We start from the raw sequence: 144,179 nt of genomic DNA, 5'->3' as shown, positions 1-144,179 counted from the left end.
TGTACCATTTACTGCATCTTGCCTATGCCGCTCTGTACCATCACTCATTCATATATCTTTATGTACAAATTCTTTATCCCTTTACACTTGTGTGTATAAGGTAGTAGTTTTGGAATTGTTAGTTAGATTACTCGTTGGTTATTACTGCATTGTCGGAACTAGAAGCACAAGCATTTCGCTACACTCGCATTAACATCTGCTAACCATGTGTATGTGACAAAAAATGTTTGATTTGATTCGATCAGATGGTCATGTACAGATATTGGTGTGCAAAAGAGCAGAAAAGTAAATAAATATAAACAGTATGGGGATGAGGTAGGTAAAATTGGGTGGGCTATTTACCGATAGACTATGTACAGTAGCCTACAACATATACAGTATTTAATGGATAATGGCACAATCATTTGGGCTTTTTTGGGCTTGGGCTCATTAAATATATTTAATGTATGGCTCATAAGACTCCGCTAGCATCAGGCTTGAATTTTCGATCAAAGCTCTAATCAAATCCAGACATAGGCCTATTTATATGCTTTATAATGCTTTTTAATGACACTTACGGTTTTGGCGGGAAATACCAGGTTAACCGGGGGAAAAGTGATTTATTCTCAGGATGGAACATTTGTAAAATACCCTTGTCTCTAACTGAAAAATTCCTTTCACATGAATTCAGGAATAATTATAGCGAGCTCCTTCTCTAACGGATACCATATACGGTCATGTAAAACTGAGTCATTATCAGTTACTCACAGCTCTGCAGTTGCATCTTACAGCGCTGCGTATCCATGGGAAACAGGGTCAGGTCCAGGGGACAGGATAGAGTGACAGACAACCTGGGAACAGAAAATGCAGAACCACAATTATGCAAATAAATGGAATTATCGTCTGTTAGTTGCAATTGTTTCTTAAATGGTATAGACTGGTCAAACTGATGTGAAAAATATATAAAAAAATGTCCGTGTCCTTGATTTTAAGTATGAGCTAGATGGAGATAGAGCTGCTGGGGATTCAGACTTCTAAAACTCTTTCCCCCAAAATCTGTTCATGAATACCGCAAAGCTACATTATTCAGCAGAATGTGGGCCTCTATTTCATCATTTCAGAGACAATGGAGAGTGCTGAATGATTGAAAATGACGGTTCCTCCTGCTCTTAAAAGCTTTTTTGTCGGCTCCGGGAATAAATTCTCAATGCAAGCGACGCCTTTGTTGTGCGTGAGCAGAGACGGAGTTGCATATTTATTTCCCAGCCTTCCAGTTGCACATGAAAGCTTTGTTTTTGGGTGCTCCAGACTCTAGAGGTATGCAACACCACTGAAAAGGGTGGTGTTACTTTAGTGTTTTTACAGCTTTCTCCATCCAATCCTGTGTATACACAGTACACACATTACAGTAGATCATCACAAACACAGTAAGCTTAGGGAGTGACTCCGAGCTTTTAGCCCTGAGTGACATGAAAATGCATGTGTGGGGCATCCAATATGGGATCGGAATTACGCAGTCACGCAGCCAAGCTTCAGTACTTGAGAGTGTGAGAGGTTCAAAAGTAAACATCATACTGTAGTTACAACAGCTAATGCCACCTTGTCAGGTGATAAGGAATACTAATGTCATGTCTAGACTAACCTAACATAGCAGGCGTAAAAGAAGCGACTGAAACTAGATCCCCAACATACTGGTCTTGACAAGAAGACAAATGTTAGAGGTTCGCTTCTGCGCTGTTCAACCAATCTAGTAAATTTGTTGTTAAGATGGAGTGTCGCCTTGTTAACGTCCAAAAGTAGAAGTCGTGTCACAGGCTCCCATTACATTTCCCCCAAAAACCGGAACATCCGGTTGTTGGGGACTCAGCAGAGGCTAAGTCTTGACAGATGGGGAGCAAGTAGAGGGAGAACTGACTGGGGAGATGAACATTGGACTGTATTAGTGGGGGAAAGCATTTTTAATGTGCTAATCTTTGGGCTGGGTGAAGCGGAGTGGAGTACTGTGGGAAAATACAAACTAGCAGTGAGAGAAGAAAAAGAGAGTGGGTGAGGGAAGACCACCCAGCTAGTAGAGTAGTTGTAACCAGCTGGTAGAGTGGAAATGGTGGGCATCTGAAGGGGGGGGGTGCTTTCAATAATGTGTGTCTGTGTGTGTGTTAGTGGTGCGCGGGTCAGCCGTTTGCTCATCCACACCTGCCCGCAATTGCTAATAACCCATCCACAACCACCCGACTATGTACTATGTGATGAAGGGAAAATGAGGCCCGTACCAAACCTTATCCCGCTAATACAACTGACTAGGTATCCCCTTTCCTTTCCCTTCCCTTAATAGAGAACATGTGCTGTAGGTTACAGTCAGAGACAGCAGAACAATTTGACAGATTAAGAGGTTTCTGATTCTAATTTCCAACATTTGGTAGGCTTTGTGTTTAGTCAACTTGCCTATAACTAGATACATACAGCTTATCTTCTGCCAATATACAGTATGTTGCCGTAGAAAACGAAATAAACCCTTGCTCAATGCTTCAATATAGTTGACATTGGTTCTGTCGTCTCTGCTTCTTTCGTGGAGCAAAAACACTTACGGACCATGGTCAAAATGCAATTGCATTAAAAGAAAATCGAAATCGAAAATTAAAATTTCTTTTAAAAAACTGGAAAGAATTGTCAAAATGTCCATATATCATCAGTTTGACCAGTTTTAAGGAAAATAGAAAGCATGAAAACATCCCAACATGTTTCTGATAAGATTGTCAGTTCAGCTGTGATTAATAGGCCTATTTATGTGGTTGAAATACTATTAGCTTTTATACTGAACAAAAATAAACAACAATTTCAAAGATTTTACTGAGTTACAGTTCGTATAGAAGGAAAATCAGAAATACCGCCCCCCCCCCGTAAATGCCAAATTAAATGTTTCATCCCCCTCTTCCCCATAGGACGATTAGCAATACACATGTATGCTTCAAGTTCAACAAGTCTCTCTTCTAAAATACATAAATGTAACACTCACCTCATACTGATGAGTACGTCACCATTGCGGAAGATGAAGAGGAGAATGTTCTCCTGGGTGACGTCGTGGAAGTTGGCACTCTTCTCGTTAGCGAAGAACAGATCAGGTTTCCACAGGCATTTGAACATCTTTGGATCCACGGTGAGCGAGTCAGACTTAAAGTCCCGAGGTAGCTTGAGTCTGGGATCGTTCCATCGCTACCTCAGGAAGATGTTCACTCTGTAATCCTGTTATGTTCACAGTTGGGAACACAAAAACATGGTAAAACCTTAGTCTTGTGGTTGTTGTCAGTAATGGAGAGATTTGTCCTTGAATGTTTGCAAGTTTAAAATATTTAAGCTAAATCCAGGCAAAAAGACAACAGAGAAATCCAGGACACAAAAGACCTGGCCCACAGCTATGCTAACCAATAGCTGAGCTAACGTTATGGATCAATGTAAAGTTCATATATTACCCTAAATACCGTAAACTCAGCAAAAAAAGAAACGTCCTCTCACTGTCAACTGCGTTTATTTTCAGCAAACTTAACATGTGTAAATATTTGTGTGAACATAACGAGATTCAACAACTGAGACATAAACTGAACAAGTTCCACAGAAATGTGACTAACAGAAATGGATTAATGTGTCCCTGTACAAAGGGGGGGGGGGGGGTCAAAATCAAAAGTAACAGTCAGTATCTGGTGTGGCCACCAGCTATATTAAGTACTGCAGTGCATCTCCTCCTCATGGACTGCACCAGACTTGCCGTGAAATGTTATCCTACTCTTCCACCTGCAAGTTCCCTGACATTTCTGGGGGGGAATGGCCCTAGCCCTCACTCTCTGATCCAAAAGGTCCCAGGCGTGCTCAATGGGATTGAGATCCAGGCTCTTCGCTGGCCATGGCAGAACACTGACATTCCTGTCAGGAAAACACACATATTGAGCAGTATGGCGTGGCATTGTCATGCTGCGGGGTCATGTCAGGATAAGACTGCAGGAAGGGTACCACATGAGAGAGGAGGATGTCTTCCGTGTAACGCACAGCGTTGAGATTGCCTGCAACGACAACAAGCTCTGTCCGATGATGCTGTGACACACCGCCCCAGACCATGACACCTCCAAAACGATCCCACTCCAGAGTACAGGCCTCGATATAACGCTAATTTCTTTGACGATAAACGCAAATCCAACCATCACCCCTGGTGAGACAGAACCGCAACTTGTCAGTGAAGAGCAGTTTTTGCCATTTTGCCAGTCTTGTCTGGTCCAGCGACGATGGGTTTGTGCCCATTGGCGACATTGTTGCCGGTGATGTCTGGTGAGGACCTGCCTTACAACAGGCCTACAAGCCCTCAGTCCAGCCTCTCTCAGCCTATTGCGGACAGTCTGAGCACTGATGGAGGGATTGTGTGTTCCTGGTGTAACTCGGGCAGATGTTGTTGCCATCCTGTACCTGTACCGCAGATGTTATGTTCGTATGTACCAATCCATGTGGTCTGCCACTGCGAGGACGATCAGCTGTCCATCCTGTCTCCCTGTAGTGCTCTCTTAGGCGTCTCACAGTACGGACATTGCAATTTATTGCCCTGGCCACATCTGCAGTCCTCATTCCTCCTTGCAGCATACCTAAGGCATGTTCACTCAGATGAGCAGGGAACCTGGGCATCTTTCTTTTGGTGTTTTTCAGAGTCAGTAGAAAGGCCTCTTTGATGTCCTAAGTTTTCATAACTGTGACCTTAATTGCATACCGTCTGTAAGCTGTTAGTGTCTTAACGACCATTCCACAGGTGCATGTTCATTCATTGTTTATGGTTCATTGAACAAGCATGGGAAACAGTGTTTAAGTCCTTTACAATGAAAATCTGTGAAGTTATTTGGATTTCTACTAATTATCTTTGAAAGACAGGGTCCTGAAAAAGGGACATATCTTTTTTTGCTGAATTTGTCGTCCTGCTAATAACGGAGTTAATAATATATATGTGAGAATATCCAATGGGCTTTTATATAATTCTAAATTAATAATAGCCACTTAGTTAAAAAATAACAAGATTTTGGAGATTTCGTTTTCAAATAACATAAAATGAGCAAGAAAAAAGGCCATTCAAGAACATGGGGTGAGACGTCTCTAACTTCTAAATAAAGCCAGTTTGTTATTTTGAATTATTTATTTCTGTTTTTTAAAACCTACAGTCATCTCATGGATCTCCCAGTCGAGGCCGGCACAGATTGTTGAACCAGAATCTGCAGCAACAAGTAGTCAGACTTGCTCTGATTAATATTTGACAAGCAAACCTGACTTTCTGGAGTTAAATGTCAAAAAAGTGTGATTACTATTCATCATTAGTCAATTGGAAGTGTTAACAGGTAGTTCAGACTGCTAACAACATGGCTGACTTCTTCCCACGAACTCTACCAACTGATTACAAACAAGAATTGGGCTGCCTTTACACAGGCAGACCAATTCTGATATTTTATTTATTAACTGGTCTTCTGAAGAATATCGGATATGAAAACATCTGATGTGATTGGTCAAAAGACCAATTAATGGGAGAATAAAAAAAATCAGAATTGGGCTGCCTGTGTAAACATAGACCAAGTTACTTCAACATGATATTCTTAGGTTCTACAGATGCAGAGAAAGGCTGATTGTATTTCTATTTAGAGCAATCAATACAATGGTAACATGAAATGAACTGTTTAGGTAGGGGTGTTGCAATGATTCAAAGGGTTATCAATACAGCAACAAGGAATGATGCAAAAGCCTAATTAAGAGCTCAGACCATAATTGTTTACGAGAACATTTCACTCAGTGACGCTTTATGTAACATTCTGTTGTGGTGTATGCCAAATTCTGTTGAAGAGCAGGTGTAGGGAGGGGCTATTAGTGCAAAACATGGAGACGGATGTCCTGTCAAATAATCTCCAAACACACTAGCTGTGTCTATGTGTGTGTGCCTTGTTAATTTTTTTATCAGTTTAATTAACAGTTTTTTTTAACCATCTTCATTAACAGTATAAATTCATAAACAAAATGTCCGATAGTTCTTCAGCTGTAGGGTATTCAATGCGGCAAGCGGGTGGTTTGATTTATTATGATTTTTTCTTTTGAGGGGGAGCTCACTCAATATACTTTAAAATGACTAAAACCAATTCGAAACTGTGTAGAAATGATAATGGACCTACATTTATACTGTGTCCAGCTCACTAATAATCACCTAAATTAGAGCTAGACAGTCAGGGAGTATCGAAAACTGACAGAGAGGAAATACACATGATCAAAAGTATGTGAACACCTGCTCGCTGAACGTCACATTCCAAAATCATGGGCATTAATATGGAGTTGGTCCCTCCTTTGCTTCTATAACAGACTCCATTAGATGTTGGAACATTGCTGTGGGGACTTACTTCCATTCAGCCACGTGAGTTCGGGCACTGATGTTGGGCGATTAGGCCTAGATCGCAATCAGCATTCCAATTCAACCCAAAGGTGTTTGATGGGGTTGAGGTCAGGGCTCTGTGCAGGCCAGTCAAGTTCTTCCACACTGTATGGACCTCGTTTTGTGAATGGAAGCATTGTTATGCTGAATCAGGAAAGGGCCTTCTCCAAACTCGCCGGTCCCATTCTGTGAGCTGGTGTGGCATACCACTTCTTGGCTGAGCCATTGTGGCTCCTAGACATTTCCACTACACAATAACAGCACTTACAGTTTGACCGGGGCAGCTCTAGCAGGGCAGAAATTTGACGAACTGGCATTCTATGACGGTGGCACATTGAAAGTCACAGAGCTCTTCAGTAAGGCCAATCTACTGCCTATGTTTGTCTATGGAGATTGCATGGCTGTGTGTACAGTTGTATAAACCTGTCAGCAATAGTTGTGGCTGAAATTGCAAATCCAATCATTTGAAGGGGTGTCCACATACACTATATATACAAAAGTATAACCAATTTTCAGTGTGGCCCTCGTTGAAGACCGAATGCGGCGCCTGGGGCAAAGTTTGTTTGACACCTCTGCAATACATTATGGCCTTAACTTCTTGACCATACTTGAGACGCAGACGTCTCAAGTATGCCCCTGGAAATGCAAATGCGCTACGCTAAATGCTAAATGTACTCGTTACAACTCAATCTTTGATCAAAATTCACAAGCAGGGTATTGAATTAAAGCTACACTCGTTGTGAACCTAGCCAGCAAGTCAGATTTTTAAAATGCTTTTCGGCGAAAGCATCAGAAGCTACTATTTTATAGTATGCACCCCCCAAAATGCCAGCACGACACGTAAACAACAGATTTTGCGGTAGCCGGCGCTACCCAAAACGCAGAAATAAAATATAAAACATTCCTTACCTTTGACGAGCTTCTTTCTTGGCACTCCTATATGCCCCATAAACATCACTATTGGGTCTTTTTTTCGTTTAAATCGGTCCATATATACCCAAAATAGCTTTGTATGGAAGCTGTGTCATTCAGAAAAAATCATCGTTTTTAAACGCTGTCTTCACTTGCAAAACAATGGCTTCTAATATCTTCCTCAACTGCATCCGGGTGAAGACTGGGAAAATGGAGGTCAGATAGATGGATTTTCCAACAATTAATTCAATTGAAAATGAGGACAATGGCGCCATCGTGCGGAATTTGTATGAATTTCAGGCAGATCGATATTAAATTCTGTTCTCTTTTAACAACTGGTGGAAGTGACTTATGGAAATTATTTTTAGCTTTCAGAGAGCAGTTTTTCTTGCGTTTTTCAATGAAACACACGATCTGTTATAGTCACAGCCGTGATTTAACCAGTTTTATAAACTTCAGAGTGTTTTCTATCCACACATACTAATCATATGCATATACTATATTCCTGGCATGAGTAGCAGGACGCTGAAAAGTTGCGCGATTTTTAACAGAATTTTCGAAAAAGGAGGGGGTAGAAGTAAGATTAAAGGTCCAATGCAGCCGTTTTTATCTCAATATCATATGTGAGCCATTCAAACATAAAGCATATTTTAATAAAAAAATAAACACATTTGGGCAGAAATGCCTCCTGGAACATGTGAACTTTCAAGTGCCTTAATGTTGGGGCTAGGGTGGCACAAGGAGTTCCCTAAAGGGAACACGCCCTCCCATTCAGCTGAAAAGAAAAACATATTATTTAGAAATATTTAACTTTCACACATTAACAAGTCCAATACAGCAAATGAAAGATAAACATCTTGTTAATCTACCCATCGTGTCTGATTTTTAAAATGTTTTACAGCGAAAACACAACATATATTTATGTTAGATGACCACCAAATTCAAAAACACACAGCGACATTTCACAGTCACAAAAGCATAAATATAGATAAAATGAATCACTAACCTTTGATTATCTCCATCAGATGACACTCATAGGACATCATGTTATACATGTATTGTGTGTTTTGTTCGATAATGTGCATATATATATATATATATATATATAAAAATCTCAGTTTACATTGGTGCGTTACGTGCAGTAATGTTTTGATTCCAAAAAATCCAGTGATTTTGCAGAAATACTCACAACAAACATTGATAAAAGATGCAAGTGTTATTCACAGAATTAAAGATAAATGTATCCTCTATGCAACCGCTGTGTCAGATTTTTCTTTTTTTTACTTTACGGAAAAAGAATCAGCTGAGAACGGCGCTCAGAACCCAAAGAAATAGACGCCATTTTGGCATCAACAGAAGCTACAAAAAACACTATAAATATTCACTTACCTTTGAATATCTTCATCAGAAGGCAGCTCCAGGAATCGCAGTTCGACAATAAATGACTGATTTGTTCCATAAAGTTCCAAAAAGCCCATAATTTGGCCACTTGCTGTTAGCTTGTTCAGCCCAGCATTCAACCCTCAAAAAGCATGAGCAATTCCTCCAGTCAAAAACTCAAAAAGTTCCGTTACAGGTCGTAGAAACAAGTCAAATGATGTATGCAATCCATATTTAGGATGTTTTAAACATTAATCAGCAATAAGGTTCCAACCGGAGAATTTCAATGTCTGAAGAAAAGCATAGGAACGGGAGGACACTCTCTTGTGATCGCGCGTAATGAGACAGAGGATTTCTGCCAGACCACCCACTCAAAGAGCTATTATGAGCCCCACCATGCTCATCCATATCTAAGGTGGACATCCAATGGCACTGTTTTCTAAATTGAGTTCTCACTTCCTGTTTGGATTTCTTCTCAGGTTTTTGTCTGCCATATGAATTCTGTTATACTCACAGACATAATTCAAACAGTGTTAGAAACTTCAGAGTGTTTTCTATCCACCAGTAATAATAATATGCATATATTCCCATCTGGGAAAGAGTAGGAGGCCGTTTACTCTGGGCACGCCTTTCATCCAAAAGTGAAAATGCTGCCCCCTAGCCTCAACAGGATATGCCATCTGAAAATACTAATACAATTGTTAAATTACGAGCCTAGTAAGTTTAGACACGAAAAAAGTCAAGAACCTTCCCGCTAGCCATGATTGGCTGAGATAATGGATGGGCTGAACATGCCGAGAGATGAGTTCAGATTGGTCTGCCATGTAGCATGCTGTCATAACATGAGCTAGACAGTATGTGGAGGTAATCCTTTCGAACGAGGCTTTTTAGAAAATATATCACATAGTAAAACTGCAAAAGTGTTATAAACTTTCAAAGCGGAATTACTTTCCCATTGTTCCTCAAATTGAATGTATGATATACCATGTTCTAGCTCTGAGTCGCTACTTTTATCCATTGTAAAAAACACCATTTCAAAATGGTGAATCGAGCCGGTCAGTCACATATAATTTCCGGGTAAAAATTAAGTACCTTACTGTAATTGTTTTCAATTAAAATGTTCAAAAAGAAACAAAAAATACTGTAACTTCAAAGCAATTTTCTAAAGCAAGAATTTTGCTAGGCCTGTCAGGGAGTGGTCGGAAAGGGGAGGGGAAAACTATCTGTCATTGGCAGAGCCAGCCTGGTGAAGTCAAGGCAGGCTAAAACTTCATCCCACCAAAACAGGCTGAACTTTCAGGTGTTTTTTTCTCCAAAAAGCTCTTACAATAATGGGCATTATCCTCATTTAACAGTATTATTCCAACCAGATAGTGTGGAAATATACAGTATATAAAATAAAGGCAAATAACAATTTTGACTGCACTGGGCCTTTAACAACTTACCATAATAGTATGTTTAACAGGCTTATCTTTAACTATACCCTGACATTAACTTAACCAACATCTGTTGCATTCCAAATTTCACACCTGATTTTTGTATATCTCTAAAGATGAAATGTATTCTCCACGGCCGGGTATCAACCACATGTCTGCCACTATGAATTTGGCAAAGGTTTAACACATCCACCAAGTGTAATCAAAGAGGAAAACTAGAGTCGGAGATGCCTTATAAAACATTGTGGGGATTTATTGTCCACTGCAACATCAAATTAGTCATCCTCTCCAGGCAACTGTGCCTCAAAGTGAAAATGAATGTATTAACTATGGTGGGCGTGCAGCAGAGAGGAGCATTCAGCCGAGGTGTAAATGACCGACTAGTATTTAAAAAGCTCAGAAGCACAGAAGTGCTTTTTGGACCCTTTTTCAAAATGAATTTAGATTTTTTTGTCAATAATAATGTATAAGAACTGTATGAACATACCTTTGTCATATTTTATTGAGTTGTCCATAGGTGTATGTTTTGTCCATTTGCAATATGCTATCATAGGAAGTCTGAAAGTCAAAGACAAAGGTCAGTGAACCATTGCCAAATGCAATACAAAACGTCCAAATGCAATATATAAGTATTGAAAGTGCCAAATCAGAATGTTATGTCCATTTGCCATATATGATCATAGGAAGTCGGCTTCCGAAACAAAAAGTCAGTGAACCATGTCCAAATGGAATTAATACTGCCCAAATGATACAGTGGGGCAAAAAAGTATTTAGTCAGCCACCAATTGTGCATGTTCTCCCACGTATAAAGATGAGAGAGGCCTGTAATTTTCATCATAGGTACACTTCAACTATGACAGACAAAATGAGGAAAAAAATCCAGAAAATCACATTGTAGGATTTTTAATGAATTTATTAGCAAATTATGGTGGAAAATAAGTATTTGGTCACCTACAAACAAGCAAGATTTCTGGCTCTCACAGACCTGTAACTTCTTCTTTAAGAGCCTCCTCTGTCCTTCAGAGGAGTATTAATGTATTAATGGCACCTGTATTAATGGCACCTGTTTGAACTTGTTATCAGTATAAAAGACACCTGTCCACAACCTCAAACAGTCACACTCCAAACTCCACTATGGCCAAGACCAAGAGCTGTCAAAGGACACCAGAAACAAAATTGTATACCTGCACCATGCTGGGAAGACTGAATCTGCAATAGGTAAGCAGCTTGGTTTGAAGAAATCAACTGTGGGAGCAATTATTAGGAAATTGAAGACATACAAGACCACTGATAATCTCCCTCGATCTGGGGATTCACGCAAGATCTCACCCGAGGGGTCAAAATGATCACAAGAACGGTGAGCAAAAATCCCAGAACCACACGGGGGGACCTTGTCAATGACCTGCAGAGAGCTGGGACCAAAGAAACAAAGCCTACCATCAGTAACACACTACGCCGCCAGGGACTCAAATCCTGCAGTGCCCGACGTGTCCCCCTGCTTAAGCCAGTACATGTCCAGGCCCGTCTGAAGTTTGCTAGAGAGCATTTGGATGATCCAGAAGAAGATTGGGAGAATGTCATATGGTCAGATGAAACCAAAATATAACTTTTTGGTAAAAACTCAACTCGTCGTGTTTGGAGGACAAAGAATGCTGAGTTGCATCCAAATAATACCATACCTGCTGTGAAGCATGGGGGTGGAAACATCATGGGTTGGGGCTGTTTTTCTGCAAAGGGACCAGGACGACTGATCCGTGTAAAGGAAAGAATGAATGGGCCATGTATCGTGAGATTTTGAGTGAAAACCTCCTTCCATCAGCAAGGGCATTGAAGATGAAACGTGGCTGGGTCTTTCAGCATGACAATGATCCCAAACACACCGCCCAACGCCCTGGCTTCGTAAGAAGCATTTCAAGGTCCTGGAGTGGCCTACCCAGTCTCCAGATCTCAACCCCATAGAAAATCATCGGAGGGAGTTGAATGTCCGTGTTGCCCAGCAACAGCCCAAAAACATCACTGCTCTAGAGGAGAGCTGCATGGAGGAATGGGCCAAAATACCAGCAACAGTGTGTGAAAACCTTGTGAAGACTTACAGAAAACATTTGACCTATGTCATTGCCAACAAAGGGTATATAACAAAGTATTGAGATAAACTTTTGTTATTGACCAAATACTTATTTTCCACCATAATTTGTAAATAAATTCATAAAAAATCCTACAATGTGATTTTCTGGATTTTTTTTCTCATTTTGTCTGTCATAGTTGAAGTGTACCTGTGATGAAAATTACAGTCCTCTTTCATATTTTTAAGTAGGAGAACTTGCACAATTGGTGGCTGACTAAATACTTTTTTTGCCCCACTGCATATATCACGATGTTAAAAACCTCTTAGAACCACCCATCCCGGATCCGGTATATTTGTCATCAGCAACCGATGAATAGCATAGCGCAACAGTCAAAAAATATTACTAGAAAATATTCTTATTCATGAAATCACAAGTGAAATATAGAGAAACACAGCTTAGCCATTTGTTAATCACCCTGTCGTCTCAGACTTTGAAATGATGCTTTACAGCCAAAGCAATACAAGCGTTTGTGTAAGTTTATCGATAGCCTAGCATAGCATCATGTACACTTAGCATCAGGAAGCTTGGTCACGAAAATCAGAAAAGCAATCAAATTAACCATTTACCTTTGATGATCTTCAGATGTTTTCACTCACGAGACTACCAGTTAGACAGCAAATGTTCCTTTTGTTTCATAAAGATATTTTTTATATCCAAACACCTCCGTTAGTTTGGTGCGTTATGCCCAGGAATCCACCGGAAATAGCGGTCACAACAACGCAGACAAAAATTCAAAATTATATCCATAATGTCGACAGAAACATGGCAAACGTTTCTTTATAATCAATCCTCAAGGTGTTTTTCAAATATCTATTCGATAACATATCAACCTCTCTCTTTTGCACAAAAATCACTCTGAGAGCCCCCACCTGACCACTTACGTAATGTGGTCGTTCACGCTCATTCTTCAAAATAAAGGCCTGATACTATGTCTAAATGCTGTAGACACCTTAGGGAAGCCATAGAAAAAGGAATCTGGTTGATATCCCTTTCAATGGTCAATAGGGATGCGTAGGAACACAGATGTTTCAAAATAAGAGTCACTTCCTGATTGGATTTTTCTCAGGCTTTTGCCTGCAATATCAGTTCTGTTATACTCACAGACAATTACATTTTTGCAAACTTTAGAGTGTTTTCTATCCTAAGCTGTCAATTATATGCATATTCTAGCATCTGGTCCTGAGAAATAGGCCGTTTAATTTGGGAACGTTATTTTTCCAAACTTAAAAATAGTGCCCCCTAGCCCTGAATCAACCTAGGTCTATTTGTCATGTATGATGACAAATAGGGGCCCTACTGGATGGGCACAGGTGGGGGAGGGGGCTCCCTACCCAGCCGTGGACCCCTTGAACCCCCCTAAAGGCATTAAAAAAAATGGGCTCCTGGTAACCTGTTCCGATCACCAGGAGCACGGCTGTCCATTTCCAATATGTTTCAATGGGCATTTACCATCACGAATTTGACATGCTCAAAAATACTGCAGAAATGCGAAACTGACTGGCCCGATGAACTCGGGATGGCCAGGCAGTGATAGTGGTTCCTCTCCATCGCTCGTTGTGTTGATTTCATCATGTTCATTTGTTGATGGTTTTTCACTGTTTAATCATATTGCAAATGTCCAAAAGTCAGCCAGCAAGTCAGCGTCCATCAGTCAATAAAATATGATTCTGACGCCAAATCCACTTTGTCCAATTCGGTTTAGAAGCCAACTATCACATATTTCAGAGCAGGCCCAAAATTCACAGCGCCTTCTGTTTAAACCATAGTAAAAACATAAACCACGTAGTTACGTTCTAGCTACGGGTCCAGTTGACATTATGTGTAGGGCTAGCTGAGGTGACTATGAATCCCGAGTTTCGTCTCGATAGGTCATTTGGAGCCCGAGCAGCGACCTCAATTTGTGCTGAAAAATCCACTTTTTCCGGGCATTGCTACGGTGTCCTTGAATGAGCTATCGGACAGAAATGTTAGGGTCCGTCTCTGCGGGCCGAGGCTGTTTCAATGCACCTAGTCCTGTGACTCTGGGACTTTTCTAAATGTTGTCATTTTCGCGATGGTCAAAATAAATTGAAGTTATTGCAAATGTAAGAGATTGTTTCTCGGTCTGAGTACCTTCTAGAGCCACATAACTCACACTTGAGCTCTAAAACAGGTTTCTAAAGTTTCAGAGCTCTAGGTGTGACGGTTCTTTGATAGTTTGAACGAAGGTAACTTTTGCAGGCTCTGTGTGTCTGTAAGCCCCACACTGTGTCACTCCATCCTTGCTGTGTGTGTGTGTGTGTGTGTGTGTGTGTGTGTGTGTGTGTGTGTGTGTGTGTGTGTGTTTCTTGGAAATCTGATGGGAGAAATGACCGATTTACAGTTCATGAGGGTTGCCTAATCACACATATGAAGTTCTGGAAAGATCTGACTTTAAGTTGTTGGAAAAATTACTTGTGTCATGCACAAAATAGATGTCCTCACCGACTTGCCAAAATTATAGATTGTTAACAAGACATTTGTGGAGTGGTTGAAAAATGAGTTTTAATGACTCCAATCTAAGTGTATGTAAACCTCCGACTTCAACTGTATATCTTTTTTTTTTATATAAAACAAATGAATAATCCAGGGAAGCGTTATTGTGACAGGGTAATGTATACAGGGTAATGTAGGAACCAAAGTGTTGGTCAGTTTTTATTAGAGGACCCTATAACCTTTAGATACTTAATGTAGCTGAAATATTTATGCTTCACACCTATTCCTCTGATTTCGAACAAGTATTGGGCCGCCTGCAGACCAATTTCAAACCCCAAAAATATTTATTTTATAAAGAATGTTTTTGAGAACTCAGTCGGGGTCTCAACTTCCTGTTGAGAGTCAGAATAATACAATACACAATGTGCAATTTAGTCACATCAGTCACTCATTTAGCCCATGTCAACATTTTTATTTTTATGATTGGTACATTGGTTTAGCGCCCAGCTATCTAAACTTGTAATAAGCATGGTCAAATTACCAACCGGGTTGGGGCCCATTGAACATCAGTTATCATATTAAAAACGGTAAACATTTGCCTCTACCCTATAGAAAAATTTGTAGAATTCCAGGAAATTAGCTGTAAAACTTAATTTCTCTCAGCCCCATGGCAAAATGTGCAGGATTAGCATTAGTAGCTAACATGATTTAGTCACAACTTGCTAAGAAAAAACAAACTAGCTGTTTGAAGACCGTAAGAAACACAAACAAATAGTGTAATTATAGAAACCTTGTGGATTTATATTAAAAAGCAAAGTAGAAATAGCATTGTTGTTATCAACATCTTGTTGCATGTACTACATTGACCATGAAGACCAATGACTGTATACGCAGACTGAAGTTGGTCTTGAGTTCAAATAACAACAACTGCGCTCCTTGAGTGACAGGGGGCGGGGCTAGATCTGTGTGTAAAGCGGCATAGAGCGAGAGAGAGAGGGAGCGGAGGACTCAAGTAGCGGAGTAAACTATAAAAATGCACGTTACATGTAGCGTATCACATTTAAACAAACCAAACATTTTAATACCGTTATAGATGGTAAAGTAAAAAAACAAACCAGTCCGTCTATCAATATTGGTATATAGTATACCGCCCAGCCCTATCAAATACACAAGTTTCCTGCAACAGGGTGATCAAATGAAGATCCCTCATCTGTAGGCCCAGAGTGGCTAAGGAACAGATTGTTAACTATTCTGCTCCTCCCATATGTGGAATCAAAAGACGGAAAAGAAAGTAGGTAGGTTATTAAGAAGTTTAAACAGCATTCTCTTTAATGTCTCTAAAAGTGAGTCAGGGTCAAATCTCGTTCTTGAGTATAATATATGTTCATTAGCATTTGGAAACACAGTTCTTTCAACAATTAAGCCATCAGATAAATGAGCCATGAACGCCTCTATTCCAATAACGATCCAATGTTAAATCATCTGATGCATCTTCCCAAACATGTAGGAAGAAGGCTTTTTTTTCCCCAATTCACATATTTTTTAAATTGTATTTTACCTTTATTTAACTAGGCAAGTCAGTTAAGAACAAATTCTTATTTTCAATGACGGCCTAGGAACAGTGGGTTAACTGCCACAGATGTTTACCTTGTCAGCTCGGGGATTTGATCTTGCAACCTTTCAATTACAAGTCCAATGCTCTAACCTCTAGGCTACCTGCCGCCCCACGCTGATTAATAATGTACTATTATATTGGCGATTGATGAAATTATATGTTGATCAAGTGGAATTGGACCATGGTGGTTGGAGTAGGTTAAAGATGCCCCTAAATAATGATCTAAGATTAGGGTTGTGATTTAGCCTAATGGTTAAGGTCAGGATTTGGGGAGGGTAAACTGATTCTAGCAGCTCTAGTTAAAAAAAAAAACTAAAGCAATGATAAATCTAAGCGTAGGCGGTAGTGCTATAGGTTCAGTGGTGTGTGAAATATTTGTACTATTTTCACAATCACAATTATTGCTGGCGTTGTAGCGAAAGGGCTTGATGAATAAACAAGTTGTTGGTGTGTCGAGGATTGGCCTCTCACTGGCCAATCTGAGGGTGCTGCATGGCAAAATATTTGATTGCTTCAAGTTGTGTATTTATGGTCTTTTATGTATTGCCTTGGAATCAACTCCAATTCCAATGTTAGTCGGTTATAGTTTGTTAAATGGCTTACAGAAACAAAATGAAGACATATCCCATCTTTACTAAATAGGTTAACTTGAACCCATTTGCAGTCCACATTGTTCTAAGTAATTGTCTGGTTTCAATAGCATTCACACTGATATAGGGGCTAGGCCTACTGTAATTGCATTCTGGCTGAGCATGGACATGCCAAACATTGTCAATAAGCAAGATTCAATTCATTATTGATAAGGCCTAAAAAGAGAACAGATAATTTTATCAAATTCTAAACAAAACAACAATTTGTTTTAAATAGACTACTTTAAAGGAACCACAATTTCTCCCCGCAGGCATATAATATTAAAACAACGCAGACTATGGAGGGTTTTACGCACATCCAAAGCAGGACCTGCATAGCTAAAATAATGTGGGCCTGCCTACAAAGCATAGATAAAAAGGGAATGTCCGCTCATCACAAACTTTATATTTTAATAAAGCTTTGGTGATTAATATTTATTTCCAAATGGTCTTAGCAACCAAACCCTTTATTTTAATTGTATTTTTTTAAATTTAATTAACCAGGCAAGTCAGTTAAGAACAAATTCTTATTTACAATGACGGCCTACAGTTGACAGTCTTGACTATTTCGCAAATTGCATTGGGCAGCCTTCATTTAGAGGCTATGCTTGGTTTTTAATCATTTGGAGAAAAAACCATGAGCTTTTAGGCAAGTATACAGGCACCAAATGCACATTAGGCTACAATTGTACCATCTGCATATGGGCAGCATGTGTCATGGCTGGATAGGCTGTGTTTCCGCTGTCATAATTCATGCCATAACAAACTGTTTTACTGCACTGTTGGTTAAGGGCTTGTAAGTAAGCATTTCACGGTAAAGTCAACACTTGCTGTATTCAGAGCATTTGACAAATATGGTTTTATTTGATTTATAACAAGGTTTTTGGTTGGTCTTAAATATCCGTATCAGCGCTTCCTGAAATTAGCACTTTGAATCATGTTTTTAAGGACACACCTCAAATATTTCCACCCTGCCCATCTGAGCACAAGCGAGCTGATATAAGACAGGTCAATTGCCAAACCTGACGTAAGGGCTGGAAAATGCCAGTGCGCTAGTTTCCACATGACAAAATTGCAAACGAACTTACGTTTGACACTAGCGCCACCTTAATGCCAGCCGAAAATAGAGCCCTAGATCCGTGCCTAGGAGGAATTTCTAACACACAGTGAAGAAGTCTTACTATAGTGGTCTCCTGGATTGACCCACAGCTGTTTATGAATATGTTAACTTCAACCATCCACAGGAATGCCTGAAAAAAAAGAAAAGTTAGAGTAGCAGAAATGGAAAACAGGCAGCATGAGGACCTCTCATTCCCAATGCTACTGAACTGTACAGGTTTAACCTGTGTTTTAAATTAGATACAATTGTACTATCCTGCAAGGAGGGAAATTCATTTCCACACGTGTTGCCATTTACAATATCAATACTAAACTTCCCTACAGCAGATAAAACAGACAGAACATAAACATTGGAATATAGTCGATTAGCTGTTAAGGTTGTTTATGGTTGTGGGGATGAAGCTCCTGTTGAACCGGGCCTTCTCCCAGCGAAGGCACCAGTACCCTGCGGCCAGAGGGTCGTCATTCAAAACAGTGGTGCCATGAGTGGTCAGAGGCTATGGTGGTTGCTTTGCATCGATTGCTATGTCAATAATGGCGCCGGAGGGGATGGCTACCATTTTACGGGCTCCTAACCAACTGTGCTATTTTGTTCGTTTTTTTCACATTGTTTTTAACTCATTTTGTACATAATGTTGCTGCTACCGTCTCTTATCAGAACAGTGATTACTCAACACGAACTGGTGGAGATTTTCGTCCGACGCAAAGGATATATGGCTTTGTCGAGACGAGGCCCAAATCCCTATCATTCGTGTCAAGAAAAGGCGGAGAAAAAGGTGGAGGAGGGCGGGATGCCTTGTAAAAATTTGCAGACGAATACATAAACCACCACTACCCTCCGTATTATTGGTCAACATGCAATCATTGGAAAACAAACTGGATGATCTACAATTAACACTATCCTACCAACGGAATATTAAAAACTGTAATATCTTATGTTTCACCGAGACGTGGCTACACGACGACACAAATAATATAGAGCTGGCTGGCTTCTCCGTGCATCGGTAGGACTGAGCAGCGACGTCTGGAAAGACGAAGGGCAGGGGTGTGTGTCCATTTGTCAATAGCAGCTGGTGCGTGATGCCTAATATTAAAGAACTCTTGAGGTATTGATTGCCTGGGAATACATCATAATAAGTTGTAGAAGACACTATCAACCAAGAAAGTTCTCATCTATATTATTCGTAGCCATCTATTTACCATCACAAACTGATGCTGTCACTAAGACAGCATTCAACATGCTGTATAAGGCCATAAGCAAACAAAAAAATGCTCATCCAGAAGCGGTGCTGCTAATGGCCGGGAACTTTAATGCAGGCAAACTTAAATCAGTTTTACCTCATTTACCCCTGTATAAAGGTCTTACTCACATTGGCTGCGGAGAGCGTGATCACATCCGGAAAAGCTGAAGTTCTCATGAATGTTTCAGTGTGACTTGCCCAGAAGCGAGCATAGAAGTGAATTAGCTCGTCTGGTAGGCTCGTGTCACTGGGCAGCTCTCGGCTGTGCTTACCCTTTGTCGTGTGTAATAGTTTGGAAGCCCTGCCACATCCAACGAGCGTCGGAGCCGGTGTAGTACGATTCGATCTTTGTCCTGCATTGACCCTTTACCAGTTTGATAGTTCGTCGGAGGGCATAGCGGGATTCCTTATAAGCTTCCGTGTTAGAGTCACGCTCCTTGAAAGCGGCAGCTCTACCTTTTAGCTCAGTGAGAATGGTGCCTGTAATCCATGGTTTATCGTGGGGGTATGTACGTACAGTCACTGTGGGGACGACGTCCTCGATGAATCAAATGACTGATGTAGTGTACTCCTCAATGTCATTGGAGGAATCCCAGAACATATTCCAGTCTGTGCTAGCAAAACAGTCTTGTAGTTTAGCATCTGCTTCATCTGACCACTTTTTTTAATAGATCGAGTCACTGGTGCTTCCAGCTTAAATTTGAGCTTGTAAGCAGGAATCAGAAGGATATAATTATTGTCACGAACCGGCTCAAAGCTCGTAACAAAGGGAGACAACGTGGAGATAAGGAGTAACAAAATATATATTTATTAACTAAAGCAACTAAGGAAAATATACAATGGTGTGTGTAATCAGTAGTGTAAGTGAGTGTTATGCATGCATGAATGTGACAATGCAGGGTGTTGAAACGTGCCAAAGCAAACAAACAAAAGGCCACCAAGAACCACAACACAATCTACAAAGGTGTCTGCATGGAGAGAGTCTCCCCCATGAATGTGGAAGAGGTCTATTTATCCTGGGAGACACCTGGCCCAGGTGTTTCCCATGTAGCTGACGACCCTCTCAACGCCGCCCACCGGCATCCTAATAAGGAAACAAGAACAAAGTCAGAATACGGCAGACAGAGTGGGAGGGTCGTCACATTATAGTCAGATTTGCCAAATGGAGGGCGCGGGAGAGCTTTGTACACGTCGCTGTGTGTGGAGTAAAGGTGGTCTAGAGTTTTTTTTTTTTGCATATTTAACATGCTGATAGAAATGAGGTAAAAATGATTTAAGTTTGCCTGCATTACAGTCCCTGGCCACGAGGAGCACCGCCTCTGGATGAGCGTTTTCCTGTTTGCTTATGGTGGTATACAGCTCATTGAGTATGGTCTTAGCGCCAGCTTCGGTCTGTGGTGGTAAGTAGACAGCTACGAAAAATACAGATGAAAACTCTCTAGGTTGATAGTGTGGTCTACAGCTTATCATGAGATACTCTACCTCAGGCGAGCAAAACCTCAAGACTTCCTTAGATATTGTGCACCAGCTGTTGTTTACAAATATACATAGGCCGCCACCCCGTGTCTTACCAGAGGCTGCTGTTCTATCCTGCCGATAGAGTGTATAACCCGCCAGGTGTATGTTAAAGTCTTCATTCAGCCACATCTCAGTAAAACATAAGATATTACAGTTTTTAATGTCCCGTTGGTAGGATATACGTGCTCTTAGATCATCCCATTTATTTTCCAGCGATTGGCCGTTGGCTAACAGTACGGATGGCAAAGGCTGATTAGCCACTCGTCGCCTGATCCTCACAAGGTACCCCGATCTCCTTCCACAAAATCTCAGTTTCTTTCTCCTGCGAATGACTGGGATGAGGGCCTGTTCGGGTCTTTAGAGTAAATCCTTCCCGTCCGACTCATTAAAGAAAAATTATTTGTCCAATTCGAGGTGAGTAATCGTTGTTCTGATGTCCAGAAGCTCTTTCAGGTCATAAGCAATGTTCGCTGCAACATTATGTATAAAATGAGCTACAAACAATGCGGAATAAAATATAAAAAAATTGCAAAAAAAATTCCTCTCCGGTGCCATCACACAATAATCAATTCAAACATTGAGTATCGCCGGTTCACTATATTTATTTCGCTCCAATTGTTACCCATTTCAGGAAACTAGGTGCATGTCGCAGGTCACTGCTTCACAGGAGAGCTGTTTGAAAGTAAACAATGTTTTTGCAAAATGCCTTTTTGGCAGAAATGCCTTCTGGAACATGTGAACTTTCATGTGCCTTAATAACAAACTTGTATGCCATCTGTAAATACTAATAAAATTGTTAAATTATGAACCCAGTTGGTTAAGACACAGAAAAAGTCAGCAGCCTTCCCGCTAGCCATGATTGGCTGAGACAATGAGTGGGCTGGACATGCCAAAAGATGAGTTTGGATTGGTCTGCCATATAGCACGCTTCTGTCTATTTGAGCTGGTCAGTATGTCAAGGTAATCCTGTCTAACTCTGCATTTTTTGTTTCTTGTAAGTAAAACTGCATAAGTGTTGCTCTCCACTTTCTGGAGGACCAAGTTTTGAAATCAGTGGAATTTGAGTATAATAGCTAAGGAGATGTGCAACCATGGCATTCCAACTAAGGGCAACCATGGCATTCGACAGGAGACGTATCCATCCATGGAATTATGTATACAGAGATTTCAGCATTTCAGCCTACAGCTGTGACTGTAGCCAACTCAGTTGATATTCAGAAAACCTTATGTGTCACGATAAAATATATATAACATAAAACTGGTCGATATTTCATGGACCTGGGCGAAGGGATGCCAAAGAAACAGCTTCAAATCAAATTTCTGAGATTAAAATGCTGGCTTTAATGTAAGATCTAGCTTTCATCTCACCTTGATATGAAATCCAGATATAGGATAAGTGGGAGGAATAAGCAAGCAGTCAGAGAGAGAGTTCACATCAAACTAGAGAACGATATTGGCCTTTGAGTCTATTGGTCCTTCTCCATCGGCTTTGCCAATAGTCCCTCTACATTGCAAAACTGCTGCTAAGCCAGCCGCTAGTCACCACCTGAGCCACGAGCATGGTACAATGCCGAGGAATGTCTAGCTGGCAAAATCAGCAGCGGCAGCAAGCTAGCTCATTCTGCAACAGAAAGGTTCAATGTTAAGAAATGGATGAATTGACACAGTGACCCAAATCGAACTCTGTGGTGTTAGCTGGCTAGCTATATTAGCTACTGTGCTAGCTAGCTGGCTAGATAAACGTGCTAAGATATCAGATAGATAGAAGCGAATAGCCAACGTAGCTAGCTAACGTTTGCTGTTTATCATCTTGAACATGCACCATTTTCGGCAACGGGCCATCTGACTTGTGTTGTAACGTTATCAATTTACTGGTGTGCTGACCTGACCAGCCGCAATCGTATCAGTAAATTGAATGTTGATTGTCGGATTAGATGATTGTCGTAATAGGGAAAGGAGGAAGTGTTTTAAAATGCCTAAATAAAAGGCTGGCAATAGGTTTAGCTACCTAAGAATCTTCCTGCATGTGTACAGACCAAGAAAGCTGTAGATCAGCGTGCATGTGTGTGCACCCTCAATTCTCAAACAATGAGCATGTTTGAGATATTGAGACAAAAAAAAATGAAACGACAATGCAGGTTCTACAGTCACTCTCCTTGTTAGATATCATGCACATTTATGACTTGGCAGCAAATAGCATCGCCAATGAGCTAGTTCTCATAGTAGCAGTAAACAGCAGCAAGTGATTTGAACGATGAAGAGATGTGAGGAGATGTGAAAGGGAGCTAATTTAAAAGCTTTGCTCTATCCAATCGTAGAAGTAGGATCAAGTTACAATCCGCCCATTTTGTGGCAAGTTGGCTAGTTCAACAATTTAGATGTTTAGAATTTTGTCCTGGCAGCTGAGTTGTTTAGAGATGCATACTGACTGAAAATGAAAAAGTTTCCCGGGGCCCTCCCGAGTGATGCAGCAATCTAAGGCACTGCATCGCAGTGCTAGAGGTGTCACTACAGACCCAGGTTCGATCCCAGGCTGTGTCATAACCAGCCGTGAACGGGAGTCCCATAGGGCGGCGCACAATTGGCCCAGCGTCGTCAAGGGTTAGGGCAGGGTTTGGATGGGAGGGTCATTAAATGGCTCATCGCGCTCTAGCAACTCCCTGTGGCAGGCTGGGCGCCTGCAGGAGGACCTTGTCGTCAGTTTAACCTTTTTTCCTCCTTCATATTGGTGCGGTTGGCTTCCGGGTTAAGTGGGCGGATGTTAAGGAGCGCGGTTTGGCGGGTCATGTTTCGGAGGACGCATGACTTGACCTTTGCCTCCTGAGCCCGTTGGGGAGTTGCAGCGATAAACAAGATCGAAATTGGGGAGAAATAGGGGGTACAAAAAAAAATGAAATAAATAAAAAACCCATCACGAAAAATTGCTACAAATACTAGTTTCGTAAACATCCGTGTTCAGTGATCACAAATCATGACATTACGTTGGGTCCATTTGCATTACATAATGTTATTTTATAGTCTCAAACAAACAACAGTTCAGATATGATGTCCTTCAATACAGGCGTGACATGCTGGAGTGATTCTTCTATGCAAATGTTGTTGATCAGTAGGATAATATAAGTCCCAAATGGAAGGCCATCTGTAGCACCAAGGACTCCACTGATCAGTCAAAACAAGCTCAATAACTCAAAGCATGCACACACTCCTTTTTGAATATGCATTCACCTATAAGGTGATAAGGCCTATGCCATCTTAATTTACCCAGTTTATAAAAGTATTACCATTATGTTATGTAGTTAGATTGGTCAAATCAAAGTCAAATTCATTGTTTGGCTGTTGTCAGTAACAAATTTAATGATCAAATATCGTCCATCGGCCTTCTTGACCCGCAAAAATCTGTATCAGCCCTTAAAAAAATCCATATGGGTCATTCTGTACATCAAACATTCAAGTCTGGGAGATGAGGATGGGCCTGCGATGATCTAAAGACGACAAACCTGGACCCATAACATCATAAGGTGGGTTTTCTATTGGGGCTTTTTTAGTCTGGGGGGAGGAGAGCGGGGGTTGTTTTTTTTGACAGTGTGTATAGATTGATTTGAATCAAAATGTGAATTACTGTAAAGGTCTAATCCAATAACTGCCTTTAAAGTAGCTTCCTCAACATGGGGTGGAGACAAAGAGGGCTAACCTTTGAAGTTGGGCCTGATTCGGGGATCATAGATGATCAGTAATCTGTTCAAGATGTTACTGGTTGTATTCTCAGGGACTCGTGCAAGATCCTCAGGTGTCAGCTGTCTGCAAAGAAGAAAAAAGGAAACTCTAAACCACATTACGTAGCACATCAAATTCTCCTGGATAAACAGCAGATGGAAGTATGCGTTTCTAATAAACAGTACTGTTTGATTGAACCATAACCTGAGAAGTACCTATTGGGGATTTAATTAGCTTTGGTAATAGGACCTCTCCAGCAAACAATGCTTGGTTGCTCTAATGTCAGCAACTAAATGGCAACATCCCCAATGTTGCTGAATATTATATTTGCATAACATTCCTTGCAACCATTGCATGACATTATTGGAACAGTGTGAGAAGCATTTGCATTTCTGTCAAATCGCAAAGGTTCTTAGTGTATTTGTTGGAAGATCAACATCAGTTGTGACCTTTCAAGAATTTTCTAGGGAACACCTACAATGTTCAAGGAATGTCTTCTGCTTTCTGAGACTGATTTGCTGAATGAACAATGACCCGAGGAGAGATGGATGGAGGGAGCAGAACTTGGCAGAGGAGAGGGATAATCTGCTCCACGTGGGTGGCAACTGAACTCTGCCAAGGAATTCGACTCGAAAAGCACTTTACATACGATTCTGTATACCTTATCAGGCACGAAGGATGAGTAAAAGTGCTCAGCAGGAATTTGTGTGCGTGTGGTTGCAGTTCCCTTGATCAAAATGTATCCTCTCTGCTCCACCATTGTGTTGAAGTACACTGACAACCTAGAGGGCCAAAGCTAAACTGGAACCAACTGGATCTCTGGGTCCACAAAAGCACACTGGGGCCTATTCCAAGAACATCATATATAATGTACAGAATGTAGTGAATATTGTAATGAAATTAAATGTTTCCCTTCAAATTCAATCATCTTTGTATGTCTGATCCCTTTTAAGAATTAATAGAGTAAGACATCAAACATTGCATGACAAATTTGGCTTTGAAGCTAAAGCAGGGATATGGATGACAAATCTCACTCTCTTAATTTTTTTTAGGCCAGCTGTCCACTTCCTGATTTCTAATGCACTACATTCTCAAAGACTAAGCATTTGCAAATGATCCGAGTAACTCGTATATTTGAGTTTGGCCAATATAGGCAATGCTGCCGGGAATCTCATGAGGTGGGGTGTAATTCTGCACTTACGAAGGACAGTAGACTTTCTTCCCCTTCTTTCCCTTCTTTGTCCCTTTTTCTTTGGAGGATCCTCCATCTATCCAAACAAAGAGGACAAGGAGAAGGATGCCCAGCTTCTTGACACGCATCTTGGTCAACTCATCTTGGGGCGGCAGGGTAGCCTAGTGGTTAGAGTGTTGCACTAGTAACCGAAAGGTTGCAAGTTCAAACCCCCGTGCTGACAAGGTACAAATCTGTCGTTCTGCCCCTGAGACTGATTTGCTGAAAGAACAATGACCCTAGGCCGTCATTGAAAATAAGAATTTGTTCTTAACTAATAAAGGTAAAAAAGAACTCCTTAGCCTGAAAAGAGTTGAGAGAAAAGAAAAATGACGTCTCATGCTCGGTCTCTTGCTCGTGATCACTCTACAAATGTTGTCTTTTCCCCATCCAATGAACCTTGAAGATGATTCGCACATTGGGAGGAAAGCTACCACATTGGTTAGTTATATAAGGCTAAATTCTCCTAACCCATTGCAATCACAGTAGGCACATATTTGCATCCCTTTCCTGTAGAAAATAAATGTTTCTGTCAGCAGACTGGTACTCCATGGATATGACAGATTCTGTAACCAATATATTCTGATTCGATTCATACATTTGAGTGTATTCTTAATCTTATGGCTCAGTTGGTTGGAGAAGAGTTGTGTGTTTGATTCCAACATAGGCCACCTACTGCATATGTATTCAAATGTGTTATACTGTCATTTCATATACGAGTTTCTGCTTAATACCCATATCACAGCATTCTTAAAGGACAATATCAATGTCTTACTCTTGCTGAAATTGTTGGTTTGAAAGTACTTTTACTATATTTAAAGCACTAGTCAAAAGAAAATCTACAATTGTATTTATTGATGCCACCGACACAATTTAGACCCATTATTACTTTAAGATATTGCAACCCGATCTTCAGACAGTTCCTCTGCCAGAATGAAGGTATTCCAGTTCATTGTCTAGTCTAGACACTGCTCCCTGCTGCTGCTGCTGCTGCACAAGGAAATCCCAGTCTGCTCTTTGCCTCAACATTGATCATCATCAGTTCCAGCAGAACTGTGCCTGACTTCAGACCACTCTATACCTCAGAACTAAAAACTCTGCTAGCTTATCTCACACATGATCATTGATTCCACACACATATGCACGTTTACACCTACACACACCATGCATGCACGCACGCACACATATTACACGCACCAGAGGGATCACTGCAAACGTTGGGAGACGCTGTCAAAACCGGCCAATAGGGGCAAATCCCCCCACAAACCCGTATCTTAACCTAACCCAGTCGAAATTACACCTAAACTTAACCTTAGAGTTCTTTCTGCTGTGCCTACATTTATTAACACGTCGTCAGAGCGTCAGTTTACCTGTAAAAAAGTATTTGTCTAAGGACGTAAGTACCTATCCCCTCATGTACTTATTTGTGTCTGATCCAGAATTCCCTTGAATTACCCCTAATCATTATCTTCAAGTGACATATAACCTTGATTCTCTCTCTCTATCGCTCTCAAAGTTGTGCTATGACCAAATTGTGCTTTAGCTAGTATGCCCTGCATATTTCCTGAGCTTTTAGTCACTTTGCTTTGGCATCGTCTCTCCTGCCTTCGGAAAGTATTCAGATCCCCTTGACTTTTCCCACTTTGTTACATTACAGTCTTATTCTAAAATATATGTTGTTGTCAGGAATTCTGTTCAACCAACACAACCTCCTCCAATAGTCCTTTAATTGCACTATTGGATTTCTGACCTTGGAGGCATATTAATTGGATCTTATTGCTTGTTACATACGTTGATTATAAAAAAACATTAAGAACACCTGCTCTTTCTATGACATAGACTGAACAGGTGAAAGCTATGATACCTTATTGATGTCACTTGTTAAATCCACTTCAATCAGTGTAGGGTTAGGGTTAGGGTTAGGGTTATCTCACAGTACGGACATTGCTATTTATTGCCCTGGCCATATCTGCAGTACTCATTCCTCCTTGCAGCATGCCTAAGGCACGTTCACGCAGATGAGCAAGGACCCTGGGCATCTTTATTTTGGTGTTTTTCATAGACAGCAGAAAGGCCTCTTTAGTGTCCTAAGTTTTTCATAACTGTGCCCTTAATTGCCTATCGTCTGTAAGCTGTTAGTGTCTTAACGACCGTTCCACAGGTGCATGTTCATTAATTGTTTATGGTTCATTGAACAAGCATGGGAAACCGTCTATTAAACCCTTTACAATGAAGATATGTGAAGTTATTTGGATTTTTACGAATTATCATTGAAAGACAGGGCCCTGAAAAAGGGACATTTCTTTTTTTGCTGAGTTACATAAAAAAAAATATATATATATATATATATATATATATATATATATATATATATATATACAGTATATACACGTATACACTACCGTTCAAACGTTTGGGGTCACTTAGAAATGTCCTTGTTTTTTATGGTAAAGCACTTTTTTGTCCATTAAAATAACATCAAATTGATCAGATAGACATTGTTAATGTTGTAAATTAATATTGGAGATGGAAATGGCTGATTTTTAATGGAATATCTACAGTTCAGAGGCCCATTATCAGCAACCATCACTCTTGTGTTCCAATAGCACATTGTGTTAGCTACTCCAAGTTTATCATTTAAAAGGCTAATTGATCATTATAAAACGCTTTTGCAATTATGTTAGCACAGCTGAAAACTGTTGTGCCTGATTAAAAAAGCAATACAACTGGCCTTCCTTAGACTAGTTGAGTATCTGGAGCATCAGCATTTGTGGGTTCGATTACAGGCTCCAAATGGCTAGAAACAAATAACTTTCTTCTGAACAACGTCAGTCTATTCTTGTTCTAAGAAATGAAGGCTATTCCATGCGAGAAAATGCCAAGAAACTGAAGATCTTGTACAATGCTGTGTACTACTCCCTTCACAGTACAGCGCAGACATTCTCTACCCAGAATAGAAAGAGGAGTGGGATGCCCCCGTGCACAACTTAGCAAGAGGACAAGTACATTAGAGTGTCTAGTTTGAGAAACAGACGCCTCACAAGTCCTCAACTGGCAGCTTCATTAAATAGTACCCACAAAACACCAGATGACCACTGTCATCACAGTGGTCTCTGACTTGTGGTCAGACTCGCTCAGGTGGAACAAACTTAAACTTGCGCCTTTTTTCAATGCTGATTTGAATGTCATTGAGAAAACAGAGAAGTGTCAAATATTTTTTTTCCTCACAATCATCCTTTCTGAATTTAAAAGTAATCCTCAAACTAATCATCTAGTTTTTCAAAAGTATCTGTAATGTTATTACAATATTTTTAGTTGTTAACGTAATGGATTACAGTTAATGTTTTATGTAATCCCTAACATGTACATTGTCATCTGTTACTCCCCAACCATACTTATGCTCTAATGCATATGCCTAAAATAATGAAAGAAAAACCTAAATGTAGCATATAGATAGATATAAATTGCACAAGAATGATACATTTATGGATTTTTTAAGGTAATGTTTTCTCGTTATTTAACCCGCCTGCCACTCACCCGCCCTTTATCCACACAATATTAATGACCCTAAATCCGACCCCACCTGCGGATATCCGCAGGGACGGCAGGTTATGAGTCAACCCATGCATCACTATTGTCTGCCAACAACACAGTGTCAGTGTTTGTGTTTGTGTGTGTGCAGGACTGCATTCTAGCCTCTTAAGCCCATCAGGAAATTGGGAGTGGAGGTTCTCTACCATCTAAGGTGTGTGTGTATACTGTACTTCCACATTATTATAGCCACACCAACAGAGAATCAAAGCTGACCTTTGATGTGGAGCCACTCCTTTCTTTCACACACGGTCTGATATCAAGAAAAGCAAACTACAGTATGTGGTTTCTGATCCGTGCCTTTGTATGTCTAGCCAAGAGGTATTACTGGTATCACGTTTTAAGGTAAGACCCAGATGCAGACTGTGTCGAAGTAACACAGTTTATTACAACAGGGGCAGGCAAAAGACAGGTCAGGCAGGGGTCAGGTCAGGCATAGTTTGGTGATCCGGGGGAGAGGGGTGGGCCAGGAAACAGGAGACAAAGGGCTGTGAGACATGGGTTTAACTCTGGACACATGAAAGGTAGGATGTATACGAATGATACAGGGCAACAGAGGACGAACAGCAAAGGGGCTAATGATCTTGGAGTGGGGGAGAAAGGTCTCGGCTTCTGGGGGTGTAGCCACGGAGCTATAGTGGCGTGCCAGTGCATCTGGCTTGACCTTCTTGGATACCGGTCGGTGCTGCAGAAGGGAAGTGGCCCGGGCCTTGCTGAACCCCTCCCGGAGGTCCTGGTACTCCGCGGGGCTGGCAGAGAGGTCCGGTGCAATTTCCAAGTCCCCAGGAAGATGTCCCAGGGCAGGCAGAGCTGACTTCAGGCCATGAGTGTGGCAGGGCAGGCTCCAGCCCACAATGGCACCAGTAGCCCAGTCAATAGAGAGATTGTGTCGTTGGAGCCAAGAGAATCCCAATACCACGGGAACCTGTGGAGACTCAACTAGCAGGAATTGGATTGTCTTGCTGTGGTTCCCTGACACTCGTAGGTTGATGGGGGTGGTATGGTGGGTGACCCAGCCTATAGAGCACCTGTCCAGCGCTCTAACATCCATGGGAATGGAGAGGGGTTGAGTGGAGATTCCCAGCTCGGACGCCAGGGTAATGTCTATAAGACTCACATCGGCCACCGAGTCGATGAGTACCTCTGGAGAGACTTGGACTGGTCGCCCCACAGCAAGATGGCATGGAGAGGGGGGCGAGTAATGGGACAAGAAAAATTATATTTTTTGACCCACCAGAGTACTTACTCCAAAGAATGAGCTTAGGTCTCTTGAAGGGACAGGTCTCTTGAAGGGACATAATGACCGGCAGTACCTCCAATACAGACATCGCTGGGTGTCAAGTCTGCGTACGTGTTCGGCTGGAGACAGCCCAGCCATGCCGAGCTGCATCGGCTCGAGAAGAGGTGAATTGGCAGTCTTCGGAGGCTCTTGGAGGAACTAGGGTAATCTTAGATCCTCTCGGGGACGTAGCCGACCATCGATCCGGATGGTTAAAAAGATGATCGAGTCGAGATCCTTTACTTCCTCCGATACCACTTGCAGGAACGTTTCGAACAGCGCTTCTGGGTTCCAGGCACCCTCCGCTGCTACCGTGTGGAAGTCCACCGCATAGTCTACCACACTGAGGGTGTCCTGCCGAAGCCGGAGTAACTTCCGGGCAGCATCTCTCCTGGACAACGTAGCCTCGAAAATCTTTTTCACTTCTGCCACGAATCCCTCCAGACTGAAGCTTACGGCCAACTGTTCCCAAATGGCCGGAACCCAGGCGAGGGCCCTCCTGGACATCAGCGTGATGAGGTACGCTATCTTAGAGCAGTCTGAGGGGAGGGAGGGTTGGGTTCCTGGGAAACCGTGGTTATGGCGCTGTTACCAGCTCGGTTACTGAGGGGCTGGGAGATTAACGTCGTGGTTGGCTGCCTAGTAGACAACCCACGGAATTGCTCCCTCAATGTGTCCAATACTTGGTCATGAGGTTCGGCCACGGCCTGGAACCTTTCCATCAGACCACGAAGCAACACCTTGTGCCTTCCAATGATGGCTTCTTTGGAGGCGAGGGAGTTGTGGATCTGGTCCGAGTCTGCTGGGTCAGTCAGGGCCAGTTCGTACTATCACATTTTAAGGTAAGACCCAGATGCAGACTGTGTCGAAGTAAAAGTTTTTCACAACAGAGGCATGCAAATGACAGGCCAAGGCAGGCAGCGGTCAATAATCCAGAGAGGGTGTAAAGGTACAGGACAGCAGGCAGGCTCAGGTCAGGCAGAGGTTGGTGATCCAGAGTAGTGGGGCAAAGGTACAGGACAACAGGCAGGCTCAGGGCAGGCAGAACGGTCAGAACCTGGAAACTAGAAAACAGGGACACAAAACGCTGGTCGGTTCTACGAACAAAAGGAACTGGCAACAGACAAACAGAGAACACAGGTGAATGGGGAAGATGGGCAACACCTCAAGGGAGTGGAGACAATCACAAAGACAGGTGAAACAGATCAGGCTGTGAAAACTGGACTCTATTCCAAATCCCATTTCAGATATAACCCAGCCCAGCCAACCGGGAACTTTCCCAGAACATTAGCTAAGATTCCCATTACGTTCTGGTATTATCTATCATTAGGATGGTAACATCCCAAAAACATTCAAAGAATGTTTTTGATAACTAAACCTTTTTATAATTAAATATATTTGTAATGCTCTCCTAACATTCACTAAAATGTTGTGCACAACATCTGAAAACCACCACAGAACATTCCCTAAAATGTATTAGGTTTCCAGGTAAAGTAATAACACAATGTATCAGTAATGTTTTCCAAGCAACCCAAAATTGGTTCTGTGAAAGTTAACATAATATTCGTTAGGTTACAGCAAATGGTCTCAAAACACAAAAACTGTTGTGCTGGTGAATATACAAAGTTTTTATAAACCATTCACATGATATTACAAGAACGCTCCGAGAACACATTTCATCTTTCCATGAAACGTTGCCAGAATGTTTCATTAGGTTGTGGAAGCAGTCTAGTTAGAATATTTTGAGGACGTCACAAAATATATGTTTCTGTCACACCATGACCTGTTTCACCTGTCTTTGTGCTTGAAATGTTCTGGGAACCTTTAAATAACTTAGACCAGGTGTTTTGTCAACAATCTTACATTATAGGATTGTCCTGTGCAACCTAACTTAAACATTGTATGAATGTCATCACAACTGAGAATATTTTGTGTTTTGGGAACTTATTTCTTGTAATGTACCCATACTGTTCCCACAACCCTAATTAAATGTTCTGGGAACCTTTAAAGAACTCAGGAAGGCCATTCTGTCATCATTCTTGCAACATCAAATACATGTTTGTGCACCCTGAAACAAACATTATCTGAATGTCAGCACAACTGGACAGTTTTAGTGTTTTGGGAACCTACTGTATCTGGTGTCATATTCCCACAATGTTAGCAAAACCTAAATAAACATTCTGCAAACCTTTGAAAGAACAGACAAACTGTGTTCTGCAAACATTCTTGTAACATCAGGTGAATGTTCTTTGCACTCTAAATGAAACATTGTAGAGTCATCTTCACAACTGGACTTTTTGTGTTTTGGGAATATATCTTTTGTGATGTCCAGACTGTTCGCACAACCTAATGAAACATTCTGGGAACCTTGAAAGAACTGATTAATTGTGTTCTAGGAACATTCTTGCAACATCAGATATATATTTTATACAAACAGTCTGTAATTATCAGCGTGACCGAACAGTTTTATGGTATGAGAACATTTGCCACGACATAACAACTGTTCTGGGAACTTTCACAGAATCAATTTTGGTTTGCTGGGAAGGCTGCAGTTACTTTTTTATTCAATGATTCTGGGGCTGATTGGACAGGTTCCCCACTTTAGTCCCTGTAATGTTGCTGGGATTGACAGGCCATGTCATTTGCATATACAAAATAATTATGATTAATATCCGAGTGCATGGTTCTAATGTTATAATCGATGAAATTACTTTGGAGTACAAAGCTACTTTTGTGTTTGAGAAAATGTTCAATGTTCAATGGCGTGCCATTCCAAAAATTTTGTCAGTAGGATTTAACAAATCTTATGTGGTATGATATCTGGCATGCAGGCCATATTCAGCTCTCAGTAAGTAAGGACTTTGTGTGGACACGTTCTGTGAATTAATGAAAATAAAGCCCTTGACAGAGGTAGAAGTATACCACTTTGCTGGTTTGAGAGGCCTTCGTTTAGCCCTAAGGATTTGGTTTTCAATAGGTGATTCACAGCTTGTTCAGTTGAAATTCTAAGGTCGGTGTGTGTATGCGTGTGTGTTTGTGTGCACGTGCATGTGCATGAAACATGTGTGTGCCTGTCTAGTTATTCGGAGTAACATCAGTGAGAAATTTGACAGGGACAAGCACTTACCATGTGGCAAATAGTGCTGACAAAGAGGATGAAGACTTGAATGATGATCGAGGTGGCAAAGGCACCAGCAGAAGAGGTTCATATTCCTATTTGTTGTAGATGCAAACTAAGGCTGAAGACGTTTCGAGGGAAATGGATCAGTGGTGATGACCTACCAGACACTATTTAGATCTCAACCAGCCAAATCTTTTTGGTCGTTTTCTCAATGACAAATGGGACTTATGTAGAGAAAGATGCATAGTGTAGTAAAAAGTGGATTCTTGATGCCTTAGAGGGCTGTCAGCTAGACCTATCAGACAAGGCTGTTGGTACGCAGGTTTTTCTAAGAACACTAACATGCACATAATTGACGTTTTCCTAGTTGCGGAGTTCTCCTTTTCCTTATTGATCACTTGCTTTTTTTCTCTCGTTATCACTTCTTTGTCTCACACTCCATCACAAGCCCCCCCCCCCCCCCCCCCCCCCCCCCCCCCCACACACACACACACACACACTTAGGCTGGGATTCAGTCCAATCGAGAGTTAGAAGCATTTACGTTTTTAAAGGCATTTTTCGATTGAGTCGACATATGAAGAGTTAACGTGCCGCACATGCCTACCGTATTGGCAGTTTTTACTTCTTGTATCAGAATACAGTGGGGACACATTACAAACAGTTATGAAAATCGAATCCCACTTTCCATATATTTGATTGGATTCTGTAACTATATGACATACACAACTCTTCTTTTGCGATTAGATATTGCCCATGATTAGTGGTCTCCAATACCAGATCCATTGTCAGCCATTGGTCATGACTGAGATGCAGCTTCAGGGGCCACCAACAGGGGGATCTAGCCTCAAAGCAAAACACCAATATATCACTGCTGGAGTACATTAGCAACCGTGACATACTGTAAGATTCAAAGAGGGGTCACAGTTTTGGTTTTATGTGTAGATCAACATCTGACTTTAAAGGTGCTCTAATGAACAATTCAGTGATTCTTTCTTTGTAGTTTCAATTGGTGCTATGTTTTTTCATTCATGCAATTTTATTATTTTACTACAGCATTGACACGTATGGTCTATATGCAGAAGGCATTATAACATAGAGCATATTTAATTATGCTAGCGTGACATTGTACAGTAACTATGCCCGTAATCACAGACTACCAGCGATACAATTTGGTGTCAAAGCCTTTAAACTATGTAGGGGCCTATTAAACTCTTCAACGAGATTACAAATTACACATGTAATTTTTTTAATGACTGGGATACCTGACTACCTACCTATAAAATAGACACGTGGACAAAAATGGACAAAAAATATCTCAACAGTATATGGTAATGGCTCAGCGAAGCATTCAAAAGCTGAGGCTGGTAAAACATTTTTTTATTTTTTACCAAATTAAGTCATCAGAAAAGCATAAACCTCTCCTAGAGGCAGGGGGGTCATGCACCCCAAAAATCTGAGGAGGCACAAATTACATGAGGATGGCTGTGGGATGGAAACAGCTTTTTCCTGCAATCTAGAGCCATTGAGTCTATGTAAAAAAAAATATGGTTATTGTTCTGCATACCGAAGCATACCTCTTGAACTGACTGTATTCTCCTGACTGGTGGTTATTTTTTTAAAGAAACTAAATATGCATCTCTGCTAAGATCTGGGTAAAATATTTAAATGAATGTGAGTCTTATTCAGTACATGTAGTTATTGCTTGCTTTTCTAAAGTCTACCAACCTTGCCAGCAGGCATGTCATCTAAGATAGTTAGACAAGCTAGATACTCTAACTTGATTGATAGCCTGAAATAGCTTCTTGGTAGCTAGTTACTGTATGAGGTTGGGAGATTGGGAACCTACTGTATCTGAGCTAGCTAAAGTCATCCTCATAAAATTGCTAAGTGACTTGTAATGTTACACAGAAGAAAACAGATGTTATATAATATTTTGTCTTATTATTATAAAAATAAAACAAATGTAAACAGAACAAATCTGAGGAGGCACGTGCCCCTGTGCCCCCTATGGGCATGACGCCCTTGCCTCGAGGTACGATGAGGTACTACGCTTGAACACTGTATAGCAATGTCCATTCATAAAGTTTCCACTTTAATTCACCTCTATCAAAATAATATCTCACATTCACCATGACGAATACATACAGTGCCTTGCGAAAGTATTCGGCCCCCTTGAACTTTGCGACCTTTTGCCACATTTCAGGCTTCAAACATAAAGATATAAAACTGTATTTTTTTGTGAAGAATCAACAACAAGTGGGACACAATCATGAAGTGGAACGACATTTATTGGATAAGTCAAACTTTTTTAACAAATCAAAAACTGAAAAATTGGGCGTGCAAAATTATTCAGCCCCGTTAAGTTCTGCTTTTACGCCAAACATAACGTTTTGCATTGTTGCCAAAAAGTTCAATTTTGGTTTCATCTGACCAGAGCACCTTCTTCCACATGTTTGGTGTGTCTCCCAGGTGGCTTGTGGCAAACTTTAAACAACACTTTTTATGGATATCTTTAAGAAATGGCTTTCTTCTTGCCACTCTTCCATAAAGGCCAGATTTGTGCAATATACGACTGATTGTTGTCCTATGGACAGAGTCTCCCACCTCAGCTGTAGATCTCTGCAGTTCATCCAGAGTGATCATGGGCCTCTTGGCTGCATCTCTGATCAGTCTTCTCCTTGTATGAGCTGAAAGTTTAGAGGGACGGCCAGGTCTTGGTAGATTTGCAGTGGTCTGATACTCCTTCCATTTCAATATTATCGCTTGCACAGTGCTCCTTGGGATGTTTAAAGCTTGGGAAATCTTTTTGTATCCAACTCCGGCTTTAAACTTCTTCACAACAGTATCTCGGACCTGCCTGGTGTGTTCCTTGTTCTTCATGATGCTCTCTTTTAACGGACCTCTGAGACTATCACAGTGCAGGTGCATTTATACGGAGACTTGATTACACACAGATGGATTGTATTTATCATCATTAGTCATTTAGGTCAACATTGGATCATTCAGAGATCCTCACTGAACTTCTGGAGAGAGTTTGCTGCACTGAAAGCAAAGGGGCTGAATAATTTTGCACTGACAATTTTTCAGTTTTTGATTTGTTAAAAAAGTTTGAAATATCCAATAAATGTCGTTCCACTTCATGATTGTGTCCCACTTGTTGTTGATTCTTCACAAAAAAATACAGTTTTATATCTTTATGTTTGAAGCCTGAAATGTGGCAAAAGGTCGCAAAGTTCAAGGGGGCCGAATACTTTCGCAAGGCACTGTAACGTAATATGGGTGATGGGGAATTTGTTTGTTTGCCGGTGTGTGTCCTAAAAAGGCAACTATGGGACTGTAATAAGATTTAGCTCCGCTAACGACTGTGAATTTTCTGTTGCATACATTTCCACCCCAGTTTACTCAGCAGAGCCCTCCTGGCTGGCATTTCTTTGTACACTTGCAGTGACCAAAAAGTCAGTCTTGTTTCTAATTTCCTCTGTTTATGATTTTTTTTGTATCAAACCCTCTGTGTTTCACGAGACCACCATGGAAGCAGCAATCAAATGTGGACAGGGAGACAAAATACCAAGCTTTCACAGACAAAACCTTCAGGGGTGAAAGAGTGTGTGCCTGTGTGATAGAGAAAGAGGGGAGCACGGGTGTATGCATGCATTAGTGTGCTCATGCATGTGTGTGTGTGCACGAGAGAGAGATAGGTTGTTTGTGTTTGTGTGTGCATGCTTGAGTGTGTGCATATGCATGTGCACGAGAGACATAGAGAGAGAGAGGCTGCATGTCTGCATGCTTGATTGTGTGTGCGAGAGGCTGCATGTCTGCTTGTGTGCATGCTTGATTGTGTGCGTGTGTGGGCGAGAGAGAGAGAGAGAGAGAGAGAGAGAGAGAGAGAGAGAGAGAGAGAGAGAGAGAGAGAGAGAGAGAGATTCCACAATGTGAAGTGTTGACAACTGCTGCAGGCTTTTGCAGGGGTGGAATGTTATACTCTCCTTTACACAAAGGGACTTGGCCCTTGCAACCAGGCAAAATAGGACCTCTATGTGCCACTCTTCATGGGGGCAACACACCAACCGGTGTATCACAGTCATGCAATCTCTTATCCGCCATTATGTTGGATTAAAAACATTAAAACCTTTCAGGTGGAGCCATCTTTAAGATTTCCTTTCGCCTTCCTTTGAGGCTGTAATATCTCAGAAATGTGAGACAAGGCTAAATTGCTCTGCCATTGCGTCATTTGTCTTGGTGAATTGGTTCAATGTGTCTGCAACTTCCTTTGATTGTTTTGTCTGCTGGTAGACTTACACAGGGACACACACACTTTACACTGACAATGAGATGAGAGTAACCACATGAAATGCACATGATGAGGTGCAGCTTTGTATTGCAGAGTGGAAATTGGGAACATAAGGGGGAATGGTAACAGTGGTGTCTACAGCTTTGATATGACAAATTGAGCGTTCTTAAACAGTTCCCCAAAGAGGCATTAGGCATTGTTTTTGCCGCCCCCGTTATGAAACATTCTGGGCAATGATGGCGAGATTAAGGAACGAGTGCAGGTTGTGTTACAGTATTCAGATTGCTGAAATGGGAAAGTTATTCTGTAGCCTACAGTGCCTCTGCCAATACTAAAATGATATTAACCCTCAATGGCATGATATCACAAGGAACTAGCATTAAAGCAAGTGGTACGACAACAAAGGGAAAAGAGGACTAACTTATTTTGTTCATTACTTTTCATTACTTTGGATTATTTTGTTTTTTACATGGACTAATGTGACATTTGTGGATGCTGTATTTATGCAAATCTGGTGTGTTTAATTTCTGATGTGATCATAATATAGATTAATTCTCTAATTTACATTTGATAAGAATGAAAATAATAGTTTAATACAGGTACAATGCATTACACATTATGGACCTACATGGTTTGTTATTGTAGACGTACTTTGTCAGGGACTTTTGGAAAAAATAACAGAAAAATCCGTTTAATGACTTCGCAGATGTGGGGAGTGTAAATTATTCTAACACCATGCAACAGGAGAGCTGCAGCAACTAAATAGTTAACTTCCTGGGGAGTTTCCTTTGGTAAAAAGTTTCCTTATGTATAGCACCTGTTGGGTCGTCAGTTGGCAGTCTGCTTCTCCAAAAATACAGATGCGGTAGTCCCGGTTTTAGCGACAGCTAATAGTTCCAGCAACCTCACCAAACAACTGGAGTCATGTGTGCTCTGCAATATCATCCACTTTACAAATTGTATCAAATTGCGCTGCACGCTCGTGGTATCTGCGATGACTGTAAAGTTTATTCTAATGCCTGCTAATCTTTGGACTGGAATTGCTTTGGAAACTGATTTTGGAAACTGAACGTCGCGGGCAGGCTACAGTAACGCAGTTCTCCCTGGGCAAAAATAAAAGTTGTACATTTCAGCATTTACGAAATATTTCACTCAATATGTAACTCATTTGTTTCATTTGATGGAACCTCAAGCTGGATATGGAAATTATTTAAAGCGCAGCAGCAATTTTCTAACGTCCAAGCCAATTTTCCATAAAAGCAACAGGTGCGCATCCGAACCAATAAGCCTAGCGCATAACGGCCATTTAGTTTCAACGTTTTCTTATTGTGGACCTTACAGGATTTTTATGACGTACATTGTTTTTCTCAAAGGACTCCGTTTTTGAATGAGGTTATGTTGATTTTACTCTGCGTTTGTCCGCTACAAAATGTCTCAAACAGCATTGGTGTCGTCCAAACAACTGTTGTGCGTAGTGATCGAAAACGTCCGGTGAACAGTGCATTGTAATCGCTTTCTGCCACTAATCCAAATGATCCTTCCATTATTCATCCTACTTGTGTCGCTTCACCAAAAACATGGCTCAGAAGCTGAATCAAGTCACATCAGCAAATTCCAACAACCAAGTTTAAAGGAACAAAACGGTAAGTTGCGTGTTTTGGACTGTGTGTGTGTAGAGTTGTCACTTTTAACATGGTTTGAGTTGGGAAATAAAGGTGTTGAGAATCTCACACATCCATTGCTGCTCATAAACTAATGTGCTTTTGTAAGAGGAGCAGGTTTACGCTACATCTTGCTTGAGTTTAAACTGCAATAAATACACATCTTATTCAGCTCAAGCAGCATTATCCGGGATAGGAAGTGGAAATGACCTTTTCAAGTGTGACCATGTGTGTTTTTAAGGGGGGACCTGAGAGCGGTTTTCTCTATGATCATAAAAGGCTCCATTCATTCAGTGGTAGTCACTCCAGATGATGTCATTTTACTTACCCTTTGAACCCCACTGATTTAGACGGTCAGATAAAACATTTCCCGTTTTAAAGTAAAATAAAAAAACATGCTGAAACACATCTTTCCAGCATGTGCAACTTGGAATCAAGCTGTTTGTTGTGGTGAGGTGTATGTGTGTGCATGCTTAAGTGCATAAATAGCCTATGCGCTTTCTCCTAGGTAGTGCTGCAGTTAATTTAACATTATTTGATGAAGCATACACAACGCGACCTAGCAATGTACTCTGTCCATCATTAATGTATTCTATGTAAACAGTTTGCAGGTTTTTTGCTTTACACTGATACTGAATCACTTTCTCTAAAACATTGTTTATTCTACACTTACCAGCATCCTTACCAAGTCATTACAAACCCAAAATCGTTTTCTAATGCAGAGCCCCCTCATGCTGTGGCAGTTCATATGGCACTCTATTTTCTACTTTAAGCTTTAGTAGTCGTTGTCTTCTTCTACCGTCATCCCAAACAGCTCATTTGCATATTTCACATTCCTGCATGCGGCTCCTCTATCTGCATTTAACCAGAGATCTTTATATAATGATGAGATGCTCATGTCTCCGCCCTAACAATAGGCAGGCGACAAGCATAGGTCTGCATATTAAGTCCATAGAAACCCATTGGGCCTATTTTGGTGAGAGTGAAACCTCTCGCTTCACCACTTCATCTCTAATTTAAGTACTTGTTAGCATATGGAGGTCAAGGGCAGGAAGTGTTGCCCTTCCGTTGGGCCCTGATCAAAGCCTCGCCCCAGGATCCCCATCTAATCAATCTGGCCATGGAGAAAAACAAGTGGGCTGTTGAACCATAAAACCTGCTCTTAAAACAGTGGCCACACATGGAATGATATTAAAGGCCCTGGCTAGCGGTAATCGTTTCACCAGAGCTCTGGTTTGGTTGATTGCTGATGCTCGGCCACAATTTGATATTGGTTTGTTATTTTACCAGGTAAAAATTGACAGAAGACCTTCTCATTTGCAGCAACAACATGGGGAATAGTTACAGGGGAGAGGGATTAATTAGCCAATTGTAAACTGGGGATTATTAGGTAACCATGATGGTTTGAGGGCCAGATTGGGAATTTAGCTAGAACACCAGGGTTAACAGCCCTACAATAAGTGCCATGGGATCTTTAATGACCTCAGAGAGTCAGGACACCCATTTAACGTCCCATCCGAAAGACTGCGCCCTACACAGGGCAGTGTCCCCAATCACTGCCCCTGGGAATTGGGATATTTTTTTTAGACCAGAGGAAAGAGTGCCTCCTACTGGCCCTACAACACCACTTCCAGCAGCATCTGGTCTCCCATCCAGGAACTGACCAGGACCAACCCTGCTTAGATTCAGAAGCAAGCCAGCGGTGGTATGCAGGGTGGTATGCTGCTGATGACTATAGATGTCTATCAGTCACCGCATGGTTGCTAGTGCGGTTCCTCTACTCTTAGTCTCAGTTTGGTAGCTCAGTCTTAGCTTGGTTGCTAGAGCAGTCCTTCTACTACGATAACTTTCTCCAAGGAAACTGCTGTTGACTTTTGTTATGCAACCTGATACATAGGATATCATCTTTTGGTCAGCCAGACTCCAGCCACCCAAGTCATGGACTGTTCTCTCTGCTACTGCATGAGAAGCGGTACCGGAGCACCAAGTCTGGGATCAAAAGGCTCCTGAACAGCTTCTACCCCTAATCCATAAGACTGCTGGACAGTTAAACAAATGGCTACCCGGACTGTTTGCATTGACCTCCTTTTTTTTTTTTTCTTGCGCCGACTCTATGCAAACTCACTGTACTCAACCCACACACTCACACTTACTACACTGACACTCCAACACACACAAACATGCATATTGACGCCCCACACACACACTTTCACACTCTTCACACACGCTACTCTGTTTATTATCTATCCTGATTGCCTAGTCATTTCTACCGCCACCTGCATGTACATATTAACTCGAGGTTCACAGGCCAATAGGGAAATGTGCAGTTTTTCACGTGTACACGTGAAATGTCTGGGGAATGGGGATAGAGAAGTGCAGTGTGCATTCAAAAGGTCCCAATAAGAACAAGTCAACAGGCAATCTGTAACCAACATGCATAATGGGAGAAAAACATGGGGTGGTATAGTTGTTCGCGACAGACCGAGAACTTGGGACTTGTGTACATGGAAGTGTAACTTTAGTTTCATACATTGATGTCATACATTGATGTCAATGGACATTTGCATCAAAATTCATGTTACTGGTGCAAATCTCAAGTCACCCTCTAGTCTAGCCCATATGTATCTGGAGATTTGACCAAACCTCTCCATGTCATTTTTTTACTTACTCTACTGTAGTTTCATACAAAGCCAAGCATAATTTCCTCACATCAAAGCCATAGTCTTTTGTGTTGCGTGGGATTGGTTGAAGTCAGCGTATTGCATGTTTTGCTCTGTTTAGGAAGTAACGCCTCTCCCTATCAGGCAATTATTACCCAACATTTGCTGGCTTGACTTACTAGGGTGGTTTATATAGCTGTTAGCCCATGCTGTTGGCAGCTACCAGCTTGGCAGCTTGGATTCACATTGCCAGTCTGTTATTGTGTTAAATGGTTTCCATAGTAGTTTCTATTTTAATTGGAAATTACGGTATAGCTGTAAAACTGGTGACATGGCACCAAAAGGATTTGGAATATACCGTTATCCTTTAATAATATAAGTTTCTCTGGGAAAAGTCGTTTTCAGTTAGAGTAAGTTGTAAATTGACAAATCTTAACAAAGAACTAATGTACAGTTACTCGCACTATAGTGGTTGGCCTACACTGACAACTACGGTCTAGTTGACGAAAAAAAAAAAGATAATTGGATGATGCTTTACTTAAAGTAACTTGCAATGAAACTGCAATACAAATATACCTGAAAATATACTGACCACACAAGCGCTTTCCCGCGCTGAGACACTAAACAGTCTGTCTCGTCGCCACAAGCAGTCCATGTAGACTTATTTCCCCCACACCACTTCAGTCTCAAGTGAGGACTAACAGTGAATAACAGTGTCTATATTTTTGCTGTCAGTACAACTTGAACATCGGAGCACTGAATTTGGCAAGCGAGCATGTCACCGCCTGCCTGCTGTTTGTCATTTTGGGCAGCGAGTGTACATTCTCCTCAGGCAAGAGGGAGTTTCTCAAGGGAACTGGGTCACAGTTTTTTTTAAGCTCTGCATTGGCTGAGAAAGCCTCCAGGCAGGCAGTATCTTCTCTCTCATTTGCAGTATCAACATTGCCCCAGATACTTTGGAAGGACCTATTGTTTTCTGCAGAATCAATGCCCTCTTGAGGTCAGTATGCAGCTCAAAACATCTTGACATTGTCATCGATATGTCCCTGTGAGGAGTGTCACCCATCCAGCCAAAGGTGTGCGTAATGTGTGTGCCTTTTCTTTTAGTATCACAATAAATGCCCTCCGTGTCCTTTAAATAGTATGTGTGGAATAATCTTGCTATACTATGTGGTAGGGAACACCTGCGGATTCTCAACTTTTTAATCTACCAGTCAAGGCCTAAACTATAGCCAGCATGCTGATTGTCAATGCCAATTATGGATTCATGTAAATCATGAATAGCAGTGACATGTACGTAATACAATTTTTGTTTTCAGCTTGAACCATTTCAATGTAACAATTTGTCTGTTTCCACCTGTGAACCAGTGACCAAATAACTGTCTGGAGAGACAGAGCCAACCAATCCCAAGAACATTCTTTCCTTATCTGCTGCAAAATGAAATGCCTCATTGGAAAAATCAATTCATGAGCGATTCTTAGATAGCAGTAGATTTTAATGAATGTTATCAGCTGCCTACAATTGCTTCAGCACATGGAATATAGTGAGCACTTCTTTAGCTATTTCATCGATGGATTAGGCCTACAGCTGAAAATCTATTCAGTATGGAAATGAGCACAGAGTCCAAGCACAGAGTTTCCCAGAGGAGACAAAAATATAAAGAGCTCATAAATTTGGTCATATAAACGCGCCACTGTAAATAGCCCAATGCTAACATTGACATTGAGTGGGAGAGGAGATACAGTCTAGACATGAGTATGTCTGTCTCAAATTAGGATTACCTGTCAGTGCAAATACCTGTCATTTACTCCTCTGCAGCATCTTTTCCTCAAGTTTCTCTTGTTTCTCAGCTGCACTTCGGCCAGTGGTTTATGTGCTCATTGCCACGCACACTTGACGCAATCCATTGGCATATTCAAAAACATTGAGGTGAAATAGGCTACATGTAACTACTGTGTTACATACATAAAATAGACATTACATCGGTCTAGGCATATATTTCCTTGGAAAATGTCTTGAGGAGAAAGCATTTCTGAAATGACTAAATGAGAGAATGTAAATATAGCTGTTGGCATAATCAGTGCATTACTACTGGGTAATTAGCGCGTTATCATTCTTGAGGTGGCTTCGTCTCGAGTGCAGCTCATATTGGCACTTCCAAACTGAGTACATTTGGATTACCTGTAGCTGTGTTTGAGGATTTGTACATTGCTGGAACAGCCCTGCACTTGAATGGATTTAAGCTGTCTGTGGGGATATTGGCTGTTTTGAAAGTAAACTGAATTCCATTAGACTTACAATTTTGACCTTGGTTACCGTCTCTGGAGGGTATGTCTACATAGTTTTTGCAGATGTCATCCCCCCCTTTCAAAGAACTATTTGAAAGTGTCTTGTTCTGTCAATACGCCGGGCTTGGGCGTTGCCTTGCAATTGATTGACAAGGAGCTTGACCCTGAACAAGTACCAAAAAGTAGCGCAGCAATGCTTTCTAATATAGAGATGGATTGGGAGAGGCAGATGCAACATTTTGCTGTTGATTCTGTGCTTACATTTTGCAGAGAAGGGAACAAAGTAGTATTGCTTTGGTACAAGAAGAGCAGAGCTGGTTATTGAGGGATTGGTCACTATGCTAAATGTTCACAGAATATTAATTACTCAAGAGATGTAAACAGATTTGGCATGGGTCCCCAGATCCTCAAAAAGATCTACAGCTGCACCATCGAAGGCATCCTGACCTGGTTGCGTCATCCAGGTTTGGCAACTGCTTTGCATCCGACCGGAAGGCGCTACAGAGGGTAGTGCAAACGGCCCAGTCCGTCAATGGGGCCAAGCTTCCTGTCATCCAGGACCTACATACAGTTGAAGTCAGAAGTTTACATGCACGTTAGCCAAATGCATTTAAACTCAGTTTTTCACAATTCCTGACAATTAAACCTTAGGTCAGGTAGGATCATCACTTTATTTTAAGAATGTGAAATGTCAGAATAATAGTAGAGTGATTTATTTCAGCTTTTATTTATTTCACATTCCCAGTGGGTCAGAAGTTTACATACTAGTTTAGTGTATTTGTTAGCATTGCCTTTAAATTGTTTAACTTGGGTCAAATGTTCCGGTAGTCTTCCACAAGCTTCCCACAATAAGTTGGGTGAAATTTGACCCGTTCCTCCTGACAGAGCTGGTGTAACTGAGCCAGGTTTGTAGGCCTTGCTCACACACTTTCAGTTCTGCCCACAATATTTATATGGGATTGAGGTCAGGGCTTTGTGATGGCCATTCTAATACCTTGACTTTGTTGTCCTTAAGCCATTTTGCCACAACTTTGGAAGTATGCTTGGGGTCATTGTCCATTTGGAAGACCCATTTGCGACCAAACATTAACTTCCTGACTGTCTTGAGATTTTGCTTCAATATATCCACATAATTTTCCGTTCTCATGATGCCATCTATTTTGTGAAGTGCACCAGTCCCTCCTGCAGCAAAGCGCCCCCACAGCATGATGCTGCCACCCCCGTGCTTCACGGTTGGGATGGTGTTCTTCGGCTTGCAAGCATCCCCGTTTTTCCTCCAAACATAACGATGGTCATTATGGCCAAGCAGTTATATTTTTGTTTCATCAGGCCAGAGGACATTTCTCCAAAAAGTTAGATTATTGTCCCCATGTGCAGTTGCAAACTGTAGTCTGTCTTTTTTATGGCAGTTTTGGAGCAGTGGCTTCTGCCTTGCTGAGCGGCCTTTCAGGTTATGTCGATGTGGGACTCATTTTACTGTGGATATAGATACTGGAGGAAATAAGTACACAAGTATTTTCATAGGGTCCTTTGCTGTTGTTCTGGGATTGATTTGCACTTTTCGCACCAAAGTATGTTCATCTCTAGGACACAGAACGCGTCTCCTTCCTGAGCGGTATGATGGCTGCGTGGTCCGATGGTGTTTATACTTGCGTACTATTGTTTGTACAGATAAATGTGTTACCTTCAGGCGATTGGAAATTGCTCCCAAAGATGAACCAGACTTGTGGAGGTCTGCAATTTTTCTGAGGTCTTGGCTGATTTCTTTTGATTTTCCCATGATGTCAAGCAAAGAGGCAGTGAGTTGGAAGGTAGGCCTTTTTAAATACATCCACAGGTACACCTCCAATTGACTCAAATGATGTCTGAAGCTTCTAAAGCCATGACATAATTTTATTTAATTTTCCAAGCTGTTAAAAAGCACAGTCAACTTAATGTATGTGAACTTCTGACCCACTGGAATTGTGATGCAGTGAAATAATCTCTGTAAACAATTGTTGGAAAAATTGCTTGGCATGCACAAAGTACAGTCCTAACCGACTTTCCAAAACTATAGTTTGTTAACAAGAAATTTGTGTAGTGGTTGAAAAAACAGTTTTAATGAATCCAACCTAAAGTGTATGTAAACTTCTGACTTCAACTGTATATACTAGGTGGTGTCTGTGGAAGGCCCACAAAATTGTGAAGGACTCTAGTCACCCGTCAGAGCAGTCTATCTGCTACCACATGGCAAGCTCTATAAGAGTGCCAAGTTTAAAAGGCTCCTTAACATCTTCTACTCTGAGTAGCTCAGCGAGGAGTGACGCAGCGGTCAATGCACTGCATCTCAGTGCTAGAGGCGTCACTACAGACTTTGGTTCAATCCTGGGCTGTATCACAACCGGCCGTTATCGGGAATCCCAAATGGCGGAGCACAATTGGCCCAGCGTCGTCCGGGCTATGGGAGGGTTTGGTCGGTGTAGGCCGTCATTGTAAATAAGAATTTGTTCTTAACTGACTTGCCTAGTTAAATAAAAGTTTTTACACTGCTGATTTTTGCTGTTACCTGTTGTATTCGGAGCATGTGACAAATCAAATTTGATTTTATGTAAGCATATGTTGTCTTTCAATCATTGACCAGTTATCAAACCCAGATTATTATATTCAGAAATTGCCATTCTGATTAATTATGTTTTACAACTTCCATTCTGACCATGGATTTCCTGAATAAATCTGAGTGTTTCACAGGCATGACTCCAATGTATGCATCCAGCAGCCCCCACACACCAAAAAATAACAATTTATCCTCACTTTTGGCATGGTCCAGGGTGGCAGGACTACCAACCCAGCAGTCTGGGAACAATGTGTCTGTTGTTCCACTAGAACAGTGGTTCTCAAACGTATTTAGGCCAGGGACTCTTTTTGTGATAGCAAATTCATCAGGGACCCCCCTAATGAATAAAAATAGCGTACAAGGAGTTCTACGTTTTACAGGAGCCCCACATCAGCTGTTCTCACATGCTGGGCTTCATATACTGTAGGTCAGTGAGTGAGGAGGGAAGCTAGATACAGTTTAAAATTCTGATTAATCGTGTATAGTTGTACTCCATTTTTAAAGGGGGACTGAACTGACCTCGTTTTTCATATTGCTCATTAAGAAATGAGAGCGGCCATGACTGAAGCCAAACGAGAGCTGTGTTGGATGTAGTTTGGTGTTTCTTAGGTGTGTCTTTGCCATTCAATCACAACAAACAAGGGCTTTAGTAAGTAGTGATGGCGAGGTAAGCTAAACTAGCTTTGCTATGGAGATAAGGTTTTAAGTTGAGGACTTCTCCCCTCCTGACTGACTCGCCATCTTGATGGTCTGCAAATTCAGTTCTATGTTTAGGCTAAAATCTGCGCTGACCTTGTGTTTAGCCAAGCTGAGAGCAGCTAGCTAGCATAGCTTGGGGAAAGTGGCAGCTGGCTAGCCTGTCCTATCAGTTATTCCAAAATAGAGAGGACAAGGGTCTGGAATGTGTTTCATAAGAAACTCGTTCTACAACACCTTGAGTCTGCTCAGCTGTCCTACAACACAATATTCTATAACTGTCTATTTGTCTCGTCTCTCCTTATGTTTGCTGTTAGATCTTTCCCGGGGGATAAATCCCAGAACTACTAAAATCCCTATAGGTGTAGGCTACATGTGGACATTGCCCAGCTTTAGTGTAGATAAATTTATCAACAGAAAATCAAGCAGGTTAGTATTTTTAACATGAATCTGGTTCTGAAGGCAGCTCTGCAGAGTGGTCACTAGCTGGCACAACCACAAAGTTTTAAAATCAGATTTTAAACATAACCCAACCTTAAACACACCGCTAACCCTAATGCCTAAACTTCACCTTAAATTAAGACCAAACATGACATTTTAGTTTTTTGTTCTTTCGATAGCCAATTTTGACTTTGCATCTGGCCCATCTAGCAGAAATCACTGCGTTCTGTAGTGTTTCCCCCAGGATTTTTTCATCAGCTGTAGCAACGTTTTTTCTGGATCAAAATGGGATTTAAGTGGTAGGTCAGGCGGGGGCGTTGTAGTGGGCGTTTAGGGTTGGGTGGTAGCCAGATTTTCATATCATACCGCCCTTCTCTCATCCCAGGATTTACTGTAGTAGCGGTTAAGTACACAAAAAAGCCAATTGGGCGTCTATTACCAGAATGCTAACAAAATTGGCAGAAGTACTAGTGAATGATGCCCTGTCTCCAGATTAAATCGTCCACTTAGCTAACTAGCAAATTAATCCAAATACACAGCTGGACTTAACACCTCCCGCTTTTTCCCGTAGTGCTGTATTTACACCAACAAAAAAACACGTGACTAGGGCTCTACAGTACAACCAATTTGGTTGGATATGCAACTAAATATTTAGCTGTGCGACCATTCGTTTTATTTTGGGAGCCATGACACTAACTAATGTCTCATAAAATTATTGTTATTATGAGTGCCCTAGAGAGAAAAAGTGAGTGCAGATGAGTTAGTGTCAGGGTTGCACCATTACCACAGATAAAACGGCTTGCTTCTAGACCAACCAGATCAAAAGATCTGACCCATATTACCGGCACAACATTTGTATCTTCCTATTGTGGCTCACGTCATTAACCATTTTGTTAACACTTTGTTCAGTCATGTTACCTCATTGGCTAACTTTAGCAGTATATACAACTTCGAAGAGGAAGGGGAGGACCATCCTTCTCCGTGAATTTCATAAACATTTAAATAGTGAAACATTAACCCTTTGGCATGCACCAACACACGGTTGTGATCGTTCTATAGTGGTTCCTACAGCGTAAGCTCAAACCGGTGTGATTTTAGAACTTTCAGTTTCAAATTGACACAACAGTCAGCGTTTGTATTGAATGTGTCACTGTCACCTTCGTTAATCACCATTATTCTCTCAACCTATGTACCTACGTTGTAAACGTTAATTCATAGGCTAGGTCGTAGCAACCTCATGATGGGTATAGGGGAAAATTGTCAGGTAGTGGCCTAAACCTATCAACGTTACATTGAGCTGGGTGAATTGAATATGCATGACAGTCATCCAATATGCTGTAATAGAAATAAGGCCATGCATCTCAATAGCAAAATAGTGCTTTTACACAATGTAGAAACTTAATATTCCACACATGACTTTGTCATTTTAATGACAGGTATTCATATCAACAATTTAGCTTTTATAATAAATCAATGTCTTTACAGTGTTACAGATTATACTGAACAAAAATATCAATGCAACATGCAACAATTTCTGATTTTACTGAGCTACAGTTGATACACAGTACCAGTCAAAAGTTTGGACACACCTTCTCATTCAAGGGTTTTTCTTTACTTTTACTATTTTCTAAACTGTACAATTTTTTATTTTACTTTTTATTTAACTAGGCAAGTCTGTAAAGAACACATTCTTATTTTCAATGAAGGCCTAGGAACAGTGGGTTATAACTGCCTTGTTCAGCTCTGGGATTCGATCTTGCAACCTATCTGTTAAAATATATATGCCTGTTTCTGTCCTGCCCTTGACTTTGGTGCGATGGCATGTGATGTTCATAGCCTCTTCATTGCAAAACTCCCTGATATTCTCAAAATTATACATTTGTCTAGCTGTGTCCAGTCCAGGTGGTGCTTCTACATGCAGACCATCTATGGGAGGATGTCAGCGTTGCGCAGCAGCTGAAACCTGGTCCCGACTGAGTCTGAACTGCTCCTTGGCGTCAACAACACCAGGCCACAGAGCATCGAAGCTGTAAAACAGGAAATAAAAAATAAACATTTGAAGACGTTACCACATTACAATTCACCTCCCAAGTTTAGATAAGAAGAATAACCCCATACAATGAAATTAAAATTATATTCACCTGAAGTGCTGGTACTTATTGATCTGTGGCAGTGGCCTGAAGTACGGAGTCAGGTGTTGCCAGCCATAGCTTTCCACCAGCACCGTACCATCCTCCAGTCCAACCAGCTGTGGGATATTGACCCCTGTGCTGGTGTTGTGAAGGACACCACTGTGAATTTCAGAGAAAGTGCCAGTCATGTTGGAGGTCAATTAAATAATCAAAATGTGTTTATGCTTTACATACCAGGTGTTATCATCAATTCCTTTGGAGACGCCACACTGCTGCTTTTGTCACATTGGCTCGCAGCAGCTTTCTACCAAAATGTTTGTCCTGGGTGGCGTCCTGGTAATACTATTGAGTTATCCTCGGTGTAGTTGTTTAAGTTCACCACTCGCTGCAAGTCCTCATGCTTCAGCTGTAACCCGTGCTTGCTTGGGCCAGCTGTCTTTTTGATTGGAGGCATTAGACCATTCTTCAGTATTACTGGTGGAGGAGAGTCGGGCGTGTTCTACTGATGCTGAAAGGCAAATTCCAGATACAAATATTTTAGCATTATTATACAATAGATAGCCGTAATCACCGTCAGACACACCTGGCTAACTTGATAGGTTGTCAGCTAGCTAGCTAACAGTAAGCTTTAACTTGGTCTTTTGTTTAGACATGTAGCTCGCTAGCTAGCTTAACAATGAACAGTAATCCCAATTCATGGAGTACTAGCAATACAAACTGATTGTCAAAGCTAGATAAAGTTAACCAAATAGGTTCAATGTTAGCTAGTTAACTAGGCTATAACAAGCAATGTGAAATGGCATCCTGAGAACATTAGTACAGCCAGATAAGCTTTAACTTGCAATGAAAACAACTTTCTGACAAAATTAGATGTATAATATCTGAAACTGTAGCTAGACTCTTACCCGTCCGTATACATGGATGAATGCTTCACGGCAGACTGCAACCCCTTTCATTAAATAAGATTTTGTTTTTGTTTGTACAGCTTGCTTGGCCTGTTGTGTCAAGTCACTCTGGTTAACACTGACCATTTGCAATGCCACAATCATCTTAAGCTTTACTTCCCACCAAATGACCATTTTACTCGCACTAGCAGAGCTGGTTAGGCTGTTTTCATGTTATCTAGAGTGTTAGTGACTGTAACAGTGCTCCTGGAAACAATGTAATTACGCTTTTTTCCCGACGTTTACCTACACAGCTCAACACCTGTTGAATATGGCCATTCGTAAAGTCATCAGTTATTTTGCACTCTGGCACATTCAGATGAGAGTGCTCTGAAACAGTTGTCGCAGTGACATTCTATTGAAATGGATACTTGCATAGTAAAGTCTTGTTAAGTTTTACTATACGATACAAATACGTAAAAATAGAAAAAGCCTTGTTATACAGGATTACCTACACATATTGACCAGCTGAAATAGACAGAAGCATGCTATATGGCAGACCAATCCAAACATCTCTCTGCTTGTCCAGCCCACTCATTATCTCAGTCAATCATGGCTAACGGGAAGGTTGACTTTTTCTGTGGCTTAACCAACTAGGCTCGTAATTTTAACAGTTTTCTTCGTGTTTACAAATGGCATACAACGTTTGGTATTAAGGCACATGAAAGTTCACATGTTCGAGGAGGGCATTTCTGCCAAAAAATGCAATTTGATCAAAATCGTTGTAACATAAATGGCTCTTGTGAACTAGTGACCTGTGACATATGCCAAGTTTCCTGAAATGGGTCACATTTCTGCCAGAAAATGCATTGTGATAAAACAAATGTTTACGGTCAAATGCCTCACCTGTGAAGTAGTAAGTTTAGGCTATTTACTCCATGGTGGCGGCCATGTTGCCAGGTGAGAACTTTTCTTGCCTGTGCTCGCTCCTTAACATTCCCACCACCACAATACACAAGACTCCTTACCCCCCAGTCACACAGTGGGTTCCACATAACTTTGGCGAGGACGGCACACCCTAACAGGTCATGGTGAGGGAGGTACCAGCATAGTCTCTGGCGACAGCCTCTGTGCCTGTACACTACACACTGTTCCTCGCAGTACCCACACTAGGTCCCCTGGGAGGGGGTATCCAATGGAATGAAAATGTACATTGGACTGTTGGGTAGCTCTTGCGACTACTGATGATTTGAGCAACTGTGTTCTGGAGATACGTGTGGTGCACGGTGCAGACCGAATGGCCAATCAAGATAATCAGGAATCTCCTTTTTTGATGAAGGCACATTATTACAATCGGTCCACTAAAGCAGAGCAAGGATGGGTCCGTCTTATTGGCAGGCATGGCTGTCTGACAATACAGAATGACATTGGCAGCAGATGCAGATTTTTTTTTAAGGTAAACATCGTCTCAGGCTTTTCACTCCCAATGCCAAGAACACAAGGATTGTATCAATCATGAGGTGATTACATTTGGAAACAATAGCAATGGGCTATTATCCCTATGTCAATAGTCTGCTAGTGCAAGCGTAGCTACCATGATAATGCAGTCAGGGCCAAAAAAAGAATGACAGACTGGGTAAAGATTGAGCAACAGCAGCGCCTGAAGGGAGGCCTAATTTATCAACCAATCGCCATCTGTATAAAAAGTGGTAGAGTGACAGGTCAGCTGGTTATTTTTAAAGGTGGTAGGCCTTCTTTTTTTTCTCCCCAACGGCAAGGCAAACATCTGCTCAGCTGTTTCTCATTAGCGCTTATCGTTGACAGTATTGAAATCGCCCAGGAGCCCTGCTGGTTAATGAGATGCCATTGACAAGCCCAATCTATCATGTGTCACCTCTGTTTGTCAAACTCCATATTTCATTCTACTCAGCTTGACAGCCAACGTTTGTTCAAGTCGTCTCCCCTCCCACTTGTTGACAGGCATTATGCAGACATTTAGACCTAGGTCATTGAGTTGGCTTGTATCTGGAACAGATTGGAGATTTTGCTAGACCCAGTAACGAGTCCGATGCTATGTGCACCATGATGGTAATCAATGTAATGTGGCCCTGGGGTACCAGGCAAGAACAGCTCAAATAAGCAAAGATAAATTACAGTCCATCATTACTTTAAGACATGAAGGTCAGTCAATCTGGAAAATTTTAAAGGAAGTTTCTTCAAGTGCAGTCGCAAAAACCTTTAAGCGCTATGATGCAACTGGCTCTCATGAGGACCGCCACAGGAAAGGAAAACCCAGAGTTACCTCTGCTGCAGAGGATAAGTTCATTAGAGTTATCTGCACCTCCGATTGCAGTCCAAATAAATGCTTCACTGAGTTCAAGTAACAGACACACCTCAACATCAACTGTTCAGAGGAGACTGCCTGAATCAGGCCTTCATTGTCAAATTGCTGCAAAGAAACCACTACTAAAGGACACCAATAAGAAGACGAGACTTGCTTGGACCAAGAAACACAAGCAATGGACATTAAACCGGTGGAAATCTGTCCTTTGGTCTGATGAGTCCAAATTTGGCATTTTTGGTTCCAACTGCAGTGTCTTTGTGAGAAGCAGAGTAAGTGAGTGGTGGTGTGGTACCCACCGTGAAGCATGGATGAGGAAGTGTGTTATTGAGGGGGGTGCTTTGCTGGTGACACTATCAGTGGTTTTAATTAGAATTCAAAGCACACTTAACAAGTATTGCTACCACAGCATTCTGCAGCGATACACCATCCCATCTGGTTTGGGCTTAGAGGTACTATAATTTGTTTATCAACAGGACAATGACCCAACACACATCCAGGCTGTGTAAGGGCTATTTGACCAAGAAGAGTGGTTGAGTGCTGTAGCCAACAAGTGCTCAGCATATGTGGGAACTCCAAGACAGTTGGAAAAGCTTTCCAGGTGAAGCTGGTTGAGAGAATGCCAAGAGTGTGCAAAGCTGTCAAGGCAAAGGGTGGCTACTTTGAACATTTTCAAACATTGAATATATTTTGATTTAACACTTTCTTTTGTTGGTTACCTCATGATTCCATATGTGTTATTTCATAGTTTTTGTCTAATTATTTTTACAATTTTCTACATTGTAGAATGAAGAAAAACCCTTATGAGGTGTGTCCAAACTTTTGACTGGTACTATATGTGTGAAATTAGTTTAGATTTTTGAATGAAGCATTATTATGCACCTGTCTCGGAGCAGGAGCAAATCATACATATCATCTGTGTACTTAAATAGCGAATTGAGGACGCTTTCCCATGTTAATTTCCATGCCAGCCAGGTAGGCTATACTCCTGTTGTAAAGCGAATTAGTGTGCTTAATATTAGGAACGTTGAGGAATAAATATAGTAGGCCTAGCCTATAGAAAGCTGATTGGATCCTCTTTTAATAGAGGCACCAAAACGGTTTCTCACACAATTGCATACCCTATAGAAATGTTGTTCAACATGAGCTTATGGGCTCTCATGTAGTGTTGGATTTGATATTCGATGACATTTGCATTGACATCAGAGTGATTACAGGGACAATGGAGTGTGGAGTACCAGGCAGTTAGCATGTTGGTAGGCTACTAATGACCATCAGCAGCAGCATAGCTTGGAGAAGCCTCGTTACCTTGACTAAACATTCTCGTGGAATTTGACTGCGGCCATGATTCGTGACTGCTGATGTGGCTGTAATATGATCACCATAACAGCCCTAATCATAACCCTGATGTACTGTAATCATGCAAATACAGCAATAATTGGTTAGAAGTGGGCTAAGTAATAACTTTTCATGTAATCAGTTTAAGAAGACATTTTGAGGCTCTATTCGAAAGGGATTTGTTTGTAGTCTGTCCACAATGTTCTTGGTGACATTACAAGTCTCCCAATTTTGAGCATGTAGAAATTTTCCACAAAGGGAATGGATCCCATGCCACCTGAAACCATGTCAGTGCAGGGACGTGAGAGTGAGTTTTACCTTAGCAAGAGAGGAGTGTCCAGTATAATGTCAAAGGTGTGAAACTGTGAAATTAATCAGTTATACAAGGCTGTTTATTTTCTGCTTGTTTTCTCAATTCAAAGACAGATCCCCGCAATATCTCAGAGAAAGTGTGACAGGATGTGCTAAATTCAAACGCCTCAATATTATTTTTATTACATTTTAAGGCATGACATATGGATGTTGTTTTGCAATAGTTTCCTAAGATGTCATTGTAATCTACTTCTGTGATTTCTTAGTCTCTCTAAACTAACTTCCTCAAGATAATAAATTACTAATCAAGAGGATTGCACAATTTACTGATTTAAATTGGAATCTATCGTCTTGATTGCACCCATAAAGGTCAAGTAGCTAGAGGAACTGTTGAGCAGTCAGGGTGTGTCAGAAATGTTAATGTACTGTACATACAACACGTCAACACCTGTAATAGATCTTACCTTCCGGGGTGTAAAAAAAAAAGGCAAACGTGAGGAGAAAGGCGGTATTGGTACAAACCTGACATGATTAAAGAACAAATATTGAGGGAATAATAGTTGGCTTAAAGAAGGAAAAAAGTACTTCAGTCAATGAAACTAGTTCCGTAATATTCACCCTCTTTAAGTTATAGTGTACTATGGGTGTGTCTCAGTAGTCCTCTCCTTGAGGCTTCCTCACCTTGTGTCCTCTGTATTGATGTGAAGGAACTGGACAGGTGAGCACTACTTCACAACACATCCACCATATTTATTTCACAGGATTTTTAGGTTTGTTCAGTTGAAATAGATTAGAGGAAGAGCAGCAGCAACATCAGAACATTGAGACATGCCCTTTGTCCCCTTCACCCTGAAGCAATTGCTACTGTACCTTTTTGGACCAGCCATCTACTTGTATGGGGTCATTTAGAGGTCATAGGTGATTTCATCTCTAGACTCAACTGCAGTTTCTTCTCATAACAAAAACTAGAAATGTTTACCAAGATGTCAATTAGCATTTTTAAGACTGCTTTTGAATTTAAAGCTGCAATATGTAACTTTTTGGATGACCCGACCAAATTCACAAATTTACTTCTGGTTTTCTACACTAGCTTCAAACAGCTGAAAATACAATATTTTAGGTTTTGAAAAATATAGTTCACAGCGGTTTAGATGGTACAGTGATTCTCTCCTAATTTCACAAACTTAATTCGGCAAACTATTAGAATTTTAGCAACCAGGAAATGGCGGAGCGATTTTCTGCATGTTGCACCTTTTTTTTTTTTTTTTTTTACAGCTGCTTTAGAGAGAACCTCTGTTTCCCAGGCGTCCATCTAGGATGAAATTAGACAGTCATTTTTCCATAATTGCAACCGCACATGAATATTAATTTTTAAAGATCATATCAAAGCTTTTAAAACTGTCTGCTGCTGTTATAATTCTGCTTTTGCAATAAATTTTTCTTGAGACTGTTTGCCTTATTTTTGGAGAGAAACAAGTAGCCACAGTTAAGTAAAAAAGGCTGTAGGCCCTTTGAGGAGTTTGGAAAGTCAGAAGTATAATGGTCCATTGCAGCCCTGTTTATCTCAATACCAAATGATTTCCGTGTAACAATTAAGTACCTTACTGTAATTGTTTTTTAAATGAAAAATGGTCCAAAGTGGAAAAAAATGGTTTCTTAGCAAAATACAATTTCTCAAGCAAGAATTTTGCTAGGACTGTCTGGGAGCGATCTGAGAGAGGAGCCTAAAGGGAGGGATGTGTAACCTGAAAACTAGCTGTTATTGGCAGAGAGGAGGGGAAACTCTTTTTGTATATTATTGTATATTTCTGTTTCTGAGTACTGGAGGCTGTAAATGACGAGTGTTTTTCTGAATTTAGTTCCCTTGTTTTAAAACACCACAGGTCATTAAAGGGGCAGATCAGACAAAAACATGTTTTATTTATATTTCCACACTGAGGTTGGAATAATACTGTGAAATTGTGACTTCACCAGGCGGTCAAAATATCCCACCCAGCCAAACAAGCAGAAATTTCAGGCAGTCTTTTTTACAATAAGTGCAATATCGTAATTGTCACAATTTCATAGTATTATTCCAACCTCATAGAGTGGAAATATAAATAAAACATGTTTTTGTCTGATCTGCCCCTTCAAATTGCAGTCGACTTGTGCACTAGGCTAATTGATTGAGCCAGTCACATGGTATGTTTGTTTACAATTATACAACGGGTGGGTCTAATCCTAAATGTCAGTGTCTTTTCCAATGGATAAATCTGACGTTAAAATGCATATTTACCCTGTTCCATCTGACTGTGCAATCCACTGTCTCATCAGCACAGCCAGGCAATTTATAAACTTTGTCTCCACTATAAAAAGCTTCTAGATGTTATCTCACATTTTTGTTAAGACTAACATTTAGTTTTCAACAGCAGAGATTTGTATAAACCTTGCTGTCTGTCTCACTGTCATTTGCAACATTGTTTCAGTATTCAAATGTGATCTCCAGCTGCCCCATAGTAATGGACGAGACCGACAAGCAGGCAGTATTTCTCAGCCAGTCGAAATCATGAATCAGCTGACATTTTTTTATGGATATTATGGATATATACAAAGAAATGTGAAATTGAATTTTTTTTAAAAACAAAACTAAGTGCAGCTAGTTTGCAGTCTTTCCAGCTACAGTTTGAAGTGATTGTGTTAGCTGTGTTGATGGCTAGCTCTGAACAACAGTGTCCTGACAAGTGAGCACATTTTCTTTGCCAGGGGAAATCACGCCTCATTAGCTCATTGTAACTGCTACTTTGCTGTTATTCTGGCTGCACTGTTGATGTGACTGTAAGTTAGCCGTAGTTGGCTAACTCGAGAGCAAAGGGATAACAACTTTTCCAGCCAGCATGGCATTGGAACATTTTAGAACGAACAACTGGGTCGCGTCTGTAGATGCGGAACAGAAAGACTGAACGACTGGGTTTGGCAACCACACTGCCAGCAGGCTTGGGTACCAACCCTAGATTTGTGTCGTAACTATATCTTCCGGAAGGATTAAATAGTATGAATAAATCAATCAAAATAATGTTCATGAAAATATATCAGTCATTATTTGAATATGATGGTAACCCCCCGTAGTCAGTGTTTTGGAGGATATATTGGTATGGTTTGCCGGCACTCTAATTCGTCTTGGGCCTAACAACACGCGTGCCAATATATCCTCCAAAAACCGACATCGCTGGCATTATCACGTAAAAAGCACACAGAGTAAATCGAAGCTTTGTGAAGTGACGATCCATTGTTGTGCAGAGTGAAATAAGTAGTGAATGTGGTGTAAATTGATCACCTATGTTTGCCAGCTACAGTGCCATCAGAAACAATTCATACCCCTTCTTACAGCCTGAATTCAAAATGTATTACATTTTATATTTTTTCTCACCCATCTACACACAATACTCCATAATGAAAATGTGTTTTTATAAATTGTTGCAAATGTATTGAACATAAAATACAGATATCCAATTTACATAAGTATTCACAACCCTGAGTTAATACTTTGTAAAAGCACCTTTGGCAGTGACTACAGCTGTGAGTCTCTTGGTAAGTCTAAGAGCTTTCCACATGTGAATTGTGCAATATTTGCCCATTTATTCTTTTCAAAATTCTTCAAGCTCTTCAAATCAAATGTAACTTGGCCGCTCAGGAACATTCACTGTCTTCTTGGTAATCAACTCGTGTAGATTTGGTCTTGTGTTTTAGGTTATTGTCCTGCGGAAAGGTGAATTCATCATGTCTGGTGGAAAACAGACTGAACCAGATTTTCATCTAGGAATTTGCCTGTGCTTAGCTCCATTCTGTTTTTTTTGTATCCTGAAAAACTCCCCAGTCATTAACGATTACAAGCATAACGATAACATAATGCAGCCACCGCTTGAAAATATGGAGAGTGGTACTCAGTAATACAGTGACTTGCAAAAGTATTCACTCCCCTTGGGATTTCTCCTATTTTGTTGCCTTACAACCTGGAATTAAAATATTTTTGTTGGGGGGGTGGTGTGTATCATTTGATTTACACAACATGCCTACCACTTTGAAGATGAAAAATATGTTTTATTGTGAAAAAAAACAAGAAATAAGACAAACAGAACATAACTATTCACCCCGCCTCCCAAAGTCAATACTTTGTAGAGCCACCTTTTGCAGTAATTACAGCTGCATGTCTCTTGGGGTATGTATCTATAAGCTTGGCACATCTATCCACTGGGATTTTTGCCTATTCTTCAAGGCAAAGCTGCTCCAACTCCAAGTTGGATGGGTTCTGCTGGTGTACAGCAATCTTTAACTCATACCACATATTCTCAATTAGATTGAGGCCTGGGCTTTGACTAGGCCATTTCAAGACTTGAATGTTAACCCTTAAACCACTCAAGTGTTGCTTTAGCAGTATGCTTAGTTATTGTTATTGTCCTGCAGGAAGGTGAACCTCTGTCCCAGTCTCAAATCTCTGGAAGACTGAAACAGGTTTCCCTCAAGAATTTCCCTGTATTTAGTGCCATCCATCAATCCTTCAATTCTGACTAGTTTCCCAGTCCCTGCCGATGGAAAAATTGTGGGGAGTAGGTGTGTTCTCGGGATGATGAGACGTGTTGGGTTTGTGCCAGACATAGCGTTTTTCTTGATTGCCAAAAAGCTCAATTTTAGCCTCATCTGACCAGAGTACCTTCTTTCATATGTTTGGGGAGTCTCGCACATGCATTTTGGTGAACACCAAACTTGTTTGCTTATTTTCTTTTCTTGAAGCAATGGCTTTTTTCTGGTCACTCTTCCATAAAGCCCAGCTCTGTGGAGTGTACGGCTTAAAGTGGTCCTATGGACAGATACTCCAATCACCTTCAGAGTTATCTTTGGTCTCTTTCTTGCCTGTCTGGTTAATGCCCTCCTTGCCTGGTCAGTGAGTTTTGGTGGGCGGCCCTCTCTTGGCTGGTTTGTTGAGGTGCCATGTTCTTTCAATTTTTTTAATAATGGATTTAATGGTGCTTCGTGGGATGTTCAAAGTTTTGTATATATTTTTTTGTAACCCATCCCTGATCTGTACTTCTCCAACTTTGACCCTGAACTGTTTAGAGAGCTCCTTGGTCTTCATGGTGCCCCTTGCTTAGTGGTGTTGCAGACTCTGGGGCCTTTCAGAACAGGTGTATATATACTGAGATTATGTGACAGATCATGTGACAATTAGATGGCACACAGGTTGCTTTATTGAACTTATTATGTGACATCTGAAGGTAATTGGTTGCACCAGATCTCATTTAGGGGCTTCATAGCAAAGGGGGTGTATACATATGCACGCACCACTTTTGGATTTTTTTTTCCCATTTCACTTCACCAGTTTGGACTATTTTGTGTATGTCCATCCATTACATAAAATTCATTACATTCATTTTGCAAGGCACTGTATGTTGTATTGGATTTGCCCCAAACACAACCCTTTTGTATTCAGGAGAAAAAGTTAATTGCTAAGCCAAATGTGTTGTAATATTACTTTAGTGCCTTGTTGCAAACAGGATGCATGTTTTATAATATTTTTATTCTGTACAGGCTTTCTTTTCAGGCTTTCTTTCCTTTTCACTCTGTCAATGAAGTTAGTATTGTGGCGTTTTAATTGACTGGGCCTTTATGTCTTAAACTAATGGAATGTCATTTCTCTTTGCTTATTTGAGCTGTTCTTGCCATAATATGGACTTGGTCTTTTACCAAATAGGGCTATATTCTGTATACCACCCCTACCTTGTCACAACACAACTGATTGGATCAAATGCATTAAGAAGGAAAGAAATTCCACAAATTAACTTTTAACAAGGCACACCTGTTAATTGAAATGCGTCCCAGGTGACTACCTCATGAAGCTGGTGGAGAGAATGCCAAGAGTTTGTATAGCTGTCAAGTTAAAGGGTGGTTACTTTGAAGAATCTCTCTCATATAAATATAAAAAAATATTTTTTATTATTATTTAAAAATTGGTTACTACATGAGTATGTATGACATGTATGTGCTATTCATAGTTTTGATGTCTTCACTATTATTCTACAATGTAGAAAATAAAGAAAAACTCTTGAATGAGTAGGTGTGTCCAAACCTTTTGAGTGGTACTGTACAAACAATGTCCATACTGCTTCCCTTCTCCAGACAGCTGAACTCTGGGTTGTGGGAGCCTGGCGAGGCGGCCATTAATTAGAAGTACAGGGGAACCCTCTTAAAGAAGCAGATCTACATCTTAGAGACTAAAGCAAAGCCATAACATTTTGTTTTTTAATTGCCCAGATTAAAATGTTCTTTGGTGCTCGTCTCCCCTTTCCTGGCTAGGATTAATCATTCAATTTGCCGCTGCTGAAAATCACTTTAGACCGTTTGAAAAGCTTTATCCAGAATCGCTTGCATAGCTCCAAGCTTATTAAAGGGTTGGTCAGAAGTTTTTTGTTTTTGATGTACCTACATTTACCAAAATTGAACTTCCCAACTTTGCAATATCTGCCTACCGTAGGTGGTTTAATGGCTGTAATGCTACCTGTTTTCAAGGGCATGACTTAGGCCAATGAAACAAGTGTGGTCTTTGGTGAGAAGTCACAAGTAGAGATTTTTACTTAGAAACTATTCTTACAAGTAATGGATTCTGTAGGAGGAAGATGTGTGAAGTTGAGGCGCTCTATGGAGTGTGAATGTGGGTAAATGTCCAAGCTGCGATCCAAGATATAAAAACCCAAAGTTGTGCTCTTTCTGTGTTCAAGAATATTGAAAGGTCGACCCACCTCTCTTAAAAATTAACTTTCCACTTTATCAAGACCTCCACTGTGGACTATTTCAAGATGGAGTTTTGTTTTTGGGCCTAGAGAGCTTCTATGTTAAAAAAAGTGGGTCTACGGTCACCCGTCTGTCTTCAGTCTCCAACTCCATCCAACAACCTGGATCTCTAATCAGCCTTTAGCAGTATGTGGATCTTGAGAGGCAAGCTGTGTGCCAATATGGCCCGCCCAGATAAAACTGTAATTTACTCCAAACATCCAGCTGCCCATTTCAGACTACAAAGGGGCCCGGAGCAGCCTCTGGCATAAGATCTTACAGCTGTGGAGGGAACTTTAAAAAAATATGTGGCCTGTCTGTAAACTGGCTGGTGCTGAGCCAGACAGAGGGTTAGACTTATCTCCCTGCGTTTTGTAAGGCACGTCTCAAACCTCCCATTCAAACGATTTGTAATAGGTTAGAAGGAGAAACAAGAATTATCTTTTGATATTTACTCTTATCTAATGCTGAAATTAAGGCAAATCTGACCACCCACAACAATGGCAGTTTGTTTTGGCATTTGGATGTCCTGATCTACCTTTTTGGATAACTAGACTGCCTTTTGATTTAGCTAACAATATATAGATATCCGCTTTGACAGTGTCCCAAAAAATATGTTTGAATGTGAGGACTGGTTACAGTTCACAACCTGTCACTGTCACTCCCAGCAGGAGTCTTTTACATTATTATCCATATCGAACGTAACACTCAATGATTTAGTGTAATTGTTATTCATTATGTGAGACTTAATAAATGCAAACGAAAATAAGTCCGTCCAATGAAATCAGTCCATCACAGAGAAGCTCATGCTTGAAGCAAGCAGGGAGAGAGGTCAGTAGTACAATGGTTCCCAAACTTGGGGTCAGAGACCCAGGTGGGGTCACCTAAAATTTAAATGGGGTCCCCTGAGAATCTTTAATCTTGTCAAACACTAATAACTGGTTTCTCTTTAAATGGGTGTAGAATACAACATTTTAGACTAAACTAAGGGCCTTTTTACACTGTTATTATATGTTGGTACAGCCTGTGGGACCTAAGGGTTTGTGAAATATAAAGACAATTTCATATTATTAGCATGTACACTGAGCAAAAATATAAATGCAGCAATTTCAAAGATTTTACTGAGTTACAGTTCATATAAGGGAATAAGTCAACATCAGTGCTGACTTATCACTCCTGTATGTAGTTAATTAGTAGTGAAACATGTATTATTGAGTAGAATTCAGTGATGAATAGTAAGTTAGTTGGGTTTTTTCATGAGGTTGTGGCTGCCATCTGGTGGCGACTAGAAACAACAATTGATGGCCCGTGAAAATATTAGTGCTTGAAAAAGTACTTGAAAGTCCTTGAATTTGACTTGCCACTGTTTGTACAAACTCTGGGAATATATTCTGTGGTTCATCAGACAACATTGAGGAGTGTACCACATCAGTCCACATGCTTCATTAATAAGTGCATCAACGACGTCGTCCCCACAGTGACCGTATGTACATATCCCAACCAGAAATCATGGATTATAGGCAACATAGGCACTGAGCTAAAGGCTATGCTTCTATGCTTGCTTCAAGGCAAGCAACACCGAACCATGCATGAGCACGCCAGCTGTTCAAGATGACAGTGTGATCTTGTTCTCTGTAGCTGACATGAGTAAGACCTTAACGTTCACAAGACGGATTACCAGGATGCGTACTCCGAACATCCGCTGACCACGTGGCAAGTGTCTTCACTGACATTTTTCACCTCTCCCTGACCCAGTCTGTAATACCTACATATTTCAAGCAGACCACCATAGTCCCTGTGCCCAGGAACGCCTAGGTAACCTGTCTAAATGGCACTCAAAGCTTTTCATGGCTACATATGTGAAAGGCTGGTCATGGCTCACATTAACACCATCGCAGACACCCTGTGGATGCACTTCAATTCACATACCGCCCCAACAGATCCACAGATGACGCAATCTCTATTGCACTCCTCTCCCACCTGGACAAGAGGAAAACCTACGTGAGAATGCTGTTCCTTGACAATAGCGCAGTGTTAAACACCATAAAGCCCTCCTAGCTCAACACTAAGCTCAGGACCCTGGGACTGAACACCTACCTTTGCAACTGGATCCTGGACTTCCTGATGGGAAACCCCAGGTGGTGATAGTAGGGAACAACACAACCGCCACGGTGACCCTCCAACATGGATGGCTCTCAGGGGTGCGTGCTTAGTCCCTTCCTGTACTCCCTGTTCACCCACGACAGCGTGGCCGCGCACAACTCCCAACAACATCTTAGTTTGCTGACAACTTGACGGTGGTTGGCCTGCTCACCAACGACGATGTGTCAGCCTATAGGGAGGAGGTCACTGACACTGCCAGGACAACAACCTCTCCCTCAACGTCAACAATAGAAAGGAGCTGATCGTGGACTATAGGAAACGGAGGGTCATGCTTGCCCCCCCATCCAATTCAAGGGGGCTGTTGTGGAGTGGATTGAGAGCTTCAAGTTCCTCTGTGTCCACATAACTAAGGAATTATCATGGTCCACACACACCAACACAGTCGTGAAAAAGGCATTTCAACGCCTCATCTTCCTCGGGAGGCTGAAAAGATCCGGCATGGGCCCTCAGGCTATATACAGTAGCGGGTCTACTTTATATAGACTACTGTCTTTTTACATTTATTTCATTACTTACCTATTGTTCGCCTAATACCTTTGCACTATTGGTTAGAGCCTGTAAGTAAGCATTTCACTGTAAGTATTGTATTTGGCGTAAGTGACAAACTTTGATTTGATCCACAAAAAGTTAGAGCTGCACCATTGAGAGCATCTTTACTGGCTGCATCACCACTTGGTATGGCAACTGCTTAGCATCAGACCACAAGGCGCTACAGAGTTTAGTGCATATGTCCCAGTACATCACTGGGGCAAAGCTCCCTGCCATCCAAGACCTCTATATCACTCTGTCAGAGGAAGGCCCTAGAAATAGTCTGACTCCAGTCACCTAAGTCGTGTTAGCAGAGAAAACGGTCTACATGGCAAGTGGTACCGATGCACCAAGTCTGGAACCAACAGGACCCTGAAGGGCTTCTACCCCCCCCCCCCCCCCCCCCTCTCAGTTTGAGCCGAAAACACACTCTTGTGCGTCAACACAAACTCGTCTGCCAACACAGACGCTTCTGCCAGGGAGGATACTTTCTGTTCGTTTAGGTAAACTACAATGCGTTCGGGTAAGCAATTTTTAAACTCTTCCAACAAGATTAACTCCCGGAGAGAGTTGAAATCAGTTACCTTACTAGCAGCATGCCATTTATCAAACAGATTTCCCTTGTCTCTAGCAAATTCCACATAAGTCTTACTAGAAGACTTTCTATGAGACCTAAATCTCTGTCGGTATGCCTCAGGCACAAGCTCATAGGCACGAAGAACAGTAGCTTTGACCACTTCATAATTCAAACTGTCCTCCAGAGGTAGCGCTGACAAAACCTCTTGGGCTTTACCAGTTAATTTACACTGAAGTAATAGGCACCATACCTCTTCAGGCCACTTCAAGGCTACGGCTATACGCTCAAATACACAAAAATAGGAGTCAACCTCCGACTCTCTGAACAAAGGTACTAAGGCTATCTGCCTACTAATGTCAAACGTGTTTGAGGACACAGCAGGTGAGGACGGCTCACAAACAGGCACAGTAGGAACGAAGGCTAGCCTCGCTGTCTCTGCCTCCAGTTCCATCTGGCGCATTTTAAACGTCATCTGCAGTTGTTCTCTTTCTGCCTCAATTTTACACATCTCCAACTTGAGAGTCTCTCGCCTAATTTGGGCTCTCTCGTCCACCTCTAGTTGGAACTGTGCTAAACGGACATCCCTTCTGGCATCACCGTTTGACAGTGGGGAGAGTGGATCAAAATGGGACAATGTGGCTGGTGTTTTAGCCTCGCCCTCATTATCAGACACCAATGGGCTTACAGGAGCAGCAACATCCCCTACAGTGGTAGTATGCTCAGGCAGCGGTAACACAAGCACCTGCTCTTCCAACAATACATTTAACACTAGCTGTTTAACCTCCGCCTTAACTACACTCTGCGGAATCGATATTGAGTAATGGTCAGCCAAGGTCATTAAATCAACTCTACGACATTTATCAAAAACCTCCCACGAAGGATTATCCAAAAAGGACTTCAAATCAAAAGTAGCCATCTTACACTACTTCACAAGAGCCAACGAAAATAGCAAACACTAATGCTACTTCAGCTATGACGTTCAACACTGAACTATACCACTACAACAATCTACATGAGCGGCATGGGTGTCAGTAAAGACAAATCCCGGATGAGCCCCCACTTATGTTACGAATCCCTTTTTGGCCCGACAGTCTAGGGGGGATGGTAATGAGACGCGTAACATAACTCATGTAAATTATAATTGTGACAAAGTAAAAGTGTGAACGTAATAACCAGGACAACTGAAATAATACCGTCAAACTCGGGGTTTATTGTAAAACACACGGTAATGGGGGGGGGAGCAGGAAAAGGGGCTGAGCTGGACCCAAGGAAAGAAACAAATATGCAAAAACACCCCTAAGCTAGACTAGCCTATTTCAACAACAGCTAACTAACTAACCAAAAATACAGTGGGTGGTCCACCCAGTTCTAACTAGTGTTTTTAACAAAGTTTACCTACGGGTAGTGTATGCCCATGGGCGACTTGTCTTGGTTTCCCCTTTTCCCACCAGCAAACACCATAAGCAAAAACAATACTCACAGGAGATGACAAAGTGATATGGAGGTGCTCAAACAAAAGAGAGGTTAATACGCAAAGAGAGAGATCTACATACATGGCATTTCAAAGAGATTGTGCTACTGAAATCTATAAAGAATAGAGATCTACCAACATGGCATTACAAAGAGATTGTGCTACTGAAATCTATCAAGAGCAGAGATCTACCAACATGGCATTACAAAAAGATTGTGCTCTTGAACAAACAAATGATGGGGTTTTTAAACCATGGGGAAGGAACTGTGATAGGGTAGGAAACAGGAGGAGGTGTGTCTTCTGATTGATGGGTTGATTGTTGACTGATTGGGGAGTGATGATTTTCACCTGTGAGGGGAGACGGAGAGAAAAGAAACACACAGGATACACACACAGGATAACTGTATCCGTAACAGTCACTTTATCCATACATATATGTACATATCTACCTCAATTACCTCGTACCCCTGCACATCGACTTGGTACTGGTACCCCATGTGTATAGCCAAGTTATCGTTACTCATTATGTATTTATTACTTGTTATTATTTTTCTATGTCTTTTTTTTCTCTACATTGTTGGGAAGGGCCCATAAGTAAACATTTCACTGTTAATCTACACTTGTTTATCAAATTTGAGTCGATAGCGCCCGCAGATGTCTTGCCATGATTCAGCAGGACCTGCTAACAGATGGCCACTCCTGGGGTCCCATGTTTTGACACAGAGGGCCTAAGGGGAAGTACATCCCCCTCACGTGGCCAGGATGCTTACTTTACTGGACGAGGCCAGTGTTTCCCCAACCCTGGTCCTCGAGTACCCCCAACAGTACACCTTTTTATGGAAACCCTGGGCAAGCACACCCGATTCAACTTGTCAAGCCCTTAATGAGTTGAACGAGTTGTTTGTCAAGGGCTACAATGAAGCTGCGTGCTGTTGGGGGTACTCAAGGACCAGGGTTGGGGAACACTGGACTAGGGTGCTTTACTGTACTATAGAGCCGTAAGGCTTCTAATTGTGAATCTCTTGTGACTGGACCAAAGGACTTTTTGAAAGAAAAAAAAAAACCCAGCTGCGTCCTGGCTTGCGGGTCTTCTGCCGAGTGATGGATCTTCCAGACAGACCATTAACATTCAAATCCCGCTATTTACATTTAGCTTCTTATTCTCTTAAAGGCCTTTGCTTTCTCTCTCTCTCTCTTCCTCCTCCCTCCCTCTTTCCATCTATCCAAGTAAAGGAATTCAAATGTCAAAACAAACTGTACATTTTTTTTGTGAAACCTACAGGTTCATCTACAGCTGAAGTTACTTATCACTGTTGAAGATTTACCGACCTGTGAGTCTACTGTCTTCATGAGGCGAAAAGTCGATAGTCTTAGGACGTCTCCGGTATTTGTCTGCTCTGGTATGTCTGTCAGTAAGGAACAGAGATAAGCCTTGGCCACATGGTGTCAAAGGGTTGTGTCATGCTGTCAATCAAATCTCAATGATTTTTTACCTTTTGATTTAGTATTTGACACTAGCCATAGTGGTTTTCATATGTTGTCAGGAGATAAAATGTTGCGAGTTGAAGGTTTGTCAAAAGTTTTTAGAAGATGCAGTTAGTAGAATGAGGATGCCTTTTGTGGACTTAAACCAACACAAATGCACTCAATTACTACAAACACACACTTGGACTACAAACCGGTATGTACAGTATAGGCCTAGGAACGCACAGTGTCTAGGCGTATACAGTGCCATGACTCAGCCAGGCTTCTGTGCTCTGTCATCCCTGCCTCAGCAGCCGCCACAGTAGCAACAGTGACCTCTGCAATTCAAGTGTCACGCTTTATGTTTAGTCTTATACAGAAGCATTTTGCCAGTCAGATTAGGCTAACTTTTATTTTATTTTTGTAAAAAAAAAATGTGGTATGAAAAATCCCATGGTGTATTTTTGTCTGACCAACTGTAAACCTGAAAGCGATAAATAGCCCAAAGCTGGCCCTGGAATTTTTAAGCAACAGATGTGTGAGCCATTGCTTTGGCCCGAAAGCAGCGGGGGGGAAAAACGAGAATTAATTGTTGGGTATTGTTTCATCACCTGTGCAAAGCGGCTTGGACCCTGTCGCTTAGGGGCGGCAGGGTAGCCTAGTGGTTAGAGCGTTGGACTAGGAACCCGAAGGTTGCGAGTTCAAACCCCCGAGCTGACAAGGTACAAATCTGTCGTTCTACCCCTGAACAGGCAGTTAACCCACTGTTCCCAGGCCGTCATTGAAAATAAGAATTTGTTCTTAACTGACTTGCCTGGTTAAATAAAGGTAAAATAAAAAATAAAAAAATTAGGGATTCATAGTGACTTTTGATTAGCAGGTAACTCGGCTCAAATTAAAAACAATTTTAATTTAGTACCCTAATGGTTCTCGTGTCGTTTCATAGGAAGGGAAATTGCTGTCACGACCGCTTTCGGCTAGACGTCGGGAAACCGAGGCAAGACAGTCGAGGGCGCAGGTGTCACGGTGTTGTCTGATTATTGCTGTTCCGTGTGAAAATACTGTTACGTGTCCACTTAACAAGCGTAACCTCATGTTAATTCAATCCATAGCAATTGGATACAATTAACCTTTGACCATTGCCAACTGAAATGGAGAATTGTTCATGTAACCTCTGTGAGAACCTTGCCTTAAACTCTGAGCGGAATGCTTACCATTTTGTCAGAGTTGAAGTGTGTTGTGGTCTGACATGAATAGTGCTGGTCTATTAGGGGAGCGAAAGTTATGTCTGACAAATATTACAACATGTCTGTTAGAAAAGCTCATTGCTACAGGCTTTCTAGAATGTGACATTCATGATATAATAATGAAAGTTTTTTTCTTCTTCAAATCTCACTTTCCATTGTGATAGGACACATACACCAAGTCCAGTGGGTGCCTTTTTACATTGGGTGGGTGGGTGGGTGTGTGTGCATGCTCTTGAGTGTGATTGTGCATGTGAATGCAGAGTGCAACTACCTACTTAAGTGTTGTGGACTGTGACTGTAGGTAATTGTACATTAGTGTGGGTGTCCCTTCATGTCCCTCAGTGTGTGCGTTCATGTGAGCACTTACTCACTGTCCTCTGTTTTGGCAATCGAAAAGTTTAATGTTTAAATAGTGTTAGCATAGGCCCAAATGGTTTACCAAGTAATGTGTCAACAAAGTACAATGGTAGCACTGTGTGTGTGTGTGTATACAGTTGAAGTCGGAAGTTTACATACACCGTAGCCAAATACATTTAAACTCAGTTTTTCACAATTCCTGACATTTAATCATAGTCCAAATCCCCTGTTTTAGGTCAGTTAGGCTCACCACTTTATTTTAATAATGTGAAATGTCAGAATAATAGTATAGAGAATGACCTATTTCAGCTTTTATATCTTTCATCACATTCCCAGTGGGTCAGAAGTTTATATTCACTCAATTTAGTATTTGGTAGTACTGCCTTTAAATTGTTTAACTTGGGTCAAACATTTTGGGTAGCCTTCCACAAGCGTCCCACAATAAATTGGGTGACTTTTGGCCCATTCCCCTTGACAGAGCTGGTGTAACAGAGTCAGGTTTGTAGGCCTCCTTGCTCGCACACGCTTTTTCAGTTCTGCCCACAAATGTTCTATAGGCTTGAGGTCAGGGCATTGTGATGGCCACTCCAATACCTTGACTTTGTTGTCCTTAAGCCCTTTTGCCACAACTTTGCAAGTATGCTTGGGGTCATTGTCCATTTGGAAGACCCATTTGCGACCAAGCTTTAACTTCCTGACTGATGTCTTGAGATGTTGCTTCAATATATCCACATCATTTTCCATTCTCATGATGCCATCTATTTTGTGAAGTGCACCAGTCCCTACTGCAGCAAAGCATTCCCACAACATGATGCTGCCATCCCCTTGCTTCACGGTTGGGATTGTGGTGTTCGGCTTGCAAACCTCCTCCTTTTCCTCCAAACATAACGATGGTCATTATGGCCAAACAGTTCTATTTTTGTTTCGTCAGACCAGAGGACATTTCTCCAAAAAGTATGATATTTCTCCCAATGTGCAGTTCTAAATCGTAGTCTGGCTTTTTTATGGCGGTTTTGGAGCAGTGGCTTCTACTTTGCTGAGCAGCCTGAAAAAGCGTGTGCGAGCAAGGAGGCCTACAAACCTGACTCCGTTACACCAGCTCTGTCGGGCGGAATGGGCCAAAATTCACCCAGATTATTGTGGGAAGTTTGTGGAAGGCTACCCAGAACGTTTTGACCCAAGTTAAACAATGTTAAAGGCAGTGCTACCACATACTAATCGAGTGAATGTAAACCTCTGACCCACTGGGAATGTGATGAAAGAAATAAAAGCTGAAATAAATCATTTTTTCTACTACTATTTTGACATTTCACATTCTTAATATAAAGTGGTGATCCTAACTGACCTAAGAAATATAATTTTGACTAGGATTAAATGTCTGGAATTGTGAAAAACTGAGTTTAAATGTATTTGGCTTGTAAGTAAACTTCCGACTTCAACTGTGTGTATGTATATTCATGTATTTGTCCTATTTATTCAAACTCACTTACTCCCATAATCGTGATTACACTTTCCTCGCAGAAAGTGGGTCAAGGAAAAGTCATGTTTGAGGTAATTCACTCCTGGGATTGGGCCTATTATGTGACATTGTTTAACCTGGGGAGAGAGGTCATTTGGAAGTCTGGGTTTCACGCAGAAATGGACAGACCTAGAGGACTGTGTGTGTGTGTGTGTGAGCCACTAAAACAGTGGAGGTTGAAAGTGGGTGTGTAATATAAAGATGGTATGTGGCCTCATACTGTATTGTAGGTTTTTTTTCTCTTAAAAAAAAAAAAGTATTGTTCAAGGGAATAGTTCTAATTCCTGTTTTAACACAGACATGACAGAAGATGTATGTATTTTCCCCATTTATTACAGTAAACCACACTGTGACTGTACCATCAGTGGGCTACCGGCAAACGCATCCGATGACATTTGCACCTGCAAATAGAACTTGATTTCTATGATATATCAGACTGTCGATTTAAGAAGTTCAACATGCAACATAATATCCCTTTTGATTTTGTGGACCGAGTAGGATATCACTTTTTCTTCCCACGTGTCTAAAAACCTTTTAATCAGGGCATAACCTTTTCTCTCCTTCCCTCTCTCACTGATAGTAAGGCCAGATTGTCATTTAATAAAAAGACATTCCATTCAGCATTTAGCTGATTTTCCCCAAGGAATTATGTTTGGGAATGGTTCCCAAATGCATGTGTCTATTTTTAATTGCAACGAGTATGTTTTTAAAGGAGGTTGGTTGTTCTCCACCTACATTAAAACCATGTGTATCCTACTATTCTTAATGTGCCGCTTGTACTGTATATCTGAGGTCGTATTTTCACAATCATTATGTACTTAATGACCCTCTGTTTCCCGCACTGTAATACGAAGGTAATTCAAGACATGCCATTGTGATGGAAAGCATTAACAGGATTAAAGAGCCTATCGGCTGGCTGGTTGTATAGCTGTTAGTGGTCCAGCCAACCAATGACTAGCAAGCGAGTAGTCAATCAAATGGGTCCAATGATGCCGTTACTTGCACCTCCAGATGAAATTAGCTATAAAACCTTTTTTTTTCTTGACATCAAAGACATCAAAGACATCAAATAAAAGTTGGCTGAAGCAACAAGGATGATCTGTTTATCTCTGACTGAGAACATAAGGTGTTTTGTCTTCTGGAAGAGGTGTATCTGAGGTGTACAGCCATGAAATACTGCTTGAAGGGTAATAGGCTCTTTTGTCTGGAATGATATTGCACAAAATGTCAGTTTTCTATCTCCGGGAGAGTGAAAGAATCATTTTGCTGCAACAGCTTGCCTACCCAAACAAGGTGGCTTTTCTTTTTCCTCGCTGTGGTTGGTGTTAGAAGCCAAGTTTTTTTTTTTACTTCTGTGAAAGAACCGGCTTCATTGAGAAGTCTTGACATGCGACCGTTCCTTATAATTTGTGTCTTACGTAATTCTCTCCCTTTCCTAGCTGGCGTGCCACCAACCCTAAATGGAAACATCAAAATCTTTTGACGGTGTCTGATGTGTTATCTCACCAAGCTGTGTCATCCCAATTATTTATCTCATATTTGTGGTCGACAAGCACTGCATTTCGTGCCAGATGTACAACTTGTGTCACAGTGGATCAAATCGAGTTGGATCTTGGATCAGACACTTACGCACAATGTCTTTCTGTTGTCGACGACTCCCTTGGTCAGCAATGTTGTCCAGACAACGCAGTCAGCGCTCGGGGAAAACTCCCTGCTATTGCGACCTGTAATAGTGATCTGGGGTCATCTGACCAACACTGGCAGAAACCACTGTGTTATAGATGTATAGTCTACCCTTCCTTGTTAAATCATGCTAACATGGCAAGATTTGTGAGATGGTTCTGCACAGTCTCCCTTTGCCTGACTCTTGATTAGAGAATGGAAATGCTATCCTGTGCAATTAAAATCCAATTGTTCATCTGGAAAAGCTTACTTTCCTCTTATTCCTCAAAGCTGCCTGTTTTAAAGCCAATCTCCCTGATACATCTATATGTGACATCATAACGACACTGTTTCTTATGAGATTGGTTCAGCTCGCTATTATTGTCGTGGTGGGTGGTCAGGTGGGAGGCAGGCAGTGAATTTTGGGCCGGTAGGCTGGAAAACAGACAAATTATTGACAGTGTATTCTCCTTGAGGTGACAGGCCCTGATGGAGAGAGGGAGTGTAGAGGGGCAGCGTGAAGGTTGTGATTTAAGACCCCTTGGCTGCAGGTCCCGGGGGGAAACCGGCCCGTTGTGGGTAGCTCGCTAAGTCCTTCCAGGAGTTTATAGAGACAAGATGCTGAATCATAGTGTATTGTAGCTGTAATTTTTTTTTAAAGGAACCGCTGACAGCGGTGAGAGATTTGTGCAAATGATAGTGTCAGAAAGGTTTTGGGGAAGCTTTGAGATGGGTTTTTTTCTCTGCTGTAGTTGTAAAAGTCACTCAAATACTTTGCCCCTATAGGGAAGGACACGTGCTTCTTGAGGCAACACTTGATCTTTTGTCAAACGGTAGTGTGCAGGCAATTTATTTATTTCACAAAATAAATTAAGCTTAATAGATATTGTGATGTTCAGTGTTTAGGCAGGGGCAGTGGACTGATGCTTTACTGTGCCGAATGGCAAACTGGAACAATTATTTTGGCCCACTCAAATAAGTGACCCTGCTTTAGTGTTTTGCCCCTCTGACCATTCAATGTTTTAACAGGTGTTTTCTTTCTTCGATTAACAAAAGTAGATTATTTGTCAGACAGAGACTATAGTGAGAATGACATTGCAAGCAGACCTTACATGTTTCATACTTGCACTCTTACCAGCAGAAACCAACTTCTTGTGAGTAAAAACTTAGTGTGTGTGGTGATTCCTTTGAGGATTATTGCATTGATCCACAGCAACTCTCTGAAACGGTGCTGCGTTGGCAGAACATAAAACCCTGTCCACATTTCAACACAGAGGTCTCATAACCATTTATTAAGTTATACTTTTATTTCTCCACTGTATTACTTTAAAAAATATTATCAGAGGCTCTGACGATCAATATTTAATGAGGATGCAATTTAGCTGGTAACTCATAGCCTCTGTCGAATAAATGATTCTTTATCAGTTCGGTGTTTGCATATTTAGCCTGGCAGAACAGTCTGTGCATTCTTCCTCTTTCCTCAGAGATATTTTTACTTACTTCTGTATCGTCATTACTTTTTTCTGTGTTTACATTGTATTATATTGGAGGTTGTGAGGCTTCCACCCCATTTGCATTTTCCAAAAATGGATACAAGGTTTATTGTTATAAGTATGGCATTTCATTATTCCAATACATCGCCATCCAAAAAGTTATTTTTTTTTCTTAGCCTTGTGCATCAGTAGGTTTCTACCATGTCCTGAAATGGCCAACATCTTTAATAAACCACAATTACAATGCCAGCAGGGATGAAGTTCACCATCCCTATTCATCTTTACACAATCTTTCATCTTATCTCAAACAACTCTTCTACCAATGTAAATATAATATAAAAGTAACATTTCCCAAATATCTTTCCAAGGAGTCCAAGATTCCCAGCATGAGAAGATCATCCCCGTCACAGGAGAGGGAGTGATCCATAGTCCGGACTTCCCACTCACCTACCCCAGGAGTATCGTGTTGGTCTGGAGACTAGTGGCCTCCAATGACAACATGAGAATCCAGTTATCCTTCGACGAGAGGTTTGGCCTGGAAGACCCAGAGGATGGAATATGCAAGTAAGATCATAAGCAAAAACACATATGAAATGTGCATATAACATATTGTGAGTACAACTAAGATTTATTTTACAAATGCAACATATAGACAACATAGCTACACTATATATAGAAAAGGATGTGGACACCCCTTCAAATGAGTGGTTTTGGCTATTTCGGCCACACCCGTTGCTGACAGGTGTATAAAATAGAGCACGCAGCCATGCAATCTCCATAGACAAACATTGGCAGTAGAATGGCCTTATTGAAGAGCTCATTGACTTCCACCACCTTTCCAGCAAGTCAGTTCGTCAAATCTCTGCCCTGCTTGAGCTGTCTCGGGTAAATGTAAGTGCTGTTATTGTGAAACGATTGTTCTGCCCTCACAATATGTTTAAGTATAAAGCTTGGCAGACCGCTTATAACTCCCAATAAAGACCGGCAGGAGGCAGGAGTACCCTTTTTTTATGTTTAGTGAGATGATTTTTTCAAAACTGTAAAGTACAGAATAAAGAAAATATTATTAGAAAATGATTTGTACACATTAATACATAAATGCGTACACAAAGAATAGACTCCTGCATGAACCATCACGAGCTAACAATACAATAGGTCTAGCTAGTCAACATGACATTGCAGAAAGGATGACAATTTACCTGACTGGAAAAGTGCCACAAAATTACTAAAACAGCAATACACATATTAAAAAATAATTACAACTGTATCATCTTGTAACATAGAGATACCTAGGCACTCACATTAGCCAGATACACAACAATATAAAGTAAAGGAAGCTAAGTTGCATGTCAAAAAGATAGCTAACATGCTAACACCTAATGTATTCTCCTATGGCGATTAGTTAGCACACTTTAGCTTAGCATCATTGCATCCCTAAAGCCTAGAATACACTTTTAAAAATGTTAATCTTCTAGAAAGCACAGCTTGAATGAACAAAAGCATGTACTAATAACTCAAAAACCAAAGGTGCCTACTCAAAGACTTATCTTTATCAAAGGCCTAGTAGGTAAGGAAGATGAAGCTTATCTGTATGTTTCCGTTGGAATGAGCTCTGAACACGAAGTTGGTTGATTTAAAGCTTCGGTACCCACGTTTGCCACTAGATGACAGAGTAGCGCAATAGAGCACTGTAATACTATGTATAGATAACTATATGTCTATCAGAACAGTTCTCACTTAGTTTAAATACACTGTAAAGTCCATGGAGAATAAGAACACCTTCTCCCAGCTGCCCACTGCACTGAGGATAGGGAACTCTGTCACCACCGATAAGTCCACTATAGTTGAGAATTTCAATAAGCATTTTTCTACAGCTGGCCATGCTTTCCACCTGGCTGCCCCTACCACGGTCAACTGCACTGTACCCCCACAGCAACTCGCCCAAGCCTTCCGCATTTCTCCTTCTCCCAAATCCAGTCAGCTGATGTTCTGAAAGAGCTGCAAAATCTGGACCCCTACATATCAGCCGGGCAAGACAATCTGGACCCTTTCTTTCTAAAATTATCTGCAGAAATTATTGCAACCCCTATTAATAGCCTGTTCAACCTCTCTTTCATGTCACCTGAGATTCCCAAAGATTGGAAAGCAGCTGCGGTCATCCCCCTCTTCAAAGGGGGGGACACTCTTGACACAAACTTCTACAGACCTATATCTAACCTACCCTGCTTTTCTAAGGTCTTCGAAAGCCAAGTCAACAACGACCATTTCGAATCCCACGCACCTTCTTCGCTATGCAATCTGGTTTCAGAGGTGGTCATGGGTGCACCTCAGCCACGATCAACATCCTAAACGATATCTTAACCACCATTGATAAGAAACAATACTGTGCAGCTGTATTCATTGACCTGGCCAAGGCTTTCGACTCTGTCAATCAGCACATCCTCATCAGCAGACTCAATAGCCTTGGTTTCTCAAATGATTGCCTTGTCTGGTTCAACAACTACTTCTCTGATAGAGTTCAGTGTGTCAAATCGGAGGGCTTGTTGTCCGGGCCTCTGGCAGTCTCTATGGAGGTGCCGCAGGGTTCAATTCTCGGGCCGACTCTCTTCTCTGTATACATCAGTGATGTCGCTCTTTGATCCACCTCTACGCAGACGGAGTAGGACGATTTTGGAGACAGGTCTGAAGTACACCTTAAGGGTGCCCTGTTTCATGGCTTTGACTTCAACCTTTCAAACTTGTGTCACTGCTGTGTACAGTGTTGACGATGAGTCCAACAGGCCATTCGTTTCTGTGGACCTGAGTGTCCTTCAGTAAGATGACATCTCCAACTTGCCGGTTAGATTTGCCAACTTGCCTTTTTCTGTGTGACTGGAGTGTCACCAGGTATTCTAGTCTCCATCTCCAAAATGTGCCTTTGAGACTGTGAACTTGTTTCCATTGCTTGCTGTAGAGATCGTTGAGGTCGAAGTCGCCTGGGGGTGCTGCTGTTTTATTCTTCTGTGTCAGCAGCATTGCAGGTGTCAGGACTGCTGGCATCTCCAGATCTGTAGACACTGGAACTAAGGATTGAGCCTTCATGATGGCTATGACTTCAGCCATTAGTGTGGTGAGAACTGTGTGTTCCTAGAGCATGAAAAATGATCCAAAATGAGATGAGTGACTCCCAACGTCCTCTCCCAAGCTCCTCCCATATGCGACCCATGAGGAGGATAGAAGGTCCCTGTGCATCCTTGATCTTGACTGTAAGTACTCAGAGACCTGAGTGGAGTTGCTTCGCAGGTCCTCGGATAGAGAAGAATCTTCTCAAAGCGTTGTTGAAGCTGGTGGTAGACAGACTCAATCAACTTGATGTGTATCGCTCTTGTACTCATGCAGGAGAACATAATAGCCTAGCGTTTACTCTCTGCGCTACTTCCTCTGGTCCGGTGAGAGGTGAAGTTCCAGGGTCCGAAGATATCCAGTCCAACATGAGTGAATGGTGAAGCTGAGGTAAGTCTGTCTGCATCTTTTGGCGTTCCAGTTTTCCTCTGAGTTTCCTGCAGGTTACACACTTATAGACCACACTGGATACCAATGTTTTACTTCCAGTGTTCCACAATCCAGATGACTGGACTACGCCCTGGTGTGCAACTTGCTCATTGTAATATCTTACCAACAGATTGGCGATGTGGTGGTTCTTGGGGATGATGAGGGGGTGTTTCTCTTCCCACGTCATATCAACTGCTGATGTGCAGCCTATCATTCCCATCAACCCGTCTTCATCAATGATGGAGTTCAGATGACCACTTTTTTTCTTTTTTTTTCTTTCTTGGTGATGTTTGTTGTGAGTTGCCTGATTTAGTTTTCTTGGAAGACATGTATGCATCTGATGGTGGTTTTGGCTGGTGCAAGATGGTTGCTGTTGCACTTGTCACTGTTATTAGCCCTAGAGAAGGATTTGGCCAGGTGTATGAGCTTTGCTGTTGCTTGGGTGAGCGTCTTCCAGTTGGAGAATCGTTCAATCCTGTGTGAGCCAAGCTGGCCTCCAATCGCTTTGGTAGTGGCGGTCTCCAACCAGCTCTGTGGTCCCTTGGCGCAGTGTTGTGTTAATCAGTCTCGCCTTGATCTGGATGCTGTTAGCGCAAGTGCTAAGGAATGTTGTGCGTCCATTGTGTAGCACGTTGGTTTTGTGAAAGCTCACTTTCGTTAGCTTGTGAGCTCCGTCCAGACATGCGTAACTCCCCGATGATGACCCAGCCTAGGTCTAGACATTGCGCGTAGTGTGCATTGTGCGGCCCATTTTACTCATCTCTGATTTTGTGCATTATCAGTAGATCTCTTACAGCAATCCTCCTCCTGCTTGGGTCTGGGAAGAGTACTGGAATCTTGTCTGTGACTGGCTTCAGATGAGGGTGATGACGTGCAACTTCAGGTGAGGGGGTGCTCCTCCCAGATATCTCCACAACTGCTGAACGTGTCTTCAGAGTGTATGGAGCGGAATTGCCTCGGACAGCAAAGAGGTCGAAGAACTTGGTTCTTGCTAAAGACTTGTTACTTTGTTTGTCTCAGACGGCGTACGTTCTGAACGCCTTTCTCTGCGGCCTGCGGGATACACTTTGTCTTAGCATATCTTGGAGCATGACCTAGAGCTGAATGCATCTCCACAGATCTCAGTGCACTTTGAGGTTACTGCAAGTGTTGCACTCTCCTCTTGCTTTCCGCCATGATTTTCCTTGGTAGCGGAGTTTTCTGTTCTCCATGAAGCTGGCCCCGGATGCAGCGTGGATGGATGTCTATCACTGTCACATTCTTTGCACAGCACCCCTTTCCCACCATCTTTTGCGAGATGACTGGTTGAAGTCATGTGGTTGTCCTTGAGACTAGACTTAAGCTTTATCTTGTATCTTGCTCCTGAAACTGCAGCATTTTCTCATCGGATGATTGTTGTGCAACAACACTGCCTGGGTCCTCAACTTTCTTCCCTGAGAGTCTGGTTGGCTTCAGACTCAGATGAGACTTCTGTCGTCCTTATGGACACTGGCGTTCTGTGTTTTGTTGTGCTTCGTAGGTTGTTTCTCAGTCTTTGAAGAGCTATAGCCTCGTGTTCAAGAAGGCAAAGCTTGGAACATTGTGTGGCTTTGCTTGGTTTAGGATGAACTTGGCAAAGAAGGAAAAAGGTGGGAAGTCTTCAATTCTCTGCCATACAAGTGTGTGCCCTGCTGTTGCGTTGTGTACATGCACCTATTTTATTCTCTTGGCCTGCTCAGATGACTCAGCCATTTGGAGAGTAGGTCCAGCTCTTCTCTGGTTGTCAGATTTAAGTCCTGGGTGCTGCTAAGGAAGGATGGTTTCTAGGCCCAATAGTTTTCTGGATGGTCGTCAAACCTCAGAAGGCCAGAACTCACCATTTTCACAACGTATCAGGTACTTGGTTACATCTTTAGCTCCTGAAGTATTGGCTGAGTACTGTCTGGGTGAATCCTCTCTGTGGCTGGCGAGACGGCAGGTGGGCTTGGTTGGACCCTCTTTTGTTATGTGGTTGTTCTCCTACTTTGTTATGTGGTTGTTCTCCTACATTGATAATCTCTCCTCTATAGTGTGTAATCGTGTTCTGAAGTGGAGAGATTATGTCGGTGTTATGATGGTTTCCTGTAGGACTGACAGGTCCCTGCTTGACTTTTCACATCGGAGGTCTGTTTCTGTATTGTAGCGTCTGACTGTATCAATGTTGACCACTGCTAACTTGACCTGCGGCGGTCTCAATGGCTTTGTGTCACGAGGCCATTGAGCAGTGTCAACACAATCTCACACTCAATTCGTACAAAAAGTATTTCAGCAGATTTCGTGTGTCTAGTGAACAATGGATACGCAACAATGGGATAACGTATATAATTAGTCTCGAGGTGTGATCAAGCCTTACATCAACGTTTCCTGAAGCTGAATGGAAAGTGCTATTACCTGACCAGTTATTCAGAAGAAAACCCTCTGTATAATTTACAAAAGTTAACTTACTAGTGTGGACCCAAAACAAACACATTTTACACATTTACAAACGACCTGTTTGTCATTACAACCATGGTGTTCTTTTGTTAATGAAGCTTATATCGAATACCCTGACAATGATCCACATCATATGAGTAGACAAATGATGTAAGTTGATTTTTCTGGATAACACACTATCCTTTTTTAGGATGTAAACGAGCAACATTAATTACTATTGATCCATTCTGTTTTGATCTAATGAGATGAGGATTTTCTACGGCCTAGAATCGAGGATTTTCCCAGTCATGAAGGACGAAGCTAGGCCCCTGTTTGTTCTCATTGGCAAAGACTGAACTCAAGTATGTCAGACTCTCCTATACCACTTTACCCAACATGTTATATTCCAGAGGTTGTAAATAAACCCTTTTAAGGTGGTATGACTTGTATCATTATTATAGGGCTGTGAAACCCATAGCCGAATGGCTTCAGACTAAGCATTTCTCATTAGAAATTGCTGCTGACATTGAACATAGCTTAGGGTATTTAATTAATTTCAGACTCTCCTATAACACCATTCATAACATCTTATAACCCATAGGTTGTAAATTAACTCTTTTTTAAGCTGATATAACTGCTTCAGACTGAGCATTTCTCATCATTTACACTACCTTTCAAAAGTTTGGGGTCACTTAGAAATGTCCTTGTTTTCCATGAAAACATACATGAAATTAGTTGCAAAATGACTAGGAAATATAGTCAAGACGTTGACTACGTTATAAATAATGATTTTTAATTGAAATAATAATTGTCTTCTTCAAACTTTTTTATTTTCGTCAAAGAATCCTCCATTTGCAGCAATTACAGCCTTGCAGACCTTTGGCATTCAAGTTGTCAATTTGTTGAGGTAATCTGAAGAGATTTCACCCCATGCTTCCTGAAGCACCTCCCACAATTTGGATTGACTTGATGGGCACTTATGTACCATACGGTCAAGCTGCTCCCACAACAGCTCAATAGGGTAGAGATCCGGTGACTGTACTGGCTGAATACCAGCTGACTGCTTCTTCCCTAAATAGTTATTGCGTAGTTTGGAGCTGTGCTTTGGGTCATTGTCCTGTTGTAGGAGGAAATTGGCTCCAATTTAAGCACCGTCCACAAGGTATGGCATTGCAAAATGGAGTGATAGCCTTCCTTCTTCAAGATCCCTTTTACCTTGTACAAATCCACCATCAAAGCACCCCCAGACCATCACATTGCCTCCACCATGCTTGGTGGCGTCAAGCACTAATCCAGCATCTTTTTGTTTTTTCTGCGTCTCACCAATGTTTATTCTTTGTGTTCCAAACACCTCAAACTTAGATTTGTCGGTCCATAACACTTATTTCCAATCTTCCTCTGTCCAGTGTCTGTGTTCTTTTGCACATCGTAATCTTTTTTTTTATTGGCCAGTCTGAGATTTGGCTTTTACTTTGCAACTCTGCCTAGAAGGCCAGCATCCCGGAGTCGCCTCATCACTGTTGACGTTGAAACTGTTTTTTTGCCGATACTATTTCATGAAGCTGCCAGTTGAGGACTTGAGGCGTCTGTTTCTCAAACTAGACACTAATGTATTGTCCTCTTGCTCAGTTGTGCACCGGGGCCTCCCACACCTCTTTTTTTTCAAGATAGAGCCAGTTTGCGCTGTTCTGTGAAGGGAGTAGGACACAGCATTGTACGAGATCTTCAGTTTCTTCAGTTTCTTGGCAGTTTCTGTAACTCGTCAGAAGAGACTGATGAGTTACAGAAGAAAGGTCTGTGTTTCTGGCCATTTTGAGCCTGTAATCGAACCCACAAATGCTGATGCTCAAGATACTCAACTAGTCTAAAGAAGGCCAGTTTTATTGCTTCTTTAATCAGGCACAACAGTTTTCAGCTGTGCTAACATAATTGCAAATGTTTTTCTAATGATCAATTAGCCTTTTAAAATGATAAAGTTGGATTAGTTAACACAACGTGCCATTGGAACACAGGAGTGATGGTTGCTGATAATGGGCTTCTGTATCCCTATTATATACAGTCTGAACCAATAATATTTGATCATGAACATAAAACTAAAAAACAACTGTATAAAATTAACTACAACAGATGATCATGCTACTGTAAATCACTGATCATAAAACACTACAGATTCCATTCATAATCAGCCGTTTCTAGCTACAAGTCATTTACAACATTAACAATGTCTACACTGTATTTCTGATCAATTTGATGTTATTTTAATTGACAAAATGTACTTTTCTTTCAAAAACAAGGACATTTCTTAGTAACCCCAAACTTTTGAACGGCGGTGTGTTTACGAAGAGCGATTGCCGTTTTATAATGGGTAGGTTCCATTTATTTACAGTAGTGTGGTAATTATTTCTTTCTTCAGTGGAAATACAGAATATGTATAAAAATGCCAAATATTCCAAAGGCAAAATCAAGCAGAGATTTTCAACTATTTAATCATTACTGAAACATGCAAACTACAAACATTAAACCAGTTACAGATAATGAATACCTGACAACTAGATAGAAATATTTTATAAAAAAATATTCATACAAAAGTCAAGTGAAGAACGGGGGTGGCAGCATCATGTTGTGGGGGTGCAGGTGGGACTGGTGCACTTCACAAAATAGATGGCATCATGATGATGGAAAATGATGTGGTTATATTGAAGCAGTATCTCTAGACATCAGTCAGGAAGTTAAGGCTTGGTCTCAAATGGGTCTTCCAAATGGACAATGACCTCAAGTCACTTCCAAAGTTGTGGCAAAACGGCTTAATTAAGGACAACAAAGTCAAGGTATTGGACTCGCCATCACAATCCCTGACCTCAATTCTATAGAACATTTGTGGGCAGAACTGAAAAATTATGTGCGAGCAAGGAGGCCTACAAACCTGACTCAGTTACACCATCTCTGTCAGGAGGAATGTTTAAAATTCACCCAACTTATTGTGGGAAGCTTGTGGAAGGCCATTCGAAACGCTTGACCCAAGTTAAACAATTTAAAGGCAATTCTACCAAATATTAATTGAGTGTATGTAAACTTCTGACCCACTGGGAATGGTGAAAGAAATTAAAGCTGAAATAAATAATTCTCTCTACTATTTTTCTGACGTTTCACATTAAAATAAAGTGGTGATCCTATCTGACCTAAAACACCTAATTTTTACTAGGATTACATGTCAGGAATTGTGAAACTGAGTTGAAATGTATTTGGCTAAGGTGTATGTAAACTTCCGACTTCAACTGTATATTAAATAATTAAATGTGGGACAAAAAAAATATTATTATATTATTCCGAAGATTCCCCCCCCCCCACCCACCCATAAATTACCTATAAATCACCTATAAATCAAGTTGCATCAAAATGTGTCTTTTCACACAAATTAAGCCACACAAAAACGCAAGAAATCTACAGAAATACTTTTGCACTTATTTGCACTAATTGTGAGGCAGTGTACATACTCACGGGTGCATTGAGTTGCGCTGAGAGGTGCCATCTGGGTTTCTATCAGATGTTGTGGCTCTCTGTTTTCTTCATCGGCAGGTGCTTAGAGAACCTGGGCTTCAGCTATGGCTGCTATTGCAGCTTTCTCCGCTTGAGAATGTAAGTGTGTCTTTACCTCTGCTTTTCTTTACAACCTCACGTATGCTCTTGTGGCTGAATGCTGCGGGGACTTGCTTCCAATGTTCCAACATCTAGTGTTAAACGTGTTCCCAGAAGAGTGGAGGCTGTTATAGCAGCAAAGAGTGGACCAACTCCATATTAATGCCCATGTTTTTGGAATGAGATGTCCAACAAGCAGGTGTCCACAGAACTTCCGGCGCCGACAGAGATGGCAGCCTCGCTTCGCGTTCCTAGGAAACTATGCAGTGTTTTGTTTTTTTTACGTGTTATTTCTTACATTAGTACCCCAGGTCATCTTAGGTTTCATTACATACAGTCGAGAAGAACTACTGAATATAAGAGCAGTGTCAACTCACCATCAGTACGACCAAGATTTTTTTTTTGCGACGCGGATCCTGTGTTCTGCCTTTCACCTAGGACAACGGAGTGGATCCCAAAAGAGGGAAACGAGGCGGTCTTCTGGTCAGACTCCGGAGACGGGCACATCGTGCACCACTCCCTAGCATCCTTCTCGCCAATGTCCAGTCTCTTGACAACAAGGTTGATGAAATCCGAGCAAGGGTAGCATTCCAGAGGGACATCAGAGACTGTAACGTTCTTTGCTTCACGGAAACATGGCTCACTGGAGAGACTCTATCGGGGGCGGTGCAGCCAGCGGGTTTCTCCACGCATCGCGCCGACAGAAACAAACATCTTTCTGGTAAGAAGAGGGGCGGGGCGTATGCCTTATGACTAACGAGACATGGTGTGATGAAAGAAACATACAGGAACTCAAATCCTTCTGTTCACCTGATTTAGAATTCCTCACAATCGACCGCATTATCTACCAAGAGAATTCTCTTCGATTATAATCACAGCCGTATATATCCCCCCCCAAGCAGACACATCGATGGCTCTGAACAAACTTTATTTGACTCTTTGCAAACTGGAATCCTTTTATCCGGAGGCTGCATTCATTGTTGCTGGGGATTTTAACAAGGCTAATCTGAAAACAAGACTCCCAAAATTTTATCAGCATATCGATTGCGCAACCAGGGGTGGAAAAACCTTGGATCATTGTTACTCTAACTTCCGCGACGCATATAAGGCCCTGCCCCGCCCTCCTTTCGGAAAATCTGACCACGACTCCATTTTGTTGATCCCTGCCTACAGACAGAAACTAAAACAAGAGGCTCCCACGCTGAGGTCTGTCCAACGCTGGTCCGACCAAGCTGACTCCACACTCCAAGACTGCTTCCATCACGTGGACTGGGACATGTTTCGTATTGCGTCAGATAACAATAATGACAAATACGCTGATTCGGTGTGCGAGTTCATTAGAACGTGCGTTGAAGATGTCGTTCCCATAGCAACGATTAAAACATTCCCTAACCAGAAACCGTGGATTGTTGGCAGCATTCGCGTGAAACTGAAAGCGCGAACCACTGCTTTTAATCAGGGTGACTGGTAAGGTGACTGGTAACATGACCGAATACAAACAGTGCAGCTATTCCCTCCGCAAGGCTATCAATTTAATCAATCCCTATACCAGTCTGCTGTTCCCACATGCTTCAAGAGGGCCACCATTGTTCCTGTTCCCAAGAAAGCTAAGGTAACTGAGCTAAACGACTACCGCCCCGTAGCACTCACTTCCGTCATCATGAAGTGCTTTGAGAGACTAGTCAAGGACCATATCACCTCCACCCTACCTGACACCCTAGACCCACTCCAATTTGCTTACCGCCCAAATAGGTCCACAGACGATGCAATCTCAACCACACTGCACACTGCCCTAACCCGTCTGGACAAGAGGAATACCTATGTGAGAATGCTGTTAATCGACTACAGCTCGGCATTCAACACCATAGTACCCTCCAAGCTCGTCATCAAGCTCGAGACCCTGGGTCTCGACCCCGCCCTGTGCAACTGGGTACTGGACTTCCTGACGGGCCGCCCCCAGGTGGTGAGGGTAGGCAACAACATCTCCACCCCGCTGATCCTCAACACTGGGGCCCCACAAGGGTGCGTTCTGAGCCCTCTCCTGTACTCCCTGTTCACCCACGACTGCGTGGCCACGCACGCCTCCAACTCAATCATCAAGTTTGCGGACGACACAACAGTGGTAGGCTTGATTACCAACAACGACGAGACGGCCTACAGGGAGGAGGTGAGGGCCCTCGGAGTGTGGTGTCAGGAAAATAACCTCACACTCAACGTCAACAAAACTAAGGAGATGATTGTGGACTTCAGGAAACAGCAGAGGGAACACCCCCCTATCCACATCGATGGAACAGTAGTGGAGAGGGTAGCAAGTTTTAAGTTCCTCGGCATACACATCACAGACAAACTGAATTGGTCCACTCACACAGACAGCATCGTGAAGAAGGCGCAGCAGCGCCTCTTCAACCTCAGGAGGCTGAAGAAATTCGAAATTTTGTCACCAAAAGCACTCACAAACTTCTACAGATGCACAATCGAGAGCATCCTGGCGGGCTGTATCACCACCTGGTACGGAAACTGCTCCGCCCACAACCGTAAGGCTCTCCAGAGGGTAGTGAGGTCTGCACAACGCATCACCGGGGGCAAACTACCTGCCCTCCAGGACACCTACACCACCCGATGTTACAGGAAGGCCATAAAGATCATCAAGGACATCAACCACCCGAGCCACTGCCTGTTCACCCCGCTATCATCCAGAAGGCGAGGTCAGTACAGGTGCATCAAAGCTGGGACCGAGAGACTGAAAAACAGCTTCTATCTCAAGGCCATCAGACTGTTAAACAGCCACCACTAACATTGAGTGGCTGCTGCCAACACACTGACACTGACACTGACTCAACTCCAGCCACTTTAATAATGGGAATTGATGGGAAATTATGTAAATATATCACTAGCCACTTTAAACAATGCTACCTTATATAATGTTACTTACCCTACATTATTCATCTCATATGCATACGTATATACTGTACTCTATATCATCGACTGCATCCTTATGTAATACATGTATCACTAGCCACTTTAACTATGCCACTTTGTTTACATACTCACCTCATGTATATACTGTACTCGATACCATCTACTGTATCCTGCCTATGCTGCTCTGTACCATCACTCATTCATATATCCTTATGTACATATTCTTTATCCCCTTACACTGTGTATAAGACAGTAGTTTTGGAATTGTTAGTTAGATTACTTGTTGGTTATTACTGCATTGTTGGAACTAGAAGCACAGGCATTTCGCTACACTCGCATTAACATCTGCTAACCATGTGTATGTGACAAATAAAATTTGATTTGATTTGACTTACTTTTGGTCATGTAGTATATGTCTGCATGATTTGTTTCGCCTTAGGATATACCTGATGGATGCCATTTAATCACTAGTTTAAATACAGGATGTAAAATGACAATGATGTAGTATACTGCAACTATGCAGAATGTAGGCCTATACTTTGTAACTCTATTTACAGTGGTAGTAGTTTACCTCGTCTTTCTCTTTGCTTTAGCCAGCTTGGACACTCCCCAGTTCAGTTAGCATGCAGAGGTTATGCCCGGGGAGCATGACATGTTGCTGTGTTGTGGGCCATTTTTTAAGATTTATAGTCAAACCGGGCCCATTTGTGAAATTGCCTTTTTCCCCATGTGGCTGCTGATAAATATCGAAAAGCACAGCGACCGAGTGATTTGTTTTGCCAAGGCTGCCGCAACCATACGCCATGGGCACATATTTTGTCAGCGGCGAGTTCCCTGCGGACGCGCCGTGTGAATGTGCAAAATGATCGGAGGTCTTAGACCCCCCCCCCCCCCCCCCCTATTTGATTTAATACCTCCTTTTCAATTACCGGCTATCTTTGTCTCTGTTACTATTCATTAGGACCAGCAGTGCTGAACCGGTCTGTGATCGATTTCCTTCATGTATAATACCTAGCGTCCCGATACCAATACAGCAGGTCTAGCTTGTCCTGTAGAAGGGAGAGAGGACAGAGAGTGGCTGGCTATTGTTGGAGAGTCACCTGATTGCAGTTAAGACGTATGACATGACAATGCCACAGCCAGCCAGATCCCCAGAGATGTGTAGTCATCATACTCAGGCTGATCCTAGATCATCTCTCCCTGCCACAGCCCTTAATCTCACCTAGGATATGATGACATAAAAGGCCAAGCTTATTCTGCCGTCAGAAGAACCATCCGGAGGTTTCAGTCCTGGTAATTTGACCCCACGTTCAGCCATCTTGGGTGGGTGGATGTATTTTGATGAGTGTGGTCACTGTGGTGTCTAATGCCCAAGAGGAGGAGTCCCACATTGGGGAAGAGTGAGGATTTGCAGCCTTTGTTCTGGCCCTACTTCCATACAAGACTGCACTTGTTTCCCGAGGAGGGGAGCAGACAATAACATCCTCATGCAGGGTCATGCAAGTCATTGCCACGTCTACCTCTCTCTACTTCCCGCATTTTTCATTTTCAAGCAGGGGCAGAGAACATGTTTAATCTGATCAGGTTGGCAGGGATGGCAAACAAATGACTTCATGCACACACAAGCAGAAGCAGACAGTGTCTCACAAGTGTCTCTCACACACATGCTCTCTCTCGCTTTCGCTCTCTCTCCCAATCACTGTAACTGTCGGTCTCCTCCTCCCCTCTCTGCTTCTCTCTCTCCCTCTCTTACAAGCACCCGCACACACCCTCTTGTTAGCTCTACCCCCTTCCAACTCATCGTTAACATTAACAACTCTCCTAGTCTGTTGAAAAAATGAATTCAGTGCACCCCCGTAGGAATCCATTCCAAGCTGACATATCTGAAAGGAAAACATTCACATACAAAGCGTTATGTCGCCAAGGTTCTCTACCCTACGCCTCACATCACAATAACAAGTAAATAAATAAGAGAATGCAAAATCCTCAAATCCTTGGTTCTCTAATCAGCAGCAGTAGCTGGGAATAAAACAAATAAAAGGGTGGAGGGGGGGAAAAGCGCTAGAAAGGAAGTGAGAGCACCTCCAGCGAGCGGTCATCCTCAAGATGAGTAAGATCTTCAGCTGTTCAGATGCTCAAAACATGCTGCCCAAATCCACCAAAGAGCGCAGTCATATTTGAGTGTTTTTCGCCTCTTGCAACGTGTCGTTTGGCACAGCAACACAGACACTTGAGACACTTGGCTACAATGCTATTTAACCGTTCTCGGGAACTGTTACTGTATTTCTTTAAACAATGTGTGTGAGTGATGCATGTACGTCGGTGGATTTGCAAATCCAAAACGGGATGTTGAACATGTAGCATCGGAAAATGTGAAACTGTAATAAGCAGGTTGCACTGCATTATAGATGACCCATCTGCCACCGTGGGGCTGTCAGCGATTTGATACGGTGCTTCAGTCATCTAAACCACATCGATAGGTTTAGACTAGTACATGATAGTCAAATTTTTCCTACACCCATGAGTTTACTGCAGCCTAGTCTATGAATGAAAGTTTAAAAACGTAGGTGCACTTGTTGAGACATTTTTGTAATCAAGGTGACAGACGGTGAAACATTTCAATATTGCCTTGCACACGCTTGCCTGCATATTTTATTATTTTAAATGTTTTATTTACCCTTTAATTAGGCAAGTCTGTTAAGAACAAATCCTTATTTACAATGACTGCTTACCCCTCCCAAACCTGGACGACGCTGTGCCAATTGTGCGCCGCCCTATGGTATTCCCAATCACGTCCGGATGTGATACAGCCTGAATTCGAATCAGGGATTGCACTGGCGCCTCAAGCACTGAGATGCAGTGGCTTAGACTGATGCACCACTCGGGAGCCCATCTAGCTGATCTAGAGTGAAATCATTAGTCCACCAGTTGCAAATGAGAGTTTATATTGGACAAATGCAGGTATGTTTATCCCCCTTTAATTCTGTTTGCTTCCGTTTAAGAAAATAATTTAAGCAGAATCGGCGGAATTAATACACCTCTGATCAAACACAGTTCACTTTCATAGCAGCCACATAAAAACAGCATGATCACTTTGCTCGTTATACAATTTATTCTCGCAACCATCTACACTCTCCTCCTTTCACCTTTTCCCTTCGCTTGTGGAAGACAGTGTCTGTTACCAGGCAAAAAAAAACGTTCCAAGCCAAACCTTCATATCATGACCACTTACTGCTACACACCGTTGTCATGTCATAGTCAACATACAGTTGAAGTTGGTAGTTTACATACACTTAGGTTGGAGTCATTAAAATTCATTTTTCAACCACTCCACAAATGTCTTGTTAACAAACTATAGTTTTGGCAAGTCGGTTAGGACATCTATGTTGTACATGACACAAGTAATTTTTCCAACATTTGTTTACATACAATGAATTATAAGTTAAATAATTTGTATCACAATTCCAGTGGGTCAGAAGTTTACATACACTAAGTTAACTGTGCCTTTAAACAGCTTGGAAAATTCCTGAAAATTATGTCATGGCTTTAGAAGCTTCTGATAGGCTAATTGACATCATTTGAGTCAATTGGAGATGTACCTGTGGATGTATTTCAAGGCCTACCTTCAAACTCTGCCTGTTTACTTGACATCATGGGAAAGTCAAAAGAAATCAGCCAAGACCTCAGAAAAAAAATTGTTGACCTCCACAAGTCTGGTTCATCCTTGGGAGCAATTTCCAAACGCCTGAAGGTACCACGTTCATCTGTACAACCAATAGTACGCAAGTATTAACACCATGGGACCACACAGCCGTCACACTGTTCAAGAGGAGACGCATTGTCTCCTTGAGATGAACATACTCTGGTGCAAAAAGTGCAAATCAATCACAGAACAACAGCAAAGAACCTTGTGAAGAAGTATCTATATCCACAGTAAAGTGAGTCCTATATCGACATAACCTGAAAGGACGCTCAGCAAGGAAGAAGCCACTGCTCCAAAACCGTGATGAAAATGAAAAAACACTACTCTTTGCAACTGCACATGGAGACAAAAGATTTTTACTTTTTGGAAAAATGTCCTCTGGTTTGATGAAACAAAAATAGAACTGTTTGGCCTTAATGACCATTGTTATGTTTGGAGGAAAAGGGGGATGCTTGCAAGCCGAAAAACACCATCCCAACCATGAAGCACGGGGGTGGCAGCATCATGTTGTGGGGGTGTTTTGCTGCAGGAGGGATTGGTGCACTTCACAAAATAGATGGAATCATGAGAAAGGAAAAGTATATGGATATATTGAAGCAACATCTCAAGACATCAGTCAGAAAGTTAAAGCTTGGTCGTAAATGGGTCTTCCAAATGGACAATGACCCCAAGCATACTTCCAAAGTTGTGGAAAAATGGCTTAAGGACAACAAAGTCAATGTATTGGAGAGGCCATCACAAAGCCCTGACCTCAATCCCATGGAGAATTTGTGGGCAGAACTGAAAAATTGTGTGCGAGCAAGGAGGCCTACAAACCTGACTCAGTTACACCAGCTCTGTCAGGAGGAATGGGCCAAAATTCACCCAACTTATTGTGGGATGCTTGTGGAAGGCTACCTGAAACATTTGACACAAGTTAAACATTTTAAAGGAAATGCTACCAAATACTAATTGAGTTTATGTAAACTTCTGACCCACTTGGGAATGTGATGAAAGAAGTTAAAGCGGAAATAAATCATTCTCTCTACTATTATTCTGACATTTCACGTGAAAAAGTCGGGCAACAAAACCTATTACGCCAGAACACCCAATGCCCCTGTATGAAAAACGTATTTCCCCTCCTACACTCAATAACTGGTTGTGCCACCATTTAGCTTCAATGACAACACTTCCTGTAGTTGTTGACCAGTCTGTAACATCACTGTAGAGGAATATGGGCCCACTCTTCCATGCAGAACTGTTTTGACTCTGCAACATTTAGCTACGTGTTTTTGGGGGTATTTGCTTGCAATATTTTTTTGACTACCTTTTACTTCACTACATTCTGAAAGAAAATATATTTTTACATTTTCCCTGACACCCAAAAGTTTGTTACATTTTGTGCGCTAAGCAGGACAGCAACATTGTCAAATCCATGGTCATCCTTACTGCCTCTGATCTGGAGGACTAAATAAACACACGTTCCGTTAGTACATTTTGTCTTAGTGTTAGTGTGCCCCTGGCTATCGATTAAATTAATATCCTGTAAGGAATTTCAAGTGTTCTACTTTTACTTTTGATAAAAGTATATTTAAAATAATTTGAGAATTTTACTAAATAATTTTACACGGGTGACTTTTACAAATGTTCTATTAAGGTATCTTTACTTTTACTCAAGTATGTCAATTTGAGTACTTTTTCCACCCCTGCGTGGTGGTGGTATTGTGATGGACAACTTGCCGTCATTGAAGTAAACATGAATTCTGCTCTGTATCGGAGCATTCTACAGGCGCATGTCAGGCCATCCGTCCGTGAGCTGAAGCTGAAGTGCAGCAGGGTCATGCAGACAATTATCCAAAACACAGAAGCAAGTCTACATCAATATGGCTGAAAATCAAATCAAATCAAATTTAATTTGTCACATACACATGGTTAGCAGATGTTAATGCGAGTGTAGTGAAATGCTTGTGCTTCTAGTTCCGACAATGCAGTAATAACCAACAAGTAATCTAGCTAACAATTCCAAAACGACTACCTTATAGACACAAGTGTAAGGGGATAAAGAATATGTACATAAAGCTATATGAATGAGTGATGGTACCTAGCGGCATAGGCAAGATAAAGTAGATGGTATTGAGTGCAGTATATACATATGAGATGAGTATGTAAACAAAGTGGCATAGTTAAAGTGGCTAGTGATACATGTATTACATAAAGATGCAGTAGATGATATAGAGTACAGTATATACGTATACATATGAGATGAATAATGTAGGGTATGTAAACATTATATTAAGTAGCATTGTTTTTCAGTCTCTCGGTCCCAGCTTTGATGCACCTGTACTGACCTCGCCTTCTGGATGATAGCGGCGTGAACAGGCAGTGGCTCAGGTGGTTGTTGTCCTTGATGATCTTTATGGCCTTCCTGTGACATCGGGTGGTGTAGGTGTCCTGGAGGGCAGGTAGTTTGCCCCCGGTGATGCGTTGTGCAGACCTCACTACCCTCTGGAGAGCCTTACGGTTGTGGGCGGAGCAGTTGCCGTACCAGGCGGTGATACAGCCCGACAGGATGCTCTCGATTGTGCATCTGTAGAAGTTTGTGAGTGCTTTTGGTGACAAGCCAAATTTCTTCAGCTTCCTGAGGTTGAAGAGGCGCTGCTGCGCCTTCTTCACGATGCTGTCTGTGTGGGTGGACCAATTCAGTTTGTCTGTGATGTGTACGCCAAGGAACTTAAAACTTACTACAATCATCTCCTTAGTTTTGTTGACGTTGAGTGTGAGGTTATTTTCCTGACACCACACTCCGAGGGCCCTCACCTCCTCCCTGTAGGCCGTCTCGTCGTTGTTGGTAATCAAGCCTACCACTGTTGTGTCGTCCGCAAACTTGATGATTGAGTTGGAGGCGTGCGTGGCCGCGCAGTCGTGGGTGAACAGGGAGTACAGGAGAGGGCTCAGAACGCACCCTTGTGGGGCCCCAGTGTTGAGGATCAGCGGGGTGGAGATGTTGTTGCCTACCCTCACCACCTTGGGGCGGCCCGTCAGGAAGTCCAGTATCCAGTTGCACAGGGCGGGGTTGAGACCCAGGTTCTCGAGCTTGATGACGAGCTTGGAGGGCACTATGGTGTTAAATGCCGAGCTGTAGTCGATGAACAGCATTCTCACATAGGTATTCCTCTTGTCCAGATGGGTTAGGGCAGTGTGCAGTGTGGTTGAGATTGCATCGTCTGTGGACCTATTTGGGCGGTAAGCAAATTGGAGTGGGTCTAGGGTGTCAGGTAGGGTGGAGGTGATTATGGTCCTTGACTAGTCTCTCAAAGCACTTCATGATGACGGAAGTGAGTGGTAGTCGTTTAGCTCAGTTACCTTAGCTCTCTTGGGAACAAGAACAATGGTGGCCCTCTTGAAGCATGTGGGAACAGCAGACTGGGATAGGGATTGATTGAATAATTCTGTAAACACACCAGCCAGCTGGTCTGCGCATGCTCTGAGGGTGCGGCTGGGGATGCCGTCTGGGCCTGCAGCCTTGCGAGGGTTGACACGTTTAAATGTTTTCCTCACGTCGGCTGCAGTGAAGGAGAGTCCGCATGTTTTAGTTGCGGGCCTTGTCAGTGGCACTGTATTGTCCTCAAAGCGGGCAAAAAAGTAATTTAGTCTGCCTGGGAGCAAGACATCCTGGTCCGTGACGGGGCTGGTTTTCTTTTTGTAATCCGTGATTGACTGTAGACCCTGCCACATACCTCTTGTGCCTGAGCCGTTGAATTGAGATTCTACTTTGTCTCTATACTGACGCTTAGCTTGTTTGATTGCCTTGCGGAGGGAATAGTTACACTGTTTGTATTCGGTCATGTTTCCGGTCACCTTGCCCTGATTAAAAGCAGTGGTTCGCGCTTTCAGTTTCACGCGAATGCTGCCATCAATCCACGGTTTCTGGTTTGGGAATGTTTTAATCGTTGCTATGGGAATGACATCTTCAACGCACGTTCTAATGAACTCGCTCACTGAATCAGCGTATTCGTCAATGTTGTTGTCTGACGCAATACATAACATATCCCAGTCCACGTGATGGAAGCAGTCTTGGAGTGTGGAATCAGATTGGTCGGACCAGCTTTGAACAGACCTCAGCGCGGGAGCTTCTTCTTTTAGTTTCTGTCTGTAGGCAGGGATCAACAAAATGGAGTCGTGGTCAGCTTTTCCGAAAGGAGAGCGGGGCAGGGCCTTATATGCGTCGCGGAAGTTAGAATAGCAATGATCCAAGGTTTTTCCAGCCCTGGTTGCGCAATCGATATGCTGATACAATTTAGGGAGTCTTGTTTTCAGATTAGCCTTGTTAAAATCCCCAGCTACAATGATTGCAACCTCCGGATATATGGATTCCAGTTTGCAAAGAGTCAAATAAAGTTCGTTCAGAGCCATCGATGTGTCTGCTTGGGGGGGAATATATACGACTGTGATTATAATCGAAGAGAATTCCCTTGGTAGATAATGCGGTCGACATTTGGTTGTGAGGAATTCTAAATCAGGTGAACAGAAGGACTTGAGTTCCTGTATGTTGTTGTGGCCACACCACGTCACGTTAACCATGAAGCATACGCCCCCGCCCCTCTTCTTACCAGAAAGATGTTTGTTTCTGTCGGCGTGATGTGTGGAGAAACCAGCTGGCTGTACCGACTCCGATAGCGTCTCTCCAGTGAGCCATGTTTCCGTGAAGCAAAGAACGTTACAGTCTCTGATGTCCCTCTGGAATGCTACCCTTGCTCGGATTTCATCAACCTTGTTGTCAAGAGACTGGACATTGGCGAGAAGAATGCTAGGGAGTTGTGCACGATGTGCCCGTCTCCGGAGTCTGACCAGAAGACCGCTTCGTTTCCCCCTTTTACGAAGTCGTTTTTTTTGGGTCGCCGGCTGGGATCCATTCCGTTGTCCTGGGTGAAAGGCAGAACACAGGATCCGCTTCGCGAAAGTCATATTCTTGGTCGTACTGATGGTGAGTTTACTCTGCTCTTATGTTCAGTAGTTCTTCTCGACTGTATGTAATGAAACCTAAGATGACCTGGGGTACCAATGTAAGAAATAACACGTAAAAAAAAAAAAAAACTGCATAGTTTCCTAGGAACGCGAAGCGAGGCGGCCATCTCTGTCGGCGCCGGAAGTGCAACAAATGTAGTGTTTTTGGAATTACGTAGTCAAAGTCCAGACCTAAATCAGATTGAGATGTTGTGGCAGGACCTGAAATGAGTAGTTAATGTTCGAAAACCCACACATGTCGCTGAGTTAAAGCAGTTCTGCATGGAAAAGTGGGCTAAAATTCCTCCACAGTGATGTGAAAGACTGCAACCAAATGCTTACTGTAGTTCTTTATCAGTCATTGCAGCTAAATGTGGCACAACCAGTTTTTTTTCAATGTAAGAGAGCAATTACAGGTTGTTGCATAACTTTGTTCATTAAATAAATGAAATGAGTATAAAATGTTTATTTGTTCAATCAGGTCCCCTTTATCTACCCCGAACAAAAATATAAACACTATGTAAAGTGGTGTTCCCATGTTTAATTTGCTGAAATAAGATTGCAGAAATGTTCACAAAATGCACAAAAGCCTATTTTTCTCAAATGTTGTGCACAAATTAGTTTACATCCCTGTTAATAAGCATTTCTCCTTTTGCCAAAATAATCATGACAAGTGTGGCATATCTGTGTGGCATACCTGACAAGTGTGGCATATCAAGAAGCTGATTAAACAGCACGATCATTACACAGGTGCACCTTGTGCTGGGGAAAATAAAGGCCACTCTAAAATGTGCAGTCACGACACAATGCCACTGATGTCTCACGTTGAGGGAGGGTGCAATTGGCATGCTGACTGCAGGAATGTCCACCAGAGCTGTTGCCAGAGAATGTAATGATAATTTCTCTACCTACAGTGGTTCCCGCACTTTTTGTAGTCCCGTTTTTGTCACAACCTGGCTCGTGGGACGTGACAAAGAGCTCTTATAGGACCAGGTTACAAATAATAATATAATAAATAATAAAAAATGTATCTTTATTTAACCACCATTTATTTTATTTTCTTTATTATATCTTTATTTAACCATCTTACATATAAAACCTTATTTGTTCATTGAACATAGTGAATAACTCACCACAGGTTAATGTGAATGTTGTGCTTGAAAATATGCTCATGACTCTGCAATGTTGGGTTGTATTGGAGAGTCTTAGTCTTAAATCATTTACCACATAGTCTGTGCCTGTATTTTGTTTTCCTGCTAGTGATGGCCGAGAATCCACTCTCACATAGGTACGTAGTTGCAAAGGGCATCAGTGTCTTAACAGCGCAATTTGCCAAGGCAGGATACTCTGAGCGCAGCCCAATCCAGAAACCTGGCAGTGGCTTCTGATTTAAATAAAAGTTTCACAGAACCGCTTGTTGCAATTTCGATGAGGCTCTCTTGTTCAGACATCGGTAAGTGGATTGGAGGAAGGGCATGGAAAGGGATAATGAATCCACTTTGTCATCCGTTTCGGGGAAGTAGTTGCATAATTGCGCACTTTGGATTTTCTCATACCATATCAATTGTGTTATAGTCTAATACATTATTTAAACATTTCTAGAAACGTAAGTGTTTTCTATCTAGAGGTCAACCGATTAATCAGAATGGCTGATTTAATTAGGGCCGATTTCAAGTTTTCCTAACAATCTGTAATTTTTGGACACTGATTATGGCCGATTACATTGCACTCCACGAGGAGACTGCGTGGTAGGATGACTACCTGTTATGCGAGTGCAGCAAGGAGCCAAGGTAAGGTGCTAGCTAGCAGTAAACTTATCTTATAAAAAACAATCAATCTTAACATAATCACTAGTTAACTACACATGATTGATGATATTACTAGTTTATCTAGCTTGTCCTGCGTTGCATATAATCGATGCGGTGCCTTTTAATTAGCATTTTAATTTTAATTTTAAATAGCCTTTGTTTTTGAGGGGTGGATCAGTTTTGATGTTGCGGAGATATATACACTTTTTTAGAATATACCTTTATTATTCCTTGTAAACCCCTCCCCCGATTGGAGGAAACTAAAACAATAACACTTAGGCTTCTACCTTCAGTTTATACATATTATACACATTTTACAATAGTTATATTTTGTTTGTTTTTAGTCCTTTCTCTACTGCTGATGTCCATCCAGTTTGATTTCTATTTGTAACTGTGCTATTTAACCTTTCTGAACCTATATAGATTTTACTGACCCCGTATGCTTTACATTTGTTATCTTGTTGTTATTAGTCCCACCCTTCAGCTCCATTCAACCCCTCCCATTTATCTCTTAACACCATCCATTTTGGATTTCTATTTGCCATGTATTTTTCAACTGTGCTGTGTCATGACGTTGGCCTGTGGGTAAGGATTAATACCCCCCCCCCCCATAAATACCTTTCTCCCTTCCTTCTCTCTTGACTCTACAGAGGGACTCTTGAATAGCCTTTGTTAAACATAGAGCCTGGGAACATCAAACAAGTGGAGGGAAAGGAACCACATTTCGGTAATAGAACCAGTTGAAAATATGCGTTGGTACTGAATATGATGTCAGTTCGGTTGTCATCTGAGACATTATGACTGATGACAGGATGACCAAAGCTGTATCTGGGAAAGTCTACACATTATAGTTATCAGATTCACATGGAATTGTTGTGCAATTCAAATGTTTAAATATAAAATGATTTGTGAAAAGATTGAATGTAATTTTAGCTTCCAAATGAGAGGTTTTCATAAGGGTTTTCATAAGGTTAGGGCTCTGCTCTGCTCAATCAGTGGCCCACCCCTGTGAAGAGACATGGGTTATAAACTATGAAACACACCCTTCTCCCTCCACTATATAAGCCCTTGACAAAAGTGTAACCTCCTGTTCCGAGCACAATAGGACGACGGTCCATACGTTGAAAAGGACTAACATGTCAACTACAGAACTAAGCCAACCTCAGCGTGAGCTTTGGTTGCGAATGGTATGAACTTTAAACTCCTATTCACTACAGAAGGGATACCTCCTAGCCATTGAGTTAGCAGCGGCCGCTGGAAACGTGGGCTAGGAGAGAGTATCCCATCTACCACACAACGACAACATTACAACGTATCCCGTTCACCACCAGAGACACCGTTCAAAGGATTCTGTTGGGTAACACGGCCTTCCATCTACCACCAACCTATTGAAGCGCAGCTCAGAGTAAATATTTATTGCATTTTCCTTTTCCAAATGGGCGGTAATTTAGAATGCATTAGATTCTGTATTTACGATAGAGTAGCTGCCTACAGCCCGATAGAGACATAGCTTCTCCCTTTGTTCCTCAAGTCTTTTCGCACTTTCACTCAAACCCAACCCCAGTTCTTTGTGTAACCAGCTGTCATATCTGTTCCATGCGCTAGGGATGTTTTCCTTTATGATATAATTTGTAATCAATGTATGATTCATTCTGTGTATATGTAATTCTGTGTGATTAGTTAGGTATTTAGTAAATAAATAATTCAACCCAATTTTGTATTGCGGATTCAACTTGTTAGCCAGGGTTCGTGAAGATAACCAAGAATTTACAACTTTCAGATGAGACTGAAATAAGGTGACGATTAATATTGACTGCGATTGATATAAAATATTACTAGTTCTTTAACCTCTCTAGTGTACGTGGGACGCTAGCGTCCCATCTGGCCAACATCCAGTGAGATTACAGAGCGCCATGTTCAAATACAGAAATGCTAATTATAAAAATTCAGAAAACAAAACATATTTTACATAGGTTTAAAGATTAACTTCTTGTTAAACCAACCACAGTGTCATATTTATAAAATGCTATTCGGCGAAAGTATACCTAGCCCAGAACATAGCCCAGTTGACAAATTGTTACAAACAGTAACCAGCCAAGCAGAAGCGTTACAAAGCTCAGAAATAGAGAGAAAATTAATCCCTTACCTTTGATGATCTTCATATGGTGGCAATCACAAGACATTCATTTACTCAATAAATGTTCCTTTTGTTCGATGAAGTGTCTTTATATCCAAAAACCTCTGTTTTGTTAGCGCATTTTCTTCAGTAATCCACAGGCTCAAACGCAGTCAAAACAGACAAAAAAATCTAAATTGTATCCGTAAAGTTCATAGAAACATGTCAAACGATGTTCCTATTCAACCCTCAGGTTGTTTTTTAGCCTAAATGATCTATAATATTTTTACCGGACAATAAAGTCATCAATATAAAAGGTTAACAAAAAATGCACATGCGCATGAAAAAGCTCTGCGACACGGTAGGGTCCACTCGTTCAGACTGGTCTTACTCCCTCAAGCCTGAAACTATTTCTAAAGACTGTTGACATCTAGTGGAAGGCATAGGAACTGCAAATCGAGTCCTAAGTCAATGGATACTGTAATGGCATTGAATAGAAAACTACAAAACCCCCCAAAAAACTACTTCCTGAATGGATTTTTCTCAGGTTTTTGCCTTCTAAATCAGTTCTGTTATACTCACATACACTATTTTAACAGTTTTGGAAACTTTAGTGTTTTCAATCCAAATCTACCAGTTATATGCATATCATATCTTCTGGGCCCGAGTAGCAGGCCGTTTAATTCGTGCATGCTTTTCATCCAAAACTCTGAATGCTGCCCCCTACCCTAGAAGTGTTAAGTTTATTCGGAAGATAACTGCTCTATAAATATTCTTCCATGGTGCCCCGACTTTCTAGTTAATTATATTTACATGATTAGCTCAATCGGGTAATATTAATTACAGAGAAAGTATTTTACAGAATAGCATGTCATATCACTTAATCCGGCATGGACTTTGACTTGGCCATTCTAACACCTGGATATGTTTATTTTTGAACCATTCCATTGTAGATTTTGCTTTATGTTTTGGATCATTATCTTGTTGGAAGACAAATCTCCGTCCCAGTCTCAGGTCTTTTGCAGACTCCATCAGGTTTTCTTCCAGAATGGTCCTGTATTTGGCTCCATCCATCTTCCCATCAATTTTAACCATCTTCCCTGTCCCTGCTGAAGAAAAGCAGAACCAAACCATGATGCTGCCACCACCATGTTTGACAGTGGGTATGGTGTGTTCAGGGTGATGAGCTGTGTTGCTTTTACGCCAAACATAACATTTTGCATTGTTGCCAAAAAGTTCAATTTTGGTTTCATCTGACCAGAGCACCTTCTTCCACATGTATGTCTCCCAGGTGGCTTGTGGCAAACTTTAAACGACACTTTTTATGGATATCTTTAAGAAATGGCTTTCTTCTTGCCACTCTTCCATAAAGGCCAGATTTGTGCAATATACGACTGATTGTTGTCCTATGGACAGAGTCTCCCACCTCAGCTGTAGATCTCTGCAGTTCATCCAGAGTGATCATGGGCCTCTTGGCTGCATCTCTGATCAGTCTTCTCCTTGTATGAGCTGAAAGTTTAGAGGGACGGCCAGGTCTTGGTAGATTTGCAGTGGTCTGATACTCCTTCCATTTCAATATTATCGCTTGCACAGTGCTCATTGGGATGTTAAAAGCTTAGGAAATCTTTCTGTATCCAAATCCGGCTTTAAACTTCTTCACAACAGTATCTCGGACCTGCCTGGTGTGTTCCTTGTTCTTCATGATGCTCTGCGCTTTTAACGGACCTCTGAGACTATCACAGTGCAGGTGCATTTATACGGAGACTTGATTACACACAGGTGGATTGTATTTATCATCATTAGTCATTTAGGTCAACATTGGATCATTCAGAGATCCTCACTGAACTTCTGGAGAGAGTTTGCTGCACTGAAAGTAAAGGGGCTGAATAATTTTGCACGCCCAATTTTTCAGTTTTTGATTTGTTAAAAAAGTTTGAAATATCCAATAAATGTCGTTCCACTTCATGATTGTGTCCCACTTGTTGTTGATTCTTCACAAAAAAATACAGTTTTATATCTTTATGTTTGAAGCCTGAAATGTGGCAAAAGGTCGCAAAGTTCAAGGGGGCCGAATACTTTCGCAAGGCACTGTATATCCTACCAACGGGACATTAATTACTGTAATATCTTATGTTTCACCGAGTTGCTGAACGACAACATTAAGAAAATACAGCTGGCGGGTTGTACACTATCGACAGGATAGAACAGCAACATCTGGTAAGACACGTGGCGGGGGCCTATGCATATATGTAAACAACAGCTGGTGCACGATATCTAAGAAAGTCTCAAGGTTTTTCTCGCCTGAGGTACATTCTCTCAGCTGTTAAGCTGTAGACCACACTATCAACCTAGAGAGTTTTTATCTGTATTTTTTTGTAGCTGTCTACCTACCACCACAGACTGATGCTGGCACTCAATGAGCTGTATACCACCATAAGCAAACAGGAAAACACTCATCCAGAGGTGGCGCTCCTAGTGGCCGTGGATTTTAATGCAGGGAGTTTTACATCATTTCTATCAGCATGTTAAATGTGCAACCAGAGGGAGAAAAAAATTCTAGACCACCTTTACTCCACACACAGAGATGCGTACAAAGCTCTCCCTCGCCCTCCATTTGGCAAATGTTTACAAGCAAAAATGAAAGCGGGAAGCACCAGTGGCTGTTTTGCTAGCACAGACTAGAATATGTTCCGGGATTCTTCCGATGGCTTTGAGGAGTACACCACATCAGTCACTGGCTTTATCAATAAGTGCATCGAGGACGTCGTCCCTACAGTGACTGTACGTCCATACCCCAACCAGAAGCAATGGATTACAGGCAACATTCGCACTGAGCTAAAGGGCAGAGCTGCCGCTTTCAAGGAGCGAGACTCTAAGCACAGCCGAGAGCTGCCCAGTGACACTAGACACACATACTCATTCAAGGCTTTACTTTTATTTATTTTAACTATTTTCTACATTGTAGAATAATTATCAAGACATAAACTATGAAATAACACATATGGAAACATTTTGATTCTTCATAGCCACCCTTTGTCTTGATGACAGCTTTGCACACGCTTGGCATTCTCTCAACCAGCTTCATGAGGTAGAATGCATTTCAATTAACAGGTTAAAAGTGAATTTGTGGAATTTCTTTCCTTTCGATTGCGTTTGAGCCAATCAGTTGTGTTGTGACAAGGTACGGGTGATATACAGACGATAGCCCTATTTGGTAAAAGACCAAGTCCATATTATGCCAAGAACAGCTCAAATAAGCAAAGAGAAATGACAGCACATCATTACTTTAAGACATGAAGGTCAGTCCATCCGGAATATTTCAGTCGCAAAACCCATCAAGCACTATGATGAAACTGGCTCTCATGAGGACCGCCACAGGAAAGGAACACCCAGAGTTACCTCTTCTACAGAGTATAAATTCATTAGAATTAACTGCAGCCCAAATAAATGCTTCACAGAGTTCAAGTAACAGACACATCTCAACATCAACTGTTCAGAGGAGACTGCGTGAATCAGGCCTTCAAGGTTGATTTGCTGCAAGGAAACCACTACTAAAGGACACCAGTAAGAACACGAGCAATGGACATTAGACCGGTGGAAATGTGTTCTTTGGTCTGGAGTCCAAACTTGAGATGTTTTGTTCTAACCGCTGTGTCTTTGTGAGATGCAGAGTAGGTGAACGGATGCTCTCTGCATGCGTGGTTCCCGCCGTGAAGCATGAAAGAGAAGGCACAATTCCAGGCACACTTAACCAGCATGGCTACCACCGCATTCTGCAGCGGTACGCCATCCCATCTGGTTTGCATTTAGTGGGATTATCAATTTTTTCTTCAACAGCACAATGACCCAACACCTCCAGGCTGTGTAATGGCTATTTGACCAAGAATGAGAGTGATGGAGTGCTACATCAGATGACCTGGCTTCAACAATCAGCCGACCTCAACCCAAGTGAGATGGTTTGGGATGAGATGGACCGCAGAGTGAAGGAATAGTAGCCAACAAGTGCTCAGCATATGTGGGAACTCCTTCAAGACTGTTGGAAAATAATTCCAGGTGAAGCTGGGTGAGAGAATGCCAAGAGTGTGCAAAGCTGTCATCAATGCAAAGAGTGGATACTTTGAAGGTTTTAAAATAAAAACATATATTTGGATGTGTTAAACACTTCTTTGAATACTACACTCCATATGTGTTATTTCCTAGTTTTGATGCCGTCGCTATTATTCTACAATGTAGAAAGAAGAACCCTTTTAATGATTAGGTGTGTCTAAACATTTGATTGGTACTGTATATGCATTAAGTGCTTGCTTTCATTACATGGCCACTTTGTCTCATCTCCAATGTGAATTCATGGGACTACACACATTGAGCCAAAGCTCTCCTTTTTCTTTCTCTCTCTGTCTCTCTCGTTCTTTCTTTCTCTTTGGCCTTTTTCCAGGTATGATTTTGTGGAGCTCGAGGAGCCGTCCGAGGACACCATCCTGGGCCGCTGGTGCGGGTCCCAGGTACCCGCCAGCCACATGTCCAAAGGCGGTCAGATCCGGGTGAGATTCAGATCTGATGAGTACTTCCCCTCCGAGCCTGGCTTCAGCATTCGCTACTCCCTGCTCCCCATGGTAAGCCATAAGTAATCTTTCCTCTGAGCACATAAACGGCACACGCTCCCTCACATAATAACCTATTATGTAACGGCCACTGCTATTCTGTATGTGTAAACCTCTCTCGACGTGTTTGTTTTGTCCTGCGTTCATAGCTAAGTGCTGTTGTGATCGTGACCTGGATTGCTGTTTGAGGCACCTGTGTGATTGTCTCGCTCTGGCACTGCTGTCGATCCAATCAGACAAGGTTTCAAAAAGAGGTGGATGGTGGTGGAGTGTTAATGGTGTTGGGTGAGATTGAGATTGAGCTCGGCCCAGATGGCGTCTAGACTCTCAGACACAGCATGGCCCGCTGACCCTGGTTGGATTCAATCCATGTCTTATTCCTCTCCTCCGACTGGATATAAAAGATGGATTAAAGAGCTGGAAGAGTGGCTCTTTTTCGCTGATTCTTCCGTCCTTTCTTTCTCGGTTCAGTCAGGCTCTATTGGCAGGAGGTGTGGCAGTAATCCCAATTTAGTTCATGAAAGATCACACAACTTTGGATCACACCGCTGTCACTGTCTGTTTACATCCCATGCCTCGCATCTTATTAGTCTCTCCTCTTTCTCTTTTTTTACTCTCTCCCCCCTTTTCCCCATCCTCCCCCCTCCCCTCACTCTTTCTCTCCTTTTTCTCTATGTCCTCATCCCAGACCACATATACATATATAGAGCCCCCTTCATACCCACACCTTTCACTTGCAAATGCCCAGAGATACACTGAAGTGAAGGCTGCTGTTTTAACCTGTCATGTTGCAGTTGTGTGCGCCTCACTCTTAGCAAACAGCTCTTCCCTTCATTAATCCGCAATGGCTTGCGGCGCAGTGAAATATTTTCTGTTCCTGACGAGCACTAATGGCAAAAGGAGGTCAGCGACGGTGCTATTTTTTAGTCTGTTTGACCTTTTTTATTTTTGTCAGCGGAACAGGCAGGATTTGGTTTATAATTACCACATTCTTTCAATTGGCTTTATTGACTCTGTTCCCTTTGGTAGATGAGCTGACAGTTCTTGAAAGACAGCGACCCGGCTCTACTTAAATTACTGGTTTCCGAGAAGATTAACATGGGGATGGTTTGTAAAGGTATATGGCAATGGACATGGGGATGGTTTGTAAAGGTATATGACAATGTACATGGGAATGAAAAGTGGGAAAACTAGTAGAATGGTTCTGTAAGGGACAGAAACGGGTAATGAATTCACACAAGCCGAATGAATACACCAAGGCACAAACGCACAGATACAGAATATAGCAGTATTACATGTAAAAGGACTGAATGGATTGCATATGCCACCTGCAGAGTATTACAACACACAATAAATTCTCCAAATAGAAGTAAATAACAATGAAAAACACGAAACAAATGTCACACAATTCACTTTGGGCATGCGCACCAGCCCACAAGTCCAGCGATACTATATGAGTAGGCAAGTGGAGGATGCTGAGGGGAGGACGGCTCATAATAATGTCTGGAACGACGTGAATGGAATGGCAGCAAACACATGGAAACCATGTGTTTGATGTATTTGATACCATTCCACCTATTTATTTATTTATTTATTTTTTTTAATTTAATTTTTTTTTAGCTGTCACCATCCTCCTGTGGAGCGAGTCCAGTTGTTGATGAGACAAATATGTTGCTCTCTGCCACTACTTGAGGGAGACTGCAAGTATTGTGTGTCCTGCAGAGTCAAGAGGATGGGCAGATGTCCAGCCCCCTAAAAAAGCAGATATTGTATATCCCGGTCACTACAAAGATACAGGCGTCCTTCCTAACTCAGTTGCTGGAGAGGAAGAAAACCACTCAGAGATTTCACCATGAGCCCAGTGATGACTTTAAAATAGTTCGTTTTTAAATTACTTTGATAGGAGAAAACTGAGGATGGATCAACAGCATTGTAGTTAAAAACCAGCTTCACCTGGAATGCTTTTCCTAAAGTCTTAAAGGAGTTTCCACATATGCTGAGCACTTGTTGGCTGCTTTTACTTCACTCTGCAGTCCAACTCATCCCAAACCATCTCAATTGGGTTGAGGTTGGGTGATTGTGGAGGCCAGGTCATCTGATGCAGCAATCCATCACTCTCCTTCTTCGTCAACTAGCCCTTACACTGTGTGTTGGGCCATTGTCCCATTGAAAAACAAATCATAGTCCCATTAAGCGCAAACCAGATGAGATGGCATATCGCTGAAGAATGCTGTGGTAGCCATGCTGGTTAAGTGTGCCTGGAATTGTTAATAAATCAAAAACAGTGTCACCAGCAAAGCATCCCATACCATCACACCACCACCTCCGTGCTTCACGGTGGGAACCACACATGCGGAGAACATCCGTTCACTTACTCTGCGTTTTACATAGACATGGCGATTGGAACCAAAAATCACACATTTGAACTCATCAGATCAAAGGACAGATTTCCACCGGTCTAATGTCCATTGCTCATGCTTCTTGGCCCAAGAAAGTCTCTTCCTCTTATTGGTGTCCTTTTTAGTAGTGGTTTATTTGCATGAATTCAACCATGAATGCCTGATTCACGTCTCCTCCTCTGAACAGTTGATGTTGAGATGTGTCTGTTACTTACTGCCATTTATTTGGGCTGCAATTTCTGAGGCTGGTAACTCTAATGAACTTATCCTCTGCAGTAGAGGTAACTCTGGGTCTTCCTTTCTTGTGGCGGTCCTCATGAGAGCCAGTTTCATCATAGTGCTTGATGGGTTTTGCAACTGCACTTGAAGAAACTTTCAAAGTTCTTGAAATATTCCGGATTGACTGACATTCATGTCTTAAAGTAATGATGGACTGTAATTTCTCTTTGTTTATTTGAGCTGCTCTTGCCATAATATGGTGGCTCAAGGTGTCTTTTACACAGGTAACAAACTGAGATTAGGAGCACTCCTTTGTAAGAGTGTGCTCCTAATCTCAGCTCGTTAACTGTATAAAAGACACCTGGGAGCCAGAAATCTTTATGATTGAGAGGGGGTCAAATACTTACTTCCCTCATTAAAATGCAAATAAATTTCAATTTTTTTTTACATGTGTTTTTCTGGATTTTTGTTGTTGTTATTCTGTCTCTCATTGTTCAAATAAACCTACCATTAAAATTATTGACTGATCATTTCTTTGTCCGTGGGCAAATGTACAAAATAAGCAGGGGATCAAATACTTTTTTCTCTCACTGTACATATCCCAACCAGAAGCCTTGGATTACAGTCAACATCCACACCGAGTTAAAGGCTTGAGCTGCCGTTTTCATGGAGCGGGACACAAATCCGGACGCTTATAAGAAATTCCTCTATGCCCTCAGACAAACTATCAAACAGGCAGAGCGTCAATATAGGACTAAGATTGAATCCTACTACACCGGCTCAGACGCTTGTCAGATTTGGCAGGGCTTGCAAGCTATTATGGACTACAAAGGGAAACCCAGCTGCGAGCTGCCCAGTGACGCGAGCCTACCAGATGAGCTAAATGCCTTTTTTGCTCACTTCGAGGCAAGCAACACTGAATCATGCATGAGAGCACCAGCTGTTCCGGACGACGGTGTGATTACACTTTTGGTAGCCGATGTGAGCAAGACCTTTAAACAGGTCAACATTCACAAGGCCGCAGGACCAGATGGATTACCAGGGTGTGTACTGGACCAACTGGCAAGTGTCTTCACTGACATTTTCAACCTCTCCCTGACCGAGTCTGTAGTACCTACTTGTTTCAAGCAGAGCAACATAGTCCCTGTGCCCAATGATGCGAACGTAACCTGCCTAAATTGGGCTACCCCGGGGCTGCAGGGTAGCCTAGTGGTTAGAGCGTTGGACTAGTAACCGAAAGGTTGCAAGTTCAAATCCCTGATCTGACAAAGTAAATCTGTCGCTCTGCCCCTGAACAGGCAGTTAACCCACTGTTACAAGGCTTTATTGAAAATAAGAATCTGTTCTTAACTGACATGCCTAGTTAAATAAAGGTAAAAAAAATATAAAAAAATGTTTAAATGACTACAGCCCGTAACACTCTTGTCGGTAGCCATAAAGGCTGGTCATGGCTTACATCAACACCTTCATCCCGGAAACCCTAGACCCGCTCCAATTCACGTACCGCCCCAACAGATCCACAGATGACACAATCTCAATTGCACTCAACTGCCCTTTCCCACCTGGACAAAAGGAACACCTATGTGAGAATGCTGTTCATTGACTACAGGTCACAAAGCTCATCACTAAGCTAAGGTCCCTGGGACTAAACACCTCCCTCTTCAACTTCCTGACGGGCCGCCCCCAGGTGGTGAGGGTAGGTAACAACACATCTGCAATGCTGATCCTCAACACCGGGGCCCCTCATGGGTGTGTGCTTAGTCCCCTCCTGTACTCCTTGTTCACCCACGACTGCGTAGCCATGCATGACTCAAACTTCATCATTAAGTTTGCTGACGACACAACAGCCTGATCACCGATAACGATGAGCCTATAGGGAGGTGGTCAGAGACTTGGCCATGTGGTGCCAGGGAAACAACCTATCCCTCAATGTGAGCAAGACAAAGGAGATGATAGTGGACTACAAGGAAAGGAGGGCCGACAGGCTGGGCTGAAGTAGAGTGGGTCAAGAGTTTCAAGTTCCTTGGTGTCCACATCACCAACAAACTATCATGGTCCAAACACACGAAAACAGTCGTGAAGAGGGCACAACACCTTTTCCTCCTCAGGAGACTGAAAATATTTGGCTTGGGTCCCCAGATCCTTAAAAAGATCTACAGCTGCACCATTGAGCTGCACCATCACCGCTTGGTTTGAGGGTAAGGCGCTACAGAGGGTAGTGCGTTCGGCCCAATACATCACTGGAGCCAAGCTTCCTGCCATCCAGGACCTGTATACTAGGCGGTGTCAGAGGAAGGCCAGTCACCCAAGTCGTAGACTGTTATATTTGCTACCGCATGGCAAGCGGTACCGGAGCACCAAGTCTAGGTCCAAAATGCTCCTTAACAGCTTCTACCCCCAAGACATAAGACTGCTGAACAATTAATCAAATGGCCACCCAGACTATTCACTTTACCCCTACCTACATGTACAAATTACCTCGACTAACCTATACATCCGCATATTGACTCGGTACCCCCTGTATATAGTCTCGTTATTGTTACAATCTTATTGTTATGTTTTATTTGATTTTTTATGTTTATTTAGTAAATATTTTCTTAACCGACAACGCAGTTCAAGAAATAGAGTTAAGTGCTTGTAAGTAAGCATTTCACGGTAAGGTCTAAGGCCTGTTGTATTCGGCGCTTGTGGCAAATAAAATTTGATATGATTCACCTGTTCAGTCTGTCATGGAAAGAGCAGGTTTTCCTAATGTTTTGTACAGTCAGTGTATATAATCATCACTCATACAATGCAAGATAGACCATAGGCATTGTCTGAAAGACCAGATGGGACTTGATATTTGTTCGGTTCTTCTCCTTTATCTCTAAGTCAAATATCATGGGAGTGATAGTTATAAAGCAGATAGATTTACGGAGAATAAGGATTTCACAGATTTGAAGGTTTTGGTACCCTTTTACAGAATAATTTACGCAATGACTTCTGTCAATCCATAGAGAATAGTTATCCCAAAACCTTCAAATCTGGCCCACCAACATCAACTTTCATTGCTTAGAATCCCATCCAAGCACTACAGAAGTTCTAAGATGGGGAATTAATCTATTTTATTTATGGATGTGAAAGTCATGAGGGTAGAGAAGATGACAGCTTACAGTACTTCTACTCTAGTATGTTTTTATTCACAAATCACAGATCATTTTAACGATCTCAGATCTGAACCCTAAACCGCTAGGTAAACTTTTCTGTATTGTGCAACAATCCTAATCAGAGCAAAAATTAGTAAATACTAATTATCTTATCAAATATTATCTTGCACAATATTCAACACTATGCTTTAGGCACTCCAAACCTCTAAATCCATAACCTAGTAAGAAACCAGTTTGCTGTAGGATTTGTGCCTCCTTAAACATTGGTTCCCAAAAGCAATGTTGAGTTCTCCTCTAAGGTCTACAATTTGTACATTTGTTTTTCCTCTGTGGTATTTACAGTTGTATATTCTTCTTGTAGAACTGTTCTGTTCTAGGGAAGGAGGTGTGTTTTGGCTTCGTCTCCGGCATAGGGTGCACATCAAAAGAGTTGTGGCTGAATCATGAGGTGCTATTTATAATGTCCATTGTAGAACTTACAATTCTGCTGCCTGCTGTCTTCTCCATGGAACTGATGCATTTTAGGGGCGTTGTCATTTTGTTTCTTTCCCAATTGACATTTCCTTTTGTAGTCTGTGGTAGGACCGTACATCATAAGCTATAGAAACAGGAGATTCTGTCTGTGTAATGAAGTCATGTGGATAGGATATAAATCTTTCTCATGCATCCACTACCTGACAGAAAAATGTATATTCGTGACGGAATCATTGATCTTCATGAATGTTTAGGATTCTCAGGTGATTGCTTGGGACTTGACTTCTTTACACTACTCTAACCACGCTTCCATCCACACTTTGTGTAATATCATGCCATATAAAAAAAAATCACAAAATGTGATGCAGAATGGATGTTTCGGGTACAATTTTCTAAATGCAGACCGATCATTTGAGCATTCGGTATGGTGTCTTTTTGTGTCTAAAATGTAATATGTGAGAAATGGCATATCAGTCATGTGACTCGTTGGGATGGCATGCAGTTTATTAGGCTGGAGATTAAATAAATGATGATGAACTTCACAGGGTGGTGCAAGGTGATGCGCTCGAGGCTCCTTTCCAATAAATATTGAGGATCTTATTCTGGTGACATGATGATCGATGCTTGCAACAGTTTTTCTGACCGCTATCGGTAGAGTGGAAAATGCAATGGAAACACATTGAACATTTAGATTTTTATTCGACATGTGAAAAATTTGGGGGCTACGTCATCGCGCATTGACTTTTACCCGCAACAAGTCAGTTTGGTGGAAACACCACTGGTAGGAAAATTCACATTTTCTTTATGCAGATTTATTGAATATTTGCATGAAAATCTGTCGCCAATTGGATGGAAACCTATAGTGGGATTGAATCAATTCTATTTATTTTTTCCCAAATGTAGTTTTTTCTCCATTATGTTTTTTCCAGGTTTCTGTTTCTTTTCAGGTTTTCTCTGTCAGTCACACCATATCAGGAGACTACTTTTCAGGTCTGGGAAAAGTCTAATGCATTTTGTGGTATGGTTACCTTTTAATTCAACTGTGCACCAGCCATAGACTGTTGTTTGGTTAGCGATATTTCTGTAGCGCTCATGTGATTAGAGTTTGCAAAACAAATGTCCACTGGATTGATGCAAATTGATGCAAAAACTACTTTGTAGTTAATACTAAATTGAGAAGGCTTTTTGGAAACGGTAGTGGTAGAAAAACGGACACACCAGACACACCTTTGCCTCTTCAGAAAGTTGAAGGAAATTATTAATCACTGCTGCATTTGGTTCATGTCATGGCAAATTAGTGCATTTTCTCCTAAGTTCAATACATTTAGGTGATTTCCTACTAAGTTCAATACATTTTAGACTATTGTTGAATTCCATTTTAATGTCTGGATTCTGTGTTTCTGTCCTCGTTCTCCGCAGCGCAGATTTTATAGGGCCCTATGTACAGGTAACTGCCAAAATAATGGAAACACTTGAGTAAATGAGGGATACAAAGTACATTGAAAGCAGGTCCTTCCACACATTTGTGGTTCCTGAGTTTATGAAGGATTTAACATCCCATCATGCTTAAGGTTATATACAAATGCTGGGCTTGGCCTCTACTTTGGCCATTTATTTTGGCACCCATAGGTTGATAATGCTGCCATCCAACGGGCAATGTGAAGCATTTGTCATGGCTGTCTCAGTCACCAGATATCAACCCAATTGAGATCTCAACCCAACGCCTGAGACGGCGTTTTCCACCACCATCAACAAAACAACAAATGATGGCATCTCTTGTGGAAGAACGGTGTCACATCCCTCCAATAAATTTCCAGACACTTTTTGTTACCAGTCTATTGAACATGCATGCATAATTACATACATTCCTAAATACTGCCTCTGTCCATCCATGCGTAAACGGATATTTGCGAGGATTAAGAGAGGAAGAACAAGGTGGCATGTCATTCATGTTTTGACTTGGGGCAGACAATTAATGGCCAGCAAGAGTGTTTACTGGTGGAAATCATGTGAGGAAAGGTTAGCTTTGGCCTCACTTCGGCCTGGCTTCTCGCTGAGCATTCCTCGGGCACTGGAAGGCCCCAATGAACAGCAGCACTCTGTTCCTCTGTGGTAAACCAACGCTACTGGAACCTCAGGTCATGGCGGCAGCACTTGTTTATATTTAAGCAAGCAATAATTCCTCTTTCCCACTTCCAAGGAAAGGGGATATTCTTAGGAAGAGATTATTGTAATTCGTGGGAAGAGATTTTGGAAACGCTAAAAAGGTCCAGGCGAAGAGGTTGTTAAAACACAGCGTGGCTCGAGAAAGAAAAAATGTGTTTCTCTGAATGGGAGCGAAAAAGGAAATTCCATTGTCTCCCTAAATGTCAGCGTCAGGGTGACCCATTTTTCACACGATACCTCCAGTAAGTTGACCTTGGTTCTTTATGGAACTGAGGTCCATTGTGCCTTGACACTTATTGTGGAGAAACATAATACTATTTTAAATATAAAGTACTAGTCAAAAAGTTTTCTTTATTTTTCATATTTTCTACATTGTAGAGTAATAGTGAAAACATCAACAATGAAATAAAACATATGGAATCATGTAGTAACCAAAAAAGTGTTAAACCAAATCCAAATATATTTTAGATTTGATTCTTCAAAGTAGACACCCTTTGCCTTAATGACAGCTTTGCACACTCTTGGCATTCTCTCAACCAGCTTCATGAGGTAGTCACCTGGAATGCATTTGAATTAACAGATGTGCCTGGTTAAAAGTAAATTTGTTGAATATCTTTCCTTCTTAATGTGTTTGAGCCAATCAGTTGTGTTGTTACAAGGTAGGGGTGGTATACAGAAGATGGCCCTCTTTGTTAAAAGACCAAGTCCATATTATGGCAAGAGCAGCTCAAATACGCTTAGAGAAATGACAGCCATTATTTTCTGAGCCATTATTTGACCATGCTGGTCATTTATGAACATCTTGGCCATGTTCTGTTATAATCTCCACCCGGCACCGCCAGAAGAGGACTGGCCACCCCTCATAGGTTCCTCTAGGTTTCTTCCTAGGTTTTGGCCTTTCTAGGGAGTTTTTCCTAGCCACCGTGCTTCTACACCTTCATTGCTTGCTGTTTGGGGTTTTAGGCTGGGTTTCTGTACTGCACTTTGATATAGCAGCTGTTGTAAGAAGGACTATATAAATTGATTTGATTTGACAGTCCATCATTACTTTAAGACATAAAGGTCAGTCAATGCAGACTTTTTCATGAACTTTGAAAGTTTCTTCAAGTGCAGTCACAAAAACCATCAAGCGCTATGATGAAATTGGCTCTCATGACGACCGCCACAGGAAAGGAAGACCCAGAGCTATCTCTGCTGCAAAGGATACGTTTGTTAGAGTTCACTGCACCTCAGATTGCAGCCCAAATAACAAAGTGTTGAAGTAACAGACACATCTCAACAGCAACTGTTCAAAGCAGACTGTGAATCAGTTCTTCATGGTTGAATTGCTGCAAAGAAACCACTACTAAAGGACACCAATAAGAAGAGATTTGCTTGGGCCAAGAAACACGAGCAATTTGCATTAGACCGGTGGAAATCTGTCCTTTGGTCTGATGAGTCTAGATTTTAGATTTTTGGTCCAACCGGCGTTGGTGGAGAACGGATGAGTAGGTGAACAGATGACTTCTGGTTGTGTGGTTCCCACCTTGAAGCATGTAGGAGGAGGTGTGATGGTGTGGGGGTGCTTTGCTTTGTCCTTAAGCCATTTTGCCACAACTTTCGAATTACGTTTGGGGTCATTGTCCATTTGGAAGACCCATTTGAGACCAAGCTTTAACTTCCTGACTTATGTCTTGATGTTGCCTCAATATATCCACAGAATTTTCCTTTCTCATGATGCCATGAAGTACACCAGTCCCTCCTGCAGCAAAGCACCCCCACAACATGATGCTGCCAAGCTCTGTCAGCTTGGATGGGGAGTGTCACTGCATAGCTATTTTTTCAGGTCTCTCCAGAGATGTTCAAGTCCAGGCTCTGGCTGGGCCATTCCTGCATTGTCTTGGCTGTGTGCTTAGGGTTCTTGTCCTTTTGGAAGGTGAACCTGAGCACTCTGGAACAAGTTTTCATCAAGGATCTCTCTGTACTTTGCTCTGTTCATCTTTCCCTCGATCCTGACTAGTCTCCCAGTCCCTGATACTGAAAAACATCCCCACAGCATGATGCTGCCACCCATGCTTCGCCGTAGGGATGGTGCCAGGTTTCCTCCAGATGTGATTCTTAGCATTCTGGCGAAATATTTTAATCTTGGTTTCATCAGACCAGAGAATCTTGTTTCTCATGGTCTGAGAGTTCCTTAAGTGCCTTTTGGCATACTCCAAGCGGGCTGTCGTGCCTTTTCCTGATGTGTGGCTTCCGTCTGGCCACTCTAACATAAAAACCTGATTGGGGGAGTGCTGTAGAGATGATTGTCCTTCTGGAAGGTTCTCCCATCTCCACAAAGGAACTCTGGAGCTCTATCAGAATGACCATCGGGTTCTTGGTCACCTCACTGACCAAAACCCTTCTCACCCATTTGCTCAGTTTGGCTGGGCAGCCATCTCTAGGAAGAGTCTTGGTGGTTTCAAAACTTCTTCCATTTAAGAATGATGGAGACCACTCTGTTCTTGGACCTTCAATGCCTATGGACAATTCCTTCGACCTCTTGGCTTGGTTTTTGCTCTGACATGCAATGTCAACTGTGGGACCTTACATTGACAGGTGTGTGCCTTTCCAAATAATTTCAAATCAATTGAATTTACCACAAGTGGACTCCAATCAAGTTGTAGAAAATGTTTACCTCATAGTCATTGTATCAGTTTAAATTCAAATCGCTTGACTACTGAGCCAAAACAACAAAAAATGCGTCACTGTCCCAATACTTTTGGAACTCACTGTTTGTGTAGTATTCTGTAACAATGTATATCTACTTATTTATGTAATATTTGTGTCATATTTCCCAGCAGTGGAGCTGATCACATTCCTCCACAATATGCAACCCTGCAAGAAAGTGACAATGGCTTACACAATGGGATTGTGGTTCAACACTTTTTATATGTTTTCCTGGATTTAGATGTTCCTGTCAGACATTATTCATTGTCTCCTGGCATAGTTCATGTGTATATACATACACTGAGTGTACAAAACATTAAGAACACCTGCTATTCCCATGACAGACTGACCAGGTGAAAGATATGATCCCTTATTGATGTCACCTGTTAAATCAGGGTCGATCAAGGGGAGGAGACAGGTTAACAAAGGATTTTTAAGCCTTGCAACAATTGAGGCATGAATTGTGTATGCGTGAATGGGCAAGACAAAAGATTTAAGTGCCTTTGAACATGGGATGTTAGTAGGTGCCAGGCGCACCGGTTTGTGTCAAGAACTACAATGCTGATGGGTTTTTCATGGTTAACAGTGTCCCGTGTGTATCAAGAATGGTCCACCACCCAAAGGACATCCAGCCAACTTGACAAGACTGTGGGAAGCATTGAAGCCAACATGGGCCAGCATCCCTTTGGAATGCTTTTTGACACCTTGTGAAGTCCATGCCCCAATGAATTGAGGCAGTTCTAGGCGTGCCAGTCAATATTAGGAAGGAGTTCTTAATGTTTTGTACACTGTGTCCATTCATCTCTGCACATGCCTCAGATGTCTAGTTCTGCTCTACCACTCCTCACTCTACACACACACACACGGTCCACTCTGTCATTTCTGGCAGGAGTTGCGGTCTAAGCCCCTTGTCTGCCTGCTAAGCTATTTTCCTTATAAAAGATTGACACAGCTTGCAACCAATTTGAAATACCTTTTAGCTATGGCTGCAGAATACAATAGATGCTATTCTGTGCTGGGCTAATTCTTAGCCGATGGAGTTGTGGCTAAGATGATATACTTAGTATCAGGCACCACAATAAAAAATAAAAAAGTTAGAATGTGAACATGTTAACTGCAGTTATAAGGCAAAAATATTTGCAGGGTTGCTATGCAAGGAGATGTCATAGCTTAGTTATGTCAAAGTGAGCCGAGTTGATGACTTGCACATTTTGATAGCCGTGCAAATAATTGGCTAAATACAGGTAGTCTGACTCAGTTCAGTCGCATTTTATATTGGTGGTTTTGTCTGTCTTTCCTTTTTATTACAAATACAATTGTGTTGTGTGGTGGTGCTGTTAGTTACAATTATAAGGAAACATTCAATTACAAACACGATCACTCAAAGGTCTTCAGGCTTTCACATTTGAGTCGACGTGGGCATTGTTCCACCAATGACAATTTTCACCACATTGGTATTTGGGAAATAACCCTCGCTTCCATATCTACCATCCCATAATGGATGATCGCTTCTGCTACAACTGAACACTTTGGAGGAAAAACTAAGACTACCGAACGACCGTACTCTTGATACCACAGTTGAACAATTTCAGAGAATTCATGCTAGTCCAAAGTTATGCCTTTTAGTCAGGGCTCTCATCATCTTCACAAAGCTTCACATTTCATCTGTCTCTTTAAGGAGAGCTTGGCTGCCGCTTCAGAGGCCGTGCCTACAAAGTGCCGTTAATTGGAGGAGTGTAGCACCGTCTGCATTCACAAGCTGTTAATGGTTCCCATTCTACACTGGTATCCACTGCCAAGACCAGGCAACAGTAACAGGATTCACATTGCATGCTTCTGCTATGAAGCAAAAATCTCTACTTTTCTCATAGAAAAGCAATGGAAAGATGTTTTGCCTTTCGTTGATCTCCAGAGACAATTCTTTCATGCTCTTGATGTTCTTTTTTGGTATTTATGATAAATATTGTATTTTTAATCAAACCGCATGACCAGTGCATTTGGATGAAAATTCCTGTCACATTTCCTGCCCACTTTTCTAAGAACTGCCATTCACAGTAAATCTCCATATTTTTTTTATTCAATGTGAAGTTGTTCATACAAGGCACCACAGACATCAACAGATCACTAAACCACTTGGCATAAACACATTTGCATAAACTACATTTTCCGTCCTCTGCCTCGGCCATGTTGCTAAACTTTAGCCTTCCTCTCTAATCTTATCATGCAGTGGCAGCACCAAAGGGAGCCAAATGTTGAAGGAGTGCTGACGGTAATTTCAGAGTGTATTACATGGTTTTACGTTGTCAGTGAATCAGAACAGACGTTCCCGTATCGCTTCCATTATTCAATGTGACATTGCCAATCCTGTGGCGACTCGTTTTCTCTGATTCGTTCTGTATCTCTTTAGTCTGTCTGAGATGAAAACTGCCCCCCCCCCCCCCCATCAAATCAAATCCCTCTTTTTCCTCTATTATGACTCCCGTCAAGATTTCTTGATTGTTTGTCATCTAGGCATTAGACATTTCACATAGGATTTTTGTCAAAGCTTTTGATAGGCCTACACTGTGATAATATAGGGAGTTGGATTCCACTAGTAATCAATGTACAAAATAAAGTAAACGTTTTAGTGCTGCTTTTTAGTGTCCATATTAGCAGTGCTTGCTTGCTGGTGTCACAGTGATGCATTCAACTTGTCAGTCACACAGGATTGGGTCTGTATTGCCACGTAAAGCTACACGCAAGCTGACATGTCAGACAGAATGAGCAGAGATGGTGCACTACTTTTCAACACAGGCAATGGACCTTAGTCAACAGTAGTGCACTATATAGAGAATTGGGTGTAATTTGGGACTCAGCCAGAGTATCACAGACCAGAAAGGTATCTGGTGGATTAGTCTCATGTGTGGATACCAATACCCCAGGCATCAATCTACTGCACCGCTCTGTGTCTTAGGTGGAGATATCAGTCAGGGAAAACAAATGGAACTGATGAGTCTTAACTTGAGCCTTGTTGCTGCTGTAGTTATGTCGGGATGAAAATGTAGCTGAGAGAAGTGGAATCTACAGTGATGCCAAAACAAATGGAGCTTTGATGTTCGGTTTTGTAATGCACTGTAGCACAATCATTCATTATGTAGAGCTTAAGTTACTTTGTATGGGGGTTTTGCTGGTAATAACTGTAACTCAGTTTAAACCTCTTATTCAATGCAGCTATCTTTGTATGGGGCTCTCTAAAAGTGGCCATTAAATTATGCTTAATTCAGTTTAGACCATGAGCCTGAAGTCTATGAAACCTTTTCCCCATCTTCCTTTGTGTCGGTTTTCTTATGTGTGTGTCGTAGCCCGAGGTAACTCCATCTCTGCAGAGCGCAGATGCGTTGTCTGAGGCCGTGTCTGGCCTCGGTACCGTGGAGGAGGTCATGAAGTACCTGGAGCCTGAGAGATGGCAGCTTGACATGGAAGACCTATACAAGCCCACGTGGCACATCCTGGGGAAGTCATTCCTCCACAACAAGAAATCCAGAGGTACAGCGACTGCCGCTTCTCAAACGGCTAACAACAGGGGTTCTAGTGATAGGAATTGCAGTGGAAGAAAGGTCTGTCATGTTGAGATGGAGGGAAAAACAGATATACAGCTGCAGTTGAGCATAACCTTTCACAGACAGTTTTATCTTGAAATTATATCTTGGCAATTGAACCTGTGTTAGAAATTGATGCCCCTTTTTGTAATATAGTAAAAGGTATCTAATCCGTTTAGGTTGAGGTGGTGAGGTTTAATCTATTTCTTGAACAGGAGTGGATCTCAACCTGTTGAGAGAAGAGGTGAGACTGTACAGCTGCACGCCGCGCAACTTCTCCATCTCCCTGCGCGAGGAGCTCAAGAGGACGGACGCCATCTTCTGGCCCAGCTGCCTCCTGGTGAAGCGCTGCGGGGGCAACTGTGCCTGCTGCTCGCATCGCTGCTCCGACTGCCAGTGTGTGCCTACCCGGGTCGTCAAGAAGTACCACGAGGTAAAAGTGTGGCAACTTTCCCAATTCTCTGAGATTGTAATATCCCTGGAATCAGAAGGGAATGAACTGGAAATCCAGGATTTCTGGGAAACCTGGGAATTTTGGGAAAGTTATTAGAAGTTAACTTTGCAGCTCTAGACAAGGGTCATAATGTGCTACTTAAACTTCAAGTTAATTATTTTTCAGAAAGATCAGCATAATAAATGCAAGCTAATGTATCATAACAAAATTACATCTGGTTATTTATGTGTATATTCAAAAATCCACAGAAAATATTGTTGTGATTCCACCAAACAGACTTGTTGCGGATAAAAATCAGTGGGTCATGACGTAGTGCACACAATGTACTTTTTCACTTAAGCTTTCATGTACCGAATACAAATATAAAGTTCAATGTGTTTCCATCGCGTTTTCAACTCTACAGATTAAATTGCGTTACTAGCCAACAGCTTGCAAGATACTATGCGGGCAGGCTCATCTACATTGAGATTATTATGGTTAACAGAGAGAGATTTTTATTTTATTAGTCAGATTGCCGTCAAACGTCAATCATATCATGTCACCAGAATAATACTCTCGATATTGATTGGAAAGGAGCATCAAGATCACGTGCACTTTCACCACCCTGTAAAGTTCATCATAACGTATTGAATCTGTAGCCTAATAAGCTGCATGGTTTCCTGAGTCGTAGTGGGAGGACCACACACCATATCATCGCGTGACTCCAAGTTTACGTCGATATGATGGTCTTTATACTTTATATGGCTTTTTGGCTCATAAAGGTGTTTCCACCACCATTTCCCGCATAAAACATTTTACGGACACAAAAAGATTCCACCATGTCAAAAGAACAAATGATCTGTCGGCATTTATGTGAATATATATATATATATATATATATATATATATATATATATATATATATATATATATATACACGTGTCAATGTGTTTGAAGTTGTTTTGGTGCAGTGCCTGTTCCAAACTCTCAATCTGAGCTCTGGCTTGCCGCTCTCTGTAGGTTCTCCTGCTGAAGCACCGAAGCGGGGGCCGAGGCCTGCAGAAGTCCATGACCGATGTGCCCTTGGAACACCACGAGGAGTGCGACTGTGTTTGCAAAGACGACTGGGACTGATCTCAAACCTGTGTACCGGTGCCACCGGCATCCCAGGAGACACTCGAAACTGCACGCGTCTTCCAGCATCTCCCAGGCAAACCCCAACCATCTCCATTGAGAGTGAGGAGAAAATGGGATTGCTTTGCTTGTCCTTTCTCATCTTGCTAATTGGATGAGAATACAAACTGACTGGAACTACGGATCTTGCCGCTGTGGAGGACCTGTAGCTGACTGAGTGCATTGGAGAGACAGGAATGATGGACCTATCTTATTCATTCTTCACTCTCTGAAGGCTCTCTCTCCCTTTGCTTCTCAGAGATCGGAACTGGTGCTAAGGGACATCTTTGGCAGCGTTTAGCATCATTTTTTGTGTGCCTTTTTTTTGTGCCAAATCCTTTAAGGGGTCTTGTTGAAATTCAACACACGTGGCCAGAGAGTATCTCGGAAAATGGGCTCCTTCTTCTTCAAGTACTTTTCTGTACAGAAATGAGCTTCCTTCAGGCCAATCCCTCTGGTACTTTATTATTCCTATAAAACGGGAAAATAATGGTCCTTTTTATCAGCGATTCCCCACTCCCCTATGTTTTCCTATCTATTAGATCTTTGGAGTGACATAATGGTAATGTTGACTGTCTTACTGATACAAACTATATTATGTGTAAGTATTTCATTTTCATGGTTTTTCCTGTACTGTTGTATTTTTCTACCAAAGATACTTGTATTCATTGAGGAGATAAAGTTGCACACTTAAACCAAGTGGGTACAGTTTTGTTGCATTTCAACGTACATATCGTCGTAGCAAAGGTGTACAAATTTGCTTGCTTTATAACTTCATATAACCCCAACTAGTGCGTGGAACAGAATGGATACTCAATATTTATTTGTTCAATGAAAGGGAAGTTATTGTCCAGAATGCTTTTTTGTATGCTGAAATGGTCGTTTCTCTGTCATTTGCACAGTTGTTGAGTGTCCATCTTCAAATATTTTCATTTCTATGTCCACGCCATGTCAAATATGGGTGTGTTCTCTTCTCTGCGTACCAAAGTTATTTAACACGACCTTTTATGATCTATTTTGTTGTATGTATCGGTCAGTAGAAATAAATCAGTCAATGTGTTACTGGAGATGGGTACTTGTATTTTGACATAGTCCTCTGCAATATAAGGACTTTCAGTTGGTGTCAAGATAAAGCATTGTGTCTGTTTCTCATTGTTATTGTAATGGTATAAATTAGTATTATCAGGGAATATTGACTGAGGAAATTACATTTGGTGGCATGTCAGTCATCTAACAGAATAGGATTATGGTCATGGATCCTTCTACATACATGCCTACGCTCTTAGAGAAAAAGGATTCTTCAGCTGTCCCCAAAGGAGAACCCTTTTTGGTTTCAAGTAAAAACCCTTTTGAGTTCCATGTAGAACCCTAAGTGGAAATGGTTCTACATGGAACACAAAACGGTTCTACTTGGAACCAAAAGTGTTTTTTTTTCCCACAAAGTGTCTCCTATTAGGACAGCCAAAGAACCCATTTAGGTTCTAGATAGCACCTTTTTAAGTATGCCTGTTGTGACACCTTATACACTTCATGGACAAAGTATAATAGGATGTAAAACAGTGAAATTACTTTTCTGACTGTGCATTTCATCAACAGTGGGTACTGTCAATGTGAAAAACCCACCACTGTCAGATATCAGTGTAAATAGCTGTTCTATGCACCAGTAATCTAGGAACTCTACTCATGTCTCTCAATTAATGAGGTCGGAAAATAATCAAACAATTACATTCACAGTTGTTGTTTAATCAAGGAATGGCTAAGGTAATGGCTGATTGGATTTCCAATGTGCATATTTTATTGCCACTCTATAACAAAACAATTAGATATAACTTCTCCCTGCATTCATTAAATAAATAGAAAAGGCGAGACCGTTAAAAAATAATTGCTGTGTAAAGGAGGGGAATGAGAAACGATAAGAACAGTAACCAACTGATTGATGACAGAGACACATTTAGCTGAGCAGCCCTCAACCAAATCAGAACATCACAGGCAGGAGGGATTATTTTCAACATTTCTGACATGGATAGAGCCTACACTTTCTAGCACCGTTTTGAATTTCTAACGCAGTAGGAATAATAAGGGGAGTGGTTTGTGACACGAGTTGCCGCTCACCGATTCTGTCAGCTCATACCTCCAACACTGCCAAAACATCTGCTATGCGGATGTCAGCCAATGCTGGTTAACACTCGATCTGATTGAATCCAGGCCTTACTGTTGAAATATAACTAGTAGTACAGTTCTTCACTGGCGTAGCACACACCCCCACAGCCCCACAAGCCTTTTTCTCTCAGCCTCATGGCAAAATGTGTAGAATAGCATTAGATTAGCTATAAAACTGCACATGCTTCTCTGCCTCATGGCAACAAAATGTAATTAAAATGTAATTATAGATTTTTTTTTAAGGAGTTAGGGTTGCCCCGCAGGTCAGGCCCACCGATAGCATATGAAAATCAGAAGCCACGATTAATCATATTTTTTATTACAGGAAATTAGCTTCAAACTGCAAAATGTTTTCTCAGGCTCATGACAAAATGTTTAGAATTACAGGAAAATTGGCTCTAAACAGCCACATTTTATGATGGCAAAATGTATAAAATAGCATGAGATCAGCTATAAAATGGCAATTTTTTTGCTCTGTCCCATGGCAATAAAAAAAAAAATCTATAAAAATCAATATAGTTTAAACTGAGATACACCACTGCAGTTAATTTAACCTATTTGATAGACATCAGGTTCACTGAAAAATTATGTTTATATGGTTTAGAATTATTCACCAATTATCTGCGCAGAGAGGACAATCTGGAATGGGTTGTGCTTACAGGCAGAGTGAGAGGATCTCCCTGATGTTAGGACATGCTGAAGAGAATTGTTTGTGTGTGTGCGTGTGTGCATGCATGCTGTAGAGTTATGTAATTCTATTTAGTGTGTAAATGCATGCTGTCCCGCATGCGCGATGAATAAATCCATGACTCCTCTGTCAAGATTGGAGAATGTAACATAGTCTGGGATGGGCCATCTCGGCAACGTCAGTAACCAACCTGCTCTACCCATCGTACAGTGCCAAAGGTTTGGAGGCCAGGTTGTCTGCATGGCATATTGCGTTAATGTCTTTCCAAAAACACCTAAGGAATGGTTTGATTTTTGTATATTGTGTACTTCAAATCCATCGATGACCGAAACCATTCCAATCATTACACAAACCCTAAATGCCTTTCAACAGTCTCTCTGGTTTCTCTAAGTTTCTATGGGTCACCACACCCTGGAGGGCTTGTATCACCACATATCAAAATACTGTGCAGCGTTGTTCCATACAACCCTTTTGGGCCATGAGGTCAACCAGGGGGAGGTTCTCATTTGTCCGTCTCCGATAGCTGTCCCAGCTAATTATTCTGATCTAATGTATGGCCTGGCAGACGTCCGCTGTGACGCCAGATGCTACTGCATAAACCCGCCGAGTTCCACTGGTTTATAATATTAAACAGACTCCCTCCCTCGGCCCCTGACAGACTTTCTTTTTTTTCTCCCTTTGCTGGCAAAACACACGAAACAGCACAGTCAGTTGTGTGTGGTATTCAAATGCCCCTTTTCTCCCAGTCTTCTTTTGTAACAAGACATGATCCACAACCACTACTTGGCCTCAACTTTTAGGACAAAATTTACCAATGGAAAAAAAATCAAGTTTAAAGAAATCGTAAACTTGCATGAACCCAAGTGTGCAGACCCCACTCCCTATCCAATCACATGAAACATCCTCACCCATGTTCCATGGTACTGCTAGCATTCAGAGTTCTTAGCTCAACAGACCTTGAATACTATACATTGCAGTTTGAAAAGACGCGTACCCATGGGCTCCCCAAGACACAGATCCTGGAACAGTTTCAGACTGCACTCACAACATCACAACCGCTTTCCACCATGGTCCATATTCATAAAGAATGTCAGCGTTGGAGTGCTGATCCCACTGGTCCATATAACCGTATTGATTAAGATATAAAAGGCAAAGCAGATCCTAGATCAGCACTCTTCTGAGCCACTTTAATACAGCCTATATGTACTGTCTAGCAGAAATACTGTTCTGAGTATCCATCTCCAGACTACATGTCCAAAGTCTAATTAGGTCTGTGAATGGATGGAGAAGCCAAATTGGCAATTGATAATTTTAGGACTGCCTAGAGCTGCGGTGTCTAGCAAGCGGCTGCCGTACTGGGAAATGCAATGTCCCTCTGACATCAAATTGGTTTTAATCTCTGGCTTTCTCTCAATTAGATTTTCTCAACTCCTGCTTCCTCTCTCCTCCATCCTTCCTCGTGTCCTTTTGAAAAGGTCAAAGGTAATCGAGAAGAGGCAGCGAGGAGAGTGAACTTGGACGAAAATGTACTTGTATTAAAATAAAAAGCTCCTTCTCCACTCACACGTCAGTCATATTACTTTTACAGGAGTGCATCCAAAAAAGTGATTTTAAAAGATAAAAGAATAAGTAGCATATTGTTTAAATACAGTGGAGAGAACAAGTATTTGATACACTGCCGATTTTGCAGGTTTTCCTATTTACAAAGCATGTAGATGTCTGTAATTTTTATCATCGATACACTTCAACTGTGAGAGACGGAATCTAAAACAAAAATCCAGAAAATCACATTGTATGATTTTTAAGTAATTAATTTGCATTTTATTGCATGACATAAGTATTTGATACATCAGAAAAGCAGAACTTAATATTTGGTACAGAAACCTTTGTTTGCAGTTACAGAGGTCATACGTTTCCTGTAGTTCTTGACCAGGTTTGCACACACTGCAGCAGGGATTTTGGCCCACTCCTCCATACAGACCTGCTCCAGACCCTTCAGGTTCCGGGGCTGTCGCTGGGCAATACGGACTTTCAGCTCCCTCCAAGATTTTCTATTGGGTTCAGGTCTCCCCTCAATATGGTGCAGTCATCCTGTCCCCTTTGCAGAAAAGCATCCCCAAAGAATAATGTTTCCACCTCCATGCTTCACGGTTGGGATGGTGTTCTTGGGGTTGTACTCATCCTTCTTCTTCCTCCAAACACGGCGAGTGGAGTTTAGACCAAAAAGCTATATTTTTGTCTCTACAGACCACATGACCATCTCCCATTCCTCCTCTGGATCATCCAGATGGTCCTTGGCAAACTTCAGATGGGCCTGGACATGCGCTGGCTTGAGCAGGGGGACCTTGCGTGTGCTGCAGGATTTTAATCTATGACGGCGTAGTGTGTTACTAATGGTTTTCTTTGATACTGTAGTCCCAGCTCTCTTCAGGTCATTGTCCAGGTCCTGCCGTGTAGTTCTGGGCTGATCCCTCACCTTCCTCATGATCATTGATGCCCCACGAGGTGAGATCTTGCATGGAGCCCCAGACCGAGGGTGATTGACCGTCATCTTGAACTTCTTCCATTTTCTAATAATTGCACCAACGGTTGTTGCCTTCTCACCCAGCCTTGTGCAGGTCTACAATTCTATTCCTGATGTCCTTACACAGCTCTCTGGTTCTGGCCATTGTGGAGAGGTTGGAGTCTGTTTGATTGAATGTGTGGAGAGGTGTCTTTTATACAGGTAACGAGTTCAAACAGGTGCAGTTAATACAGGTAATGAGCGGAGAACAGGAGGGCTTCTTAAAGAAAAACTAACACGTCTGTGAGAGCCGGAATTCAAATGGTAGGTGATCAAATACTTATGTCATGCAATGAAATGCAAATGATTTACTTAAAAATCATACAATGTGATTTTCTGAATTTTTGTTTTAGATTCTGTTTCTCACAGTTGAAGTGTACCTATGATAAAAATTACAGACCTCTACATGCTTTGTAAGTAGGAAAACCTGCAAAATTGGCAGTGTATCAAATACTTGTTCTCCCCACTATATGTGTGCATGCTTTTCACCTCCAACAATACAACAGCTGATTCAATGGGTGGCAGATATCAGAACTCTTCTGTGGTAGGATACACTTGTGCTTCCTCGCCTAAATGCGGCTATTGAGAAATTGACACACTCCTCGACCACTTATCGGTTTCTGAGTGGCAGAGGAGAGAGGAAAGAGGACAGTCTTTTGCCCAAATGCGAAAAGGCCATGGACCAGGAAATGTTTTGTCAGCTCAGAGTTAAGTAAGTGTAGGTTAAAATGTTTGACAGATGTCACCCTTACTACCCCACTCCTCAGATGTTAAACCAACTGGTCTCCCCCTCTACCCTCACAGAAATGACAGGTCTTTGCATCACCTCCAGAGTTAGCAAGAGCAAGTACAAAATCAAACACACAGACTACCAAAACACAACACTTTGTTGACTCTCTTTTGTTTCGTCATCTCTCTGTTTTATCTCTCTGTCCAGGCTTTATAGATTTTTCCATTTGAATCAAATCAAATAAAAAGTTTATTTGTCACGTGCGCCGAATACAGTGACATGCTTACATACAGGCTCTAACCAATAGTGCAAAAAAGGTATTAGGTGAACAATAGGTAAGTAAATAAATAAGAACAACAGTAAAAAGACAGTGAAAAACGATATACTATATACAGTAGCGAGGCTATAAAAGTAGCAAGGCTACATAGACACCGGTTAGTCAGGCTGATTGAGGAAGTACAGTGCCTTGCGAAAGTATTCGGCCCCCTTGAACTTTGCGACCTTTTGCCACATTTCAGGCTTCAAACATAAAGATATAAAACTATTTTTTTTGTGAAGAATCAACAACAAGTGGGACACAATCATGAAGTGGAACGACATTTATTGGATATTTCAAACTTTTTTAACAAATCAAAAACTGAAAAATTGGGCGTGCAAAATTATTCAGCCCCCTTAAGTTAAAACTTTGTAGCGCCACCTTTTGCTGTGATTACAGCTGTAAGTCGCTTGGGGTATGTCTATCAGTTTTGCACATCGAGAGACTGACATTTTTTCCCATTCCTCCTTGCAAAACAGCTCGAGCTCAGTGAGGTTGGATGGAGAGCATTTGTGAACAGCAGTTTTCAGTTCTTTCCACAGATTCTCGATTGGATTCAGGTCTGGACTTTGACTTGGCCATTCTAACACCTGGATATGTTTATTTTTGAACCATTCCATTGTAGATTTTGCTTTATGTTTTGGATCATTGTCTTGTTGGAAGACAAATCTCTGTCCCAGTCTCAGGTCTTTTGCAGACTCCATCTTCCAGAATGGTCCTGTATTTGGCTCCATCCATCTTCCCATCAATTTTAACCATCTTCCCTGTCCCTGCTGAAGAAAAGCAGGCCCAAACCATGATGCTGCCACCACCATGTTTGACAGTGGGGATGGTGTGTTCAGGGTGATGAGCTGTGTTGCTTTTACGCCAAAAGTCTTGCATTGTTGCCAAAATGTTCAATTTTCGTTTCATCTGACCAGAGCACCTTCTTCCACATGTTTGGTGTGTCTCCCAGGTGGCTTGTGGCAAACTTTAAACAACATTTTTTATGGAAATCTTTAAGAAATGGCTTTCTTCTTGCCACTCTTCCATAAAGGCCAGATGTGTGCAATATACGACTGACTGATTGTTGTCCTATGGACAGAGTCTCCCACCTCAGCTGTAGATCTCTGCAGTTCATCCAGAGTGATCATGGGCCTCTTGGCTGCATCTCTGATCAGTCTTCTCCTTGTATGAGCTGAAAGTTTAGAGGGACGGCCAGGTCTTGGTAGATTTGCAGTGGTCTGATACTCCTTCCATTTCAATATTATCGCTTGCACAGTGCTCCTTGGGATGTTTAAAGCTTGGGAAATCTTTTTGTATCCAACTCCGGCTTTAAACTTCTTCACAACAGTATCTCGGACCTGCCTGGTGTGTTCCTTGTTCTTCATGATGCTCTCTGCGCTTTTAACGGACCTCTGAGACTATCACAGTGCAGGTGCATTTATACGGATACTTGATTACACACAGGTGGATTGTATTTATCATCATTAGTCAATTAGGTCAACATTGGATCATTCAGAGATCCTCACTGAACTTCTGGAGAGAGTTTGCTGCACTGAAAGTAAAGGGGCTGAATAATTTTGCACGCCCAATTTTTCAGTTTTTGATTTGTTAAAAAAGTTTGAAATATCCAATAAATGTCGTTCCACTTCATGATTGTGTCCCACTAGTTATTGATTCTTCACAAAAAAATACAGTTTTATGTTTGAAGCCTGAAATGTGGCAAAAGGTCGCAAAGTTCAAGGGGGCCGAATACTTTCGCAAGGCACTCTATGTAGATATGGTTAAAGTGACTATGCATACTGTATATGATGAACAGAGAGTAGCTGTAGCGTAATTTACAAGCGTCACCTGGTAAATCACCTGTTTGTTAATGCTTTTTAGATCCCGTTGTACTCAAGAAAATAAACAAAAGCCAGATCGCCAACCAAGAACATTGGACAGTCCAAGAACGAAGCTGGAATTGATATAGTGACACAAGCACAATACATTGGTAGTGTATGGCTACCTAGCCCCTGACCTAATGCATTGTGACACGGCTCAATCAAATGGCCACGCGGACTATTTATATTGACCCCCCAACCCTACAATTTGTTTTTACACTGCTGCTACTCGCTGTTTATTACCTATGCATAGTTACTTTACCCCAACCCAATCTACAAACTACCTCGACTAACTGGCACCAGTACCCCCTGTATATAGCCTCGTTATTGTTATGTTGTTTTGTGTCATTGTTCATTTTTTACTTTTGTTTATTTAGTCAATATTTTCTCAACTCTATTTCTTGAACTGAATTGTTCGTTAAGGGCTTGTAAAGTAAACATCTCACGGTCAGGTATTTGGCGCATGTGACAACTCAAATTTGATTTGATATGATCGTAGGTACATTTGTGAGATATATGGAATGGATTGCAATGCTAGCTTTATATAGACATATAGATGCACCATCATAGAGCGGCAGTTTGCGTGTTCTATTGAATATTGGTCACCCCCGCTAGTCCACAACATCACCTAAGGGTATAGTTAGGGTCCAGCAAGAGGCAGTGGCCCTGTCACAAGTCTAACACAACACACTATCATTTTGACTGTAACATGAAAACAAAGGGTTTGTTGCATTGCATTACTATGTGGTATACAAATGGCTAGCGATTCAATTGGCACAATAACACCACCGATAGGTTGGCGCAACCAGAGAACAAAGATCTTTAAGGTAGACTCAGCGAAATGAAGTTGCCACGAGCAGCAGTGCAGATGTTGAGATGAGTGAGATGCAAGACTTCACACTCTCACAGTCAAACACAGTATCTGCGCATGTGCACGGGTTCCCGTCACTCTGTTCACAGCATGGTAGTCAGGGCACCAAAACAGAGGAGAAGTTGAACCTCACGCTTCAACACTCTTAGTTGTTGCGGGAAATTGAACCACTGTGCTGTTTATTTTCTGCATATTCGTAATATCACTGAGTCTACCTTTAAAGAAAACAAACATGTGAGCAGTATCATGGATGTTGTGACTATGGTCTCCTACTTTTGGATTCAGGGAGCCTGCAACTCGCTGGTGTAGCACACACACCCCCGTCCGGGGGTCCCCCAGAGGTTGGGCCCCCCAGATAGCATATGAATGCGTCACATTTAAAAATAAAAAAAACTTTAAAAGCTTTAAAACTGATACATTTTTGCTCAGCCTCATTGTAATAATTATGATCATTTATTCAACTTCTATAGCACTTTTCATTACAGAAAAAATCTCAAAGCGCTTGAAAAGAAAATTTAATTAAAAATATTAAATATAGCTACAGTCTAAAGTTTTTACTTTATAACTATGTAAGCATTTCACGGTAAAGTCTACACCTGTTATATTTGGCGCATGTGACAAATAACATTTGATTTGATAACGAAGAGTAGGTCTGGACTATGAGAAATTGTCAGCTAGAAATTAATATTTTGGGTGTTTCAATCCCCTACAGATGGGGCGACAGTCGAGAGGGATCCACATACCTTAAGCAGAAGGAGGGGTTTGTCAACGGGGAGGAGATGAGCAGGTCCTCCTGTGGCAGGAGGGCAGATTTATATGCATTTCAGGCAGCACAGTTCACTTTCCATTCAAGGTGCATCGCGCATCGCCGTCCCCGTTGTCTGACTGCCTTGCACGAGATGAAGTTAGTCGCTCAATAATTAGAGCCCGCACAAAGCTTTGGAGTAGTCCTCTGACTGAGCAATGAATTCCTCACTGCCAACTCACCTTCCATTGCAGTCCTTGTCATAGGTCCGGAGACTGTGGAAACAACCAAAAATAGGGTGGTGTATTCAAATCAAAACACACTAGCTAACTAGCGAGCTAGCTATGACTATAGACTTGAAAGGTCTGATTTTCCATCAAATTCAAAGGCAGGAATTAATTAGATTTAACCCAGAGCTATTCAAAACCAAAAATAAAATACAAGACCTCACAGCACCATGACAAAATGGAGTAATGTGTAGAATAGCAGGAAATTTGCTCTAAAACAACATTTTCTCTGAGCTTCATGGCAAAATGTGTAAAATAGCATGAGATTAGTTATAAAACTGTGCTACGCCACTGCTTCAGTCAGTTGTTTGCCACACCACTCGTATGAAGTGGTGCATGTCGTCTGCGTTTGCGTTGCTCACATGTGACAGATGCCTGCTCCATATGGCCCTGGGCTCTGGAGGTCAGATGGGCCGCGAAGGGCCTAAGACCCCCACTAAGACCCCCACTTAGAGTCTAAGACCCCCACTGACACTGATAAATGCACACCCAGACTCTCTCTGACACTTGAAGAATTAGCCCAACAGACACTACTGTCTGTGTGTTTTCTCACTCAAAAGGAAGATATATACAGTGCCTTTGCTGCACTAAAAGTAAAGGGGCTGAATAATTTTGCACGCCCAATTTTTGATTTGTTAAAAAAGTTTGAAATATCCAATAAATGTCGTTCCACTTCATGATTGTGTCCCACTTGTTGTTGATTCTTCACAAAAAAATACAGTTTTCTATCTTTATGTTTGAAGCCTGAAATGTGGAAAAAGGTCGCAAAGTTCAAGGGGGCCGAATACTTTCGCAAGGCACTGTGTATATATATATATATATATATATATATATATATATATATATATATATATATATATATATATATATATATATAGACTACTGGCTCTGTTATTTTCAAGGGTATATGGGGAAGAATGTTTTTGTTGATTTTGTGATTTATCTCTAGGATGAGGAACGTCTCCCGTTTGTTGCGTAGTTCTATGAGTACAGTGAACACAGGGAAATAATGCTCATGAGATGAGACGTGGGTAGCGTGCTTGGAGTCATAATGATTTTATTCAACAATCTTAAATCAAATCAGTCTTAAATCAAACAGATTAGGACACAAGGTCAAAGTTAGGGAAGAGGGTGAACCATCTGCGTCACACATCCTGTAAGAGGTAAGTTACTGGTAAACGTTTTTGTACTTGGAGTTTATTGTTTTCTGTTTGTCTTCGTGGGAGTGATAAGGATTTTGTTTCTTAGTGGGTAGTTGAGTAAGTTTCTCTACCTCTTTCTGACAAATTAGCCGTGGTCTGATAACTGTGAAAGTAGGAGTCTAAGTCCATTCACTCCCAAACACGTCATGCTCCGCTGACCACAATAGATTTCTGACACAACATTCAAGAAAGCGTTGACCTACTGTGACCCACTGTACGTAGTTCAATAGATATAGAGAAGCAAGACTTCTCAAACTCTCATTTCACAACAAAGTTGCATATTGCTGCCTTGCTAAGAATTCTGTAATGCATTAACCAACCAACGCATCAGTCCCGTACGGTATGAGTAGGCATCTCTTCTATAGATGTCATGCCATACAACACAGTCGTCTTGGCAATGAAAAGCCCAAATAGATTGGACCATCACGCTAGACATAAATGTTGTTTCAAAGAGTCGATTCAAACACACCTGAATGGGGAATCATAGAATGTGTGTCTGCTAACTCTGATGGACAGCGTTTTACAAGATCTCAGTGTAACGTTACTGTACAGTCACATCTGCTGTTCCCAGCTTGGTCTTGACCCTCATGATTGGGCACATTCCTTCCTGTCGTTTCAAAGCCCTCCAAAAATAGCAAGGATCATTTCCTTATTTTCATCACCCACTCGTGGCATGACTCAGAGGGGGTGTGACCTACCTTCGCTCTATGTTAGCATTGCACCCCAACATTAGCAAAACACTTGGCTTCTCTGTGATTCACCAGACAGAGATTAATGGGACTTAATGCCATTTGTTATTCCTTCCTAAAAGAAACCTACTGAACAGTTACTGTTTAAACTCAATCTGATTTTTTCTATACAGCATCATTTAGTAATGAGGAAAGGAACCCCCAGGATCCCGAGTAGCATTACTCAACGTGAAGGCCACAAGGCCTTATTGTGAGGTAGTGTGTGTGTGCGTGCGTACGTGAGTTCAGGTGGGAAAAATAACAGTCGAATCAGGACTGCCTTTTTGCAGCTTTTTCCACACAATTTATTTATATATTTTTTATGCATTTGTCTTGAAAACATTTGTCAATGATTATAATGGTCACGCCCCGATCTGTTTCAACTGTCCCTGTGATTGTCTCCACCCCCTCCAGGTGTCGCTTGTTATCCCTGGTGTATATATCCCTGTGTTTCCTGTCTCTCTGTGCCAGTTCGTCTTGTATGTTTAGTCAAGTCAACCAGTGTGTTTTTCCCCCTGTACTCCTTTTCTATTCTCTTTTGACCACTGCCTGACTCTGGACTACTTTCCCGCCTGCCTGATCATCCTGCCTGCCCTGACCTTGAATCTGCCTGCCCTTCGGTACCTATTGGACTCTGAACTGGTTTTGACCTTTTGCCTGTAAACGACCATTCTCTTGCTTGCCCCTTTTTGGATTAACTTCTTGATCCTACTTGAGACGCAGATGTCTCAACTAGGCACCTGGAAATGCAAATGCGCTACGCTAAATGCTAAATGTACTCGTTAAAACTCAAACCTTGATCAAAATTCACAAGCAGGGTATTGAATTAAAGCTACACTCGTTGTGAACCTAGCCAACAAGTCAGATTTTTAAAATGCTTTTCGGCGAAAGCATGAGAAGCTATTATCTGATAGCATGCAACACCTCAAAATGCCTGAATGCGACGTAAACAAAGACTTTGCTTATCCGGCGCTGCACAAAACGCAGAAATAAAATATAAAACATTCATTACCTTTGACGAGCTTCTTTCTTGGCACTCCTATATGCCCCATAAACATCACTATTGGGTCTTTTTTTCGTTTAAATCGGTCCATATATACCCAAAATAGCTTTCTATGGAAGCTGTGTCATTCAGAAAATAACATCGTTTTTAAACGCTGCGTAATTTTTTTAAATTAAAAAAGTCGACGATAAACTTTCACAAAACACTTCGAAATCCTTTTGTAATCCAACTTTAGGTATTAGTAAACGTTTATAATCTATCAAAATGATTACAGGGCGATGTATATTCAATAGCTCCTCGTCTGCAAATCAATGGCTGCCAATGTCCACATTGAAAACATCCTGGTGGAGACCGGAAGAAACGGAATCCAGATAGTTGGATTTTCCAACAAAAAATTCCATTGAAAATGACGACAATGGCGACATCGTGTGGAATTTGTATGAATTGCATGCAGGTCGATATTAAATTTTGTCCTCTTTTAACAACTCATGGAAGTGACTTATGGAAATTATTTTTAGCTTTCAGAGAGCAGTTTTTCTTGCGTTTTTCAATGAAACACACGATCTGTTATAGTCACAGCCGTGATTTAACCAGTTTTAGAAACTTCAGAGTGTTTTCTATCCACACATACTAATCATATGCATATACTATATTCCTGGCATGAGTAGCAGGACGCTGAAAAGTTGCGCGATTTTTAACAGAATGTTCGAAAATGGAAGGGGTAGACTTAATGAACATTGTAAGACTCCAACCATCTGCCTCCTGTGTCTGCGTCTGGGTCTCGCCTTGTGCCTTGATAATAATTTCTTCCTATACAAGGAGAACATCAGTAACAGAGCAAATCCTATTAATTAGAAAATGTAATTCATTGAGTTAATTTTGGATTACCACATTCCAGGGTAGTGCAACGGAGATATGAGTAGGCTAGAATCACTCAACATTCTCTGATCTCAATTCTTACTTTTTTTAAAACTTTGCACTGTTGGTTACTGACTCGTAAATACATATTTCACGGTAAGGTCTACACCGGTTGTATTCGGCACATTTGACAAGTAAAAATGTATTTGATTCTGAGAGAACACCCTAAAAACAAGAATCAGGGAGTAATTTTTTAAATTTAACCTTTATTTTATGAACACTCTTATGCACGCTAAAACCTACTCAGAAAAGAGTCATAGCATTTTATCAATGCCCTCATCTTGAACAACACAAACCAACACTAACTCCCTTCCTTTTCCATGTCTTCGTCTTGGCTTGCCTACTGTCGGAAACATTACAAATAGCCTCAGTAGTCACACGCATAAACTGCCCCCTGGTCAAATGTTTTACGAATACTGGTTTCTTTTAAACCTGTTTGAAAGGAGGGTCATAGACCACATGTAAGGCACTACACAGCACTAGTCAGCAGTCCCCTAAATGTGCCATTCATGTCGAAACACTACTGGCCTGGTCCTTTAATCTACTTTAGTGATGTGGTCAGCCAGAAAAAAAAAAACAACGGCCAGAGTCAGTTTACTCTAATAGTGAAGGTTTACAAACTTAGGAAACCACCCTTTCCTGACAACATGGGGCGGCCTCTTTTACTAAGGGAAAGTTTCCAGACATTTCCAAATCGGCTCCTGGAAGATCTCAACAAAATGTCCCTCTTAATTATGTAAGGTTCTCGTGAACACGGCATATATTCGCCGCCAATTCCATGGTCAGGGAGCTAATCTGAAGCAAATGTCTATTTACAGTATCTTGGCAGGAAATCGATCTAGCGCATTGCACAAACTAGGACTCAGAGGTCGCCCCTTAAATTATCCTTTTAGGCTTAGCTGACGCACACATCAAAGGAGCGCTCTGTCTACACTGAATATTTCATCCATTTATCTTGTTTCCTTTCCCTGTTAACAAACGCAGAGAAGTATTTAATATCCAGCACTGAGCCTAAGTGAGCCTAAAATAAACTCTTTGTCATCCTAACCTGATAAAAACAGGTTCGCATTGGTCTTTTAAGGTGAGAAAGAACAATGTTTGAACATACCAGCGTTTATGAAACATGGTATGCAATAAAGAACTTTGAGGACAAGCGGAAATGAACAATGACTGCCAAGCATTTGTCTTCCGGTGCCAGTCTTTTAAAAAAAACAGTTAGTCCTCTTCCCCGCTTTAAATACTGCGATAAAGCCAGTGGTAGCAGTGTTTGGTAAATAAAGAATGTAACCATGTCTTTCTGCATTCAGTTTATGTTACCTTACCCATGCAGCCGTGTGTTACACTAAGCCTTGTCTAGTCCATGGGGGGGCTCTTACTTTGAAGTGTATAAATCGCCAGCTGTGATCCTCTCGGCAGTCAACGGGGGAAAAGGTCTTACCTGCTGATTCTGTCTTGTTTCTGCACCCACTGTTTAGCCATGGTGGGGAGAGAGTGTGTGTGCGTGTGCACATATTCATGGGAGTGTGTGTGTGGTGGGGGCTTCCATTAGATGTGCAATACTTTTCCATTAGATTATCTGTCCTATATATTACCACAATTTTTATTTTGAAAGATGGACTGGGGTCAGCAGAGTTTTTCTAGGTGTGGTGAAATACACTTGAGAGTTCATCTGAGACTTTCCACAGGGGGAAGCTTTGTCTGGGTGGAACCCATCTAACTTTGTTGGGATGGGCAGCATCCAAGACAAACAACTCACACTGAAGCCACTGGCCTAAGCATAGGCCTTCACAATGCATAAAATATGCAAGAGCAGATTTTGGTACATAGAGACATTGTGATGACTTGTTGAAATGGCATTTATCTTTCATGTTTAATTCAATCAAAGTGTCCGTCTCCAATTTAGGCCACCAGTGTTTTGACGATTTTCAGAGATGGAAATCTAAGCTATTGGTAGTGCTTCTAACTTTGAAGTGGATGGATCCTACCTTTTCTGATGAAAGACGTTGTCACGATCCGAAGAGACAATGGCAATTCCAATCTCCTCTCTAATATTTGATGCCTTTGATGTAGAATTGCAGAAACGCACCTCGATGTTAAGCGTTTCTGAGACTTATCAGAAGTTCTACTCTACTTATTTTGGACTTGCAGACAATAGCCATGCACTTTTGTATTGTAAGGCTTTTACAGCAAATTAAACTCTTCAGTAGTATGTATAAAAACGTCTTTGAAGTCTGTCTCGGATCTACGAGATCAAACGCTCCAATATAAAACTGTTCTGGAATCACTAAACGTAAACCGTGTCAAAAACTTTACCCACCTGTGGTGGGGCCTATGAAGCATATGAATCCTCAAAGCTTCTGACCTCTCCTGGGTATTGTCTTTTATGTTACCTACAGTATGTATGACATGATTTCTGGATAAGCAACATATTTTATTTATGTATCGAACTGTCCAGCTGTCTGCAGAAACATTCCACCACAGATAAACTCAAATTGTCTCTTTGGACGGGTTTATTGAGGTCACTTTTCTGGCAAGGGCTCTCGATTCCTGAACTTTGTCCAAGCCCCCTGTTCATACTCTATTGTCTAACTATTTTCCTACAAATTATCTCTAATGTTTATGTTGTATTTACTATGCTGTATTGTCAGTGGGATAATTTGTGTTTATAACATGTCTTTTTTTGGTATGGTTTTATATTACTGTGCCTGGCTCTTTCATAAAAAGTGTTTTGTTTCACAGAAAGAAATGGACTGTGTGTTATCTGAACACAACAAGCCCTGCTGTTCCAAATTGGGGACTTCTGACTGGGGACTTTATAGTAGCTTGAGATAAACTGTTTCAGAAATAGTCCTCAAAAGCAGGTTGTTTCAGCTTTAACCTTGGCACCAAGGCAATTAGACACCAGTGCCCTTTGGAAAGGAACACAATCCCACAGGGGCTGAAAATAGTAATACCTCGTGCCAGCTCTGCAGACGCACTAGTAAATTTAAATTTCACCCTGAAAAGTACACTGTGCACTGTCGCCATTTCACTTAAAATGATGGCCATTGCTTCAGACGATGAGAATAATTTTGCCAATCAGCAGAGTACAACTATATCCATGTGAAATTCGAGTGAATATGCCCTGTAGCAACCAGAGGCTAAAATGCAGGTAATTATGGTTTAAATTAGACAATCTTTTTATTGGCCTTAGTTCTTGGCTCAGGGTGAGGTTAAGATGAGTTGGAATTGCTCATGGCATTTTAAATAGCTTATGGTCCCGGGCTCCTTTCAAATTTTAATTAGCGGGTTGGTTGGTAAACATTTTAACCATGCTACAGTAAATTACCTTTGACCAATTAATAATGCTCTTGTCCCCACATGTTTTAGATCTCCGTATGACGCAAGCAGCACTACGAACACAAACCCTAGAGCTTGGCGCAGGACCACTGAAATGACATTATAGCAGTCATTGTGGTCAGTTTCAATCAGCGAGCTACCAATTCTACTCATTTGTGTAAAAGCTTCCCTGTACTGTATATTCATCATCTAGGTTTTGAAGCTATTAAAAGCTCGGCACAGACGTCACTTCAACATCTATTCCATGTTGGTTCCACGTCATTCCATTGAAATGATGTGGAAACAACATTGATTCAACCAGTGTGTGCCCAGTGGGGTGTGTTACAAATTCCCTTCCGTTGGGTGACTCATAACACCATTTCACAGCCATCTCTCAGAGACACAAACTTTGTGTGTTTTTAAAAAACACTACCTTTTCTATTACCATTTCTGATGTGTGTCAATAAAGCATCCCTGTGTGTAACTCTGTGAGGTTGCCTCATTCCCCTCTGTCAAGTGCAGGTGTTAGCTGGTCACAGATCAGCTCAAGCAGAGAATCGCTTTCAAACGGAGAGAGCAAGCAAATTGTGACATGTTAGCTTGTTTCAAGCGTACAAGATCTGAATGCTGTGTTTAAAATCAAGAGCTAAGGTTTTTTTTATTTGACAACAACAACAACAAAAAGATCTAGATGTTTAGAAGATGAACTTGCCTGAGGTTCACAACATAAGATCCTTTTCAACCTGTCACTTTGTGATGTGTGTGTCAGCCTGACGATTATTCAGGATGATGGCCGGTGGGGCCTTACTTCACACTCTCTGTTTTGCCACTCTCAGATGGAACCTGCAAGGGTATCTGCTTAGAATCACAACCCAGTGTTATTATGATGACAGGAAACGAAGGGATTACCTCTCAAAATGTCAGTCTCCATTTGCTATACTGTCACCGGCTGTCATGAGCACTACACTCGACGGACACAGTGAGAGTCAGAGATGCAGAGGTTTGGAGGGTTTTGCATTAGGATATGTTTCTCCATAGTACATTATTTGAAAATGGGAGATGACGGACAATTGTATAGCATAATCGTAATTGGGTAAGCCTGTCATCTGTATTTCAGGGGGAATTTTCAACGCTGAAATGATTTTACCATGGTCAAATCCAATTTTATTGGTCACGTACACATGGTTAGCAGATGTTAATGCGAGTGTAGCGAAATGCTTGTGCTTCTAGTTCCGACAATGCAGTAATATCTAACAAGTAATCTAATAAATTCAAAACAACTACCTAATACACACAAATATGAAGGGATGAATAAGTAAATGATGAAGTAGGTTAGCAGACATACAGTAGAGAGAACATTAGTGACCTGACGTGTTCTGTTTCTCTTCGTCCATTCCAAAATGGTGGGTATACACGACAATATAACACACCAAACAGGAAATTATTTTGAACAGAGGCAGACTAAGTGTGCACAGTGACCCTCAGAAAGACAGCTGTGACACCACATCATAGTTCCTGTAAAAGGAGCAAGAGATGCATTTATATAGGGCCGTTGAGTTGAGGGTGGTCACGACAACAAGAAATGACTCCTATCACTCTGTGAAGAGGAAATCCTTCTGTGTGACCAGACTGATGGAATGGAATAAATAAAGTTGTGACAGCTAGTGTATATTGCACAGAAATAATTAAAGGCCCAGTTCAGTTAAAATTCAGTTTACTGTGTTTTGTATCATATTATACAACGGGTAGGTCTAATCCTGAATGCTGATTGGTTAAAAGTGCATTCCAGCCTGTGTCTATTCCATAAGTTACCACCAGCTAAATCTATGACGTTAAAGTGCATATTTACTCTGTTCCAAAACTGGCCTCTGTCTCATCAGCCTAACCAGGCAATTTATAAACTTTATCTCACATTTATTTTAGACTAACATTTAGTTTTCAAAAGTGGAGATTTGTATAAATCTTGCTATCTGTCTCTCCAACATTTGTAACATTGTTTCAATATTCAAATTCGATCCCCAGCTGTCCCATAGTAATACACGTGTCGGGATGAGAAAGACAGGCAGGCAGCATTTCTCAGCCAGTAGAAATCGTGAATCAGCATAATTTGTATGGATATATACAAAGAACCATCAATAGAAAACAGGTATATTTCAGTATTTCCAGCTTCAGTTTGAAGTGATTGTGTTAGTTGTGTTTTTGGCTAGCTCCTCTGAACAACAGTATCCTGACAAGTGAGCCTCATTAGCTCATTGTTATGGGTCTATCCAAATAAATGTCACTAGAAAACAGCTTAAACAAATGCAAATGCAGCTACTTTGCTGTTATTCTGGCTGCACTTTTTGACATGACTGTAAGTGATCCATAGTTGGCTAGCTAGTAAGCAAGGGACAAGAACATTGCCAGCCATTATGGCAATGGAACATTTAAAACAAACGACTGGGTCGCGTCCATAGATACAGAACAAAAAGACTGAACGTCTAGGTCGCGTCACTGGCAACCGAACCAATTGAACGAACGACCAGCCAGCTTGGGTAGCAACCCTAGATTTGTGTCGTGATTTATGGAAGGATGAAATAGTATGAATAAATTCATCAAAATAATGTTTTTAATAAAAATATAACATATTTCAATATGTTTATGTTGGTAAATTGACTTCTTCTCGGGCCTAACCACACCCATGCCGATATCCTCCAAACGCTGGCTTCTCGGGCATTATCATTTAATTGTTCAACTGCTGATGAAACTAACACTGTACAAGTGTGCAGAAATTGGATCAGTGTTATTTCCTCATAGTTGCTAGTTTAAAATAAAATCTACAGAAGACCTTATAATCAGTAGATTTTGCATGGGTGGAGTTTTGGCTTGCCTGTTGACATTACCAGGAGGTATAAGTTAATATAGACTAATACCAAAGAGAGTTCCAAACATATACATATATCAGTGTTCTATATCTGTGGTTCCAAACTTGTTTTGCCAATAACAGCGAACTTTCAGATGACATATTCCTCCCCCTCCCCACTCAGACCACTCCCAGACAGTCCTAGCAAAATTATTGCTTGAGAAATAGTTTTTTGCTAAAAAGCTTTTAGCTTTTTCATGGTGTCAGAGTCGTGTGCGCAGGAGAGTCAAACGGAGTGTAAAATGGAGTCTTTAATTGAATGTCCACGTAACATGCTCCATAACACTAATAAGAACAGATATAAACAAACATGGGTACGAGGACCCGTCGCGCACCTATACAATAAACACAACACTGACAATAAACAATCTCTGACAAAGACATGAGGGGAAACAGAGGGTTAAATACACAACAGGTAATGAATGGGATTGAAAACAGGTGTGTGGGAAGACAAGACAAAACCAATGGAAAATGAAAAATGGATTAATGATGGCTAGAAGTCCGGTGACACGGTCCGAACAAGGAGAGGCAACGACTTCGGCAGAAGTCGTGACACATGGAAAACTATTACAGTAAGGTACTTAATTGTTACCCAGAAATGATTTGATATTGAAATAAAAAATGGCTGCATTGGGCCTTTAAAGAACTATAGTACGGGTATGTTATATAAGAACATTTAAATACCCAAATAGACATGAAAGAAAGGAAACCTCTGGATCATATTTTAGTCTTACAAGAACTCTTGAGGGATTAGTTATAACAATTAGCAAGATAATATTTGATTTTAGTTTGCAGTCATATTTCCCTTAGATATCTTAGAGAGCATTAAAAATAGCTAATGAAGGAAACACGATTTCCCAGGAGTATTATAATATATAGTGCTCCGAGGTCATACATCTTTGATAATCCTTTTAATTAAGTGCAATTAAACAAAGCTGCAATCAGTATTGATTTGAGTGTGTTTAGGGGAGATGTGTGATGCTATGTAAGAGCAATACTGGGACGTTTTTATCTTCCCATATCTTGCATTGTCAAGTGTTTGTTGCATATACACCACACCCTCCAGGGCCCCACAAGGCCACTGGGAGACACACACCACACACAGTTGCTTTGACAAGAATTAGGGAAGCTGTGGGAATGACAAACTGTTAGTCACCAGATGCTGGTAAGCTTCTCTAGTAGCAGTGTTTTGGAGTGACTTTTGTAGTGCTTTCATGGAACTTAATGAGCATAAGGACCAATTATTGTGAAACTAATAACATTTTGTGCGCACAAAGTGTGTGAGTGTGTCACGAGTCCGACCAAGGGTGGTTTCCCTTCCCAGGCGGGGTGGCGCTCGGTGGTTGTCTTTACCGGCCTATTAGCTGCCACTGATTGTCTTTCCTCCCCCTCCTTGTATGTTTATTGGTAGCACCTGTTTATGTATGATTAGTTTGTCTTTATTAGACAGCCGGCCCGCCTGGCTGTTGTGCGGGATTATTTCAGTGTAACCTTCGGCCCTGTTGTAGAGGTACGTGTTAGTGCCTGGTCGTGCATTTTCCGTTGTACATTTTCATTCCCTGTGTTTGGGGCCATTACTATTGTGAGCACCCTGGTGCTATTAAAGACGCACAGCATTGCACTCTCTGTCTCCTGCGTCTGACTCCACACCCACGACACCCGGAGCATTACAGAGTGTTCTTTACTGAATAGCTTTTTCATTATACTGTATTGTTTATGTCAATGCAGACTTTGGATGTGTGGCTGCTTTATAACCAATCTCTATGACATATAGTTTTTCAATATACAATTCACAGGCAACCAAATTCTGATATTTTCTTCATTATTTGGTCTTTCTGATGTGATTGGTCAAAATACCAATTATTGGAAAGAATATCAGAATTGGGCCTCCTGTCTAAATGCATCCATAGATACACATGATGCAAATGTTTGTTGTCAAAATGCAGCATGTATTTTGTAAAATCGAACTCTGGGAAGAGGAATCGACCAGGTTGGTTAGACACCGTTGGCACAGGTCAGAGTATTTCCACGGGGCGATGCCAACTGGTCGCGGGCGCTGCCAAGGCAGAGATGGATCAAGGTGACGGGCCGTGGCATTCCTGGAACACAGATCACAGAAGGTACGGTCCACGGGGAACTCTGAAAATCCATCTGTGGGAACCGCTCTCATTTCGGTCTCAAAACCGAGCTCCGGAGCTTGGACTGACCCAGGGCTGCAATCTTTTAATTTCAGATCAAAGAGGCCCAACCCAACAACCCAATTCTAGTCCTGCAAAAAAAAAAAAATGAAAAATCTGCAACAAGAATATTTCCTCAAGGAATATCCCATTGTGGAAGATATCCAAACAACCTCATTGAGGCTGGCTGCCGCACCCTTGACTTATTGGGCCATGAGAGTTCGACATGTGCAACAGCAGCTGCACCCCCATTGTGTTTTGAAAGAAAGATCACCGCAGTGGGCGTCCATATCGGGGGAGCAGGTTTGGTCATGATTTATACACTTACATATACTATAACCCCGCTGTGCAAAAACTGTACTTTACTTTTCTCTGCAGGGCCTAAAGCAACCATTTTAAGTACATAGAGACATTGCGTACAGCCCCCTTGTGCATGCTTTTACCACCCACCTCATCCAGTTTGCTAGACACAAGATCTTTTCAAGGCCGTAATAACGTCAGAGGGCTGTGCATTTATTGCATCGCCAGAAACTAAAAGACTTACCAGGGATTAGTTAAATCAATTGACGAGAACTACAGCGTTACAGCACACCAATGTAATAAAGCATTTCAGCATTACAGCAGATCACTATTTTAACAGCCCTGAGAATGTTTTCAGGAATACAGAAGTTGTTGGCTATTTACTGAAGGCTATTTTGTAGAGGTAGTAACACAATGCTTTTATTCCAGTGGAATCAAAGAGAATGGTTTCTAAGATGATCAAACAGGCATACTTGACAGTCAGCTATGCATGGATGGCATGGCTACTCTGTTTCAAAGTGCTGCTCCTCAAGCTGCCTCCGAGATATGGTTGCTATGGTAATAAGCATCCTTGGTAAAAACAGAGGGGATATGGTCTCTGTGAAGAGAGATATACAAGCAACTCCTTCAAGCAGTCCATGAATGACATTGACAGGCCGCTGGAGGGCATTTGATAGAATCAGGGTCTGAAAGTACCAGTCAAA

At 41.6% G+C, this 144,179-nt stretch overlaps 1 protein-coding gene and 1 pseudogene across 1 annotated transcript; one reads left to right on the top strand and one right to left on the bottom strand.

The window, feature by feature from the left end:
* Positions 1-25,879, bottom strand: part of LOC139391012 (glycine receptor subunit beta-like) — a 51,414-nt pseudogene extending 25,535 nt beyond the window's left edge.
* Positions 25,880-38,904: 13,025 nt separating this feature from the next.
* LOC139390722 (platelet-derived growth factor C-like) lies at positions 38,905-121,835 on the top strand. The gene is made up of 6 exons (XM_071138041.1): positions 38,905-39,713; positions 75,068-75,263; positions 104,261-104,438; positions 118,860-119,043; positions 119,312-119,529; positions 120,550-121,835. The coding sequence occupies exons 1-6, from the start codon at positions 39,602-39,604 to the stop codon at positions 120,661-120,663; spliced, it is 1,002 nt and encodes a 333-aa protein (XP_070994142.1). The 5' UTR covers positions 38,905-39,601; the 3' UTR covers positions 120,664-121,835.
* The last annotated feature ends 22,344 nt before the right edge of the window (positions 121,836-144,179 follow it).

The sequence above is a fragment of the Oncorhynchus clarkii genome, chromosome 31, assembly GCF_045791955.1.
Source record: "Oncorhynchus clarkii lewisi isolate Uvic-CL-2024 chromosome 31, UVic_Ocla_1.0, whole genome shotgun sequence".
NCBI classification, from domain to species: Eukaryota; Metazoa; Chordata; class Actinopteri; order Salmoniformes; family Salmonidae; genus Oncorhynchus; species Oncorhynchus clarkii.
The sequence above is the reverse complement of the archived record's forward strand: the minus strand, read 5'-3'. Positions and strand labels throughout refer to the sequence as shown.

Coding starts and splice junctions, on each gene's coding strand:
- LOC139390722 (XM_071138041.1), top strand. CDS start 39,602: ATGATCCTTCCATTATTCATCCTACTTGTGTCGCTTCACCAAAAACAT. Junction 39,714..75,067: donor AAGTTTAAAGGAACAAAACG/GTAAGTTGCGTG, acceptor TATCTTTCCAAG/GAGTCCAAGATTCCCAGCAT. Junction 119,530..120,549: donor TCGTCAAGAAGTACCACGAG/GTAAAAGTGTGG, acceptor CGCTCTCTGTAG/GTTCTCCTGCTGAAGCACCG.